Source organism: Brachyistius frenatus, unplaced genomic scaffold (assembly GCF_029030835.1).
Source record: "Brachyistius frenatus isolate BFR_SWC_R1_liver_20210118 unplaced genomic scaffold, ASM2903083v1 Contig_503, whole genome shotgun sequence".
NCBI classification, from domain to species: Eukaryota; Metazoa; Chordata; class Actinopteri; family Embiotocidae; genus Brachyistius; species Brachyistius frenatus.
In genome coordinates this window covers 1-105,237 of record NW_027211102.1, presented here as the reverse complement: position 1 = coordinate 105,237, position 105,237 = coordinate 1, and the positions used below count along the sequence as shown (strand labels likewise).

At 45.1% G+C, this 105,237-nt stretch overlaps 2 protein-coding genes across 5 annotated transcripts; both read left to right on the top strand.

The window, feature by feature from the left end:
• Positions 1-814: 814 nt before the first annotated feature.
• LOC138614440 (SR-related and CTD-associated factor 8-like) lies at positions 815-22,952 on the top strand. Of its 2 annotated transcripts, none has more exons than XM_069687911.1 (19): positions 815-894; positions 13,421-13,465; positions 14,059-14,220; positions 14,931-15,087; positions 15,197-15,324; positions 15,764-15,940; positions 16,025-16,104; positions 16,203-16,314; positions 16,500-16,631; positions 16,838-16,947; positions 17,106-17,299; positions 17,399-17,499; positions 17,758-17,871; positions 18,059-18,215; positions 18,519-18,649; positions 18,935-19,076; positions 19,157-19,204; positions 19,330-19,536; positions 19,688-22,952. In XM_069687911.1, the coding sequence occupies exons 1-19, from the start codon at positions 856-858 to the stop codon at positions 21,568-21,570; spliced, it is 4,119 nt and encodes a 1,372-aa protein (XP_069544012.1). In that variant the 5' UTR covers positions 815-855; the 3' UTR covers positions 21,571-22,952. The 2 variants fall into 2 exon arrangements, with proteins under 2 accessions (XP_069544012.1, XP_069544011.1); XM_069687910.1 differs by having other exon boundaries at positions 19,312-19,536.
• A 17,482-nt stretch (positions 22,953-40,434) lies between these two features.
• On the top strand, positions 40,435-103,511 carry LOC138614439 (rho guanine nucleotide exchange factor TIAM2-like). Of its 3 annotated transcripts, none has more exons than XM_069687907.1 (25): positions 40,435-40,569; positions 61,297-61,393; positions 62,127-63,305; positions 66,252-66,696; positions 67,272-67,444; positions 68,202-68,426; positions 71,815-72,000; positions 72,229-72,372; positions 75,920-75,976; positions 81,629-81,805; positions 82,320-82,424; positions 82,526-82,604; positions 82,699-82,788; positions 82,886-83,110; positions 84,991-85,085; positions 96,329-96,562; positions 97,277-97,345; positions 98,567-98,692; positions 99,160-99,268; positions 101,342-101,521; positions 101,886-102,004; positions 102,459-102,567; positions 102,792-102,850; positions 102,964-103,066; positions 103,315-103,511. In XM_069687907.1, the coding sequence occupies exons 3-25, from the start codon at positions 62,133-62,135 to the stop codon at positions 103,446-103,448; spliced, it is 4,416 nt and encodes a 1,471-aa protein (XP_069544008.1). In that variant the 5' UTR covers positions 40,435-40,569; positions 61,297-61,393; positions 62,127-62,132; the 3' UTR covers positions 103,449-103,511. The 3 variants fall into 3 exon arrangements, with proteins under 3 accessions (XP_069544008.1, XP_069544009.1, XP_069544010.1); XM_069687908.1 differs by lacking the exon at positions 40,435-40,569 and adding an exon at positions 57,592-57,906; XM_069687909.1 differs by lacking the exons at positions 40,435-40,569; positions 61,297-61,393; positions 62,127-63,305 and adding an exon at positions 63,705-63,857 and having other exon boundaries at positions 103,315-103,507.
• Positions 103,512-105,237: the final 1,726 nt, after the last annotated feature.

Genomic DNA, 105,237 nt, shown 5'->3' with positions numbered 1-105,237 from the left:
CAGAGATCTGTAGGGCTGAAAGAGACCAAAACAGAGATCTGTAGGGCTGACCAAAACAGAGATCTGCAGGGCTGAAAGAGACCAAAAGAGAGATCTGTAGGGCTGAAAGAGACCAAAACAGAGATCTGCAGGGCTGAAAGAGACCAAAACAGAGATCTGAGGAGGCTGAAAGAGACCAAAACAGATCTGTAGGGCTGAAAGAGACCAAAACAGAGATCTGTAGGGCTGAAAGAGACCAAAACAGAGATCTGCAGGGCTGAAAGAGACCAAAACAGATCTGTAGGGCTGAAAGAGACCAAAACAGATCTGTAGGGCTGAAAGAGACCAAAACAGAGATCTGTAGGGCTGAAAGAGACCAAAACAGAGATCTGTAGGGCTGAAAGAGACCAAAACAGAGATCTGTAGGGCTGAAAGAGACCAAAACAGAGATCTGCAGGGCTGAAAGAGACCAAAACAGATCTGAGGAGGCTGAAAGAGACCAAAACAGATCTGTAGGGCTGAAAGAGACCAAAACAGAGATCTGCAGGGCTGAAAGAGACCAAAACAGATCTGAGGAGTCTGAAAGAGACCAAAACAGGTTGTTAGTCAGATCAGCACATCGTCTCCTGGTGAAACATCCAGATGGTGAACAAAGCTCTGCGGACCAGGAGGGAGGATGGAGAACTTCTGCTTCTCCGTGGTTATTTTATATATATCTATATATATATTATATTTATATTTATATATATATATTTATATATATATATATTATAGTTGTTTTTACGCTCACTGAGCGACTAAAGATGATTTGTGTTGTTTCTCGTGTTGCAGCTTTACTCGTTGAATGAGTACAAGCCGCCGATCTCCAAGGCCAAGATGACTCAGATCACCAAGTCTGGAATCAAGGCTATCAAAGTAAGTATGACCTGTTTAAGATGAGGCAGGTATGAAATGGTCATCATTATACAGCTATCAGCATATTAAAGTATAGATCTGTGTAACAGAGGAGATCCAAACAAAATGTGGAGCAGATATTGATTTTTTTTTCACGTTTCATTCTCAGACTGAGTCTCATTGTTTCTTGTAATTAATGCAAAACGGATTTCTCAAGATTATTTTAAAATATTTAACTTTGTTTAGCATAACGATGATGTAATAATAATAATGTGCTTGTTAAAATTCAAAAGACTAAAAGTCAAACTAACATGTAAACGAGGGCAAATTCACAAACATGAAAATGGGGGTTCAGACTTTACTGGTCAGTTTGACAACGATAGTAAAATACTGAAACGAAGGCCGAATGCCTTCAAACTGTTTACGAGCTGCTGGGCTCTTTCTTCTACCGCGACCGCATCCTCTGCTCATATAAACCGATTAAAACACTGTTTAATGCCGTGTTTTCCTCCTCATATTTACTCGTGAATACTTCAGGACATCCTGTTGAAATGTTTTTTTGGGGGAAATAACATGACGCGACTAAAATATAAATATAAACTTTTCAGCTTGGGAATATTTTATCACCTACAAATAGAAAACTGAACTTGTTGTCCTTGAGTGTGTAAGTTATAATATGAGTGTGTAGTTGCTCAACTCAACTCAAGCAGGCAGCGATGAGGCGTAGTTTGGTTCGTTGAAGGAATTTAGACGAGAGGAGCAAACCAAAAGATCCTGTATGTTTTTGGTAATTATGTGCTGTGAGCAGCGCTTATCATGGCAAACCAAAGGAAATACATAGTTCATGTTGCTTATCTCGATTCATTGGTGTAGGAGGTGGAACGAATGAGAACCGGTGGGACTTTGTTTTCACTTTGGAATTAAAAGGCAAAACATTGAGGAGGATTGACAGCCAGTATCAACAAAGAGAAATATTATGATTTCATTTTGCATATCAATATGTGACAAAGATAATGTTTGTATGTAATTCAAACTAAAGTATTTACTAACACAATGTGCTATTTTGTACTTTGAGTCTGTAATAAGTTTCTACCTTATCACAACCAAAATATCCCGTCACCTTATTTATCGAGTTTTTCTTCTACCTGCTTGGTTTCATTTAACCACCTGGTATATTTACATATTTAAAGTGAGCTCCTGCACAAGAAGGACTTCATAAACCAGGATGTTGAAACATCTAATTGCCAAAAAGAAAACTTTAAACTTGCTGCATAAAACAATATGAAAATTCAATGCAGTTTCAAAATGAATTGACATTTTGCACCATGAGTATAAATCTGTTGTCTTTAGTTGGACCCGCCGGTCTCGAAGTAGAAACTCAGGTTTTTCATTGTGGGAAAAGCACAGATGTTACTGATGATGATGCAACACATTTGGTCAGCTGATCTCCTGAAACTTCACACTGACTGCATCTCCATGAGGATCACTCACTACCCGACTAACTACTTACAAGACCACCTCTAAGTTATTATAATGTCTGACAAGACACCGTTTAACGGCGCTCTGGTTCTTCCTGCTACTAAACAACTGATGCTTAGTCGACTGTTTTCGAGCGGCTTTATTGAAACTCACTGAATTACATTAATACCGAAGAAAGCTTAAAAATCAGAGGATTTTCAGGCAGGTGTCCTCGTACGCCCGTAGAGCGAGTTACGCTGTGAGCTGCAGTTTGAGCTTCATTTATCCGCCTACATGTGTTTTCATTCTGGATAATTAAGTCCACTGAAATCGCTGTTAGAAACACAGACGGACTGATTTGGAGTTGAGAGTAAAGTTCACGCGCGTCATTTTTGTGCTTCTTTTAATGCTTAGTATCATCACCTGTGCGTTTTGCACAGAGCCGTCTGCCTCCAGTAGGACCAGATGGAAAATGCTCAGACGCAGCAAAAAAATGTGAAAGGACTCGTTTATCAAAATTTGTAAATGATCCCATATGTAGTTGTAACATGATCTAAATGAAGAAGAAGAGCATTGCTCTATTTTCTCAGCAATAACTGTCGATGAATTTGGCGTTGGAGTAGATTGTGAGATATTTCTAGCTTCACCTGGTAATCCTTCTCTAAAAGTCTTATCAGATGACACCTACACGCAGCATGTTCGAGCACTAACACTCATTTGTAGGCAGTAGGCACTGAAATATCCTGTTTTTGTGAGCCGTGTCTAGAGGATGTTTAAAAGAGGATTTTGATACAAGTCCATCTGAAAATCAGTTTAGTTTTGTGCCTCAGATTTCACTCAACTGCAACTGAAGATGTCTTTTACTCAGTTCTGTAGAAATGTTCTTTTTAAGAGGTCAAGTTTTCCTTTTAAATGAGGATTTTCCAGACGGTTGGTGTGTGATTAGTCTCGGCTGGTGTCCTGCAGCCTAAAAGCCTCTCGGAGAACCAACTCCCTGTTACCATCTTCACTGAAAATAAAGACTGTTTATTCTTCTGAGATTAATACATATGTTTTCCTTAACAAATCTATTATTCTTATAATGATGTAGTGTATTAGTATTATTATGACGTGTTTATGAATTGACTTCATGGCCTGACAGCTGAAGTTCAGGACACCAGCCCTGAACAATAAACCATGCGATGATGTTTCTTTGTTTGTAGTCTTGTGAATGAATTGCTGTACCATGTGTGACCTGTGAATAACACCCGTTTCCCCTTCCCTCAGCAGCTCTCCCAGCTCCCCCAAAGCACTGAAAGTGAAGCAGGAGGATGGGGTGGAGAGAGTTACAAAGAGATAAGAGAATCCCTAACCAGCTTAGGTAGGAGTATGGGTTGTTTCACAAGGAAGATGGAAGAAGACTGAAATCATTTAAAGTTAAAATGCTCCCACACACCCAGACAAGCTTTGGCTGTTCTGGTTGCCGTGCGTTGGGCGATGTTGGTTTTGAGCTCTTGAATGTTTTTGGAGTTGAAGATGCAGTCTTGTTAATTTTATTCTTGACTGATCTGGTACCAGTTTTTGTGTTTTGGTGGAGGAAATGCAGTCAACCTCTCGGACTGTTGGGAGGAGACAAGTTGCCATAATTGATTTATAAAAAGTTAACTTTTGGGTTACCAGACATTTAAAATATATTGGTGCATTAACTTTCATTTACAACACAATAGACATAACTATAACTTGATTTTTGCATGATATAGGATGGTGATGCTGGACTGGTTATTTTTGCAAAATGTGAAGTAACCAGTAACTGAAGAGTTAACCAGTATCTGTGTCGCAATAACGTAATCATGGTAATTAGATTGCGCTGTGAGGGAAGTCTGTTTTACAGGACATAAACCCTGAATGCTTGTTTTGACAGCAGCAGCAGTGCTTCGTGTCATCTGCACACACTATGTTGAATTTTTCATGTTTCCACATGTGAAAGAACTTGAAAATTTCAGTCTAATCTGCTTTTCTTGTTTTGGTATTTTAAGATTTCAAGTGCTGATTTTAACAACAAATTGGAGCTGTTACTTTTTTGCAAAAAATGTAGCTTAAATGAACAACAACAAACACATAATTTGATTTATTCAAACACGGCCCGGCTTTATTGAGCTTAATCCTGACATGTATCATAGATTTGATGGGGATTTTGATTTTGTTGGGTTCGTACTGTGCTGAAGGATCAACTACTAGATGACTTCAGAGTTTATAGTTGTTGTAATGTTGCTTTAACATTTTTGGGCATCAAACAGCCTCGTCTGAATCAATGTTGTTTTTAATCTACGGAGTTGAATGCTCAATGCACACAGACATTACATCTCTGATGGGTTATTGTCATGATGGGTTCAGCACATCTGGCTAATTCCATAATCTTGCATGAGCGAAGAGCCCAACAATAGTGTACCGTACTTCCAGAGCGACCGAGCATTTGAAGAACAATCTCCCTGACTGGGTTACAAGCAACGGCCTGTTGCATTGATCAGCGTGGATCAATACGTTTCCGTACTGATCCGGTTGCATGCGAGCGATGTGCAGCACCTTGACGTGCATGCAACTGCAGGAAGGCTCAGCCCAGTGAGGAGGTGTTACAAACTTCATCACTTGATGAAATTCAGCACCCAAGTTACACGTGCTTCTAACGTAACGTTTTACGCATTTGAAACTTAGAATACGTCTAAAGTTAGTGACAAATTATTGGGGAACAGAAAGAAGTCGCAGGGAGATAAATCCAGCGAGAAGAAGGTTGTGTTGTTGTGGACGGTTTCAACACGCTGTCAGCACTGCGGCGTCGTTTTGGAGAATCCAGGTGTTCATCTCACCACACTGAAGTTCACAGTAGATCTTGTTGTTGACAGTCGGACGCTAAGTGACATTTTCACGGTGCGCCGCCCTGCGAGTGCCAAAGAAAACCCACCGAGTTGTGTCCTGGTCCGATGACAGCGACGCTCACTCCCTCGGAAATATGAATTTCACTCAAAACACCTGAAAGCTTCATTGCCGTAAGCTTCCTGAAGCATTTTAAAGGGTCTCCGTTACTAATTTCCTCACAAAAACCTGCATAACGTGGGTCCTGATTGAGCAGCCGATGACATTTCATCAGGCGACACCTTCCTGCTCGGCGTACGTCACGGCGCTGCTCATCAGTCTGAACTTATTGATCCCAACGCTGGTCTTACAATCAAACAGTAGATTGTAGACAGAATAGTTGTGCCAAATCCGGATGTGTTTGAACAATCGATGTGCACGGTTGTTCTCATCGTAACTAATCTGGCAGACTCGCGTGTTTTAAGACTATTTGTTTGACCGTAGTGGTTTTAGATGATGAAAAGAGGTTTACAGGAGCAGCTGCTGTAAACGAAGCATCGCTGTGACCAGCAGCAACTGTTAGAGACACATGGTTTCAGACCAGTGAGCGTCCAGTTGCAGTCACATTTATTATATATTATATATATATATATATATAATATGATGTGGTGTGTGCACGGCTTCATGTCCCAGCGTCTCGGCAGTGAAGCGTTTTGTCTACGTTTCATGTCACTTCCTGATTCGGTCATATTGACTTGATTTTTGTGCTACCTAGCGTGACGAAACGTTGTTAAATGGTTTATTTTTTCTCTGTTTTGTGTTGATTGTTTTTTTTTTTCCTACTTTGTGCTGCAGCCTACAGACAAAAGTTAATACAGCTTTGCTGTATGTCATTAAAAAACATGAATCTTCTTAATTATTTCAGCTATTTTACATGGCGTGCCTGCAGCAGGGGGAGAGCGTATTTCTTGTCCTCAGTGGACGGCTGTGGAGGTTTACAGCGATGTCGAGACTTGTTGTGAGTCTGCACACGGCTGCTTTTTGTTTTTTTTAAATTCTCTGGCTGACTTTCTGCCCGGCCGACGTGCTGTTCAGCTGTTCGGGTCTCCGTCTGTTAATAACGGACTCGGCACCGATCTGAAGCGCCGCGGAGCCGAGACCCGTTTCTAGGACGCCGCTGACATGAGCTGTGGTGCGACCGGTGGGATATGAAGTATTAACTTTAATGATTGCGATCCAGTCTGGTGGCCTTTAGAATCAGCCTGCACGCTGCAGATAAACTATGGTGCCTACAACCATCAAAACTGCCCCAATGGCAAAGTCCAAACTCATCAGCACAACTTCTAACAAAACCTTCTGTCTGTAACGTACAGTTGGATCACTCGGTCTCAACCTCCCACACAGATCAGCTGCCAGCTGTTGTCCACCAGCTCCCTCTCTTTCTATCTATTTAACTGCTGCTCTCCACTGGGATCATTTCAGTTTTACTTATGACATTAAAAAAAAAAAACAGAAACTCCCATCTGATTGGATTTAGTCCAAAATGGGTCGATAGTGTTTTCAAAAGCGTATGTCTGCCCCCCACACTTGGTTTGTGCTTCCTGCTGCTGGGGTTGATGGGGTGTGAGGGTGGAGGCGGCACTTCTGTCTTCTCCATCTGTATTTCACAGCATTTAGATTCCTTTTGACAATATCATCTTAAAGGCGGTCACGCCGTCGACCCTGATTGAGCGCTGGCCAGAAAGAGGCAGCGACTGGCTGAGAGGAGAAACATGATCTGTAGTTGAGACTTCAGTGATTCAATTAGCATCCCTTCACTTGACACCTGATAAATGTGGTACGACGTGCCTGTCAGAGTGTCTACAGTGACCGCTGTTTAATTTGCAATAAACGTTGTTACTTAAAACATGAGATTATTACACACATCTTAGATTAGAGCCTAAAGAGCCTTTGAGCTCAGATCAGGAGGGATTGTATTAGAGACAAACTTTTATTTTGGATTTCCTTTGTACTGATAATGAGTCCATTAAAGGAAGTCTTGAGGACCTGAACACACACGGGGGTTTTTACTTCGGTTGGCTGATCACACCTCAAAACTGTGAACATTTACAGACTGATTGACATCTGTCAGGCTGTGAAGACAGTGAAGATGCATTTCCTTTCAGTCACACAGGATGTGTCCCAGTTCACATACTTTGGTCGGTTCATCACGTAGCAGCAGACCTACTGACACCGTGCTGAACTTTAACACACTCGTGTTGTCTCCAATAGTCAGTGCAGTTATTGGAAATGATGACATCAGTCGCCACCATCTCTGCTGGCTGTGTTTGGATGGTGTGTTTCTGTCCCCTTGTTTTACTCACATGGCTGCGAAGCGACAACGCTATAATATAAATATAATATATATATATACTATAAAAAGCTGCAGCTTCATCAGCCATCGATGTCAGTTTGGAAACAGGTCGCTGGTTGTCTCAACTGTTGAGGATCAGAAGTGATTTGAATTTTACTCCAAATTTCTTTGACTGTTTTTGAGTAGACATGCAGGTGCTCGTCATGTTGCTGTACTTGTCTGTGTTTAGTACTCATTCATGGAAGTACGAGACTTGAGACGCAGCCACAGTTACAACTTTTCATAGAAGACATTTTAACTTGTCGTAGCAGGAAAGGCACATTTAATCCAAACTAACGATGGCTCAGTTTTAATCTGGTGAGAAATACAATATCGTATTTATCATCTTATGCATTATTAAGAAGCAACTGTTTGGAAAAATAATGCTCAATTTGATTAATTATGATTTTTTTTATGTTTAAAATAGACATCATATTTTAAAATGCTTGTAGTTGTGTTGTGGTGTTTAATCTGAGTGAAAAGGGCTGCAATTGTTTTTCCATAATATTTTGTAGAAGAAAATTATTGAAAGCTTCTAACATACATGTTTCTCTTTTCCATCTGCTTGCCTGGAATTATTTTTACATTTTATTGCCATAGTCATTAGCATTATGTTTTCAGGTTCCTTCAAACTTTGTAAAAAGATAATTTTTTTAATTTTCCTGTTAAAAGATTCCACAATACAACACAATCTTTTTTTCCCCCCGTTTCAAATAGCTTCTATTATTAATTGGATATAATGGAGCACAATAAGTTAATTGATAACTAGTACTCATTGACAAACTTAACTAGTTTGTCAAAGAACTTCTTTTCTCTGACTCATTTAAGTTTTTTACCGTCAGTTCTGCTTCTCAGCGACCAAGAAATGTTTTTTTGTTATTTTTCTAATTTCCACCAAAATGCTTCCCAGAATAAAAGTTTCTCAAATCTAAAAATGCCGCTGGAGAATTACAGGGTGAACTCAGTTTAGTAAAAAAGATCATTTATTAGTTTGTCAAATTGAAATCATCCCTTTGAGTTTACAGTTTACAAAGAAATGGAAACAAGACCTGCATCGATAAATATAATGTAAATCTGGGATCAATATTTAATGAACTGATTGGTTGTACGATTCTTTTAGAAATACAGTTACATGTTATTTTAGCGTTATACTCAAAATAACGTGCTCCATTATCAATACAAGTATTTAGAATAAATTTTAAAAAAGCACAAAAACGAACATGACTCATTTGTCAAGATAAACATCTCAGCTAGAAACATACTCTTTGTTTTTTTTGGGTTTGTTTGTTTTTTCCTTTTTCTGTGCGGTTTTTTTTTCCAGACTATTATTTGCTGTTCACATCAAATGGATATTAACTAAACATGCACTTGCTGTAGCTTTAAAATATATTTCCTTTTATCTATTCTCTCCCTGTAAATTAAATGTGAATGAAGTTTCTGAGGGAAGGAAAGCATGTTGTCCAACAACCATCAGACTCACTAAGTAGTTATAAAGGACATTTGCTGAGTTGGTAATGTAAGTTTTATAACTCCCATCATGTTGAAACTCTGCTGCTCATGTCAAGCTCTCGTGTGGAAATGCAGGTTAACGGTGAAAAATATTGCTTTTATTTTAATAATCCTTTGCTGATTAAATTTGAGAATAGGGCAGATGAAGATTGGGTAAAAGTTACAGGCAGAGATGTTTGCATCTTTTGCACACACACACACACACACACACACACACACACACACACACACACACACACACACACACACACACACACACACACATTATGCATGATGCTTGACCGGTTGCCTAGCGACAGGAGCACTGCAGCATGACTTAGTTTTCCAGGGGGAGGAAGGTTTGTCATCATCAAATTTAATTTTAATTGAGGCTGCTAAGAATCTGATGAAAATAATGATTGGCTGTCAGTCTGATTTCTACTTATTCTCCTATTGTAAGACGCTACAGAACATTATTGATGACTTTCAGCACATTTGCTCGACATGGTGTGATCGCAATGACGAATCATTGAGAGAAAACTGGACATTTCCTGACAATATTTACAGTATTTTGAACCCTCATTCAATAAAGTCAGTGCAGCTGTTATTTTTAAACAGATGAGCTCAACTATTGCTCAGTAACATCCTCATCAACATCCACGTCTTTGCTCCTATCCTGTTAAAAACAGGCTTTCTGACTGCATACATGTCTCTGATGTGCCAGTGATTGTGTATAGGTCATCTAACGATGTCCAGACGTGTCATGTGAGGAGTGATGTGCTGATGTTCGGTGGTTTTTATCTGTGGTTTTGTGGTTGTTGCTGTTAGAATTTAGTTTTTACAAACTTTCTGTAATATTGGGGTCTTTTCAACTTCAACTTTGTAAAACCAAACAATTTCTTAATCACTGAAGTGAGATAACTTTCTTCATCAGTACATATGTTGTGTTTCCAGAGAACCATGTTCAACCGTTAGTGCTGATGTTGCACATATATCGATTTGGGGATTTCATGTTTTTTCACATTTATGTAAACCCAAATATTTGAATTAATTCCACATTGCCGAGCCCCGTTGGAGCTCATTTAATGGAGTTTTCTTTTCCAATGCCCCTTTTTCAAAAGTCTGTTTTTCAAGTCGTGATGACTATTCATGACGTGGACTTTTGATGACGCTGCTGTTGTCACGATCCGCTCACCTTTCATCGGCCTTGTCTGTAAACATAAAATGACTCTGTGCTTTTATTATCCATACAATGGTGTAACACTATCATCATTATGATCACTACTCGTGATACTCGGCAGTGAAGCCTGGTTAGTGAAGAACCGTTGCCAGCAGACAGCCGGTTCATTTACAGCCATGTTTAGGCTCTAAAGTCAAACTGGTTGATTTAAAGAAGGTTCATATTTCATGAGTGTTTTTAATTGTGAAGTTGCTCCTCAGTGAAAGAAGTAAAACAACAAAAGAAAGAAAAAGCTTTCTGCAGGGTTGCTGACCAATATTCTTCCCTTCAGTCTGAGCATGAGGTCAAGTCCTCACTCATGCTGTCTGAGTTGAGTTACTGGCTGCTGCTTTCAAGCAGGTTGGCTTCAGCTCATACTTTTATATTTGCGAAAGAGTCTTGTCCCAAATATATTTTATAATTTGCATCGCTGCAGGCTTTACAGTTCATATTTGCTCTGAGCTATATGGCTGAAGTGAATCTGGTTGTTTTGCCTGGATATACTATGACTGCGATGACTTCATAGATACGACGTAAGAAGCTAAATGTTTGAAACAAAAAACAGCTGCAGCCGCCGTGAAGCGCTTGACGACAGCAGTGATAACGTTGCTGTAATCAGACGTAAAGTTTGTCGAGGACCTCCAGTTTCAGTATTATGGCGATCCAAATGGTGAACGCAGTGTTTGCTGCCTAAAAACAGGAAATAAAGGCCCAGTTGATGAAACATTACGACGGTGCCTCTCTGCTGCTCCTCATAACGGACAGGAGCCAGAACCAGGTTCTCAATAATCTGTTAGTAGCCTACATTCAGACAATATTACACAATACACTGTGTTGAGATAAATCAGACAGATGTCCGGGCTCCCGGCTGATTGCTGTGACACATTACCGCTTCTTCCATTAGTGTTGTCGTTAATAAGCGGCTCGCTTCATGTGTACGTTTTTAAATTATATACTTTAAAAGCTCCTTCTTTTATTTCTTTTCGAAGTAATATTTACCAAAAATGTGCAACAGCTCTTTGACTGTCGTTGCTATCCTGCAGCTTGAACTAACAACTATTAGTAAACTAGATGAATAGAGAGATATGTGCTGGAGGATGTAGGTGCTTTTATCTGTATTTGAAATGTATTTGTTTTGGAGCAGTAAAAAGTTTCCAAGAAGGCTTTTTATTTATTATTTTAAATGCTAGTGAAGTGGGATTTGTTGGATTTATATTTTGTAATATCTATCTCACATCCACAGTGTGTTTAATGACACAATCTGACCGGTGGAGGGAATTATTTCATATTATTTTCATATGTCTTCATTAGATTGAACTTTAATTTTTAAAGTACCACCTCACTTATTTTGATTGACATAACTATATTTCTCAATAGTATTTGGTCATAAAGAACCATAAACTGTAAGAGTTCATCTGATGTGCTTTGACTCCATCTTCTGGCTGATTGCAGAATTTGAGCTTTTAGTTAGAACGTGTTGACTTTCTGCTCCATTCAACACAAACTGGTGGTCATAAATTCCTAATTACAAACATTTAGTGCTTTTGCTCTCTCAAAGTCCTTCCTGTTATAACGTCAGTGAGTAATATGAAAAGGGTAAATGTGTCATCTTTTTTAGTTTTCAGTCGTTTTCTATATATTAATGTATGCAGGACTTTCCTTTCAGGACTTTAAGAAATCAGCACAACATTGTGAATCCGGGACAATTTTAGTCGCTGACTTTTCTGTCTTGTCTAGTTTTAGTGGGATGAAGTGTGTTTGGATCCACTTTAAAAGATCAGATATGAGCAGCTGATGGCACAGTCAGCTGTAGTTATGCAGAGCAGTTAGTGTGGAGCTGATGAAAGGCTCGGCATGGTTTCACTCCATGGTTTCACTCCATGGTCCAACCTGGGATCATTTGTAGATGGTGTTACAAACCACTTAAATGTAGCTGCACAATCATCTGAATTACATAGATGTATGTTATCCGTGCTTGATCTGCTGTGATAGTCTGTACAGAGTAAATGGATGCAGCGGTTTCCAACCACCAGGCTGGGAGGAAATGTGACTTGTCAAAAGGGCATTCATAGTAATTGTATTATTATATTACATTTTATACGTGTATTATGTAATTATTAGCATGAAGATGGGATAGCCTGGCCTGCTTCTTAGTTTTTGCTCTCTGTCCTGCCCCTTAACAACAGTATGCTATTTTTTTAGATTGGTCATTTACTAATGTTTTGCTTGGTCTATTATTGAAGGCTTTCTGAACAGCCAGTAATCATCACAACATCCTTCCTTTAGCTTCAGGTGAACAGAGGAGTCTGCAAAGTTCCAGCTGTCATTTGGTCAGCTCACTTTATTTTGTAATGACTGTATTTGACCAAAGAGCTTAATAATAAGCATCACGTAATGAAAGAAAGGAGATATATTTGACATCCTTGTTTATGGATTTGTTGCATTAAAGGAGACCTATTATGCTTATTTCCAGTTTTTTTTTATTTTTTATTTTGGGGCTCCACAGTTGCTTTGTATGATTTGCAATTTAACAAAACCCTTAACTTATTTTATACTGATTCTTTATGCAGTTCATCCTCTAAAACAGACTGTTTTAGCTCCTGCATCTTTGTGCCAGACCGTAGTTTACCGGTTTAAGATAAGATTCTTCCTTCAAAATATATATATATATTGCTTGTGGAGAAATATCTACTATTCTACTAATCACACATCTAACAAAGTCATTTTTTAATCTTGTTATTATTACTTGTCATGATGATACTTTGCATTTTTGTGTTACCTCGTCAAAAGTTGATAATTTTTTTCAGCTTGTCCTTTGTATTCCTCTCTATTAGAACATAGACAACCTTGGAGATGAAATTAGTTGGTTGCTTTTGGGTAAATTTTTCAATTTTCAAATCTGCCAGGAGGAAAAATTATGGTTGTCACCATCAGTATCAGTAATGGGTGGTGATGGTGGTGATGGTGCTGGTATAAAGGGGGAAATTGCAGAGGTGTTTCAACCAAAAAACTCCATGACACATTTTTTATTCCTTTCTTCCAGGTTTTTACTCTGTGGAGCTGCTTTTTATTCTTGTTGCCACGGTTTCCCTTTTCTGTAACTAGACTGAGATTCTGCTGTGAAAACCACTCAAAATGTTTTTCCTATTCTTTACTTTCAGTTCTACAAACATGTTGTCCAGAGCGTAGAGAAGTTCATACAAAAGGTGAGTTGAACCATAAAAAACAGGTATCATTTTGATAACTATAATTTAATGATTTTATAATACTTGAATTTCCTTCTTGCATCTAAACCAGTCGTCACGAAGGAAGTGTAAATAAAGCCATGAACATATCTTAATAATATTTATTAGCTGTTTTATATTGTAAATTGGTCAATATTGACTTTTAATTTCAATTTAATTTTTTTAAATATAATATTATATATATATATATTAGTGCACACTGTAGCTAACAGACGAGCCACCAGATGGCAGAAGGGTCCTTTACAACAGCAGCTTGATTTTCCTCAAGATTCCTCCAAAGTGAGAAAACTCACTAAAGAGCTGTTGTTTTTTGTGTGCTGTTTGTTTTGTTTGTAATAATTTGTTCCTGTTATTATAATTTAAACTAAGTTATTTGAATTTGACCATGCAGATATCAGTGTCCATAACTTAATTACTCCTTTCAAATCAATTTGAAGCTTTAGTATAACATTGTAAATATGTAAATACTTGTATGTAATGCATAAGACTCAAGAAAATATACTCTTAGATTATTTCCCTGTTTTTATAACACTTGCTGTATTTCTCCTCCCCAGTGCAAGCCAGAGTACAAGGTCCCGGGGCTGTACGTCATCGACTCCATTGTCAGACAGTCACGACACCAGTTTGGCACCGAGAAAGATGTTTTTGCTCCACGTTTCAGCAAGAATATCATTGCAACGTTCCAGCACCTCTACCGCTGCCCCTCAGATGATAAGGTCAGACAGCTTTTAATGGCTTTTGTGTTCTGTTCTTTTGCTTTTCATTTTTGTGGCCAGTCATGGTGCTCTGGGAGATGATATCAGACATCTTGACATTTAGGATATGAAAATATGTGTTTTCAGGAATAAATCAGAGATGGCCACACTTATTTGCATTGTTGTGACGGAGTGCCTGTCTTGTCAATCAATGTTTGTGTTTTCCTCTCATGTCATCATTGGTAAATATCATATAAAAAAAAAAATGAAGCGACAAAGGTTTGCAAAGCCGAAGTGTTGTAGATTTGTTTTTAAATAGATAGTTTTTGACCTTCACTGTACTCCTGTTCTCATGTACCGTACCAACACTTTCATATCTCGCACCTCTTCCAAAGCACAGTTTCCTTGCATTTTACTTAAGGGAGGCTGTGGCTCAGACGGTAGAGTGGGTTGCACACTAATCGGAAGGTTGGTGGTTCGCTCCTCCTGTCCACATGCCTAAGTGTCCTTGAGCAAGACACTGAACCCTAAGTTGCTCCTGATGGTGAACCATCGGTGTGTGAATGTGCTCCTGATGGCAGCACCTTGCGTGGTGATCTGTCTCATTAGTGTGTGAATGGGTGAATGGAAAAACATGTTAAAGAGCTTTGAGACTGAAAGGTGATAAAACTATACAAGTACAGACCATTTACTGCTGTGTCATCGCTTTTGCTATTTGTTTGTGTTTCCAGAGTAAGATAGTTCGAGTCCTGAATCTTTGGCAAAAGAATGCGGTCTTCAAGAGTGACATCATTCAGCCTCTGTTGGACATGGCAGCAGGGATTCCTCCTCCCAGTGTCACGCCTGTAATGCCCAGCAGTGCTGCCCCGGTCAACAACACTACACCTGGTCAGTGAGAGCACACTGTGCTGATGTGGTTAGAGAGCTGGTTTCACATCACCATTGAATGCGGCTGCCTCATGATTCATGATAGTCCCGTCTCTCCCGGTGCATTCAGGGACCCCAGCTACGCCGGCCACGCCAGCCAACATCGTCCAGGGTCTGCCCGACTGGGCGTCGCAGATTACCAACACGGACACCGTGGCTGCTGTTGCACAAATATTACAGAGTCCCCAGGGACAACAGGTCAGTAAGCATGTCCACACAATGTCTCACAGGGCCTGATAATATGGACACCATGACTAAATACCTTTTGTTGCTTTACCAAAGTATGTACACTGATAAATGATCATCAGTACTACGGATGTAATGGTAAAATAGGTAAAATAATAGAACAGCTAAATTGTCTGGTAAGTTCAGAAAATGACTTGACTTTACTATAACACAGGCTTTAAAGCCAGGAAAGACAACACTTATGCCATATCAAGATATTATAATGTCTAAAATCTATCACGATATCAATATATCAGCAGTAATGTGGTTAAGTTGTTAAACGGACGTTTTCTAATAATGGGTTTATAATTATCCCGTATTGTTTGTGTTCAGTGAGACAATAATTGCTTCAGAGCAAGCTCTGCAGTTGGTGTTAAAGTGTGTCCAATCTGTGTATTGTCACTTGTTGTAGCTTCAGCAGCTGGTCCAGAGTCTGCAGATGCAGCAGCAGAAGCCCCAGCCGTCCCTGCTGCAGGCCTTGGACGCTGGCCTGGTGGTGCAGTTACAAGCGCTGACAGCTCAGCTCACTGCGGCTGCAACTGCCAACAGCCTCAACCCCTTGGAGCAGAGAGTCTCCTCCTTTAATAAGGTAACGCTGCAGGCAGCAGCCACTACTTTATATCTCGCTATACCTGAATTTTCCTAATGTCATTATGTTGTGTCTTTGTTACAGAAACTTTTGGGTCCGTTTGACTTTGGGAACGATTCTGAACGTAGTGAAGACTCTAAAAAGGACTCCTCATCATCTCAACTGTGAGTTTATCATTCTTTTGTTTGTTTGTTTGTTCCATCACGGTGTCAGCCGCGTCCCCTCAGTGCTTGTATGTAATCGAGCTGCTGACCACTTCCAGGCCCATGGTGTCCGAGCCCATTAACAGCTCCCTCTTCCAACATTTGGCTGAGCAACTGCAACAACAGAACCTGGAGCAGTTCCAGAAGCAGCTGATGGAGCACCAGCAGAAGGTTTGTCTGACTCCATACGGGCACCTAAGTATTGTTTTAGACATGTAAATATCCTCTAAGACACGTAAGCTCCACAAAAACACTTCAGTTAACGAACTACAGATTGATGTGTTGTTATCAGTTACTTTTCGACACTTTAATTGAAAGGCATTTAAAAAAAAACACTGCTCTTGTTCTTCTTGCAGGCAATGAGCATAGAAGGGCAGGACTCCATCTTTGGTCAGGAGAACTCGGTTATGTCGGGTCAGAGCAGCAGCCAGCAGCAGCTTTCTGAGCTCGACAATAAGTTGGACGACTCCATAGACAACCAACAGCAGGTATGCCTGGCTAGTGGGCCACAACCAAAGCTTCAAACAAGTCCTACTCATTTATAGGTTGGTTGCATGTATGTAGTTTTGTGGGGGGAAAAATGCATGTCACATAACAAAGACTTCACAAAGTAATTATTTAGCTGCAACCCACAGTCCAATAATAATTCCTGCTGTTTACAGCTGCACCTAGAAATGAACCGTGTGTTTTGTAGGACATGGATCTGGACGAGGGCCCGGACGGATTGGAGGAGGAGATTTTTGAGGCAGAAGAGAAGAAGGCCTTAAACACGAGATCAAGAACACGCTCAAGGTCACGCTCGAGGTAAGTTTCACTCATTTAGGACAAGTTTCTCAGTGTGACTAAAATAACTGTGAATTGTCAGTTGTCTAAGTTAAAGAAGCTGTAAAATGAAGTTTCACAGTAAACATGACAAAAAGTCCGCCTGAAAAGCCTGAAGGTCGGTTACTGTCTTTCGGTAGGTCTCCCAAGAGGAGAAGATCCCGGTCCCGCTCCGGCTCACGGAAACGTAAGCACCGCAAGCGGTCCCGGTCCCGGTCCAGAGACCGCAAGAGGAAGTCGTCGCGGTCCTACTCGAGTGAAAGACGCGCCCGCGAACGAGAGAAGGAGCGGCAGAAGAAAGGACTTCCTCCCATACGATCCAAGACTCTCAGTGGTGAGAGGAGATCACTGGTGGTTGTTGCTGAATACTTGAAGTACTGTTTCCTGCCAGAAGTCACATAATAATAATAATGATTGACTTGTGCCTACCTAGTGTGCAGCACAACTCTGTGGGTGGGACAGGTGGACAAAAAGGCAACTCAGCAAGACCTGACCAATCTGTTTGAAGAGTTCGGTCAGATCGAGTCTATCAATGTAAGTAGATCTCTTCATTTATTAATCCTCCGATGTAGTTGCAGTATGTCAGCCAGTTCTTTGACCTTCAGTCTGTCGTTACCATCGTGGTGTCCTTCAGCTGCTGTTGATGGTCTGACACTTTCCAATACTGTCTTTGTCCTTTCTCTACACTTTCCTCCCGAGTCACACAAGTCTGTTGCTGTTCTCCAGGATGGTCATGTGTTCTTTAACCTTTCCGTGTCCTATGTAATGTGATCTGTGTGTGTTTGTCTGCAGATGATCCCTCCCAGAGGCTGTGCCTACATCTGTATGGTCCACAGGCAGGATGCGTACCGGGCCCGCCAGAAGCTCAGCACGGGCTCTTTCAAAATTGGTTCCAAGATCATCAAGGTCCGCATTACCTTTATAATTTAATTCATTGCTTTCTCAATCTTCTTGTTTTTTCCGCTAATGTAATTTTCCGTTGACCCTTCAATAGGAAATTCTCAGAGGAAGTTTTGCTTTCCAGACAAATTATGGTATGCTCCCAGAAATCACTCTGCTGCTTGTTGACCTTTGCTGTTGGTATCTGATGCAGATTGCATGGGCTCTGAACAAAGGAGTAAAGCAGGAGTACAAGCAGTTTTGGGATGTGGACTTGGGAGTGACCTACATACCCTGGGAGAAGGTCAAGGTGGATGATCTGGACGGCTTTGCTGAAGGAGGGATCATTGACCAGGAGACCGTCAATGATGGTAAAATGACAAGTTTCCTGCCACACAGACTCTGGATCTGTGGAAGTAGTAGCTGTGTTTGTTTTTTAATAAAAGTAGAAGACACACGGGATGAAAAGGTGACTGAGATATCCAGACACGTCTTAGCATTTCATCATATTCTAGGTTTTCTGTTGTTTGTCTGATGATTATGTCCCAAATCCTGAAAGAAAAGCTCCTGGGAAACCCAACGATGATGGAGTTGGAAAAAGAGAACTAAACTCCTCAATCCAAACAAATAATTGGACAGTAGTTGTTAACTTTTCATGGTGTTTCTGTCTGTAGAGTGGGAAGCAGCCAAGAACTCTGAACCAGCCAAGGAAGTTACAAGTCAGCCAGTAAGCGCTGAGACTTCAGCAGCATCTAATACCCAAACTGAAAGCTACAACCAGCAGGTCACCATGATGCCTGTACAGGTAGAGTCTCTTTTTCTGTCTTTACCTGGACTGATAACAGTACAGTGGTTCAGCCCACTGTTTCTATTTTAGCTGGTTATCAACAAAATGTTTAACAGATATTAATGTTATCATCTTTTTTTCTCTTTTCATTGATGACAACATTCAGAGTTTATCATTCTTTGAAATAAGTAGAGCTGTCTTCATCTGAAGACTTGATCAGCTACTCGTTAATATTACAAACTGAACTGATGCAGTATTAACTTCTCTGTGTTTTCCATGTGAACCTCCTCATGTCTCCTCCAGCTCCCAGTGGCCCAGGCGGTCCCCGGTGCAGTAGGTCTGGTGCCTCCTACCTTCCCCGTCACCATGGGAATACCCCCACCAGGCTACGGGCCGCCACCACCCTTCATTCGAGCCGGCTTCAATACTTCACAGCCTCCACCAGGTAAATGTTGCAAACAGTGATGTCAATTTCAGACTTGTAGAAATTCACACACTTACAGCAAGTTATTTTCCGTTGTGCAGGTTATATGCAGGCTGCTCAGGCAGCAGGGATGGCTGCAGCAGCCACTTGTAAGTATGACACACTGCCTCTGACTAATACCTGCATGTCTGTTTGTAAATGTCGCCACCTTGTAGACCGTTGGATTAAATCAGATCTTGATCTCGCTCACCTGTAGCTCTTGTGCATTCTTCAGTGGCCTCCAGCCAAGACGCTGTGAAGGATTCACCGTTCAGCGCTATGATTCCTCCAACCAGCGCTCTCCCTGGCAGCTTCATGTCTTCAGCCATCGCAGGAGCTGGTGTGTTCAACCCGGTGGGAGTGCACAGTCAGCAGGCCCCCAACGACAAGACTCCTCAGTCTGTAGACGGTATGGATGCAGCTGCAGAGCTCACACTGCAAGGTGAGACGATGCTAACACGTAAAGAGTTTTTATGTCGGTCACTTTAATCACAGATATTCTCTTAAGAGCGTTTTTATTTTGCTTTGTATGAGTTATTTGTGCCAAGAATGATTTTTAACATGTATTTCTGTGATTGTGTTTTTTTCCCCAGGTATGCAGAATGCAGTCCGCAGTGGGATGGGTCTGCTGGGCATGCACCCTACAGCCCCCCTCACCCACCCGCTGCATCAGGCAGGTCTGAGTGCACAGAGAATGCCTGGCCTGCTGCCACTGGATGTGCGACCTAACCTCCTCCAACCTGGGGCCGCTGCCCGCTTCCCGCTCCTGATGCAGCAGGGCGCTGTCCAGCAGGCCGCTGGCCTCCTGGAAAGTTCCCTCCAGGCTCAAGCCCGTGCCAGAACTCCCTTCCCTCAGCTGGACCCCTTCAACAGGGCCCCGACCCTCAACAACGAAAACCTATCTAAAGCAGAAGACGAGTCTTCCTCTGGGGCTGACGAGGGCAAAGACCAGGACTACCGCTTCCCTCCGATGGAGAAGCAGAGCACAGGCCTGCTGCGGACCCCTCCACCAGAGCACAGGGATGCCCTTGGAGGAGGAGCAGGAGGAGGAGGAGCAGGAGCAGGAGTAGGAGGCAGACCTCCCTTGCTCCAGACCCCCGGGACTCAGCCAGCCAGATCCAGCCTAGTAGGACGTCTGCAGGCTCTTGCAGGCTTTACTCCTGATAATCGCTGGAACCAGGCCAGAGGGGACTTTGACGAACGAGATAGCATGCGAGGAGGCCCGCCGGCCCCAAGTGGCCCAAAAGCCTTCCAGGAGGAGCGCTCCACCTCCGGGCAGAACTTCCCAAATCGCTTCGACAGCCGTCCGGGGACAGCGGGAGGAGCAGCTGGTGGTTCTGCGAATGCCGGAGCTGTTGGGGGGTCGCAGACCTGGAACCGTAGTGGTGCTGCCACGGCTACTTTTGATAGTGAACTACATCAAGACCTCGATGACCGAAGACGCCCGTGGGACCGGCAACGAGATAGAGATGAAAGAGATTTTGACTTTCGGAGAGAGATGAACGGTAACCGCCACAGCCGTGAGAGAGACCGGGAGCGAGGCCGAGACCGAGACCGCACCAGAGAGCACGAGCGTGACCGAGACCGGGACAAAGAGAGGGACCGTGAGAGGGACCGGGAACGTGGAGGCTGGACGCCTCTCCTCCCGCTGCCCACACCTCTGCTTCCAACTCCATCTCTTAATCCCAACCTGACTCTGAACCAAGGCAAACTGCTCGCCCCGCTCAAATTAAACCCTCAGATGCAGCAACGATTCCAGTCCCCGCTTTTGCCTCCAGCTCAGGCCAAACCTTCTCTGCTGGGTCTGAATCAGCCGCCGCCGCAGGTTCAGATGAAGTCTCCTCCTCCGTCACAGAGCCAAGCGGCTGTGTCCGAGTCCCAGTCAGAACCCCCGACTCCATCTGAGACGGCTCAGGCGCAGTCTCCACCTTCAGCTCAGTCACCTGACCCATCCTCTGACAACAAGGCTCAGAGCAGCTCGACTGAAGCTCCCGCTCGGTCGTCGCCTCGATCAGAGACCCCGCCTCCCGCAGAGTCCCCGTCCCGGTCCCCCTCCAAGACGGCTGCTTCTCCAGACACTGACACCCCAAACCGAGCCTCGCCGCGGGACGAGGTTTCGTCCCCGGACTCACCTGTGGCCTTCACACTATCTGCCAGCCCTCCCGAAGATACGACTCGCTCTCCAGAGGAGCAGAAGAACGAGGAGGAGTCACACGAGAGAGCCTCCTCGCACCAGCCACGGTGGGTCAATGGATCTGGGATAGACGATATCGCCGTGGCCGAGCCCACGCCCGAGACCTCTCCTGAGCCCACTCCAGACCCTTCCCATGATTCTTTGCTCCCTGAAAGTGACAAGGAGCCGCAGCAGGAGCAACTTGCCTCTCCTCAGGACGTAGACAGTGAACAGAGTGAGCCCACGGAGGAAGCTGCGAGTCAGCCAGTGGTAGACACTCTCACAGACACTGAGGGGACATAATCATCACTCAGTAGGTAAAAGATCATTTTGTAAAGTTGTCTCTTCTTCTCTGTACTCATGTCAGCAAACTACCACCACAAACGCGGGAAATGACGAATACTGACACACACCAGTTATTGTCTGATCACCAACAACTAATGATTTTATCTCTCACAAATACCACTGTACCTAAATAGAAGGCTCCTTAGTGGATTTTATGCATAGAAGTTTTGTTTGTATTTTATTTCCTTTTACCTTTTTTAAGTTGTAATTCTTCACCACCCCTTTTAATTAATATAAGCTTGGTGAATTTTATTGAATTGCCTGCCAAACTGTTTCAATTGTATATGGGGAAATTTAGCTTTGACCTTCCTATGGAAGAGAGAAAGAGATCCTGGCTGTTCGACAATGGATTTTATGCAGATTCACGCGATACTTGAAAACGGCAGCTGCTGGCCCAATTTCTGTCTCCTCTCCTTTTAAAATGCTGCTGCAAAGTTTTCAACGAATGCTTTTACGGCGTCCTCCAGCGCGCTCCGTTTCTACGCAGAACAAATAGCCCACATACAGTGAGATCAGTACAGCTGCTTTTAATTGGGGAAAAAAAAATGAACATTTTTAAATTGAAAACATGAATATGTTGTATCCCCCAAAATATATGTCTGTAATTTGTCTCTAATTATACAGTGAACACAAACAGAAAATGACATGCCAGGGGGAAGAAAAAGAAAACGAACGAAGGGATGTTCTGATGTCGGTTGCATATTGTTTTAGTTTGAAATAAACATGCTGTCTGTTCTAAAACATGCTTTAGGACTGTTTTCTGACCCAGGACCAGTGGAAACTAGGACGGCTTTACAGACTCACTGTGTGCTATCACTTCAGTCAATTTGATGTTCTCGTAACTCAAGTTGCTGCTTTACCATCCATCCACAGAGCACTTTGTTGGATGCAACCGTGGGACTTGTAGTTTTTAGTTCGGATGACTTCAGCCTGTATGTTTGCCTAAGCTTGTGCTGGGTGACTGTTGAGGATGGGATTGTGCCTTCTTGAATGGATTTGTCGTATATGATGCTATCCAACACTACTGTGTGATGTACATCAGACTGTGCGTGCGACTCGGTTTCACCTGCACAGAATTGACTGACCTACCTGTTTGACTGGTAGCTGCGCAGTTTGTACAGCTCTCACCTGGAGAACAATATTTACTCCCATCGTTCTGTGCATGCAGGCCTGTAGCCATGTTTTAACCTTCCTGTCTCTCTTGTCCATTTCATACTTGTAGTGGTTTTCTGTTGAGACATAATACTAGAAATCCATAGTCTGCTGTTCTCTCAGACCAAATGTCTACTACAGGAGTTGTGATGTTGAATAAAAGATGAAGGTGCATCAGATTTTTTTTACCCCTGTTATTGTCATGAATTCTAATTTAGGCTGATCGGATGAATTACTTCACTCACAATATGAAATAATGTTCGTATGAAATGTAGAGATGAGGAGATTTACATATCCAGTATTCACGTTTGTTTCCTCGAGATGCCAAAACACGTTCTCATTTCGAAGCTTGTAAACAGACAAAAACTCATCAAGCCTGTAGACGTAGATTTGTTTGTAGTTGCTTTACTAAAAGTAGAGTACCACAAAATGAATCTAACGTCCTACGAGAGCCGAGACGCTGAACAAAGGTCGACTTCACACTGACAAAACAAGATGCTGTTTTCACACCTAACAATAAAGGTGTCCGTCATCGCCAAACATCCTCAAGCAGGGAAATTATTTTCCACACCTGTAACGTTGGAGTGTACATATATTTAAAAGATAATGAATAAAAAGCCATCTAGCATTAGAGGGGGATGAGGAGGAGGTACTCCATCACCCCCCGCCCCCCTCCCCGGGCTGCTTCAGCTGGAGGAAGTGCTTACTCAGCACACCCCTGCACCCGCCTCCTTTCTGTCCCAGTTCGTGTCCGAAAACACAAGCTAGAAGATTCATTTAAACAATCGCCTTCATCACGGTGTCTCCTGACGCTATTTCAGCGCCTCTTATCTTTACAGAGAGGAAACAATGGGAGGAGAGCGAGTGCAGCGTGCCGCATCACGTCTCTGCCTCCAATTACACTCCAGCTTAGCCTGCTAATCCCAGCGTTAATGCACAGGAGAAAAATCATCAATTTGGTAGTTTGGCTCTGGACGGAGCATCTGGAGACGTGATCAGGGGGAGAAGATGAGCTGAAAACATCCCGTTGTGTCGTCTAGTCTGACTCGGTCCATAAATTTGTGGCTCCGAAGGGCCGGGCGGTCGGCCAGGTTCAGCCTCCCGCTGACCTCACGAACGTTTGACCGGCTGAGACGTTGAATCAACCGCTATCTGACGCAGACAGACACACGTGTACACCGCAGTTGGCCAGCGCTCCCAAGGACAACAATAAAAATAAATCCTCACTGTGCAGCGTCCCTCCGTTATTTATCTGGAGCAACGACATCACAGATTTAGGGTGTTTTAAATTGAGAAGGTCGTGGGAGGTTTCCTGTCTCTTACCTTGAAGCCCCAGACTCCTGTAGTCTCCGGTATTTACTGGACCAGCCATTTGCACATCATAGCCACTTTCTACTCTGCTTAAATGCCAGATGCCAACAGGACCAGAGCAGGCCGACCTTTAGGGGGGATTACCCCGCATGGGCAGCTCATCAGAGCACCAGGGGTATAACGGCGTGGAATAATGATGCGTTGCTCGTTCGTGGCCCAGTGGTAGAGCTAATGTGTGGTTTTGAGCGTTGGTCAGATCCAGAGAAGTTCCCTGCTGTGAGGAAGTCCATTACAAAGTGCTAATTGTTAGTACATGGATTTTATGATGACTCGGAGGGAATCATAAAATCCTCTGGTTTTATATTTCCCTTCTTTATTCTCGGAGGAGCATACTTTATTTTTTTTTTAAATTAATATTAGAAGTAAATTTCCACAACAGACATTGTACTCCTGCATCCTCGGCAGCTGTAGCTTCAGTACCGTGTCTGACCATTAGAGGTCAGTGTGGTACTGCAGCACTCCTCAGTATGATCACTGTGCTCAGTGCAGATTTGGTTCTTGGAGTGCGACAGCTCAAAATCTGCAGTGCTCACCTCTCTTACCTTCTTCACTCTCTCACCGCTGCCATAACAAAATACTTCTATGAAATTTACTCTTTTGAAACAACGAGCGCAGAAAATCCTCGATCCCTGCAGGATCTTCACGGTGCCTCCTCCCTCATGAATTCTTCAGATACCCCTTTCTTTACCTTTTCGGGATCGATGCAGGAGTGCTGTGATGAATGGATTGAGCTCCTTTTAGTGTGAGACTTGGCTCGTTTCTGCAGCTTCTCCATTGCTGCATTCTTAATTGATTAAATCTATTGATTCGGCCTTGCAAAGCCTGCAGACTAAAATCGGCCTCTATCTGCCATGACCAGATACCCAGATATTACACTTGCACACAGCAGAAGTCTGTGCCAAATGGAGAGGCAGAGCGTCAGTGTTGCTGCGACCGCTCACACAGATTCATGAGCAGCGCAGATCGAGTTAGAGCAAAAAAGCCGAGCCATCTATCTTCCGTCCACCTAGTTATGCAGGAGAGGAATCCCCTATCTCGGCTCACACTCGCTGCCCACAGTAATTACTCACCACTGCGGAAGCATGCGTAACTTTTCTCCGGCTTTCAAGAAGCCTGTGCTGGCTGGCTGCTCGTTATCAGGACCAGCAGACTCTCCTGGACCGGGAGGTGTCCAAACTTCAGCCCGTCAGGAGGTCGGCGGCGCTGCAGGCCGCACCCTGCTGCACAATCCTGGGGGGGGGGGGGGGGGGCATCCAACTCAGGTGGTGAACATTTGAACATTTATGAATATCTGTGATATCTTTGCGTTGTGTTGACTTGGACACTTCAGGTGCTGACAGCTCGTCCTGGTGGAGAAGTCTGTTACCGTAGAAACCGCTGTTGCTCTTTTCCTGCCGTCCAATTGTTTCTGTAACTGTCCCGAATGAAGACGTAACGCCTCGTTACTTTGGCCGCATCCTTGATCTCGGTTCATCTGCGTAACGTTCATCAGAGCAGTTCAGTGTTTATTGGTCTCTTTCACGCCGACACAATCGGTATTATGTCTCCGTCCTTCGTTCCCGTTCTCATGAACACGATATCTCAGGAATGCTTTGAGGGAATTCCTTCAAATTTGGTGCAGACGTTCACTTGGACCGAAGGATGAACTGGTGGGATTTCGGTGGTCAAAGGTCAAGGTCACTGTGACCTCACAAGTCCCATCCTGGTGAACGCAGTAAACCAGAAACACCGGGCTGGTTGTTGGCGGTAATTCTCTCTGTACAGACATTCATGTTCCCCAGAGGTTGAATGACTCAACGACTTTGGTGATCTCAGGATTTTTCACGTCCAAATAACTGCAAGACTAAAGACGGTCCACCAGCCTCAGCTGGACTTTATGATTCATCCGAAACAGTAAATGTCAGGATGCCCGTACGGTTAACAGCGTTAACAACGTGGATGTTTCTTTCTAAGCTTTTCCTCGAATAGAATCTGTTCAGTAAATCCAGACTTCGTATTTCTACGTCGTGCTGTTCAGTTTTTACCCCAATAGAAGAACTAGTTTGAATTCTTCCTCACATCTTTCAGGAGGATATTTCCTTTCATCCTCTTTGGGAAAATAGAAATTTGGTGGCAAATGTTCTCTTTTTTTTTTTTTACCATGCTGGTAACAGGAGGAGAGGAAGCTTGTGTTTGCCAAGTCTCTGTGTATTTGCATACTGAGGGTGTGTGTGTGTGTGTGTGTGTGTGTGTGTGTGTGTGTGTGTGTGTGTGTGTGTGTGTGTGTGTGTGTGTGTGTGTGTGTGTGTGTGTGTGTGTGTGTGTGTGTGTGTGTGTGTGTGTGTCTGTGTGTGTGTGTGTGTGTGTGTGTGTGTGTGTGTGTGTGTGTGTGTGTGTGTGTGTGTGTGTGTGTGTGTGTGTGTGTGTGTGTGTGTGTGTGTGTGTGTGTGTGTGTGTGTGTGTGTGTGTGTGTGTGTGTGTGTGTGTGTGTGTGTGTGTGTGTGTGTGTGTGTGTGTGTGTGTGTGTGTGTGTGTGTGTGTGTGTGTGTGTGTGTGTGTGTGTGTGTGTGTGTGTGTGTCATCAGTAGTCTCCTACACACATTACTAACTGTGTGGCAACAATGCTACAATACGAGCAGGATGAAACGGTTTAGAGACGTGACTCTCAGTCGGATCGATGTCCACAGCTGTCGCTGCGGTAACGTCGTTCGTGGATCATCTTTCCTGTTCGATCCTGTTTCAAAACACAAATATCTGTAAACACACGATTTGTTTGCATTTAACTTTCTGCCCAAAGCGTCCGAGTTCTGCTTCTCATCTCCGACGGTCTGCGCTTATTGTGGGGTGATTGTGGGGTCATCGGAGCGTAGGGTGGTGGGGTTAAAGGTCACAGGGAGGAGTATGGGACAAATAAAAGAGTTGTCAAGGAGACAACAAACACCTTCGCTGATTATCATCCAGTCATGATTCACGCAGTGTCGTGTGTAATCTGGGAGACAGGAGAGTTTCTTCAATCTGCCAACACGAACAGGGAATGTGTGTGTGTGTGTGTGTGTGTGTGTGTGTGTGTGTGTGTGTGTGTGTGTGTGTGTGTGTGTGTGTGTGTGTGTGTGTGTGTGTGTGTGTGTGTGTGTGTGTGTGTGTGTGTGTGTGTGTGTGTTGGGGGAAGGGGGGCCATAGGGGTGGAGGGGGGTGGTATGCAGCGAGGGAGGTATGCTGAGGTGCTGAGCAAGCGATGCGAGCTGTTTGACAGCGCAGCACATTGTTCCTGGAAAAGGGTGAAAACTGGGAGACGTGAAATGTTGGAGGGGAAACGTGAGGCAGGTGCAGCCGGCGGCCTCCGACTGTCAGCCGGCCGTCAGCGCTGCTCTCAGGAGACTCGGTGCATCAGCACACTGCAGCCCGCTCGCTCCTTTAACTCCCACAGCATTTACACCAATTTTGTAAATGTGGCTCCTCAACACACACGTTCATATTCGGCCTGAACGCACTGCAGGCGCTTTATATTTGCTTTATTCTCACGCGGGCTGCGTCGCCTTCTTTCACATGTCTGTCACCTTTTGTAAAAGAAGACCTTTTTAAAAGCTGCTTATTAAATGCTGACTCAGCTGCTTCCTGCAGACGTGACACCTGCTCCATCAACCGCCACAACAAGCCTCATTGTTCCCACTACGCAGTGAGTGTGTGTCTGTACCTGCCCACACATGAACAAATAGACTCCCTGTTTGTTCGCCCCCCTCCCCCCATCATCCCCCCGTGCTGTTTGTTAGCAGCAGCTAGCAGGTAATTAGCCCTGAAGGCCTCCTCGTTGTCTGCCTGTTTGTTTACGGTGGTAAGAAGCAGATTTCCTCCTGAGAGTTGGAGGCGTCACTCACATAAGAGACGGAGCAGACGGTGTCAAATTAAAACGAGAGGAAACTCTTGACTCACCAGAATCATGCAGGGAGGAGCCGGGAAAAAGAGTGAGTTGAGAGATTTGTAAGGATCAAGGTAAACTGGTGCTGCTGTTTCCCGGCTGGTTTCAGCCACGTTCACTAATAACCAGATGGAGTACAAGTGATTTGTGCGGTCTGAATTCTGAAGCAACATTTTTTATTTACAAAATCTTAAAAACCAGACTGCTTCTCTTCCTCGGCTCCGTCGTTCGGCCTCGCAGCTGCTTTCAGTTCATTTGTCGGGAGTGTGAACTAGTTTTAGTGTAAACACACATAATAATGGAATCAGAGCTAAAAGAGCAGCAGACTGCGCTGACACCACGACTTCTTAAAGACGCTCTCTGAAAACTCGCTTCTTTAGATCCTGATGACTGAAAGCAATTTGTCTTCCTCAGACAGAACACAAAGCCTCCACTTATATTTCAGATCCAAGAGACCATTTATGCTGAAATTGCCTCCATGTCAGAGGCAAATAGCAGATTTTCATACAAAATAAATGAATATTTTGTCAACCTAATTCAGAACACAGATATTCTACAGAGAATAAATCTGCTCCGATTAATCCCAGTTAAATAATGTTAATGTTCCCAGTGCAGATCAGCTGGTTCCACGATGTTTCTTTAATCGTTGAACCACTCGAGTCCAGAAATCCATTTTATTCGGTCTTCCATCATTCCTGGAATACTGAAACTTTACTGTGTCCAAGGTGACGTGTCCCACCTCAGGCCCATTTACACAACATGTCCTTGTTTCTTCAGCCGCAGTAAATCTGACAGCTTCAGACATATTTGTGATGAATAACAGCTGCACAGCTTCACATGTACAAAGAAAAATACTTTTATATCAAGATTTATTGGTAAGATTGTAAAACATGTAAAACATTCTTCCTTCACGTGTGAACAGAAAAATAGAAGCAATGTCCTTTCCAAGAGGAGTTAACCCTCCGTCCTCCCTCCTGCTGGGCGTCCAATCTGTCAAGTGTGTGTGTGTGTGTGTGTGTGTGTGTGTGTGTGTGTGTGTGTGTGTGTGTGTGTGTGTGTGTGTGTGTGTGTGTGTGTGTGTGTGTGTGTGTGTGTGTGTGTGTGTGTGTGTGTGTGTGTGTGAGATAGCAGGTGTGTGAGACTTTGTCAATATCGCCCACGAGGGTTCCCGGCCACCCCACTGATGGGGATTAAACATTCATGATCATGTTTATTAATGACCAGCAGGCATTAGGGAGCTGCTGGCTGTCACACACACACACACACACACACACACACACACACACACACACACACACACACACACACACACACACACACACACACACACACACACATGTAGACACAAGCAAATACGCACAATTATTTCCCTTTTAAATCACACATTTGGACTGTCTCTCATACTGCTACTCAGTCTTCTTCTCTTTCACACACACACATGCATGACTCTCCCATGTCAGTTTTCATGCTGTCTAATAGTAAAGAGGTTTGTAGTGTGTGTGTGTGTGTGTGTGTGTGTGTGTGTGTGTGTGTGTGTGTGTGTGTGTGTGTGTGTGTGTGTGTGTGTGTGTGTGTGTGTGTGTGTGTCCACTGGCCTGTTAGATAGAAAAAGAACAGATTTCCTGTCTCTCTGGACCGCCGGTCTGAGGGACGGTCTGAGGACCTCGCTGAGAACATGTGACACTTCCTATCAACAGCAGATGTCACACCAGTATGTGTGAGCAAGAGTGTGTGTGTGTGTGTGTGTGTGTGTGTGTGTGTGTGTGTGTGTGTGTGTGTGTGTGTGTGTGTGTGTGTGTGTGTGTGTGTGTGTGTGTGTGTGTGTGTGTGAGAGAGAGAGAGAGTAAATGCTCTCTCTCTTCCTTCCTGTCCCTCTCATCACGTATCTCCTTTTCCTGTTCGTTCTTGGTCTTGTAGTATTAAAATAAGCAGGTTGGTAAACACGACATCATCATCCCTTAATTATTATTATTGTTATCAGATGGACTACTGAGGCCCACCGGACACTCAGGACTGATGTACGGTCCCGTATACACTGCAGGACAGTTCCCTCCAACACAAATTGTCCTTCATCAGTTTCATTGCATGATGTCTTCAGTAAAATCTATATATTACATTGTATGAACTTCTCTCACTTAAAACAGTTTCACGAGAGGATTCACCAAAATAGCTTTTTAATTCATGAAATCGCTTTGTTGCATAATCAGATATTATTATATGTGGTTCTCTTTAATCCCACTGAATCCACACGTTACAAATACTCCAAAAACCTTTGTTTGCCTTTCTGAATAGTTGATCCTCCGTGAGACACACATCTTCTATAGTTTTGTATGCCACTGTTTTTGATAGAAAGACGTGTTTCCTATGCAGATGGTGTGATTGTGCCGTAGAGAAGCTGTTTTCGTGCCTCAGCTCACCTTCGGTGTCTCTCGGCCCATTTTAGATTCATCGCTACATTTGAGTCATTTTCATATTTGTTCTTCCCTTCTTCTCAAGGACCATTTGCGCTCCCTGATGTGACTGAAACTAGACTTGCTTTGCCCCGAAGCTGCAAATGAAATGACAAATGAGTGATGAGCAGAGGAGCGCTGATGCTGCACTCCTTCCAGCCTCCCATCTCTTCTCTCTGCGGTCGGACTTTCCCCTTTTCATTCTTTACATTTAATATTCTTTCGCTCCACTTCCTCCCCTTATCCATTTGTACTCCTTCGGCCATTTGCGTCTCATGTTACTCTATCTCATGTGCCAAGCCATCTTTTTCTCCCTGCCTCCCCAGCGGAGTGTCACAGTCTGGTCAGATTGTCTGGTAACGGAGCCTCTCAGTGGGATCTCCTGCCTGGATCATAAAATAACTAAAAATACAGTTAAAAAAAAAATTCCCATCATGTCAGAGAGGCCGGAGTGTTAAATTACCCTTCACATGAAAGGAATGAAATGAATAAATTCATCCTCGTAGAGGGGAATCACCATTTAGTGACCACATATTCTTCATGGATCTGTGCTTATAATATATTATTTTCTAAGGACTTCAGAAGTAGAGGAGATAAATAAATTGACTCAATATATAGTGTATATAACAACTAAAACATTTAAAATATTGTTTCCCATGCTAAGATACTAGCTATATAAAATATAAATGCTATTAACATATTTTTCTATTGTTATTAAAGCAGTAGCATGGAAAAGATCTCTTTTTTTTTTTTCTAAGAGGCCTTTAACATGGTCCTTTACTGCCTTGTCTTTATTGATAGTTCATTCAAGAATATCTACTGTAAATAAAAATATCATTAAAATGTTTTACCCAAAAAATATGCAGGATACTTTTCAGACTGAAGGTTCAACCTCCAAAAATCAGATTTTAGGGCAGTAGTCTTTGTGCAGCCTGAGAGGCGAAACTCAGGGCAAAGGAAACATGGTGGTCGCTTTGTCTGCTCGATTAATTTGTTCCAAATTTCATACTTACATACTAACACTCACTGGTTGGAGTGCATGAGTGCGTTCACACTCTCAAGTTTGGAAATATGCACGACAAGTACCTGGATGGTGCACTGAAAGAGTAAAAAAGAGACGATGGACACTTTTCACACTCAAGTACTCACAAATAAGTACCGTAAGAGTACGTAATAGTACTACCTGTTAGTGTACTAAGGGAGGTACTTAGTTTGTAACAAATATACTGTGTGTGTACAACAATGGACGTCGTCTACGGGTCTGAAACGTGTAGCCAATACGGAAGTGACTTAAAGTGCAATACCAGTGAGGACCACCAGGGGCTGGCTCCAATTCTCTTCCATTGAAAAAGCTTCACCTTCTCATGAAAAACTAAATCCAGACATTTTTTTCAACCCATCATTTTGGAGTCATTTGCTAAATCTCCTACTTCTGACCAGTATTCTGATGATCCTTTTGATAAGAAGATATTTCCATAATTAATTAGATATTAGGCCTCGAAGAGAGATCCAGCCTCCTCCTCAGCTCCTACAAATAGTTACAAAAAACAAAAATGATAAATCCAGCGTTTGAAAACGTCTGTTCACAAACAGGGTGGGTGATGTCACGGTGGGTTTTTAATTTCATTTTCATCGGAGCACTTTAAAGATGGCTGCATCAAACAAGCAGCCGTTTGAGTTGTTCAGAGTCGGCTGGAAAATCATTTTAATTCGTTTTTTTATATTTGGGATTTCTTTCTGTATTTGTTTACCGTGCCTGACTGAATACATATACATGATTTGGTCTGGTTAATCAGATTTGATTAAATCTGTGAATGTGCAGGCGTTGTAATAAAAAAGAAAAAAGCTATCCATTGTTTGAATGTCAGACATCATCAGTCTGAACAGCATTACTTTTTCTCAGATGTCTCAGCACACGATTTACAACACAGACAGAACAACCAGCTTTTAGAAACTCCCCGAGATTAAAATGTGCACCGACATCAAACCACAGAATAATAATAATACCTCCGAGTGAAGCTGCTGGATGCAGTTTGAGTCTGAGAGGTGACGTTAGATGTGAAATGATTTTAACCCGAAACTAATTTAAACTAAACTGAATTTGACGCTGAGCGGGACAAGGAGGGAGATCTTCAGTCGAAGGCTGCTTCATTAGAAGTTGGTCACCATCATGTTTTCATGGATCCATACCAGCAGTGAACAGGGAGGAGCGACTACATAGAAAAACACAGGCTGGACAAAATAACAGAAACATTACATATTAAACGACTTTTATCATCATAATGACAAAGTCAGCGACACAGCAAAGAAACCAACGCACCAGTTAGTGGTGTGTGTAAATCTGATGATCACTTTTTAATAAGTGCTTCATGGCTTTTATTACATTGGGTGTGGATTCATACATTTTAACAATTTTATACAGGCTGATATATCTGATGTAACCAAGCTTTGAGTTCAGTAACTCCACACTCATCAGCTGTTCAGTTTAATCTCTATTCAAAGAGAAAAAAAAAAAAGGTATTTGCCGTTCCCTAAAACTACCACACTTGTCTGCATTGGATTTAAAAAACATTTCAGTGAAGCTTTAAAAGTGGTAGAAAAAAAATGTTGCAATGATTCCTCTCTTTGGTGATAGCCGGCAGTGAAAGCTCAGTATAATCAAGTGTTGATTGGTAAATTAGGTGTCAAACTTGAGGCCAGCTGCACTGCCAACAAAGGTCCACTGACACGAGGCCAACTTCATTAACAGGGACAAAGCTAGTGATGTTGAAAAATTGGAAATGTGTGCAACATAATAGTTTAAGATTTGTGGAAAAATTGAGCCAAACATGCAGCTCCAACCCTAAAAAAAAGTATTTATGATTTATAGTGACTGTTGTCAGATTAACCTACTAATCCAACTCATGGCTGAAAAAGAGCAGTTGTATTACTTATACTTATAAATCCTCATTCCTTCCCCTCTCTTGTGCACTTTGTGCTCTGTGATGCGTTCACTGGTCCCTGGGTGAGAACCTGATTAAATGCAATACAATAATAAACAACGATGATCTCCTGACAAAACATGTTCTGTTAATTAGGCACAAACCAGTTGGTAATCCAGTCTTAGTCCTGTATACATTTCCTAAGATGGTAATGCCCCTAAACACACATCTAAAACCTAAAAAACAGCACAAAACAGGAATTCCTAAAAACCGAGATAAAGTCTAATGGTTCCCATGACCTCCCAAATCAACGGGTCTAAACAACCTGTCTGGGATGTCCTGCGTTCCCCCTCAGACACGGAGCTTTCCTCTTTTTATAGAAAGCCCCAAATATCCTGTTAGACACAGTTCAGGGTTTTTAACAGCAGACAGGAGGACATGAAGCTGTTGGGAAGCAGAATATGTAAAATGATTTCATGTACTGTGCAGCATTTCTAGCACTTTGTTTATTGTCTTTACATGCAAGCCATAGTAGTGACACACACACACACACACACACACACACACACACACACACACACACACACACACACACACACCACTGCACACAGGAGAACTAATCCGATTTCACAGCCCAAATGAAAAATGTCTCACATGCACCATCTATTAGCTATTATTAGGTAAATAGGCTAATAGGTAAATGCCCAAACAAACGAAGGAACACAAACAGCAGAACAGAGCAGCTGAAACTTGTTGACAGCTTTTCTGTTCGTGTTGCTCTCCGATAGTCCGACTGCACACGTCTGGAAAAGGACCTGAAGAAATGAACATGAGTCTTAAAAGAACATGTAACAGTCCAAATCTTTATTTCCTGTTTGCATTGTTCTTCCAGCCTGAACACACATTTTCTTACAAGTCGACAGCTGTCACTGAAATTAACTAACGCGGCAGCAACTGACTAATTCAACTAACGTTAACTCCATGAATTGGATGAAAACAATATGGAGACTTTTTACGTTTTTCTAGCTGACTTGTTTTAAACAAAAGAACACAAAAACGTTTTTTAAAGCTGCCGATAAGCAAGACGTCCTTCAGCTCCGGATCCTTCTAGTTCCTTTGTTCCTTTCACCTTTAACAAAAACACAAATGTCCAAACTCTTGAATAGCTGGAAAATCCGCGGCTTGAGGCCTGCTGAGCCGACATTGCTGGGATATATATAAATATATATTTATATCATTGTGTGGGGGAAGGGTTTAGCAGTGGTCCATTAGTTAAGGAGTGATTCACTTGTAACCAACTGAACCCTCTTTAGCAGTGAAATATATTCCCAGTGAAGTTACCAGATTTCTCTTCAGGAGCCATAAATGCTCGTGAGCCTAAAACACAGACGTACTTGGATATGTTCGCTTACAAGCACAAAGGCTGATCCATCGCTGCCACGCATGTCTGCACAAGACCTGTAAACAAAGCGGCGTGGATGGTTTGAGGAGGGAAGTATCAGCTTTCCACTAACAGCTCCCGGTCATTGGTTTCCTACTTTGTTTAAAATCTGATCCGGCGGACGGACGGAGCTTCCTGTTTCCCGGCATCGTGCTGGTGATGATTTTGCGGGAACGACTCAGAGCAGCGTGTGTTTCTAATTAAGAAAGTGAAATGAGCAGATTTTTTACGTGGTAGTTTAACAGCTCCTTCACATGGGTGTGAAAGTGTTCCTCAGCGGGCAGCGGGGAGGTAACGGCTGTGGGAACGTTACCTGATAACAGGCCTGGTGGAGACATTAGAAGGATCCTTGAAAGGCAGTAATATCACTCATAACTTTATTAATCAGCCAAACGGTGAACTTTGTGGTTGAATATCGTTGCAGTAAAGATTCATTCCCGGGTTGTTTGTGTCCGAATTGTTTGTCTGTTGCTCTTATTGAGTCCGGATGAGCAGAATTTAGTCTCAGCACCTCCCGACACAAATCCCATTCGACTTCAGAGTGAATGATTACATTTGGTTCATTGGAATCAGCCTTCACCGTTTACTCTCACTGAATAGAGCTTTTCATTCGGAAGGTATGTTTGTTGCTTCGAAATGTGTTATTCTCATTTGTCTCCATTTAGGCCGATAATAAGTCCATCGATGTCCCGCTGTGTTCAGGACGCCACGGCTGCAGCCACTCGACCAGGAGTGAAGAGATTTGAAGCAGCTTAAACTGTCACGCCAGCCCAGAGCTGCACACTGCTTCCTTATTCTCTTTCATTGAGACCATAAAAGACAAGACTTGTCCGGTCCTGATCTTTCTTTCATAAAGTAATCTCCCCACAGTCCCTCAATCATTTATAATCTTTCCGCTCTCATGCCGGATGTATTTAGCTACTGACATTCTCTCAACTTTGTCATTGTCAACTCTGCCCTACCTTCAGTTCAAAAAAATCTAAAATGGACCCGTGTTTTCTTGGGGTGCATTTTTAGACGGAGGTCTGATGTCACGCTGCCTGCTCAGCGAACTGTCCACCATCAGTCCGATATCACTCATATTTCCTGTGTCCATGTTTGGACGTGGTGCGGCGCCACTCTGCACCAGACTGACACGGTTGGGAAGACAAACATGTTATTTTAGGACGAGCAATTTTCTTGCAGAGTCACTGGAATAGGCAGACAGAAAATCCAGGCGGCTGAAGGGTTTTGAGGTAATGCAGGAGAGGAAATGGTGAAAAGGTAGAAATTCAGTAAATATAAAGCAGAAAGGGATAAAGAAGATGTTTTTGTTGTGTAGCGCTGTAGCTGTAAGGGATTTGATAAAACCAGAGACCGAAGCAGATGCTACATTGGGTTGTACCATAAAGTGGATATATGTTAACTGATGTGGCATTTAAACTGTCTCACAGAAGAATGACCTGATTCTTTCCCACACTAGTATAGGGACGTCCTCTTCGCCACAATACATGCAGTCATCCACCCCCCAACCCCCACCACACACACACACACACACACACACACTTCCTGCTGGGTTACTGCTGCTGTATATAATGTATGAATGTATAATGTGTATACAACCTGCAGCTTCACATAGTGTTTTGTTGTTTGAATTATTTTCTATCTGCTGATTCTGAAACATTTAGGAACCATTTTGTCGCTCTCTCGTTTTGTTTCTTGCTTTTATGAGCTTCTTTTTGAATTTTGTCTTTGTGGTTCTGCACAATCTACAATCTGCTGCTCTTAACTTTGGGATTACCACGGCGACTGACTGAGACCTTAATGCTGTTTTAATCATCCCTCCTCCATTGGTCAGAGAAGTGTGGATATCCTTTAACAACCTCAGTGCTCTTACCTTGAAATGATTCCTTTTACAGAAGTAATGAGCGCAATTAGATGGAAGCTGACAGTCAACCAAAGAAAGAGAAAGACAGGTGCTTTTCCACGAGGCCAGTTCTACAAAACCATTCTCTGTAATCTGATATGTATTATATACAGTAAGTATTTTATTGGCTTAACAACAAACCCTTTAAAACCTTTTGTAACCATGCAGGCTTCCAGTTCTTTTTTGAAGCTGACTCAGCTCGAGCTTTGTCTTCCGGTCTCCTCCTGTCATCTCAGTCTTTTCTCCACATGCTGCGACACAAAAGATTAATTAACTCGTCACTCTGTTGCACCTTTGTGACAGATTCTTCACCTAGAACTTAAGTAATCAACAGCTCAGCCACATCCAGCTAGCTGCCTCCCTCCCTCCTTCCCTCCCTTCCTCCTTCCCTCCCTTCCTCTCTCCCTCCCTCCCTCCCCTCCCTCCTTCCCTCCCTCCCCTCCCATCCCTCTCCTCTCAGAGGCAGACGTGCAGACGGATGATGCGATGTGTGTGGGACAGATCCATCACATGTGGTTTCCCACACCAGTGCATCCATACAGGTTTATATATCTTCTGATAACAGGCAGCGAACGCTCCGTCAGGCCTCCACCTGCTCCATCAGCCATCATTCTCAACTCGGAGTATTTATTTCTGCAACAAGATGAAACTGTAAGAGACTTTTCTGCTGAGTAATTTGAACAGGTTTATGGTTCAAAAAGCCTTTTAGGATTATAACAAAGGGACGAAGGGTTTTATCCAACACTAATGGAATCACATGTAAATCAGGGCTTTAAGTGCTTGATCTGGCCTTTAAAGACCCAAATAACACTGGCGTGAGAGGTCGCCTGCTGCGACACAGTTCGCTCATTGTCGTCATTGATTTCTCATTAGTTGGGCCCTCAGGAGTCTGTGAGCTATCACTTGGATCAGGCCTGTCGGGTTCAATTAAAAGCCTTTCCAAAATGGCCAAGCTTTTCCAAACCTTATCTTAACACATGCCCTTCTGACGCTTTCTCTGCAGAAGTATTTCCTTTGTCTACTGAGAGCTGCTGCAGAGGTCTCTACGTGGTCGTGGCTGCTTTCATTTCCGACGGTCATATTTAGAAACAAGATGAGGAGTTGTTTCATAGCGTGAGTGGGTCTGATTATAGCGCTTTCTTTGTCTGGATGGTTTCGCCCAGAGACCATCTTCCCCACAGCACCCTCCTCATGAGCCCAATCTACTGTACCAGACACTTTTCCTCCAGAAACAGCGAACCATTAAGGACAACATTACAGACCAGAGGAGTAATTACGTGTGGACCCTGAACATGCTCTCAGCTCAGCACCTCATGCAGTGGTAATAATGGCTGGATCACATCCTACAATAGGCAGCAGTGAGAAGGGTGAGAAAATCACTTAGTAGTATCACACTCTCATGCATTCATCTACTGTGTCGACCCCATTAAAGTGGCCATCATGGCAGAACAAAGTGGGAACAGTCAGGCTAGCTGGACTGGAGGTGTTGATAAGTGTGTGCATCATGGAAGCCCGTCTGGGTTGTATTTTTTTATTTTTTTTGCCTCAGCAGAAAAAAAAAATAATTCTGGCTGAGCCGACTGTTTTTCTGCTCCCTCATGTGTTTTAAAGCAATAAACTGACAATCCCAATATTTCATTTCCTCGGTGTGCTCTGGGTTCCTCTGAGTTCAGGGGAGCAGTCAGGACCAGCAGACAGACAGACGGATAGACAGACAGACAGACGGACGGACAGACAGACGGACAGACAGACAGACAGACGGACAGACAGACCGAGAGGGCTGATGAGTGGCAGGATGTCCGTCGGAGCCAATTATGTTTAATGAAATGCGGAGTGAGCGGAGCTCCTGGAAGCAGCCAGATGAGGCGGTGAGAATCTGTGTGGCCGGAGTAGATCCACCATCCTGCTCTGAGCAGCGTCGTGTGCTGGGTGGGGATATGAGCACGTCACTCTGAACACTGATGACACTTTCCCTGTAATCATAGTGCTTTTCATTGCCAACAAAAAGATCAGAATCAGTCCAAATGTCAGCAGTTTCGGCTTCATGACATCTCCATTTGAAACGATTCACATTCTCTCTCGACTTAATTCGTCTCCATAATCATTTGACGCTGCTGAAGATGTAGAAGAAGATATGCTGATTTGCACACAATAAGCTCGACTAACTGGAGCTAAATTCCCCATGGCTATCTCCAACCAAGGAGGATGAAAGGCTGCTTGTTGTGCAAAGGGATCCTGATCAGTCTGTGATTAAAGGAGCAGAGTTTTACTGTATCTGCTGTTACAATAGTCAGAAGGCAGATAGGCATCGTTATTCTGGCCGCTGCTGGAGCAGCTGCAAAGAGGCTGATATGCAGATCGGTCGGGTCGGGCTGGGCTGGGCTGGGCTGACACGCCTGGCTGGAGAGAAACATGACAAACACAAGACTTACAGGCATCGCATGGTCATCACGCCTGATATCTGGGAGCAGAGGCATTCGGACGAGGAATGATTGAGAGAGAAATGAAAAGGCGGAAAAGAACGCTCAGTTCAACGATTACAATGAGAATTGTCATCACCGGCGTGCTGTCAAACCTGTTTCCTATCACTCTGCTTATCAGTTCAATAGTCCAGATGACAGACAGGATTATTAGTGTTATGCAAAACATGCACACCGTCTTCTTTTACTGGGAAGGGCAGGAACTTTGAACGGCTGCCATATAACACCATATTCAACTGCAGTTTGTCCCAAGAAGCAGAATTCATCTGAATTAAATACGTTCAGCGGTTTAGGAGTTAAAGATAGTAAAATATGAAGAACCACAGGAAGAAATATTTTGAGGTTAACTCTATAATTATCAAACATTATTCAATGCAGTGATGAAAAACCATATAAAACATCACCTCAAGCTTTATTTATAGTTTTCATCTCTGTGTGGCTGGAAGGTTTGATCGGGTCCTTGTGACATAAATTACATCATCTTCTCTTGCCTGAAAGTCTTTATGTGGATTGTATGCGCTGACAGACGCGTGAACAAGTCCAAGCAACAGAATGCAGTCCAGTACAAACACAGCTGTGTGCTTCTCTACTGTCCTCCTCTGTTTCTGGACCATTATTTGTTTCAGTGATTTAAGATATAAATCCACAAAGTCTGAGGACTCACGCAACAGATTAAAGAAAGGGCAAAATCAACGTCTTAAGTATCGGTTAAGCCCCAAAACACTTAATCCTACAGTTTCCATGATGCAATGTGTCTTTTCATTAGGCCGCCCTTTGCTTCTAAATGTTCACCTCTCTCAAAGCCACGCCTCCAATTTATAAAGCCGGCTTCCTGCTGAAAATGATTAATGAGTCTCAAACCAGAGCAGAGATATATGTTTTGCACATTTTGTAAATCTGTTTCCAGAGCAGTACAAGGTAACATACAACTGGTAAATATTTTGATTTATAAGTTTATTTAATTTTAGTAACATGGATTTCACTGAGGACCCTGATATTACCCTGAGGGACCCCTGAAGGTCCACGAACCAGCGTTTTGAAGCCCCGATTCATGTTTTACCTATACTTTCCAGTAATCTCCCGGTACTCCATGTTGTGTGGCAGCACCCTCCCTCCCTCTGAGGGAAGGAGGAGTTTAACCCCACATTGTCTGGGAGGAGCCGCAGTCTCCTGGCGCTCCGTCCCGGGATCGTTTGGTCTGCAAGCGGAGAGAAATCGTGGGAATCACCACAAAGAAAAGCCGATTTCTATCTTTTATTAATGCATCTGCGTCGTACTTAGAGGTTGTGGAGGAAACATGTGAATGCGGCGAGAAGTCCGATTCATGAGAGGAAACGGCCGGTAAGTTGCGAGCGAACTTATTTCACAGTCCCGCTGCTTTTTAAAGGACTTGGTTCATCTTTAATTCAGGATATTCACGGAGTTTGTTTCTGTTAAAGAAAAGTTTGTGGGTGTTTTTTTTTTTTTCAATCATAATTTCAGCCCTGACCTGTAATTGGCTGTTGTGGGAATTAAAGCTCACCGTAGCAGCTGTGACTGAAACCCTGAACATTCAGTTATTTCATGGTTTATGGTGACAGCGGTGTTATAGTCAGAGTATATTGTACTCTACTGTATGAAAAGTACAGTGTAATTATCCAGAGAATGATCACTGCCCTTATATTTCTAATCTATTAATTAAATATATGTTCATGATAAGAAACAGTTTTGATGCTGTGCTGTGTGAAAACATAATTGGTTGTGATCAATTAAGTACATTTCTATTTCTGTTTTGAAACTACAACTCCTTCCTAGTGTATTGTGGTTGTTAGTCCGCTGACAGTAGATGAATGTGGGTGCTTGAAGAGATGTTGGAGGTTTCAGAGATGTTGGAGATGTTGTAAGAGATGGTGGAGGTGTTGGAGATGTTGAAGGTGTAAGAGATGTTGGAGATGTTGGAGGTGTTGGAGGTGTTGGATGTGTTTCCCACATCAGCAGGCGGCTTATTGCTTCTTTCTTCAGAGTGATTGGGAGAATTGGTCATTCCCGTAAATGCTGCGCTACATTCTGATGTTGTGTTTGGATGAGATCTTTCCTCCACTTGTATTGTTGTGAGGCCGTGTGCTGGGGTGGAAGGACTCACCAGGCACATACAGGTGCAACAAAAGGGCCCCGGCCCCCTGGAGTGAAGGGCCAGCCCCGAACAAACAGAGCTATGGATCCGGAGGAAGGCCCCGCCATGCCTTTTGGCACGGTCGTCCCTCTGCCATGGAAACCCACCCGGGGAGGTGTCAGTTTGACCATCCCGCTGCCTTTGTACACCACTGAGGAGGCTTGTAATAATAGAAACAGGCTAATGTTTGACTTCTGGGTCCATTGATCGGTCTGATGGAGCCATACCCTAGTGGAGAAGTCTAATCTTGAGAAGTGATTACGGTGCTAATAACCGATAACTAATGCTTATTGAACGATGGATTAGATACGTGCATGCAGTCTAAATGTAAATCATTTACTCTGATTGTTTTCATGCAGGAATTAGCCTCAACCCAACATGAGCGCAGGAGAAAAGAAAGCCTGTATATTTTTCTGGAGGGGGATCATGCTGTGTGATTGGTTTATATTCCATCAGGCGTTTCAGCCCCCCGCCTGTTTAATGGACGATACAGAAATAGTTATTTACTTACATAATTGCCATTGTTTTCATGTGTGGAGCCTGTTTTTTTATTTGGTTTTATTGGAGCTCAGAATCAAAAGCTCCGGGTCAGAAGCACAACATGCATATTTTGGCCTTTGTGGTTCACATTTTTGCGGCAAAGAAATCTCCAACCACAAGGAACATTATGTTTTTACTATTCTGTTTTTCCTTGGGTTAGAAAGGGGTCTTGAATTGGAGTCATCCTGATTGAGTGTTGCCTGTAATTTGCTTTTAGTGGAAAGCATGTGATCGCTTTGCTTGTTCACTCTTTCCTTTTGTGACGCAAGTAGCGAGTTATGCTCTTTGGATGGCGGGGCAATCGGATGTCAAAGTTGTTTACCGGTGACAAAAGGGAGAAGCAGCGCTCTGCTCTCTCTGGTCGGGACGGCGTTGCTTCGGAGGCGTCTGCAGCTCATCGCTCGTCTAATCTAAGTCGAAGGGTTCGGTAACGTCACGAAGAGGTGACATAATTACCGCTGGAACTTTCCTCATGAAGCAATTTGTTTGGAAGTCACTTGATACACTAAGTTTGAAGAACAACAGCCGAACTGGTGACTGCTCTTGTCTGGTACTTTGAGGCTCTGTGTGAGCAGCGATCTTCTTCAGGCTAGAAACTTGGATCAGTTCTCGTCTGCAGACCGTGTGAGCGCCCGTCATCGTTAATTCTCGAGTGCGAGCACACTGGCCGAGAAACGCCGATGTTTCATGTCTTCTCCCCGGCACATTTTTCTCCATATAAGGTGCCGTGTGCGTGACTTATCATGCATGGGTAACATCTGTGCTTATTGTCACACAGGCCTATTTACTGTCTGTAGGTAGCGAGGCCCTTCAGGGGGAAACGCCACGATGGAGGCAAAAGGATTTCAAATCACTTTCTGTTTTTGTCCATTTCTCTACATATTTATTCTCTCCATTCCAGTGAAATGTCATTTCAAGGCTTCTGTTTGCAGACAGTCCAGTCAGGCCAGCGTAATGGCGGCCTGTGTGTTTCTATTTCTTACTGCTGTGGTTGAAATTATATTTGGCTTTCAAAGTGTTTGCTGGTAGTGTATGAGCAGCAGCGTCTGGAGTGGCTGCTATAAAAAGCAGGTGAACTAAAAGCCGGTGTTGACAGCATCTTGGCCGGGACCTCTCAGTTGCTACCGAGCTCGCCGAGATGCTGACCACAAGGACACACGGCTGGCTCTGACCCGAGCCGGGTGCACACGGCTATCGCCAACACAACGCTGGCATTACCCCTCCTGTCCTCTAGTGGCAGTTAAGACCAAAATAATAACTGAACCCTCCGACTAAAATACAAGCCACCAAAAAAAGACGCTTTGTACCTCCGTTGCTGCATAATTCAGTGATTCTGAATTTAACTTGTTTTGCTGTGGCTACTTGACTGGTGGAAACACACACACACACACACACACACACACACACACACACACACACACACACACACACACACACACACACACACACACACACACACACACACACACACACACACACACACACACACACACACACGTCCATCCACTTTGAGGGATTTGTTCAGTCAGCTGTACTCTGTATCTGCTCCAGCTCAGATCTCCTGCTCGGCTGCACACAGGAACCTCCTGTCCAGCTCAGCAGAGCAACGTGGTCTCATCCAGCTCCTCACGCTGCTCTCCACAGCGACAACTCCCTTTGAGGAGATTAATGCGCAGGTCTGAGCTGAACTGCACTCCGTCTGGGTCACCTGCCAAAGACTGGCCTGGAAGGTTTGCAAGGAAAAGGAAGATTAAATGGAGGCGCACACTTAAACAATATGTCCGAGGAGGTATCAGATTAAGAGTTACCAAGCAGACGATCGGGGTGGAGGTGGAGGTGGAGGTGGAGAGGGTGAGGCAGCTCTTTCAGTGCCAGACGACTTCATTTGTGATCCAGACTTTCTTTTACCCCAAAGAAATAATTGCAAGACACGCAGCTACCACTCTTTTATTGATGGTCGTATAAATCAAGTGGCAATTGGTGTACAAAGGAAAAAGCCCCGATGGCAGCAGTTGAGTAGCAGTGCATGTAATTTCTGTCAGCCCACCAGACAGCATACGATATTTCAGTTTGGTAAAGGTGCCGTCTCAGCACCTCCAAACCCGACCAAGTGATTTACAGGCTGTGGATATACAAGAAATGGTTTGATTATCTAAATGTATGAACAATAAAATAGGAAACAGTTGGCGGCGGAAGCTGTTCGCAGGCGTATTGATCCATGAATGGGACTTGAAATCTCAACAATGTGGCTGCCACACAGAAGCCAGATGGAGTTTGTGTGATCTTTTATGCTTAAAGCATATTCTCTCAGAACATCGGTGTGGTGTGAAAACTCCTGGTTGAGCCTTTGATTAGGAATTTAAGCTGGAAACGGTGAAGTTGCATCATGTGTCTGCTGAAATAAAGTCTGAATTTAGATGATATTTGTATTTCTGATACACGTGCTGGTGAATAACAGACCTGTTTGAAGCCCCGTGCATGCACCCCCACTCATTGGCGCTAAGCCTGCTTATACTGGTCAATCCTGATAACAATAGAAGTTGTGATTGATCCGCCCCACCTCGGCCCAGTAGCCATAAGGTCCTCTTACTGGCCGCGCCCTGTTGGAAAGGCAAACACAGCTGCGACGGGACAAATTGCTCGGTTCTGTGTTGTTCAGTTGTCCTGCTTTGTCCCCCCGTGATGGATGGGGAAGATTGTTGGTACACATTTACTCCAACACATCCCACCTGTTTTTGATTAAAGCCCCCCCCCCCCTCTTCTCCTCTCCCCCTTTCTTTTCTTTTTTTTTTAATGTACAGCACCAGAAGCTTTGTGGTTGGGTTGATTTTGCAAAGCTATTTAGAGTCATAGTTAGATAATGAAAGTTGCGCTCATCTATCTGATCTTTGTACCGTCTCCGATCTCAGTCTGTGAACGATTGATTAGCTTTTCGGAGTTAATTTAGGCAACAGATATCTTCATCACCGTGGTCCAATCAGGCTCCTGCTGCAATGAGATCCTTTCAAAAGATGGGAAATCATAAATCTGTATACTACAACGTTATTAAGAGGACACGGAAAAGATTGTTTAGATGTATATAAATCCATCACCGACCTGACATCAGTCCAAGTGGATCCAGCAGTCAATTCATCACCGCCTCACCTTCAGCAGCGACACATCAGTCATCGCAGAGCAAAATGGCTGTAACTCTGCAGTCTTCCAGGATATTGATGTTGTTTCCTTTCTTTCTGGTGCTCAGAAGCTCCACTCAGCCTCTTGGAACGTGGCGCCCTCATCTGCACACTTTCCTTGGCTTTGTGACAGACGTGAAGTGGTTCGGAGGGTCTTTGGCAGCCATCGTATTCGTGTTATGTTGAGGAACATTTTCAGGCTCATTAGCACTCCTCCCTGTCCAGCCCCCTCCGAGCTTTTACAGTCGGTGGTTTGATCTCTGGGCGAGATAAGCTCTTTTCTCCACTTCTCAGTCCTCCAGGCTTTGTCATGTTGGTTCAGTCGTTTGGCGTCCGGCCAGCGTAAACAGAGACGGGGTCCTGATTGCTTTAGGTCACCGGCAGTCCTGGCATCCACTCAGTGAACATGTTTAATTAAAGATTCCTTCAAAATCCTTTTCTCCAAAGAGGTAAATGTATCTAAATAACCTGTTTCTGGGGTCGATATCATCGTCAAGGCTTATTGGGCTGACAGGCCTCAGCTGTTAGAAGGAGAAGTGAGTGACGGCCTCAATGCAACACGTCAAGATAAGAACAAAGAAGAAGTCGTTTTAAGGACATTTTCTTCAGTTCGATCGGTTTTTGCAGCCTCTGTGAAACTGCAGAAAAATGGTGTAAAATATGCATCACATGCTCAATGTAATGGAAGTATCAGCATCAGTATGTCATCAGCCGTCGGACAGCCTGTGTGCGGACTTGCTTCTTTTTACGGGACCCTCTGGATGACCAAAGATCGACTCGCCTCTTGACTTGGGTTTCCCTCATCGCTCAGAAATGTCCAACTCCCCTCTGCATTCTTCTGCCAAGACATGATCTGTGCTTGGCTATTACGTAAGAGCCCCCTGGTGGCTGCACGGGACACTGCTGGGCTGGTTTTCACAGGTAATGGCTGCAGGTGTGAAGGACCATCTGGACTCGTGTAGCCGGACAGCACCGTACAGACTGTGCACCTTCAGGTGCTTCAGGATTCTTTATGGTTTATTTGTACTGCCAGAAAAACTAAAATGAATAATGTCGATGTAATAAGCTCACCGACAACAAACACACACAAAGACACAACATTTATGCAAAGTCAAGGTTGGCAGCTGGTTCCTTCAGGAGTTTCTGCCAAGTCAAGCAGAGTTTGCAGAGTGCAGGTCGTTGCACAGCTTGTAGCAACTTGGGACAGTTGTGCAGTATTAATACATTTCCTCCCCAAACAGTGTCACAGCAGGCTCGCTATATATATATATATATATATATATATAAAGGCCACTTTTTAAAGTTTTAGCAGTGTAGTTGAAGTGAGTTACTAAATCTTGGTACTCACAGAAGCTCAATGCAGTGACACTGAATCTGATGGCAGGAGATGTAAACGACAACCGGGTCAGAGCCGACACGTGCGAGTCGGCTATTATTGGTGTGTGACCTTCAAGTGTCATTGGAGAAGCAGTCTCCTGATTTGTCTGCAGCTCAATTCTAACGTTATGAAAGGTGCTGGAGCCAAGAAAGGGAGCGCTTGGTTTCTAGACCCACTGATCCGGTCCCGGTGGCGCTACGCGTTAATCTAAAACGTAACCAGACGTAGTCGGGCTGAACAGCTCAGGGGCAGCGTGAAGGGATGCTTCACCCATTTTGGGAAAACAGCTCCTTTCCATTTTTCCATAATGTTCGATAAGAAGATTGATGCTGGTATGCACCTGAACCATTTGGCCATCAGGTGACTTAACATCTTCAACAGCAGATGAACGCGTCATCTCATGCCAGCAGTCGAACGTCCCGGCTGGTTGGACGAACTCAACAAGGCTATTGTTGGCTTTTCCAGATGGATCTCAGTGGATGTGGAGGACGTGTGAGCTTCGACTGTCTGTGGTTAAAGAGGAACAACTGACTCATAACTACAAGGGATGTAGCTACGTGTGTGTGTGTGTGTGTGTGTGTGTGTGTGTGTGTGTGTGTGTGTGTGTGTGTGTGTGTGTGTGTGTGTGTGTGTGTGTGTGTGTGTGTGTGTGTGTGTGTGTGTGTGTGTGTGTGTGTGTGTGTGTGTGTGTGTGGTCAGTGTTGTACAGCAGCTCTTCTGCTTGCATTCTTGTTAGCTGAAGTGTTCCTCTGCATGAATCTCTCTGAGCCGTCATCGTCCACGTTGACGGAGTAGCTGAGTTTTTATCTCCACCTGCTTTCACGGCAGGATTTCTCACCTCTCAGAGATGTTGCATGTTTCTACATCCACAAACAACCCTTTTATATCCCCACTGATACACGCCTGGCGTGTGACGGGATTTGCTGTAAAGTGAATGCGCACAGGGGCGAAGTCATTCATTATAAATCATTTCCCCTTCAGAGGGTGAAATCATTTATTCACAGTCTCATGAGGTTAGTGATCCGAGGAGCACGCCCTGACTGCTGACTAATAGTTGGCTGACGTTGTGTCACTCAACCCGCTGACATGCAGCGGAAACTCTTTGGCATCTGAGTTATTGCGATTCATCTCGTCCGTCAATACAAACAACTACTGGAAACTGTAATTTCACTCCCTTCGCCTCAGGTGTTTTTGTACGGTGTGGCGGGTTTCATTGGTGATTGCCAATTTCCTCAGTCCAAGTGTCTGTTTCTGCCTGGCAGAGACTCTGACTGTAAAAGAATGACTTTAATAACCGAGTTATTTTGAAAACCGTTCTTGTCTCTTCAGACGCTCGTCTTGCTTCTTGGTAGTAATTTTGTGTGTGTGCGAGCGAGTGGTTTTGTCTCCAGTGGCGAGGTCTGTGGTCTGCTCGCGTGGAGAAATCGGCTCCACTGGAAACTTGCGGTTGCCTTTTTTCAAGCTAATAATGATATTTTACAGTGCGTAGGTCCGTACTGGCACGCTCAGCCTTAAGCTAATAATAACAATCCAGAGAAACGCCAGGAACTGGGTTTTCCTGACAGTTAGGATGATCGTAACAGTTCAAGGAGCAGACTTATGTTGTATTATTAGCCTCATGTATCATTTCTTTCTGCGTTATTTTCCTTTCACTGTGATTCATATGTTCATTTGCAGCTGATGCCATTTTGATGTAATAAGTGGAAACCTTAATTAACACATTTCAGTCCATTGTTTTTCATTGTCTTGCACACTTAATTGGCCCTTAAATGTTGAAGAAGAAGGCCATTAGTCAGTGGGCAGCTTTTCTGAAATGAGGATGATGATGTGTGTTTGTGTCTTAAGTCTTCATGTTTGGTCCCAGACAGGCCTGCTGCTTCTGCTAATGATGCTATCATAGAGTGCCACAGGCTTTTCTTTCTAAGCCAACAAGTATTTTAACAAGCTGGAAGACTGCACTCATTCTTTCCGATGTTTTACGAGCATCCATATTATCATTTTTAATGTCGTTGCCTTTTGCCAAGCTGTGCAATAATCTTTGGCCGCCACCGGGGGCCCGAGATGCATAAATATATAGCATGAAAAACGTTGAGAGAAAAGGGTTGTATGGTGCAACCGTATATCAGAACCGCTGTGATGCAGTCTGAGACCAAACAGCTTCACAGACTGCAGACAAGTCAGATCAGGTTCAAGCGTTTCAACCACTATGCGCCTCTGTGGTCATTATTCCTGTTTAAAGTGGGCTGCAGTGCATTAGTCCTGTCAGAACACCCTGCTTTTCTCTCATTATCTAGCGCCGATGGCTTTCTTTGGATCACTCGGGTCGGGCCGTCTACAAGTTCACGCTTTCTCCAGCAACTTTCTTTCCATGTTTCTCCTCCATTTTCTCTCTCTGGGTGTTTCTGTATCTCCACCAGGAATGAGAGAAACACTGGACGGCTTGTAGTCATCCCTTCGCCTCAAGGGTTAAGCATCCATCTCCACTCCCTCTGAGCCCCCCCAGCCTGTGAATAAAGGCAACCGTTGTCCTCTCGTAATGGAACAGCTTGACCCTGCGTGACCTCTGCTGGTTGGAGCATCTGCCTGCCGATCCTCCGGCCCGTCCTATGGGACATCACCGGGGCTGTCGCATCTGCCTGTGAGCAGTAATTCAATTAGTTGAGGAATTTTATTTTACTGAATAAAAATTAAGGACGGGCCTATCATTTTTTCAAAGTCAGAAAAGAAAGCCCGTCACCTCGAACACCTGATTTACAGTCTGCAATCGTGTGAAAGTACTTGTTTCTTTGTGAGCAGCGTGCGTGACGACTACATAATGAGCGTGATCCTCATCGCGTTCTTTCGTGTCCCGGTGTGGATGGGGTAATAATGAGTTTGGCAGGAGCCTTAATTTAATCATGTTGGTAAAAGTGGTGCACATGTGGCACAACTGCTAGCGCTTAGCCCGGTCTTGAGGTGCCGTTCGGTGCCCGTGATGGCTTGTTTCTGTTATCAGCCTTCAGGAACCACATTCCTTCGTGAAAAGGCTTCGGAGAAAAGGACAAGGGAGTTTGTTTTGCAGAGATTTGAGCGTGACTTTTCTACAGCAATCAAATCAGCTCTCGTGCCTCCGCTTCCGCGTGACCAGTGAAACCAGTTTCACAGCTCATTCTTTGTTGTTGTGTTTTTTTAACTTTACTAGTTAAACACAAATGCTGTTTTGTTGAGCACCTGTTGTGGATTAAAGGTCACCGACGGCTCCCAGGTCATCTCTAGTGATCATTCAGCAGTGAAGTCTAATCTCACCTCCACCCTTTGGGCTCCTTCAGAGAGAGCTTCACAAAACTCCTGCCACAATATGAGGTCAAAATCTGTTGCTACTTAAAATGAAAAGGAATCAGAGACACGTATGAACAAATTCTTCTCAAGCAGGTTTCACACAGCAGAACTCGTAGTCCACGTTAACCTATGACACAGTTTTGGGGACAGAAACGAGGTCATGGACGATACGTAGACTTCATCTGCTGGAAAAGAAGACATGCAAAATTCTGTCCACACACACACACACACACACACACACACACACACACACACACACACACACACACACACACACACACACACACACACACACACACACACACACACACACACACACACACACACTGCTCATCACCAGACCTACCAGAACTACATATCTGACATTACTCTTAGTTATAACAAATGTTTGCGAACATCTCGTTAAAAAAGAACACATCATCCTGAACTTAGTCACGGTTAAAAAAAACAAGTGAACCAGCAGCGATTAGTCTTCCACCATAAATAGACCAATGACCAGTGAAACGGCTCCAACATGCAGGCGTTTAAACATCTGCAGGCAACCGATATAAAAGGTAGTAACTGTGCACACAAATGACTACACACTGTAAAGCAATTCTATTTGTAAAGATTTAAGTGTTATTTGATTAAAGCTAATTCCCCTCATTCATCAAGACTACAGATCTGGGACAAGTTGGACAGACTTCATTTCATTACAACAGCCAATAAACACACACGGGGGAATACCAAAAAAAACATGTCACAAGCACGAGTGTGTGTGTGTGTGTGTGTGTGTGTGTGTGTGTGTGTGTGTGTGTGTGTGTGTGTGTGTGTGTGTGTGTGTGTGTGTGGACATTGAGGCCACACTGGACACCTCCTGCAACACTCAAAAACAGGTTGAACACCTTTGGTGAGTGTGAGTGTGTGTGTGTGTGTGTGTGTGTGTGTGTGTGTGTGTGTGTGTGTGTGTGTGTGTGTGTGTGTGTGTGTGTGTGTGTGTGTGTGTGTGTGTGTGTGTGTGTGTGTGTGTGTGTGTGTGTGTGTGTGTGTGTGTGTGTGTGTGTGGCTCCTCACCAGCTGTCCTGTCCATCATCAGTGCTTCCAGGATGCTGAGCTGACCGTCTGACTCAGATTTCTCTCCTGTCTGCTCTGGACTGTAAGAGATACTGGAGATTCTGTGGTGTCTGCTTTACCATGAAAGTCAAATTGGTCTTAATTCATAACCTGTTTGTTGTTTGGGGAATTTTCCTCAACAAGCAGCTCAACAGAGAATAAGAGTTATCTGTCCTCAGTAGCTGTGAGCAGCTTCACGGTTACTTTACATTAATAAAGCTGCGTTGTTCTTATTAGAGTCTACAGGAGTGTTCAAGCAGGTTCATATCCTGCTGCCTGTATAACAGTCAGCAGGACTCGTCTAAACAGAGTTGATTTCAGCTGATGGATGGTTTATTCAGCCGTCCAGCCTGTGGTCCTGTGTTTACAGGCTCTGATGTAGGTCCACGACCTGATGCTGACAGCTCCACCACTTTTATCGTAGCCGACCATCTACAACCGGCTCCACCGGAGACGAGGATGTGAGCTCGTCTCACACGAGCTCCACAGAGTGAGGAGAATACTAAGACCTCGCTGCTGAATCACCACATTCATTTTCATTTTAAACAGAGTTAAATTGCATTCAGGCGTTGTGTAATGCATTTGTGATGTGGTCTGGATTTGCCAGTTAAAAAAAGGGCCTTCCTTATAAGCACTGCTGTCCTGAAACCTGTTACAGACAAGTTAATCCTCTGTTCCGGAGGAGAGGGATAATCCCGCTTGTTTGTAGTTTTGAGTTTCACTTGTTTCAGGCGTGTCTTTAAGTGTCAGAGCTTTGAAACAAACCACAACAGATCAGTGCTGCTGCGTTAGGAGCGGTTTGCCATGTCGGAGGCTGATTTTCACATTTTTGTGCCGTATTGAACGAGCTGCCACGTTTGCTGACGATTTAGTGTTTTAGTACCTCCGAGGTAACGTCCATCCTGAGCACTTAGCAGGAGCAATTTTACAGACCTGCCAATGTGGTAAAAGAAAGACTTTAATAAGGACATGAATTGCTTCAGGTAATGGCCCCTAATGGCTTACTGAGCATAAGCTGCTTTTGTTATCTGTGCTAACCTTGACCACAGTGAGCAAACCAACCAGACAGGCCCAGACTGGTCTGACTACATCTAATAGACTTAAAGCATCAGCTTTGTATTTGCCTGTGAGTTTGTCACAGTTTGAGGCTTCAGCAGACGTGACTGTGATGTATTAACAGTGGTGACAGTGCTGAGCTAGCGCCAACAATTACTTTGACCCGGTCATTGCCTAATTTTGGATTCCTCACCTATTTATCAAAAGTAAGGTCACTTACTTGTGTCATCAGTCAGACGGTGTCCTAACCGCTACCGTCAAGAGATTAATGCTCAATAATTCAATCAGAGCGGGCCGAGTGATTTGTGTTCTGTTGGGCCTGACTGTGATGTACAGTTTGGCCCTTAATAGACCATAAAAGGCGAGACGCTGCCAGTCGAAGCGCTAGTTTAGCGTGAACATCTGGCTCGGCTTGGCATCAGGAGATCAAATTTAAATTAGTGTCAACCTGTCATCTGGCTTCTCATGTAGACCATCCATCAGGTCACGCAGCACAAACACATTTTTTTGGAATAAAGTTTTATCCTTGCAGCGGGCGACATGAGGCCGTGAGTGGCGCTCTACACTCGGGCGGGGGTGGGGGGTGGGGAGTGTTGGTGGGAGGAGAGGGGGGGGGTGTTGGTGGGAGGAGAGGGGGGAGGGGTGTTGGTGGGAGGAGAGGGGGGCCGCAAGGGCAAACTCCCTCTGGCGTCACAGCTCCTCAAGAATGCAGAAAGGGATTAATGCGTGCTTGTGGCAGTGATGGAAAGGACTAGGACACACACACACACACACACACACACACACACACACACACACACACACACACACACACACACACACACACACACACACACACACACACACACACACACACACACACACACACACACACACACACACACACAGCATCTGGATGCTGACTGTTTGGCCCTCTCCTGAAGCCAGTATGTGCCAGCTTAGCAGGTGTGTGTGTGTGTGTGTGTGTGTGTGTGTGTGTGTGTGTGTGTGTGTGTGTGTGTGTGTGTGTGTGTGTGTGTGTGTGTGTGTGTGTGTGTGTGTGTGTGTGTGTGTGTGTGTGTGTGTGTGTGTGTGTGTGTGTGCTGGGATGAAGCCAGGCTGGGTTGTTTGCTCTACTACCCCAGATTGAGCTGTATTCATCATCCGTGTGTCATTTTGATTTGAAGGTTCACCGCAGGGACACTTTGAGCCATTTCACTTTGTCCTTTTCAAATGGCCGATGAATTGATTTCTGCTCCTTCAATCGATTTTTCATTCCTTTAGTGATTGATGCTTCGTGTGTGTGTGTGTGTGTGTGTGTGTGTGTGTGTGTGTGTGTGTGTGTGTGTGTGTGTGTGTGTGTGTGTGTGTGTGTGTGTGTGTGTGTGTGTGTGTGTGTGTGTGTGTTGCTTCCTGTATGAGAACATCTACGTCTGTACCTGCTACCTGTGCTGGGTCCCTGTGATCTCTGATGGATCACCTGTGGGAGTCAGGAGTTTGTCTCCCTGCTGCTGTACACTACAGCGGCTCCTGCTCTGATAATGAGTGATCGTATTAATCACTAGAGCTCGTAGCGTGTGACAGATTATCCTGCAGCACACGGAGGACAGCCGTAGTCAATTCCACTGGAGATAATTCAGTTTGCTTTAATGCAGCGTTCACACTCACGTGCAAAATATACAAAGTCCCTGTGAACCTTGGGGACGTGTTGAGAAGGTCGAACAGGCTTTTGTCTTTATTGATGATTCCTTAGATTCAAACGGCCCTTCTTGAAGGTCAACAACTATCGACGCCGTCGTTCTTTTCTCGTAGTTTTTCTGCTTCAAAGGCACTTTTCTTTCCTGATCTCTTATCAGTGGGGAGATAATTCGGTATCTCTCCTTTCGCTCTGAACGAGGAAGCTGTCGTGCGTCGCCGTGTGTTGCCGGGCCGGGCCGGGTGTGTCCCGGTTTTCCCAGAATCCTCCGGTGCTCTTATCTGACCCTGTGGCTGCTGCAGGCGTCGGCTCCACATGCTTCTTATGCAGCGCCTGTCACTCATCCTGTTACTATGGCTTATCTGAGATGGTGTGCTGCAGCACAGATGTTGAGGTGTGTGTGTGTGTGTGTGTGTGTGTGTGTGTGTGTGTGTGTGTGTGTGTGTGTGTGTGTGTGTGTGTGTGTGTGTAAACATGCTGATTGCACTGGAAAGCCAATCCTGCTAAATTGTGGGAGTGTCGGTCCGTCCAAAAGTCAGATACTGCGTCTCTGGAACAAGCTCAGGTTCATGCCGAGTGTGCGTGTCTGTGTCCTCTTTCCTTCGTACATTCGACCTTCTCATGTCCATTAAGCTGCTTAATTAGCGGAGAAGCTGATTTGCACCTGCAGCCGTCCAGCTGTTTGCTAGATATCGCACATGCACACACGCCATCGTTTTTGTGAGAGCTGTTAACCTTTTCCTCCCTCTGCCATTTAAAACACACACACACACACACACACACACACACACACACACACACACACACACACACACACACACACACACACACACACACACACACACACACCTACTTCCTTCAGTATGTCCTGAGTTACTTTCGCCTCAGAACAGATTTTGAACCACCGGTCACCAGAAAACGATCCCTCTGTGTGTTCTTGTCCTTTTTTCAGGTCGTCCCTGTTTGTTAGCAGATTATCGGACTCTGATACGTTCTGCTCAATTTGAAGTTGGTGTTGAAGTCTGTGTCGTGAGCTGCCTTCTGAATGAAGCGCCAATCTGTCGACAAGGAAGTGAGCTGGCAGCCGAGGAGCCTGAAGAAAACAGATTTCACAGAGGATAGAAAGTTGGAGGACAAACTTTGAATGATTTGATTGACACATTTTGAATAGTTGTATTCTTAAAGTTTTGTAGTTTTCAGATTTCGGTGTATTTATTTTTGGAAAAACACTTTTGGCCATCAAAAGTTTTAATGTGTGAGAGTTTATATCTTCTCATTTCATTATCAGGGTATTTTTTTTTATATGAAAATCTGTTCAGTTTAAACATATACTTGGATTCCTTTACATGATGAACCCCAATATCTAAATGAATATACATGGAGTGGGTCTGAGGGTGGAGCCCAGTTCCAAACAAAAGACCTTTCACCCCGACTTAAAACATCCCAGCTTAAGTAAATTCCATCGGTCTCCATCGACCCCCATTTCCCTCCAACCACGTAGTTAGAATTTCAAAAGCATTCCCAGACGCTTCATAATTTAAATCAATGTGTGCTAATTGTTGCTAAAATGAGCAATTACGACCTGTTTATTTCCTCCCGGTGGATGTTTGGTTCTCCGCAGACTGCCGTCCCCAGTGGGAAGAATAATCAATGGCATCAAACCATAAACGGCCTCCAGCCACGAGACCGCCTCCATCATGCTGTTTATGAGCGACACAAGAAATATTAGCATGCTTACTGAAAACTCATATTTCACCTTCAGTTTCAAAAAGGCCCTCAAATATATTAAATAACCTCAAATGTCCTTTACAAAGATCAGTGGTATTAGTTTTCGAATGTTTTTTATTGGACGGTAAATCTGTCCTGTTGTTGACTTTATGTGGGCCTTTGAATAAAGTCTTATTTAATTGGTTAAACCATCCGTTCATTCAGCTATTAATTTTCTGCTGCTTCTCCGGGTCATGATTTATGATTATTGATGATATAATTAGGAAATATTGTTTTATGCTGCTGGGAATATGTGATGTAAATAAACAGGAGATTGAATTGCATCCAATGTGATGATGAAAGTCTTTGATGTTAACGTGGTGAACTGTGTGGAAACCCTGTCTGAGCTGCTGACGGAGCATTTTGTCCATTATGACATGGGTTTGGTTTGATTGTAGTTGTGAGAGGAGGATCTGTGAGGGACCTGGATACTGTCACACTGGGTTGTTTTTTAAATGAGTGACAAAAGGACTTTTGGGTTCACCTAGATCTCCGTATCAGAGCGGATTCCCGGCGTTTCAAAGCAAAAATAAAGTCCTCAAATCCTGTGTCACCACACACAACACTCTTAATGTGAAATCCGGTTAGACGCGCTGCTCCCTTGTATTTTATTACACTTCTGCTCCTGGGTGAGGCCGACATATAACCACCACCCATCTGTTTTTTTCTTGGATTATGTCATTATATGGTGGAATGTGACCTTCAGCTCCAACTACCAAGTTCAGCATAACTTCAACGCTTGAAAACACTTGAAGGGAAATTACATTGATGTGTGCACGAGTCGGTTGTCCAGAGTTTGGCTATAGAGGGATTTAATTTGTCTTTGGAGAGCAGAGCTCATTGGAGGCCTAATGGATCATAATTAAGGGTCAGACCATTTGTCCGGGTGGAATGAGACCGAGCACCGGCTCTGTGTGAATATGCAGCACAGCGGCCGTCTCTTCTTTTCTCAGCGTCTCGCTCTTTTCATGCCTCTCAGTCACTCCGAGCGCGTTGTCGGCCAACCTTTTAGCTGCCTCCATCTACGGCCGGACAAAGAAAGGCCTTTGAGAGGAATCAGACTGGGCCATGAGACTATTGTGCTGTTAACAATGTTGTTTCGGCCCGGTGGACGCTGCTGATATTGTGTCCTGCAGCTGATGTCTCCATGTCAAGCAGCAGGCTGATGGAAGGCTATTCCACAGCTGCTCATACAGCGGGGTGGACATGAGCTTGAATAGCTATTCAGACCAAGATGTTTTTCCAGAAGAACCCAGTTGGGCCGTCTGGTTGTTCGGGCTCTCCGGTTTTCCATTTGGAGGAGCAGTGTGATGTGTCTCCGAACGCAAATAATATTCACTCAGTTACTCTGAAATAAACAAACGGAGAGAGTCTGGAGCAGCTTTGAGAACGTTCTGGCGTGCGCCGCCCGGTTCTGATGCTCGGTTGTGTTCTGGCGTGGCTTTCTGAATGGGTCCACTTCGACTGTGACCACAGTTATGTGAGGAATAGACAAACAGAGGCATGCGTGAGTTTTTAGACCGACGGCGGTCTCAAGTTCGTCTCTGCCGGGATACGGCTTAGTCACAACACTTTGAGAAATTCTAATTCCAGGAAAGGTTTTGCTTAATTTCTTTGGTTTAATTATCCTCGAATCAAAATGCGATGCAGATTTGGCCCCTCTGGCCACGAGGAACTTTCAAACAGCTTCAGCATGTGCTGACTCCGTTTCCTCTCTGGGCCTGCTCTCTTTACACCAAACCTCTGTCCTCCTTCAATGGACTTTTACTATTCACACACACACACACACACACACACACACACACACACACACACACACACACACACACACACACACACACACACACACACACACACACACACACACACACACACACACACACACACACACACACACACACACCCCCTCTCTGTCTGTCTGTCTGTCTCCCCAGTAGCTGGCTGCCTCTCTGGCCTCCTCCGTGGGTCATTGTGGTATTTAGGGTCAGACAAGAGCTGCAGTCATTGCGCCCTCCGCAGCGCCTCCCAGGCAGCGCTGCAGCCATTACACGCCAGCTTGTCTCTCCCGATCGCCTCAAACTGTTATGGAAAACCGCCTTGGCTGCAACGAGCCCGGCATCCTCCTCCGAGCCAACGGAAAAGCTGGATGTAGGAAAAACAACAGTGTGGAGTAGTGGAGCCTTTTTGCAGTGAGACTAAATGGATGAGCGCTATAAAACATCCCTGCGTCTCTTCCTGAGAGACCTCTTCTGTTCACAACTTTTCACTTTTTCCTCTCGGCGCTCCGTTACCAAGGGTTACCCTCGGAGGACTGTGATTCGTTGCTCCAACAAAGCCGGGAGGGAGTTTCCACGTGTCCTCCCGTCTGTCTGAGTGTGTGTGTGAGTCAGATGTGGTGTGTGCATGCTGCTTTAAGACTCGACGAGCCTTCTCAGGGAGAATCCACTTTGAGATCAGAGAGCAGCAGCTACATTTCTTCTTTGCTAGCTCTTCAAAGAGCTTTTAGATTAAAGGCCGGGCCACAGAGGTAAGGCATGTTATGGACGCTGTGTTTTATCTTTCTCTCCCTTTGTTTCTTCTATTAACTGGATTAAGAGGAGGCCGAGGCCGGGCTGAAGAGGTTGCCGTTGTGTTTCCTATTGTCCAAACACACAGGTGTGGGTTATGTGTTTGCATGTTTGAGTGCTGTTTAGTTCCCACCTGTATCTGCTAGATAGCAGTTTTGATCTCCTGTGTGTGGTCTAGCTCGCTGTATAAACCTTCAGCATGCAGCCTTGTAAATGAACATACAGCTAAATGACCTTTCACAGTCTCAGACTTTATCTCTTCTGGCGCTTGTGTTTCAGGGTTGTCTGGGTTTTGTGAATAACTGAGAATAACTGAGTTTGACAAACTCACCACCTCGTCTAAACTTTGTGTTGCACTGCTGAAGCTTGTTTGGGAGCACATTGTTTGAAAGTATTTGGAAACATTTACTTGGCATCTCTCTGGAACGACGGTGGCAGACGTGTATAAATCTTTCAGAAGGCTGCCATGTCATTTTTGGTCGGCAGCCATTGGAGCAGAGCTTCTAAAAGTCCAAAAGACACTTAACAAGCGCTTTGATGGATGTTTGGTGGCTTTGGCTGGATCCACCACACAGTAATATGGGCTTTCAGCAAATGATTCATAGATCGACATTTCTCCTCATAAGCAAACAACCGCAGGATACTTTAAATCTGCTTCAGGACAAAAACTCAGCAGGAGGTTGCCCGGACTTCGGCTCCAATAATACCGTTTTCTCTTCCTCTTCACCTTCTGTTGATGTTTGTGTCCTGAATGAACTTCTGGGTAATTTTGCATAAATTTGAATTGAATCTATACCTGGAAAAGTGAAGCTTCAGGCGCACTGTTCCTTTAAGAGCTCGGTTGTCGCAGCGCCAGAGGAAAGTGATAAGAGACGGGTCCCATGGGCTGTGATTTGACAGGAGGAAGGCAGTGTGAGTGTGTTAACAGCCACGACCAATAACAAATGACCTCATAACTCCTGCTTCTCAGCAAAATAATTAAAAAAGCATAAAAAAATTCTTGTTACCTCATTTTGTATGAGATTATTTTGGCCACTTTGTGATTTGTCATTTCTGATTCTGATGTTTTCCACCAGAACCACGTGTTGATAAGACAACGGTCCATACGCTGCGTCTATATTTTCAGCCTTCGTTTTGGGAAATCACTGGAAAAGTTCAGCAAGATTTCTGTATCTGTTTTTAATTTTTTTTTATGGAGAAGTAGGTTGAAAAACTGCTCTGACAGCATCCTGATATAACTGCAGCTCTCAGGAATTGTCTTGCGTTTCACTCTGATGTGTTCATAGTTTTGTCCTCCAGCTTTAAATTCAAGGTCGTGACTCCTCATGTTCATGTGGGTTTGTGAAAGAAGTTGAGGTTACGGCTCCTGTTCAACAAATGCACGGTGGTCTTCATGAAGGAAAAAGACGGTTCCTTCCTTCAGCCCTCGTGTACCTATTGTGTTTATATCTTTCCGAGGTGTGGCTCATTCCTCGCCGTTATCCCAAGACACACACGGTGTCAGACTAAACACCAAGCTTACGTAGGAGTCACCCGGAGGCAGACCGAGAAGAATGCCAGGTCATCGGGTGGCGGTGGTCCCTGCGGCCCCTGAGCAGATGGCCTGTAGGAAGCCTTTTTGACGAGAACAGAGGACTGAAGAGGAAGAGGGAGGGAGACTTCAAGACTGGGCGCACTGGTTTGCAGCTAAAAGGAAGACTTGTCTTGTTGTTCGCTCAAAACAGTCGCACAATGCTCCAGTTCAGCTCGCAGCAGAAGGCAAACGTGTGTGTCGCAGGGATTGTGTGTTGGCTCTGAGCCTTTCACCCTCACAGTGCTGCTCTGCCTGAATAAACTGTTCAAGAAAAGCATCAGTAGTGGTGCTAAAAGAAAGCAGTCAGTGTGACAAGTTCGACAACCGGCTTTATGTTGACTCCTGGTGGAGTCGGCAGCTGCTCTCCGACTTTACTCCAGAAAGAGAATTGTTGAGTTACTCTTTGCGTGAGGAGGAATTTTGAATCATTTTATCTTCACTTTCTAGCTTCTTGCAAACTGGTGCTGCTATCAGAAGTGGAGGATCAGGTGGTGAATGCAGATTACAGTCATGGGAGGAAAATGGAGAAATGAGTAAGAAGGGGGCTGCTTGTACACAACATCTCCGATTAACTCATGACGAATGAAGCGTGTGTTTGGTTAATCCCCCGATCAGCTCAATGAGACTAAGTTCAGTAGCAGACCTGCGTAGCTCCAGCCAAGTTTCCATTCTACTTTCAAGTGTTTCTTTTTCACACTCGTTCCAAGCAGAAGGAGCTCTGTCATGCAATTTGTTTTTGTTGAAGCATTTTCCCGGATCTTTGCCCCGTCCCTGAACTTCAGTGCTCCACGTGCTTTACATTTAAAACGTGCAAATCCTCTGGAATTTCCCTCTCAAATTCATGTATGAAACACACTTGAACAGTAGTCCCTTTACTTTACAGCTCCCAGTTAAGGTGCGACCAAGCAGGAGCAGATAAACTCCTAATGCGGCAGATCAGTTAATCCAGAAGGTTAGGGTTTTTGTCAGTGGGCTGTTTACACGGTAACCTTACACATGCTGTACGTGTGCTGCAGGGCTTAGTGGCGTTAGCACGGTTTGAAAGCCTTCTTGGAGCTCCATGTGTGTAGGTGGGGTTGTATTACACACACAAGACAGAGTCACCCTGCTTTAAGATGCTACGAGCTCCTCATAGAGCGCTCTTCAGCTCTTGCTTGCTTTGGATCGTGCTCGCCGGACAAATCTGGCGATGACGAGTGGAAAAAAAAAAAAAAAAAAAAAAAATAGAAGCAAGCTGAGATTCCAAAGTTTAAAAATAAACAGACGAATAAACTGCAGCCGGCTTTGAAAATCTTTCCCAAACCCGATCAAAGACGACGTCATTTACATGTGGGGAGGTGGAAAAATGCAACAAATGTTTGGTTTGGATGGCTGATTGGTGGAGTTGAACGACTCCACTGTGCTGTGTTGTACAGTACAAAGCTCGGTTGATGTGACGCTACGACTCCAAGTTGGAGGAAACATCATTGGACGTGTTCAGTGCTAGAGCAAATGTTTGTTGGTATTGTCTGAATAATTTTTTTGCAAATCCCCCAAAAAGAAGAAAGTTTTTTTTCCCCAACATGCAAAACAACTAAACGTGCCCCATCTCAGATAGCAGCGGAGCTTCATTTGTGTTTCAGTATTGTACTGATTTGTTCATCTCGGTGAGAAACATGTCAGGCTGTCCCTCTTTAACCGGCACACCTGTTGTCAAACATCCAGCTTATCACATGAAGTCAATAATAGTGCTGCGGAAGGAGACTAAGTACTGAGTCAACTTCTCTCTGTGTTTCAGATGAGCCAGACGACGAGGGAACAAACTTATTTTAAGAAATGAGGTGGAGAGAACCATGCGCCTGAAAGCTCCAGTCTGAGAAGACACGTTTAAAGAGGTGAGTTGAAGAACGCCGGCTTTCATATCTTAGTTGTCAATATTAAGATCATTTTTTTGGTCATTATTCAAACCTGAATTAAAAATAAATACATTTTAAATAAATACAAGATAAGTGTATCTTTTAAAAAACATCCCTTCCACGTGTTGGAGAAGGTTTGTTTTTGTTCCTAATCTACTTGGTTTGCTAATACTGTGCTTGGCCCGGCCTGCAACTGTTATGTAATGTCATCACAGACCGGCAGCAGATCCAGCGACCGTCCTCCCGGCAGTTTATGTCCTACAGCTCTGTAATGAAATGCCTGTCTGGTCACGGTTCTCTGCTGCTAATGTAAGAGTGTTGTGGACAGTCTAGAAGTGATTTTTCATTGTCCTGAACATTGTCACATTTAACAACCACAACAGCCGAAAGCCTGTTCATCTCACTGGAGGTTTGTGGAGAGAATTGAAGAATGTAGAACAATGAGAGGGAGGAAGACCAGCGTGAGGAAGATATCAGAGCTGCTGCTGTTTTACTCTAAATTAAATGATTGTGTGTGTGAATGGTAAGAATTCATGTGTCCCCATTATTGTTTGTGAGTAAGTTAATACAAGTGAGTAAGTTCATGTCATGTCTGTGATGAGCACGCTCTATGTCATATATATCTTCCTGCCCAATGTTTGAGTATTGTGACTTTTCCAACTGTACAATGTTGGTGAAATTATGGTTTCATATCCTTTTTTATTTTTTCCAGGCCAGGATGGGAAATTCAGAGAGTCAGTACAGCATTCAGGGCCCCAAAGGCACAAGCTTTACCTTCCCTGGGAAACAGAAGCCATATTCATTGAAGCTCGGCTCAGCCCAAGACGCTCTGTCACCCCATACGTGGTGGAGAAACGCCCCGGTAGGATCAGGGTACAAGGCCAGGTGTGTTGGCCGCGGCTGTCTGTCCCCTGCTAAGAGCCGACAGCCTTACTCTACCCGGCACTGTGACTATGTCTCCAAAGGGGCAAGAGGCAGCCCCAGTGAGCATCGCTGGCATCGCTCCCCTGGCTGTGGGATACGAAGGCGGCACATGTCGGACGACTATGAGGATAATCCGTACGGGGTTGAGCTTAATGGACACACCCTGAACGGACATGGTGACGAGCACGAGGTTTTAGAGGAACAGAGCAGTCCCCGGGTGGTGATCAAGAAGGACGGCAGTCTCAGGGTGGAGTTCACTAATACCTCAGGCAATCCGCTCCTCCTGGAGGAGGCCTCTGGGCCCGTCCAGCTGCTCAAGTTCTCTCCTAATCTGGAGTCGGCCTCCACTCCCAGCTTGCCTGGTTCCAGTGGTAGTAGGCAGGATGACCACCACAGCGGCCCACCACCAGCCTCTACCTCCTCCACGGCCAGGACCAGCAAGGGGAGCTCTCTGAGCTCGGACGGCTCCTGGTATGACTCTCCCTGGGGGCCCAGCGCAGAGCTGTGCGAGCAGGACCAGCCTTGCTCTGCCAGCAGAACGTCAGTGCACCCCCCCACCCACCAACTTGATTCCTTTGCAGAACAGTCGCCCCCTGTGTCCATCGCAGACCTTTACAGAGACTCCACAATGGCTGCTACCTTCCCCACAGCCAGGGACTTGTCCTCCCGGTTGCAGGAGCCTCCGCTGGGCCAGAGGCCACACAGAGCTTCCTTTGCATCTGTCCTGGATGTTCCTTTGGAAGAAGAATGTCCAGAGGCCTACCAGTACTCGTCCTACACCCTTCCCTGTCGCAGGCCCAAAGCCCACACTATTAGTGAGGACCTGGACCAGGACCCTGAGCAGGAACAGCACCAGGACCAGGCTGGACCTGATTTCGGTTTCCATAAGAAGGACTTCATCAAAAACCGCATGAGGCGCTTCAGTGACTGGACAGGAAGCCTCAGCCGCAAGAAGAGGAAGTCTCAGGTGAGTTGGGCCAAAATAGGTTTTTGAGATCACAGATCGAGTCGTTCGCTCAACGGGTTTTAATCATTAACACTCCTTTATCACTTCCAGGATTCGTTGAGGGATCTAATGGTATGTAACAATAGTTTGTATAGATGCAGTGTTTGTAGTCTCCCTATAGCCCACATTGTAGATACATTTATCACTGTCTTATTGACATGTGTGATCTGTAGTTCATAACTAGCCCCAGACTGAAGAGGGCGTCAGTATCAACAGACAGTTTCCTGCCTGGCACGGTTTATTTGATCGTGAGCCACAGCGGTTGTCCTGGCGTGGTTTGGAAGCCACCACCGTCCTCGGGTCCTTAAGCAGCACAACACCAGCTGTCTGAGGACAGGACGCAGCGGGGTGGCACAAAATGAAATTTGTAAGGCAGCCAGTGCCGGGTCTTGTATTGTTAGCGAGGATGGAACAAGGATGGGAGTGACTTTAGATGCAGTGCAGGACATGGATGATCCTCCGAGGAAGAGAAGTCAGGGGCTGACATGCAGATGTCAGGATGACAGTTTCTGGGTGGGTGAAGTCTTATTATCTTCTGATTGTTTGTGATTAGCTGTTGGATGAATGGTACCAGTCGCATGTTCATGTGTTTGGCTCCATTGTTTACAAGTCAGATGTATATGTAGGCTTAAAGGACGTTTATTTAGTGGAAGTTTTTTTTTTTTTTTTTTTTTTAGAGTAATTACAATTTGTTTAAAAATGTTTTTAATAATTTAACTGACTGAGCACTGATGCTAAAGTAAAATATCAGCTTATGAGACACAGAGCTGATATTTACATATGTGATTCCCTCAGAGTAAAATGATACTTGTACCGTGCAGGCACGGGTCAGAGGACAGGTTGGAAATAACTGCAGCTTGTCTGCATGTTGTCTCCACATGTTTGTAAGAACCATTTAATTATTGTTGTCCAACCAGCATTTTCTCACCAGCTTTAATTTGACATAAACCATTTGTTTAAACTGAACCTGAACCCGTGTCCCTCTTTGTCTTTAAGGCTTGAAAGCAATTGTTTCTGCAATAATTCGTTTAGCTGTGTTTTGTAAAAGTTTGAAGAACACTGTTTGGGTTCTGCTGAGAGAATCACTGTAAGCCTTTCAGAGGCTCTGCAGAGTGAAACTAAATCCGAGCTACAGATTTAACCCCACCCTCCTCTAATGTTAACGAATGACTTATAGTTGTTCCGGTACTTGTTCTCAGATTTTCTGGGCTCCCCTCACGTTCCTTAGAGAATAAATCTGTTAATGGGGATTGGTGCTCAGTCAGCCGGGTCTAACAGCAAAAACAAAGCCCAGAATGGAACAATCAGACTATTCACAAGGCATTTGCTTCTTTGCTGTCGTAGGGATTTGTGAGCTTCTCCTTGTACTTAAACAGCAGATCATCTTGAGTGAAATATGAGATACTTTCACTTTACTGATAGTCTTCTCTAAAGCCCCTGCTTGTCATAACACCATGCTAATTCATGACCATGTGTTGGTGCTTAATTTGTTTGGGTTGAAAACTTTCACAGATTTTGTTTTGTTTTGTTATCCAGAAATAAAATGGACATAAAATTACTTTTTCGTGGCAGAAATCCTCTTTGAAACTTTGAAATGAGGAAAAATCAATTGCCAACCACTGATATTGGTGTCAAGCATGAATCTGTTAGAGATAAAAGCTTTATGACTACATTTCCGTTGCAGCTTGACATAATTCAATCGGCTCAATTGAAAGAAGAATCACTTTCTGTTTCTCTTTCTGTGTGCTTACAACAAGTCCACATTAAAGTTATAGAGGTGCCTAAAACGGGCCTCGGGACTGAATTTCCTCTGTCGAACTATCACGTGCCATATATCTCCAAGAGCTGGTCACAGTGCCTCCTTTCAGGATGTCAAACAAAACCTCAAGCCCTTCCAGCTCTGGCTCGCCTCCACCTGAACTTTAAAGGTCGCGCTGTGACCCTGATGCCAAAGACCAGGAACCTGCTCGTAATGAAAAGCAGCTGCAGGAGAACTGGGAGAGGGTGGATGCATTTGGGCTGTGCTCTGGAAAGCTAGGGGAAGTCTCGCCCTGTGCACGGGACACATTTTCCTGCGGCGAAGCTATACAAATACGGTATATTTCATTGTGGCAGGTAGACATAATGGTTCAACACGGGCTCTCCTCCAGTGAACACTGAGGTCAGTAGGTTCAATGTCACCCTGGGAGTTAAACGAGCTCTCTCTGCCGTCTGGTTGAAGGATGAGATTTGTAAGTGCTTTCCTGATATGAAGAAGAGACACTAGAAACGGCATGAAACATGGATGAAGATGGAGACTAGATGGATGGAGCTGAGTGAGACACCTGAACAAACAAACAGGCGGAGAATGAGCTCTGGTACGACAGCACATACTGCCTGTGGATGTCGAGGGTACTCCACTCTGTCGCCACCGGCAGAATCGATGCTGCAATCTAGTCAAGTGCAGGTAGGCTGTCATTAGGCATAAAAGGATGCAATTCCATCAAGTGTTCATTTGGGGAATTGGGAAGCCACATCACACCTCAAATGACGTGAAACTGTCTGAGCCTGGAGGGTTCCGACCTCCCAGGTGCCATCACAGGAGATTTGTCCCACTTTCTCAGCCTAGTGAAAATGTTCGAGCCTGTAATGCAGACTTTGAAGCAGGTTCGAGTGGTTTGACTTGATTTTTCAAAGGTTTTGCAGTGCCTCAGGGCTAATTGAAAAGAGCACAGTTGATTTCTGTCCCATTGTGAGCTCACAGTGGCTTTCTGGAGAGAAAGAAGTCTGTATGTTTGGAGGTTTCAGATCTACAAACCAGATCCACACGTCCACTGGAGATTTATCAACCAAACTGTAGTGTTTAGTTGTCATGATGATCTGATCATTCCCCTGTGTCCTCTGACCTTCCTCTGATTTCCTCCACAGGAGACCAGGTACAAGGACCTGAGCGATGCCTTTGACAGCGGTGTTGACGGCCTGACGGCTGACACCAGCTCCCCCTCCCAGGTGTCCAGCCTCCTCTGGTTCCCCGGAGCCTCCAGGGCCCAATCTTCAGGAGCCATTCACCAAACAACCAACGATGCCCTTCGCCAGAACATCTACGAGAACTTCATGAGGGAGCTGGATATGGGCGCCGGACAGGGAGGAGGCGAGAGAAGGGACCCATCCACGGGCACCGAGGAGGGAGAGAGCAGCAGCGAGTCGGCCGAGGGCTCCCTGGAGCAGCTCGACCTCCTGTTTGAAAAGGAGCAGGGCGTGGTGAGACGGGCGGGCTGGCTTTCCTTCAAACCCCTTGTCACCCTCCACAAGGACAGAAAGCTGGAGCTGGTGACCCGCCGCAAGTGGAAGCAGTACTGGGTGACCCTGAAAGGTACGCTCGAATCTCCTCTCCTTGAAACTGAGCCAAAGAATTTGCCGACTTGTGGCTTTAAGGTAATTCAGAGTCAATTATCCAAATTCCCGCTCTGTAATTCAGTTTTGACTGGCAGGTAGGTTCCTGTTTATTCTTGGGGTTTTCCTCTCGACGGCAGTCATGTGCTTCACCGTAGCAGCACAGCTGACATTAAGTCAGCTTTTAAGGGAATTATTCTGTAGCTTCTGGCCAACTGTCTACATACTGCTTTTACAACATTCTAGTTTCTGAAGGAGAATAAAGAGATCGTGGGAGGAAAGAGAAAAGGTCCCATCACAGTTGTGCGATTTTTCCTTTTTCTAAATGGTCTCTTCTGTGAAACTTTAGTGCTTTTACGCTGAAATGCTGCAGCAGATGCTCCAAGTTCATTTCTTAACTATGTTTACAAGGATAATTTGTCTGTAAATCATAAAGTGACATCAATAAAAAGCCCCAGATACTTAAATCTACAGAAACTTTGTGTACATACAGCCTTTTTTCTGCATCTGTCATGTACGTACATCTCTCTGTCTGTATATCTTCCTCCTCTCTAGGCTGCACATTGCTGTTCTACGAAACGTACAGTAAAGGCTCTCCGGAGCAGGAGATGTCTCCTCACTACGCGCTGCTGGCCGAGGACAGCATCGTCCAGGCCATTCCCGAACACCCCAAGAAGGAGAACGTGTTCTGCCTCAGCAACTTGTACGGAGACGTCTACCTCTTCCAGGTGAATCTCATCTCTGGAATCCGTCGAGGCAAATCATCCCGCCGTCAACGTGCTCGAATTATACCAGACGCACACTTTTCGGATTCCCTTCCCTCGACTGTGGTATAAATGACCGACTTCAGCCTGGTAGGAAGTTGCGAGCTAAGTGGCCAAACCTTCCAGCTCAGGGGTCTGAGAGCACATCGGATTTGCCCGTTGTGCTTACTGACCTAAATATCCCCCACCGAACTCAAACCCAGCCCGGGCTCTTTCTGCGTTACCTCCTCCACTCAACATTACAAGCTCTCCTCCAGACTCCACTACGTCGTGGTGTGTCCGTCTCTATGTCTAATAAATGAGCTCTGTAGGGAGCTGGCACGGCCCCAGAGGCAGCCATGAAGACGGGCTGGAGTTCATCCCTTTGTTTTCACTCACTTGGCCTGTTGAGCTTCCCAGGTTGTTCCTGGGGATGTTCCCAGGGTGATAAAAGTGTAAAAACCATGAAATGGCTTTTAAACGGGGAAAATGTTGGATTTAAACAATAGTTTATAATGCCCAGTTTCTCATAGAAGCTCTGTTAATCAAGCTTTCTTTTATTGAGCCAGCAAAGCCCAGCTCGCCACCCACTGACCTTTCCATGATGTATGGTGGAATAACACAACAGCAGTGCCCTGGAAGTCCTAGGAGATTTATCAGGCTTCGGATCTGGAGATCCAGCTCGTAACAGGAATATTGATCTTTCTGTTTCATCGAATCGAACTCCTCTCTGCTCTTCCAGGCCAGCAACCAGACCGACCTGGAAAACTGGGTGACAGCCATCCACTCCGCCAGCGCCTCCCTGCTGGCCAAACGCCAGGGGAAGGAGGATACGGTGCGTCTGCTGCGGAGTCAGGTCCGCGGCCTGCTGCAGGAGATCGACATGGACGGGAAGATGAAGAAGATGGCCGAGCTGCAGCTGACCGTAGTCAGCGACCCTAAAAACCGCAAGGCTATTGAGAACCAGGTGAGATTGATAGCGAGATATTAGCTGAACTGAATTATGACTAATATCGCTGAGAATATTGGAGGGAGGCCTTTTGGATTTTGGGCCCTTGGGACAAATCTCCCAGAAAATCCTCTGGATCACTTTCCAGCCCTGATGGATCAAGTGGTGATTTGTTTGCTCATTTCAAGTTCACATTTTGAAAGTCCTGTGTGTGCTGTTATTTCATATTTTATGTGCACCACATGATCTGCCCTACTTAATTTTTCTGATTTTGTCACTGCGGTGACAAGCCTGTGCTTTATTTATGTCTGTGGGTGGGTGAAGTGGCCTAAATGCATCAGTCCCCAACTGCGTCGCGAGGGGCCCAGGGGAGCCGCTCGCTCCCCGAGCATCAGATCGGGATTCCAGATGTTTCCTGGTAATAGGCTCTCAACATGCGTTATCCTCTTCCTCCTCCTCCTCATCAGCCTGGGGGAGAATCCGAAGCACCCAGCTCTGTGCTGTAGCCTACATACAGCAGATTACACAGGGCTATAAAAGCTGCTAACCTATAGCTTAGCAAGAGCACAAATATTTTTTACACGAAATGTATGTTTTTTTGTTTTTTTTTGTGGAATGTGTGAAAATCCGGCGGCTTTTTTTTTTTTTTTTAATACCTGTGACTCAGGTGATCAGTGCCTCTTAAAGCAAATTGAAACTTAATAAATCTCCGTAGCCATAAGGGACCACATTTCTTCAGCTGCTCAAATCCGACTGCTCATGCGCTGGAAAAACCAAATGAGTGCTCGTATGAGTATTTGCTGCTGCAGCTGTTCCGGTGTATATTCACACTCTTATTTGGTGTTTAGTTAAAGCCTCTTGAGTGGAAATAAAAATATGTTATCACGAAGAGCAGCTACGATGGAAGCTGGATAGTTTAGGGCAGTAATGACCAGCGGTGATGTCGCCGCCTGTCTGCCAGACTGACTGTGTCTGTTTCCAATTAGCCAGCGTGCCACCTCAGAGTAGACAAAGAGACAGATGGGGTTGGAGTCAATGATAGGGTCAGAGGGAGAGGACCGTGATACAGATGATAGATTTAAGGTTTCCACGGGGTTGTCTTGCACCGACAGGGCACTGCTTTGATGTCCCTGCCTGCCCCCCCCCCCCCACACCTCCACCCTACCCACCCATGTCTGCTGAAATCAGTGCCAGTAGGCCTCGTTTGAAGTCCGCCTTTGCCCCCTTTCACACACACACAAGCTCACATACACACACTCAATGTGATCAAGTTGCACCCAAAGACTTATGATGCATTTACAGGGAGCGGCGGACAGATGTTAAAGAAGAGAATCTTTTAAAGAAAAGCTTCTGCTGAGCTCGGCGGCTCTGAAATGTGAATAAGTTGTGTAAACAGGCCGAATGGGCCCAAACATGCTTTTCACTGATGATCGATTGTTTCACTGCTCTGATTCAAACCCACTTTAATCACGAAGCAATAGACTGCATGTTGGCCTGAATCAAAAAATCCTGTTCATCAGTGATGTACCACGGCATGACTAGTTAAATCGAATTTTATGCACAGGACTATTTTGGGACATCCCTGAATGAAGACGCAGATATTTGACTGTTGACAAACAGATGCAGATGGCGTGTAAATCAGAAGCATACAAGGATCTTGTGTGATAGTTATTCATAGACATGAATTTTTCCAAAGCAGCAACTCTCCTAAATTTGTCTTTGCTTTTGAGGAAGGAGCTTATCTGATTTAGTCAGTAATACCTCCCTCCCCATCTAAAGTCATCTTCAAACTACACGGTGGAATTAAATCACAGTTCTTCCAGAACACCGTGTTTTATATAATGACCCAAGAATAGCAGGATGAAGACAACAGGGCTTTGTCTGCTTACATCACAGGATGTATGTACAAGGTCTTTAAGTTCAAGTAACACAAAGAGTTGGACCAGACAGGACAGCCTTTTGACAAAGTCTCAACTTTCCTATTAAGTGATGAAAAGTCCTTCACGTGTCCGTGGTGAATCATGTGCTTCAGTAATAACTATTCAAATGCTAAACAAGACCCCTATTATCCAAATAAGAATACCCACTTTTTTTTTTTAATCACTTTTAGTTGTGTAGTCACATTAAGCCCTCTTTAGTACATACTGATTGCTGCTAATTAGTGTTGCAGCATAGTTAAAGTGAGACTGTAATTTCTGCCACAGGTGGCAATTACAGGATGATGCTAAATGCTAAACACAGTCGAACAGTAAAAGAGTCACAAAGTTTCAAAGTGACTGTTATACAGCTTTAAGCTCCTCCCACCAACCAGGTAAGGTCATAGATAGATAGATAGATAGATAGATAGATAGATAGATAGATAGATAGATAGATAGATAGATAGATAGATAGATAGATAGATAGATAGATAGATAGATAGATAGATAGATAGATAGATTAATAGATAGATAGATACTTTATTAATCCCTCAAAGGGACATTTTTATGTAGCAGTAAAACCTCTGATCCACGGTTAATTGTTGGTCATCTTTCCAACAGTACTGATAGGTGACCAAACGCAAGGTCATTTTTAATCTGAGTGTGTAGATTCCTATCTGATCTCCTTACAGTCAATGTCTAGAATAGGAATGTCTGAATGTCAGAGATTATTGGCTTGTTAACTGAGGCCACCTGCACAGTTGCATATACGAGAGTTTTTTATGGAGCAGAGTTTTGGTCATTTCTGTGCAGGTTCTTTGTTTAAGATGTTTAAAAAGTCAGAGGTTCATAAAACACCACCCTCTGGCCCTTTCTCAGTTTCTTGCTAATCCTAAAGAATTCAGTCGATGTGAATGAGACCTGATGGGACGTTGCCATCGGGCGCGTTATTGTAAATGAACTCAGTACAGACGAGACCTATTAAAGTCAGTTGTTATGGAGGGTTGTTTAACTTGAGTGTTCTCATTAAAAACGGTCTCCAGCCAACAAAATAAGCACTTTCTTATAGCTTACATTGTGCAAACAGGGTGGGGGTGGGGGGACTGTAGATAGTGTGTGTGTAAAGATTTAACGGGTGGTCTGTGCAACATCACCAGCTTCTCAAGACTTCCATAAAAAAATGGGCATTTGGATTTACTGCACAAACACTCTCCTCTGCTCGATGTGCAGTCATCCTTCACTATCAGACCTCCACCCAGCCGTGCCCTCACCCTCCACCCACATCTGCAAGCAATTGCTGCTCAAAAGAAAGCACTCGACTGACCCTGGATCTCCCTCTTTGATTCACCCTCCCCTCCCCCCTCTTCCCTAAACTAATCTTACCATTACCATTACCTCTCCCCGTTGCTTAGTCGCCACCCAAAAAATAAGTTCACATTCAGAAGTTGCTGTCCCAAACCTAACAAAGTGATATCCTCTGTTTCCTTCAGATCCAGCAGTGGGAGCAGAACCTGGAGAGGTTCAACATGGATCTCTTCAGGATGCGCTGCTATCTGGCCAGTCTACAGGGCGGAGAGCTGCCCAACCCAAAGAGCCTGCTAGCTATCGCCAGCCGCCCCACCAAAACCACCCTGGGACGCCTGGGGATTTTCTCTGTGTCCTCCTTCCATGCTCTGGTAAGGAAGCACACGACAGATGAATGACTAATGAACTGATGCAGAAGAAGGAATCATAGATTGACATCCTTTTTTCATGTGACACTTCAGTTCTGATTTACTTGATGTCTAACAGTAACCTTGAAAACCTTTTAATCCTTTGAAAGTAAAAAACATCCTGCAAACGTTTAAGATGGTTTATCGGATGGATTTAAATGATTGCAGTACTGACACTGTCTATCTGCTCAGATCTGCTCCCGGGACGAGGCCACAGTCAGGAGGCGCTCGTTGTCCCTGACTTACAGACATCGCAAGAGAGGCCTGTTCTCTTCGCTGAAAGGCCTCGACAACCTGACGAAGAGAGGCCGCGACAAGAGACCCTCTGCATCACAGGTACGTACTGAACACACGCCTATTATTTATGTTAAAACACCCAAGGGAACTAAATCTTACCAGTACAGATTTCTCAAATGAAATAATTTATGTTTCAATTGCTATGAGTAAAAGTTTTAAGTATTGATTATTGTTTGTCTTTTCTACCCTCGGACATTTTCAGGAACATTAAGTTCATATTCTTTACGCAGATACTGTATTAAAAAAAAAAGGCAATTTAGACCAAATTAAAACTTGTAGTTGAAGACGGTAGAACGTCTTGCTTCCAGGTGAAACTCTGCATAACTTCACTTTGCAGCTATTTTATTGTCACAAAAATCTCTGTTCTCTTTGACATTCAGTCCTCGATTAAAACTCCGGGTTTTTTTGGGGTTTTTTTGTGTGACCTCAGCAAACCCATGAGCAGTCACTTAAATTCTAAACCAGATTAGGTAATATGATTACATAATGAACTTTCTGTCAGTCTCTTTGCGCTCCTGTCTGTGTTGAAAGCCTGACAGCAGCACTTAGTCCTCCAAGTGACACTAAATAATCTCCACTGAATCCCAAAGTAATGAAACTCATCAGGTGGTCTGGATTAGTGGGTCCTTAATGCACGATCACCCACCTCGCCAATTCAGCACTAACGAACCCATTCATGCTCCCTACGCAACACGAGCATGCAGTATTCATAAGTATTCATAAGCATGCATGCACACGGTGTTGACATATACTGTACATGCATGTATGTAAGCACACGCTCTCCTGGGACACGCTGTTGAGATACCCCTCCCTCCCCCTCTCCCCTCCTCCCCCCTCCTCCCTTCAGTGCACATTGTGCATATTCGTTAATGAACCAACCTGAAAACATGTTGCCGGCTTGCCTGGGCTGACATGAAAGAAAGCAAGAGATTGTTGTAGTCACGCAGCTCTTTCAGCACATTTTACCCCCAAGGGAGATTTTATTAATTAAAAGCACATAAGCTCACATCCCTCCTGCTTTCCTGTAAGTTTGAGTGCAAACCTCCCATCAACATAAACACAGGGGAGCATTCCTCACCCAGGTGCAGAGGGGGAAGTCTGAATCCTCTCAGGTTGTTAATTAGACTCATGCGGGCTATTTATTGATACAGAAATCCACCACTCGGTACCCTGAAGGTACTGCTCTACTCTTGGTGGTCTATTTTAGGAAGCGCCACAGGAAACACTCATTTACTCACATCTTTAAAGACCTCTGTTCATTAGGTTAGACTCTCGTCAGTTCTTTATGCTGTGAAGTCATTATGGTGTCGAATAGTCTGAGCTAACACAGCTAAGCGCTAATCACAGTCTTCAGTCGTGGAGCCCCGACTTCTGACTGCTCACAAAATGTTCCCCGTCTTGTATCGCTTGCTCTTATCGAGCTCATCTATCCCACCACCTGCTCCGTGATATTTATGTTTGTGCATGTGTCAGCGACGAGCTATGTGTGCACGTGTTATTATTTTTCTGGGGAACTCCAGCCGGCCTGATGAAGCCCAGTTACAGTTCTTGGTGTAGAAGGGTCGAGGTGGCGCTGCAGCACACACATGAATTATTAAAAGCCATATGTGGTAGATGGCATTCTCCACTCTTCCTTCAGCCCCGCAGACACCAGCAGATGGTTGGTGTAAAGACACTAAATATTAAACAGCCTCCCTTTATGTTTTTCCCACAGGTTTCCCATCTCCTACAAGCTCTTTTTTGAGTTATCTGCTATTTTTGTCTTTACTTAGAGGCTAATATGGAAACGTTAATGGCTGGTAAGTGCTTTAAGGGATTTTCAGAAAGCCGGGTTTTCCTGGACATCTGCTGTTTTTGTGTTGTTTTACGTTTTTTTTTTCAAGAGTGAGGGATCATTGGTTGGTTTCAGTTACTCTCTGTGGGAAAATCAGCCCTGGCCATTTTAAATGACATCATCAGCTCCTTCGTTGTTCTCTCATGTTCCACTGATGAGAGACACGTCTTTGCTTCAGAGGGATTTGGACAGTGAAGTCATCAGACGAGCCGAACTGTCCTCCATGTACTTAAACTGTTGTTACCTTCTCAGATTTCTTAGATTGCTCTCCAACATTTTTAATTCATCCTCTTGCGTTCCCTCCCTCAAACACACCATCCTTCAGCTTCTTCTTTCCCCCCCTTTTTTTTTAATCTTTTAAACCCAGCATTTCATCTTGCTCTCCTCCCCAGTTCCTCCCACCATTTGTCTGTCCTTTTTTTCCCCTCCAGCCCCGTCCTCTCTCTCAAACCCCCTTTTTCTCAGAGCATAAACATCAGAGCGTTGCCCAGCGGTCCTTCTGCCACAATTTCCATAGTGACTCATCTATGTTGACTAAGCCTAAACCCCGTTTACCACTGCGACGCCGCACTACACAACCTTGCCCCAAAGTCATGCCACCCCTCCACCTCCTTCCCCATTTTCGTTTTCTCTTCTCTCATCCGTCTTAACGGAGCTATGTACGCAGGGAGGAGCTGGCCGACAGCCGGCTGTGGGAAGTAGGCCAGAAAGGTCCGAGGATTTGTGAGAGAGTTGGTAAAGCTTTCTAAATTTAGACAGTTTACGCCGAAGCGGGGCCGTTTTGAACCACTTTATAAATGTACTGGTGTTGGGGATGGGGAGAGTCTGCTGATCAGAGGTCAGACCAGGTTTCTTACGGGAGCTACACAAAGTTTTTCTATTGTAAACAAGTTTTCTTGCATTGTCTTTTACAAAAAACAAAAACATCCTGAGCTCCTCTTAAGTCTTCCTAAAACTTCCTTGGACCAATTTTAAATATTAGTGGCGATGCTATCGGGAAGAATGTTTCAGAAAATCCAGCTTGAGTTTTTTTGATTTCACAGCAAAATACAAGCACCTTTGAGTTGTCAGACGCCTTGAAGAGGGAGATGGCAGCGATCACGTCTCTGCTGCCCAGTGACAAACTGTCAGAGCTCCACCTGATGACTGCAGCCTGTTTGAGTGAAGCCTGGAGTCACACCTCCTCTTAACGGATGGCTCTGTCATCTCTGCGTTATAGAGTTGTTGAAGCCCTCTGAGATTGCAGAGTCACCTCCAGCAGCCAAACACAACGCGCCTCACCATCCCAACATCGGCAGAGAAAAGACTTTTAGGAAACTAGAATGAGTCAAAAAGCAAAAGCTTCGGACACTGAAGGTTGGATTAGTTTGTCCTCTTCTCATCTGCTATCGGACCGTTTCCTGCTTTCATCTCTCTCCTACACACACAACACTCAGTGTCCACCCCCCACCCCCTCCCCCACCGCTCAGACACACACACACACACACACACACACACACACACACACACACACACACACACACACACACACACACACAGTAGATTTCCACAAGTGCACCTTCAAAGGCTGCAGACCGTTTGGAAGCAGAATCAAAGCGCTGCTCTCGCCACGCGTACTTCTTAATTAACTACATAACAGCGCTGTGTGTGTCTAATATTGTGTTGCTGAAGTGGCCGGGCGCTTAATCGCTTATGAGTCAACCAGCGTGGTGCCCGTCTGTCTGTACTTCTAACTGTGTCCCTTGATTTCAGATCTTCGAGAGCGATGCCGGAGGTCAGACGTACACCCTGCCGCCCCGGAGCACCGAGGTGAGTCAAACAATCCTCCAACTTCACCCGTTGCGGTTTGTGGATCTTTTGATAAATCTTTCAAAAAATTCCTCGGCCGTCTGTCTCGGCCGTCCTGTGGCACCGTTTTATGAGCACAATTATCAATTACAGCGTGAAGTAGAAACGGGTCCGCCGTTACTTTGACCGCTGCTGTCTTTCATGGCTTTGATTGTGGGCTGTGTCAAGTTTTTTTTACATACAGGGTGTGTGTATATTAGGGGGGTCAGAAAGTGTGTGTCTGCCTGAGTGTATTTCTTGTCCAGGATCAAAGCAGAGATTCCTTTCATGTTAATCTACAGGTGTCTGCAAGATAAATACACAGCATATCTAACAGGAGGATTTCACCACGGTAGAAGCCTGTTAAAAGCTGAGGACATCGCTTCAGCTCGCACCGTCACTGAGATGATGGAGGGTGTTGGCTGCATGCGTGTATCACAAAAGTGTTGAATGATTGCCGAGTGTGAATTCTGACCATCTGAGAAGCAAAACGCTGGAGTGGCGGTGACGTGCCGGCTTCACCAAAGTGGGAAATATTGCTGTAAGCTTCAGCTCCAACTTTAACATCTGGACAACAGAAAATGACTTGTGGGTGATTAAACTGCAATCTAGTGCGGTTTAAGATTGGATGAAACTCACATATTGACCAGAATCGTCTCCTGCTGACGTGTGAAATATGGAACTTTATTGTTGCAATGATCAGATCTGATGAACATATCACAGTTCATTGTTTTGGTTTTCTAGCCCACAGTTAGAGTTGGTCTCACCCAACATCAGACTACGGACAGACGTAGTTAGCATCTGGCTGCTGAACGCTGGAGTATTTAGACCGAGCTGGAAGGACAGCGACGGTCAGACAAGCATCACGTGAGCATCTGTTTGGTGACCTGATGGCAAGTTCAACTTTTTGTGTTTCTGATGACGCCCGAAAGCCCGGAAACAGTCTTCCTGATGCGATGTGTCTCTGACAGATGAATATGATGGACACTTCCAGATAGAAGCAGGACGGGTGTTATGAAGACTGTTTCACAGGAAGCAGTGAGTCAGTACGAGTCTGTGGTCAATGTGGCGAGTGTTAAAATTGCCCTCATTAAGGGACTCGGAACAGGAAGTGGCTTGAAGGGGAACAATAACGGCTTTCATTGGTTTGACGCTTTAATGTTACTTTAAATACAGTGCCCTCCCCTCCCCCCTCCTCCCCTCCCCTCCCCCCTCTCCCCCCTCCCTTCCCTTCCCTTCCCCTCCCCTCCCCTCCCCTCCCCTCTCCTCCCCTCCCCTCCCCTCCCCTCCCCTCCCCCCCTCCCCTCCCCTCCCCTCCCCTCCCCTCCCCTCCCCTCTCCCTCCTCTTCCCCCCTCCTCCCCTCTCCCCCTCCCCTCCCCTCCCCTCTCCTCCCCCCTCCCCTCTCCCCCCTCCCTTCCCCTCCCCTCCTCCCCCCCCCCTCCCCCTCTCCCCCCTCCCTCCCCTCCCCTCCCCTCCCCTCCCCCACCCTCGGTTGAGTGTTTAGATCTCTCCTAGATTTGGACGTGAATGTGGAAAATAGCTCATCACAGGGATCCATTTTGCTTTTGTGGGGATTAAACCTCCTCAGAAAAGAGAGAGGTTAGCGCAGCTGCATCGATTTTTGCCGACACAAACAGTTCTTCATCTCCGTCTTGATGACTTTGCGTCTGTTGTGCTACTTGGCTCTCAAATCCCTTGAATTACTCTAATAAGCAGTCATCTTCGGCTAATCTTTGGAAGTGGAGTCAAGTGAAGGGTATGTTTGTGTGAGTAGCTTCGCTGTAGCGCCTGATTTTCAACGTGTGTTTGTGGACGTGGTTTCTGTCCTTTCTACGTGATTCTTAGCGCCCAGCTCTTTCAGCAGGCTGAGGATGTGTCTGGCTGTAGCTGGAAGAGGGAGAAACAAGCATCTATCTAGGATGGACCTGTCAGGGCTGCAGCTGCCTTGGCCTCCATAGAGGCTAAAACTCACACTGACAGGCGTAGTTCTGCTCTTCAGACCTCCATCCACCCACTCCGTCTGTCAGCGCCGGAGTGAGTCGATATGTTTTGACTGCTTGAAACAAAAAAGAGACTCGACTTCTGTAACTTAAAGAACTATTGTTCTAACCCGAGGCATGCATTTTAACTCTCTGTTTGAGCAATTGGCATATTGGAAATATGGTAAAAGTTAAGGCTGAGCTTTAGTTCTCTTCCCTTTGATATTCCTCTCCTCTTCAGTCGCCAGAGAAAATGAAATACCACCCGAGACGAGTGTTCTCCATTTTTCTGTTTCCTGTCCGCTCTCATCCATGACATACTGATCCCTCTTTCTGTGTCACCACCTCTCACCACACTCCACTACCGGTCAGTACCGGGGAGCCGTCGGTGGTGCTGCTCGGTTCGGTCAGTACCGGGGAGCCGTCGGTGGAGCTGCTCGGTTCGGGTGGCCGCTGTTGTCACCTTGTGTGTGTGTTGGTCTGAAAAGTGTTTCTTAATGGTGCAAAGAGGAGCTTTGGGTGGAGCTTCAAGGAAGGGACGAGTAAGACTCTTTTAATAGATGTAATAAGGGGAAATTGGCTAAAATTATCTTCAACTGCTTCATGGTCAGCCTATCTATTTGAGGCAGTACTGTAATATTACCAAGTTGCTAAGTGGAACAGAAAGGGTGTTTTTGTGCCGCGGCCACTAAACGTCCGTTACTTCACGCTCCAGCTTCAGCAGCTCCAGGGTGGAGGAACGGCTCGCTCGGAAATAATTTCCACACTGGAGAGGAAAGACTGAAGTATTGGCTGGAGTGCAAACAAAAATAGCGCACACAAACTCACCACACAGAAGTCCTGTTGAAGTCCAGCGCGTGCCGACACCGTCCCGTTGGCGGTGATTCATGGAACGTTGACCGGGAAACCGTCGGCCCGTTACAACCCTCCCGACCATGAATGAGTGCACAGTGTTACTCAGCCGCCTGGTCGGGTCAGCGCAGGCAACCAAATCTTAGTTTTCTGGTCACGCCAATGTTGCTGGGACACAAACGGCGGTGGTTATGCAACCAGTTGCCATGACAGCTTGTTTTTGAGTCCTCAGTGTGTAAGCATGACCTCACATCCCTCAAGGTGCAGACAGAGGAGGGTGTTGAAGTGGTACCTTGTGTTCCTTCGTCCCGGCAGGTTAGGTAACCATTTTTGGTGTGAACATTGGAGGCTTTTATTTTGGCACAGAATCACTGAAATAGACTCGAGGGATATTTAGGTGGAAAATGAGGAATATATTTGTGCGCCTGTGTTAATTAGAGCTACACTGAGAACACTAAGTGATGCTTTGAATCAGACTGAAGCTCGTCCCTTTTGTCTGGGAGGGAAAAAGGTCTCTCTCTCTCTCTCTCTCTCTCTCTCTCTCTCTCTCTCTGTGTCTCTCTCTCTGTCTCTCTCTCTCTCTCTCTCTCTCTCTCTGTCTGTGTCTCTGTGTCTCTCTCTCTCTGTGTCTCTGTGTCTGTGTCTCTCTCTCTTTCTCTCTGTCTCTCTCTCTCTCTCTGTCTCTGTGTCTCTCTCTCTTCTCTCTCTCTCTCTCTCTCTCTCTCTCTCTCTCTCTCTCTCTGTCTGTGTCTCTGTCTCTCTGTGTCTGTGTCTCTCTCTCTCTGTCTCTGTCTGTGTCTCTGTGTCTCTCTCTCTCTTTCTCTCTGTCTCTCTCTCTCTCTCTCTGTGTCTCTGTCTCTGTGTCTCTGTGTCTGTGTCTCTCTCTCTTTCTCTCTCTCTCTCTGTCTGTCTCTGTCTCTGTCTCTCTCTCTCCCTCTCTCTCTCTGTGTCTGTCTCTCTCTCTCTCTCTCTCTCTCTCTCTCTCTCTCTCTGTGTCTCTGTGTCTGTGTGTCTCTCTCTCTCACTCTCTCTCTCTCTCTCTCTCTCTCTCTCTCTCTCTCTCTCTCTCTCTCTCTCTCTGTCTGTGTCTCTCCCTCTCTCTCTCTCTCTCTGTCTCTCTCTCTCTCTCTCTCTGTGTCTCTCTCTCTGTCTCTGTCTCTGTGTCTCTCTCTCTCTTTCTCTCTCTGTCTGTGTCTCTCTCTCTCTCTCTCTCTCTCTGTGTCTCTGTCTCTGTGTCTCTCTCTCTCTCTCTCTCTCTCTGTCTCTCTCTCCTCTCTCTCTCTCTGTGTCTCTCTCTCTGTCTCTCTGTCTCTCTCTCTCTCTCTCTCTCTCTCTCTCTCTCTCTCTCTCTCTCTCTCTCTCTCTGTCTCTCTCTCTCTCTCTGTCTCTGTCTATGTGTCTCTCTCTCTCTCTCTCTCTCTCTCTCTCTCTCTCTCTCTCTCTGTGTCTCTGTCTCTGTGTCTCTCTCTCTCTCTCTCTCTCTCTGTCTGTGTCTCTCTCTCTCTCTCTCTCTCTCTCTCTCTGTCTCTGTGTCTGTGTCTCTCTCTCTTTCTCTCTGTCTCTCTCTCTCTCTGTGTCTCTGTCTCTCTCTCTGTGTCTCTGTCTCTCTGTCTCTCTCTCTCTCTGTGTCTCTGTCTCTGTGTCTCTCTCTCTCTCTCTCTCTCTGTGTCTCTGTCTCTGTGTCTCTCTTTCTCTCTCTCTCTCTCTGTGTCTCTGTGTCTGTGTCTCTCCCTCTCTCTCTGTCTGTGTCTCTCTCTCTCTCTCTCTCTCTGTGTCTGTGTCTCTGTCTCTGTGTCTGTGTCTCTCCCCCTCTCTCCCTCTCTCTCTCTCAGTGATTCATCAACAGCAGGCAGCCAGCTTCTGAAATAGACAGGAAAGTGTGCACACATCAGACAGCAAGCCTCAGACGACACACACCACTTTCCATTTAATGATGCCATAATGCATTTGAAACATCCCTATATACCCGACCTCCTCACTGAGGAAATGATCCCTCACGGTCCCACGTCTCCGTTTTAACCGAGACTTCATATCGTCTTCGTGAGAAGTGCTGAATCACTGCTTCTTCGGCCGTGTGCTCCAATACATTTGGTGTGACTGAGCTTTTTCCTCGTGATCTGGTGTCTTGATAATTGTGGTCTTGTGCTTCAAGTCTCCCACAGTCCCACATCGCAGCAGTGGCAGCTTTCCCTCCAGAGACACTGAGACGCAACCAAAACCCCCAAATGGCTGCTTGTGAGGCCCCGTGGTGGGTCAGCCCCCTCCCCCCCACAGCACCACCCTTAATACCCAGCTCAAACCTCACTGTTAATGCCACAAATAATGCAACGCATAATTACCTTCTGAGAGTTTGACTGATATTGAAATAAATTGTCCCTACACATCACTGAAGTCAAAATTACTCCTGTGGCTTTTAGAAAAAAAAGTAACTGCGCAGATATCATCTGGACGTGGAGACCTAGCAGCCGACCCGTGCCAATCATCTGGTGTTCACAGTCATTATGGTGACTATTATGTGGAGCAACTGCCGTCTATGTTGTCAAATGAATTTCTGAAAGCTAATTGTATGACATCTTTGCTCCACTGCTTGATCCACGGCCAAGCATTTAGACTAATGGAACTGTATTGATTTGTGTTGTTGCTCAAAGTCTCCCTTTCCCTCCCTCCTTCCCTCCCTCCCCCCTCTGTTTACCTCCTTCTTCCCTTTTTTTCTTTTCTTCTGTTTACTCTTTCCTCCATCTAATGCTGCTCACTCACCTCCTTCTACCACCTCCCTTCTTACCCCGTTTTCCTCCTCTTCAGAGGCTGGACGTGCTGACCAGTATCTACTCCATGTCGCCCCCTGAGGGCGGTGTGTGGGACAGCATCAACGGTGCCGCTGACATGCTGACGTGCGTCTACATGCCGGACGGCCTGACAGTCCAAGTTCCCGTCAGAAGGGACCAGACAGCCGCCGACCTTCTCTGGGCAGCCTGCAAGGTCGGGTTCAAAGACATGATGTCATGTCACTACAATGAGAGAAAATACATTTAAAAAGCAGAACAGTTGCAGTCATGTCATTTGGATTTATTTGCTGAGTAGAATTTAACGTTTTTGATGAGAAAGTGAAAATTCAATCACTTGTGAATACAAAGAGTTACCTTGCTAAAGGTCAAGTGATCTTTTCTGCAGAATGTCTAGCAGCAGATCGAGTTGCTTTATGCTCCCACGGGATTGAAATAACACCTATCTGTCCACTGACTGACTTCACACAGTCCCCTAAGAATGACTGCAGATAGATGGACACACATATGTGCACACACAACAGACATGCAATCCCTTGGGCGAAACATTTTTGTTTTCTGCAGATTTCTCATCACAAAGTGTAAAAATCTGTGAATAATTCACACCTCGGCGTCGCAGCAGCTGTCAGGCCAAGCGTCGGTGCATGAGATATGTCGAGAGGGTTTTACGCACACGGGCCGCTGAACATTAGGGGCTCTTGTGTAAACAGGTGAAACAGCTGGACGCGGGCGTGCACTGCCTCCGACTGCACGGGCGAGCGGGACAGGACGTGGAGGTTAGATACGCGGCCCCCGGCGAGCTCCTCGGTGATGTGGTGAGGAGGACCAACGTGCACACAGACCCTTCAGATAAACGCTGCTCTTCATTATCGGCTCTTTCCTAAATGCGTGCTGACTTGTTTCATATCACCTGCAGCTCAACGATCAGCTGGAGGTGGTCCCGGCTAATGTGTTTACACTGCACATGAGCAGGTCGAGCAGCAGCGGAGACTTCGGTGAGTCGGTCACACGTGGACGGACCGAGGACGAGTTGTATCTGGAGTTTTATTTACACGTAACGATCCTTTGTGAAATCGCTCTTCCTTCCAGGTTTTGCAGTAACGGGACACATAGACAGCCAGAAGAACAGCAGGATCTTTGTCAGTGAGGTGCTTCCTGATGGACTGGCCTTCAATGAAGGTGCCTACTTATTATTTTACTATCTTAAAATGAACAAGAACAGAATGTGTGACTTTTTGCCACCTCTCCTCTGAACCCTGCTCGCCTGTGTACCCAGGTCTGCGTCCAGGCGATGAGATCCTGGTGCTAAACGGCCGGTGTGTGTCGCGTCTGGACCTGGCGCTGATCCAAACCCTGTTTGCGGAACAAAATCTGCATCTGAGCCTGCGGCGGGAAGGCCCCTCTCCCCCGCCGCCGACTGTGGCGTTGGACCACCTGGCTGCACCTCACCAACACAACCAGGAGGTTCGCAGCAAGCACCAACGAGCCAAGTCCTCCTCAGGTGCTTTAATCTGCATGCACAGACAACAACGTACTGAACACACTCATCCTCACATCACTGACAAACTTGTACTTCATGGAAGTGCCCTACAGTTCAGCTGATTTTCATACATTTTAGTTTGAAGGCGTCACCTCAACCACAAGACTACCGCTTCAGTTTCAGTTGAAATGGCCACTTCCTCAAAACAGACGCAGTCTCTCCGAGACAAACTTAAAAGTAGCAAAAGCTCCAGATGAAGTTTCACAGCTTTGTGTATCCTGGAGGAGAGGAAAGGCCACGAGAGCCTTTTGACCGCAGAGGGCTCATTATCGCTGTGAATGTATAGTATCCTGTCAGCTTGGTTTACTCTGTGTGGACATGAGGCGTCAGAACTGAGCTGTAAGGTCATCCATGTCTCTGGACAAACACAGCTGATACCCAGCTGATAGAGAAGCAGAGGGTTTGGTGAAGGTAAAAGAGATTCACCCGAAGAAATAGCATTTGTGGTGTCAGAGAATCTGAGAATTTTCACTGATATGGTCTCATAATAGATTATAAACTGCGTTGTCATGGCAAGACCCAGAACTAAAGAGATTGCTCAGAAATTGAGTCTTAAAAAGATCAGAAAGTAACTGATTTGAGAAGGTTTGTATTTTTATGATGTTATCTGTGTTCTTCACAGAGGTGCTTGTGAAGTGAAGAATATGACTTGTAGATTTGAACACAGGCTGTTGTGGGTTTATTATATGACCTGTTAACAACTGAATTTTTTCATTTAAAACAAACTTTTGCTTTCCAAAAAACTGCTGCCAACGCTCTTCTTAAAATGTGCAGAAAATGTAGTGCTTTTTATTGCATAAAAACTGTCAACAGAGTCCTTTTAGGAGAAAGTGTTCAGTGTCATCTTAATGAAAGCAATTCATTAGCGTTTCCTCCACTACAGCCATAATTGAACACAAAGGGATTAATGACTTGAAGGCCTCATTACTGCAGCTGGTGTGATCAAAGCTCCTGCAGTTTTCTTCTCCGTCTCTAGAGGGAGCTTGATCCCAGGCAGGCTGATAAGGAGCAGGGAGGTAAATGCCAACAGAGGAGGAATTAATACTCGTCTGACACGAGCTCCAAATGGACTTCATGCTGGCGTTCCTGGAAACAAGACGTCTTGTGTTCATTCAGCCAGAGTCAAACGTGTAAGATGAGAGAGCTGGAAGCAGACGCCACTATCTTGTGGAAATTCTCCTCTTGCCATCAGACTTTTGTTGACAATGATTGCCAGTTTAAAACATGAGAGTTCAGCTCCACAGGAGGCCCTGAAGTTTTTTCTTTTGTTTCCTGCCTTCACGTTGGCCTGCCTCCCGGGCTACAATCAGCAATAAAGTCTTTTCATGTGCCAACTGCTGCAGGGTTCGTCCTCAGGACCTTGAATTTAATGAGAAGTAGGCTATCTGGAAATGTTTTCCAAACACTGTTTATCTGATGATATTGTCCTGTAATGGCAGCTCATATGCAAATATACATTTCATTTGGGAGGATTTGGAGGGAAACTAGCTGTGAATTTATCTGCAAAATTGTTTTAATTTTTTTTTTTTTTCTGTCAAACAATGAAAGAGATAACAGAGTCTTTAATTAGGACTGCCAAGTGTGTTCTTTTTCCCTTTTTAGGATAACTGAATGCCATTTTTAGTTTGGAGACATATTTAAGTTCTGAGCGACTGGCAGACACCCGTGGTGGTTTGAGACTATAACTAGCCTGCATTGTTTGTGCTTTGTGGCGAGTACAAGGATATGCTTCAGCTAAAACCACTATAGGGCAGATGCAGCGATGGGTCGTATAAGCATAAGACACTGTCGCACACAACTAGGCAGACAGTGACACTGTCTCTCTCTGGCTCTTTCTCCAGATGTGTGTGCTGCAGCTGGCGGCGGTGAGTCCCTGTGCGTCGGACTGGAGGACGCTCACTCCCACTGCGCACACAGGCCTGTTCAGCACAGCAAGGTAGGAGTGCTAGAAACAGACTTTCTATTGACTTGCAGACATCCACACACTGTACCTGTCTCGCTCTCCTTCCAGGTTTGTGTGAATAAGCGTGTGCACATTGCTGTTGTTGTGTGTTTGTGCCCACTGTGGGGCTGTCAGAACCAGACTGGCACCAATCCTGAGCATTACCATAATTAGGATACTCCATCATAGCCACTGGTATAAACACAGCTTATTACTGTCATGCAGACAGGATGCAGACTGAGAGGAGAGACTGTCACACTCCTACTGCCTCCTACACACACACACACACACACACACACACACACACACACACACACACACACACACACACACACACACACACACACACACACACACACACACACACACACACACACACACACACACATATCCATGCACAGGCAGCCCGGGGGAAAGGCCAAGTCTCTCTGAAGAAACAGTCCTCCTGTGATCCTTCACTCAACCCTCCATTTTCAGCGTTATACTTCGAGCTACAGTGTTTTTTTTAGAAGAAATAATTTCGACAGAAGCTGCTCATGATATATTTTGTTGTCCTGGCTTTGGTTCAGGTGCACTACAGTTCGTACAACTCTTCCTTTCAAACCAGCATAGAGGAGTATCTCCTCTATAAATATGCCCGATAGTTGTCCCTTATGAATTATGGCAGATTGCATGCCTATTTCTGTCCTGTCGGTTGTTGAACATCCGGTCAGGCTTTTGATATGCAAACCAACTTTATTGAAGCCATTAAACTGAGCGTGAGCTTGTCCCGCTGGGAATTACGCCTCAACGAAGTGGTAATGCAATACAGGAAAATCTGTATGCCGGTGTTTATTGGGAGCAGTAATGAGTGTGTGGTCACTGCAAAAAGCCATGTGTTAATGATGTCGACATGGCTGGAAGCCTGAACGCGGATGTGTGCGTGCATTCGTGTGCATTCACCTTCACTTGCATCATTTGGCTAATATTTCATGTCCTTCAAAGCCGTGTACAGTAGTTGTTGTTCCAATTGTGCGTGCATGTTTGGCTAACTTGTTCATTATGTAATAGGGGCTAAATGAAAAGGGAACAGACATTAGTGCTGTGCTCATTTCATCAGGGATTCATTGATAGTAAATCCAGGCCAAATATCCAGAAAGCATTGCTAATTGCCGTAGCTGCCATGGCTTTATTCTAATTGCCTGTGTCAGAAGATGCCGAGCAGTTTTTGACCTGAGGTCAGCCAAGAGGTGGATTAGAGAGGACAACTTGCCCTCCTCTCATCTCCCTATTCTACTGTGGCTCTATTATTCTCCTCTCTTTTTGTTTGCCCGGCGACATGAGTCAGTCCCACTGCACTGGGATCTGCACTGCACCACTGCTGCTGCTCAGCTCCACGCCGTTTGTGTTTCACTGAGGAATGAATGGAAGTTGGATGTGTGTGCGTTATTGAGGTTTATGAATGTGTCACTTGCATATGTGCACATTTGAGACACAAAAAGAGAAAACAAATTCCATCAGGGAGCGTTAACCACTGTGAAGGCAATTAAAAAAAACAACTAAAAAACACAGGATGAGATATTGGAGCTGGTGAATCAGATTTTCGCTGCCACGCCGAGCAGGATTTAATCACAGCGTAGCGATCAGTTTGTCCTCTGGGGCGGGGAGAAAGAAATCGAGTCACCGGGTAGAAAATCAGCCATGTATCAGCATATAGCTTCACACGTGTATGCACGTGGCGTTGTGAAAGTCAACAGAGATGGATGGAAGGAAAAGGACTAATTTCAAGCCTCTTGTCACACCTTGTAATCGGCCGCCGCACCAGACTGACTACCTTTCATTAACTGGTCTGTTGCGTTCCAATTTGCGCTTAGAGAGCTCAGTGTGTGTGTGTGTGTGTGTGTGTGTGTGTGTGTGTGTGTGTGTGTGTGTGTGTGTGTGTGTGTGTGTGTGTGTGTGTGTGTGTGTGTGTGTGTGTGTGTGTGTGTGAGGTGAAGTGCTCACTGGGCGTAGTTAATAGTGTTTTTCTTACTGTCGGGATGCTGATTGTGATTCTTGTGCCTGTGAGTTACTTAATGAAACATTTGGCTAAAGAGCACCAAAGCACTTGTTTCACCGCAGCGTCGTGGTACCGGTATGAGCTTAACCAATCGATTGCAGGAGTCAACTGAACCGGTCCCGGATAACTCCCACGAGGCACCTTAAATTGAATTGATTTGACATGTGTATAAGCAGAATCTGAATGCCTGATCGCTGCTGGTTTAGGAACTGAAAGGCTGGAATGGAGGCTCGATGAGGATTTGCTGGCTCGCACATTGTCACGCATCCATGAGAACACAAATCTATAGCGTACCGGGCAATCCCAACAGACAGATGGACGGACACGGGAAGTAATCTGGCATGTTTCACCACATGGCACCAGACCACAGTGGGGGGAAGGGGAGGGGGGGCAGTCACACACTTGTGCTGTGTACATGCACACACAGATGATCCTACCAACATTTACTATAATATAATATAATAATATAATATAATATAATATAATATAATATAATATAATATAATATAATATAATATAAAATACAATACAATACAATACAATATAATATAATTTAACTTTTTCCCATTTGGGAATGTATGCTTGTTTTCTCCATCCGCTATAATAAACTTAATATATTTGGGTTTTCATCTATTGCTTGAATACATTTTTGTATTTAAGATATCACCTTGAGCTCGGGGAACTAGTGGTGGGAATGATTCACTTGGTTTTGTTTATTTGTTGTCATGTTAATCAGTACCAACAATAACCAATAGCTGGAGTCTCGGTGTCTCCTGTTTTATCTGATGTTGTGGAATCTAATAAAACGGCAGAGAGAGAGAGAGAGAGAGAGAGAGAGAGAGAGAGAGAGAGAGAGAGAGAGAGAGAGAGAGAGAGAGAGAGAGAGAGAGAGAGAGAGAGAGAGAGAGAGAGAGAGAGAGAGAGAGAGAGAGAGAGAGAGAGAGAGAGAGAGAGAGAGAGAGAGAGAGAGAGAGAGAGAGAGAGAGAGAGAGAGAGAGAGAGAGAGAGAGAGAGAGAGAGAGAGAGAGAGAGAGAGAGAGAGAGAGAGAGAGAGAGAGAGAGAGAGACTAAATATTTTGCTGCTAAGCTTTTGTGTTGTTGCTTTAATATCAGTCTGCATTATATCGTACATTTATTCTTCTCTTCCATAAATAGCGGTTGTGTGTTTTGACACATGGTAACGTAGTCCGTCATCTGTTGTATTAAAGCAAAGGTTAAACAGCGGACAGACAAATTAAGCCTCTTTGCATTTGTCTCAGACTAGACACTTTTCAGTAAAAGCTTTTAAATGGACTTATGAAGAGAGCTACGACTGGAGCCACGCTCTGTCTGGCTGTCACTGCAGAGCCATTTGGTTTGATTCACTTGATTCAAGCACTGATGTTATTAGACTTCGCCTCTGAGGAAGATGGAGGCTTACATACGTGTAGTAGACGGCAATATTTATGTGGCTCTTAACTCCTCTTCCTCCTTCTTCCTGCTTTCAGCCCTTTTTACTTGCCTCCATGGACGAGAGGAGTCTGGGGTGTTTGAAAAATGTGTGAATATAAAGTTTCGGTTCTCACTTATCATGGGTCCTAGACTTCAAAAAGAAGCGTTACATGCCTACAGATAAAACTTGGTATCTTCTTCAAACATGATTCCATCTTCCTTGGAGCTCCAACCATCCCCTTCTTCAACTTTACCCGACGTGTGTGTGTGTGTGTCTGTTGTAAGGGGGGGGGGGGGGGGGGGTGTTATGACTAAACCCGTCAGCCGCCATCTGGCCGTGAGCAGGCTAATAATCTGGGCTTACTGCTGTCAGTACGGTTAATGCTAGCCCGCTCTTGTCAGTCCGCCCCACCGTAAACAAGCTGCAGATAAAAACTTAAAAGGAAGAAGCAACGGCGGGACCAACCGGGACCCCGATCCACCATGACCCGAATCTGGCTGGAATGAGCACGGAGGGAGCGGCCAGTGCAGCCCTGGCGGTAGCCGTGGCAACGGGGCGGGATGAGGACCCGCGGCCGTGCCTCTGCCTCACCACCTTAATTGAGCTCTTCACGCGGGACCAGTCGCCCGCTCAGGCCCTGGGTTCCCTCCTGGCCATGTGCTGGTTCTGCCCGTCCGGCTACGAAGCAGAGGAGAAGGACCTGTTTGCTGGATCGGTGCTTTTCAGTCTGGGACGACTCCTTAAGGACAAGCTGGGGGGCCTCGCCCGGGACATGACCGCCTGCCTGTCCTGCCAGAGAGACGCCAAAGGAGACAAACAGCTGGTAACTGCAGGCTCACGGCTGCCTGTGTGTGTGTGTGTGTGTGTGTGTGTGTGTGTGTGTGTGTGTGTGTGTGTGTGTGTGTGTGTGTGTGTGTGTGTGTGTGTGTGTGTGTGTGGGCGGCAGCTTCAACTCAGAGATGATACTATGAATCTTCACACTTGTGCTGCAAACTTTCACAAAACTCCCACAGCCGTCTGTGTAGATGGTAAAAATATGTGTGGAGTCATTTTACTGTCACAGAATTCATGTGCACTTTATTTGCATTTATATTTCAGCACAGATTTCAAGTGCTTATGAATTCCTTTATGGCTCAGCGGATGGTCCACATCGGTCCACATCGGTCCACGCTGAGCTGTCTTAAGATGTATGGGTCTAACTGGTTTGCTCATTGTACCCAGAGGATTGAACGTAATGTGAGCAGACACCTGCAAAATAATGAGACTTGAGTTTCTCTTTGTGTTTCGTGCTAAATGTTAGCATGAGAACCGTCACCTCCGGGATCCATTCAGACTTTTATTAGTCCCGTTCTCTCCTTTTTGTCCAAGCAGGCTTTATCTTTGCTGCACGCAGACCAGCGGTGATCTTTGGTTCTACTGTCTTCTGTTTGTGGTGGCAGCAGGTCAAAGGTCAAAGGGTCACGGTGTTCATTTCTGCTGTGATGTTATCTCAGCAGTGTTTAATTCAACTGTACTGGTTTGGCGAGCTGTTCCTGTGTCTGAACGGTCAGTGACTCCTTATCTGTTAGCATCCTGTTGTCTTTGGCAGCTGTGTGGCGGGTAGTTCAGCTTGTGTTCTTTCACCCAGATTGAGCGTTTTCCAGGTGAGGAAGGGAAACGGCGTTATTCCACATCAGCAGCAAACACTTCCACTTAACCTTTCGTTTAGTTTTAGACATCTTGGAGTAAGAAAAGTGAATATTGCGAGCCTTACTTTGCCTTTGTACTGGCAGTCATGCAGCAGAGGGGATCTGAATAGCCTTGGGGGGGCACAGTAAGAATGGGTGCTTTAATCTGAAGCTGGCTTCATTATTAAAACACACTTTTCTCCCAAAGTCCTCCGAGACGTGGTGGAATAATATTTGTTTAGGATGAATAATAAAAAGCGTAAATGGGCTTGAGTAGAGCGAGACGGGACCAGCCCTCCCTTCTTCCTCTCTCCTCCCCTCTGCTCTGTTTGATTTATGACCGCACGTCTTCTTTTATTGAGCTTTGAAAAGAGGATGGCATCGTGGCACTATAGCCCACTAACATGGCAAATGAATCACTGCCCTGCCTGCTGGCCACCGGGCCTCGGGCCTCGGGCCTCCACCTCAGTGTCACGACAAGGCTGCTTCCTGTGAGGGATGGGTGAAGCCGGACCCAGGGGCACGCCGCTATTTCATCCCCTGCTCTTCATCCCCTGCTCTTCATCCCCTGCTCTTCATCCTCCCCTCCCCTCATTTGTTTGTCTATTTCTGCTCAGATAGGGTTTCTCCACTCATGAAGCAACAAGGCTTCTCCTTTGATTAGAGCAACGTTTCATCTGCAAAGCAGAGAGCTCTGTACATAATGACTCCATCGGAGCGTTATGAGGGAGATGGCGATAGTGTTCAGTGTTTATCTTGCAACCCCTCCAGTCTGACACAGTTCATCTGTGTGTGTTTTCATTTCTCTTCTGTGTTTATGCCCAAAACTTGTGAAAAAAAACCAAAACAAACAAGTGCTGCAGTGTGACTGAAATGAGAAATAAGACCGTTTAGCTGCATCCTTTACCGGCTCAGTAACCTCGCAGCTATTCTACATTTGGGGAAAAGTGGACCTAAAACCTGTTCAGTGAGTAAGCATGCTTTGAACGATGTGCTTTTTGTCTCACATCCTATTTCAGACTGCCGGCTCAGGAAATATTATCCAAAAGAGTTACTCAAAAGAAGGAAGGGACTTAAAAAGATGGTGAAGGATTGAGAGGAGTCTGAAAGACGACAGCGTCTCTTGTCTCCAGGACAGGATGCTGAATGTTGGCAGGATGGAAACTCCCGTTTATAGCACTTGGTCCAGAGGTTTTCTGTCTTGTGTTGAGGTGTCTCCTTCCTCTTGATGTCTGTAATACTCGCCTTTGAGCAGGTTCCTTGGAACAGGTCTGTTTACTTCTAAACATGGTTAAACATCTACTTTGTATGAAGCACAAGAAGACCTTAGAAAAACCTTCACTGAGGGACGCCATCGAGGCCCGTGGACCAGATGCTGAACGTAAACCACAACAGCACTGGTTCATGTCGGGCCACTAACCTTTGCCACACATCATCCCCACTCTCCTTCGCCCCCTTTATTTTCCGTCTTCTCGCTTCTGTCTCTGTAATATATGCCAGAAAAGTACATTTAAAAAGGTCCAGACTGTCATCTCCTTCACCTGAGGAAGGGAAATAGGGGAAGAGTAGAAGGAACCTTGATACACACCTTGACACTGCATTGTTTACTTCTAGGATAACCAACAGGAAAGTAATTTACCCTCCTAATCCTAATCCTGTCCATTAACGGGCTACCTCACCAGCAGCACACTCTTACAAGTGCACACAGTACAGTTTTAATAGGAAGAGCCTGCATCTGTTTATTTATTCCACCTGAAAGTACCGAGGCCACTGAGCCATACATGTCATGTTTTATTCTGGTGCGAGTCCATAGTTAACATTCCTGCCTCGTTACCCCCCACCGGCTCAGAGCCTCCCACTTTTGAGTCAGCCATTCCTCTGTGTGTGGAGGTAACAAGCCAGAACAGTCTACATTGTACTGCTGCTATTGAGAGCCAGGACACTGATGCAGCCCCCGGGCCTCTGCATTCAGCTCTCTGGAAATCACACCAGAGAGGTCACCTGGAGCCGAAGAGGAAGGAGGAACGGGGATTTCTGGGAGGAAATGGACAGATGGAAGTAGGATGGATGGCAAGGTGTTGGAGGTAGAGACACAGGAAGAGCAGCGCTGATGCAAACAGACGACAGTAGCAGTCGTTAGAGGTGGAGTTCCTCCTCTATTTGCACAAGCTAAGTGGGCAGACTGTATAGTACTGATTGACATGCAAAACAAGCCAGCAGCAAGCGCTTTTTCTCTGCCTACGCTCACAGAACAACAGCATGATCAATGGCTCCATCCCCATCAAAGCCCACTCCGCCCCAGAGGCAGAGGTGTACTCCAGACGGAGGCTTCTGACTCGGGCCTGACGAAGAGACCGGCAGCAGCACATTAGAGAGAGAGCGCGAGGCGGAGGAGGGTGAGGAAGGTTGGAGAGTGGATCGGCTAGTCATCAGATGAAAATCAGAAGTGGACGCTGTACGAAGATAAAAAATCTCAGACAGTCGAGCCGACTTCGCGGTCCTGCCGCGGATTCTTTCTCGGATTTGTTCAAGTCGTATAATCACCCAGGCGGTTTGTGGAGCCGTCATGCCAGCGCCCAGAGGAGGCCGGCTCCGGAGGAAGGGCTGCTCCCTGGCCCGGAGGACCCAGCGGCAGGCCACGGCAGCATGGAGGCTGCTCTACAGGCTGCTCTTCATGGTGACCAGGAGATTAGGAGAGGTAGTGGAAATAAGTGGGATGAACACTTTATGCTCTGATATTTGATGCAGTTTTTGGAAGAGCCTCTTTAAAAGAGACGATAAGTCATCAGCCCTCCTCTGCTGTCCCGAGAATCACTGGTCCTGGAAGTGAGCTGGTTTTTGATTGAATGTTGAAATAGGTTTAACTGTGAGAAGAAAGCTGCTTTCAAAATTTAGCTTGTGTGTCATGGGAATTTCTTTGGTTCGTTTGGAATCAAAGTGTCACTGGATTTATGAAAAACAGGATTTTTACTTGACTTGAAAGGTGTAATATTTTGGAATGAAACCGCTCTGACCCTGAAGGATCCAGCAAGCGGAAGTCATGTAATCATGTGTAAATACATTTGGCTAAAATGGAAAAATATTTTGTCAGAATGTAACCGGAGGAAAAAAAAGATGACAACCTCCTCTCGGTTCATTTGATATTTTCTGGCTTACAAATGTTGACAAAGAATGATCTTCTAAATTGACTAAAGGGCACGAGCAGAGGTAGAAACATGTTTCACAGCTGACAGCAGGGATGGATCGCTTCCAGCCGGTTCTCCCGGCGCTGCTGCCTCCCATCCTCAGCTCTTAATTGGTTATTTGGGCTATCTGTCAGGCTGTGTTGGTGGGATTGTTGTGAGGCTATTGCGATCCCTGAGTCATGACTGCCCCCCCCACCCCCCCACCTTCTCCCTCTCTTCCATCTCCACCTTCTCTCGTCACGCTCCGATGAAGATATCTGTCATTTAGCGTTGATGAAAAACTTATTTAGGAAGCTGTGTGAGAGGTGAAAGTGTGTTTTTATGCCCCCCCCCCCCCCGCTCTGTGGCCCCTCCTTCATTTCATCTCATTGATGTGTGTGTGAGCCCATATCGCTCCAGTGTGGGAGTGTGATGAGAATTAACTCGGCACTTGAGTGGCAGTGTGTGCGACCGGGAGCACACATGTTTGTAAAGACGTGAATATCCTCCTCTTCGGGTGCCTGTGGCTGAAATAAACGGCAGATACGACTGTTATCTGTCTCCACGAGGCTGCTCTCCCCTGTCTGGAGCCACCAGTGGGATATTTGATGAATATGTCGCTCTGATATCCTTCAACCTCTGTTTCCTCCAGGCGATCTCCCCCTGTCTGCCTGCCTGGCGCGTTGCAGAGTTTTCCCAGAGCATGTATCAGTGAATGAAGGCTGACTTGTGCTGTGTGTGGCAGCATCATCAGTGTTTGAGGCAGATTCTATGATCTTTAAAGGGCTGGTATGTAGCTGCAGCTACGTGGGTCATATTCAATTCCTTCTGATGGAGAAGTGTTTATAAGATAAATGAATGCTGACATGCACATGATCACTTTAAATGTTTTTAAAGTTTCCTCTCCGCTCAGACATTGAAGTTTCTGCACGTTAACTTTGAACTCAAAGTGCTGTATTTATTCACAGCATCACAGACCTGCTGGCATAGCTGCAGCTTCTTCGTCTTGTTTTGACCATAAATGGAGCATCAGTCAGTGTGTTTACATGTGCAGGTATGTCCATATGTGTGCTGCGAACATTAGTCCCTCCACCGGCGCACAGGGAGACATTAAGTCCCTTCATAATTATCGGCCCACATTCAAAGAACTCCAAAGTGGAGCGCTGCTGTGGGCGGTGGATCACTTGAAAGAGGCTTAGCTCAGACATACATAGAGGACACGGAGAGGAATTTTCCCCTTCTGTCTCTTTCTTCTCTCTTTTTCAGTCTCAGCACAGGCGGTCTGTACCGGAGCATCGGAGGGCCGTCTCTGGAGTGACCGCGCTATAATGAGCTAGCTCATGAGTCGCAGGCTTATTAATGGAAGCCTTGATTGTCTGTGGGCTCTCTGGGAGTGGGTGGGTGATGGTTATGGGGGGGGGGGGGGGCTAACGCCAGCGTTAGAGCTGAATGACTCAGACAAGTTTTCACTTGGGAAGTGTGCGTGCATTTGTATCAATGCTTGCAGTGTCAGAGTGAAGTGTGTATCGATCCGTTTCTGTTGCTGTACAGTCTGAAGCTGCACTTCACTGCTTGTTCGTGTGATATTTGGAATACTGACACACACACACACACACACACACACACACACACACACACACACACACACACACACACACACACACACACACACACACACACACACACACACACAGGAAGGCGGTGAGTGCTGAGCGACTGTTTTGCTTGGCATCGTGGCCGTCCCGCCGTGCTGTGTTGCTGTGCAGCCGACTGGAACCTGTTATTACTGGCACTTATCAGCCTCTGCTGATTTCAGAGACCGCCCTCAGATTTAATGCTACATCATGTCATTCACTGGGAATAAGGAGGACCGGCCATCATGACACTATTTTTAGCACAGAAATCACATGATAATTGAAGGCTTGTGCGATGCAGTCTAAAGCTTGCTGTTGGTAAGAAACTAGGATGTTGATTAAGTGTACATATATTTATTGTAGTACTTGAAGAGTATAAACCATGAGGTGATAACCAATGTGTAAATTAAAAAATGCAGAGGTTTTTTTTCCTTCATTGCTCCATTCTTTATTTCCCAGATGAGAACTGAGAAGCTCAAAATGGTTTTACAGATTATAAAATCTTAACCTGCCACAGGGAAGCCGTCGCAGCGTGGTGGCTGCGGTTGATGTTAATTGTCCCACCCCAGGCAGTACAGTCCAGTATAAAGTGATGCAGATTATCTGTTTCCGCTGAACACCTCTGTAAAAGATATGGCACTGAGTTCTTCGCGGGGTTCCACCCATCAAAGAAGGAAATTATATATTTTGTAAACGGGCGCTACCAACCCCTCCTCCACTCCGTCAAATACAAACTATTATAAACTAATTCATGACCATTTGGGACTTCCTGGCATGTCAAATTTTCTGGAATTGATGTGACATAAAGCTGCATAATGGTCTATTATGTGACAAACAATGATGAAATGTTGTGTAATGCTGTCTGCTGGGATATCCAGTCAGTATTTCAGATGCACAAAATCTTGGATGCAAAACCAATTAGCATAGAGTGTATAACTAAATCTCCATAACGCTCTTAGTATACCCAGGAGGATCACTGACCGCAGACAGTGTGGAACTGTATACATCATTATTTTATACAGCTTTGAATCTGAAATCATTAGTGAATGTTTAAATGAAGTGCTCTGTGCGGGCACACACGTGTGTGTGTGTGTGTGTGTGTGTGTGTGTGTGTGTGTGTGTGTGTGTGTGTGTGTGTGTGTGTGTGTGTGTGTGTGTGTGTGTGTGTGTGTGTGTGTGTGTGTGTGTGTGTGTGTGTGCAGTTTCTCATAACGAGTGCGATCCTCATTTTATCGAGCAGTTATAATCCCTGAGCTTCCGAACCTAAATCACCTGCCTCCCCCTCTCTGTCGCCCCCTGCAGAGCGTGGACACAGTGTGCACCCTCTACCAGTCCTTCCAGGAGGGGCCCGGCTCGGGCACGGGGGGTGTGATGGATGAGACCAGGGAACCTTCGGTGAGGCAGGGAGGCCAGCTGGGGTCGGGTCCCCAGGGAGAGGCCGCCCTGCTCAGACCTTGCCACAAGCATATGAGTGCCACGGAGAGGTTACGCAAGGTCATCCAGGAGCTGGTGGACACGGAGAAGTCCTACGTGAAGGTGAGACCACAAGAATTCCTTTTAAGAAGCCAGCATGCTTATTTTCTTAAACATGACCGCATGCTTTCTAAAGATTTATAAAGCTGCTCCAAATTCCCTTTTTTATAAGTTAAATTATACATTTTTAGATGTAAGGTACTTACTATAATGAATTGTGTTCATTGGTGACATGTTTCCTGTGAATCCGGTAGAGACAGCCCTCCCCCTACCGTCTTCCCCCTGATGCACATTAAAGCCAGAATCATGATCTTCTCGTCTCTAGGACACTTGTCACGTCTGCCATTTTCCCCTCTTTCTTCCTCGTGTCCTCGTTTCTTCATTTAGTCGCCTCTTCTTCAACCCGCCATTCAATTGTAATTGAGGGAGTAGATTGTCTTCTCTGAGTGGCTTGATGTGGGCATTTTCACCAGGATCCATGCACCACCAGCCGGGGTAGGGAGGTGGGGGAGGGGATGGGAGGAGGAGGAGGCTCATAAATCAACCTAATGAGAAATACCCCCACTGATACAAGACAAGCTACAGCCACATTACAGGAGTGGGGGGAGGAAGAGGGGAGGAAGAGGAGGACGGAGGTGATTGTAGGATGAAGACGGTTGGAGGTTATAAAAGGCTGATCTGATGATGAAACGGGTTTTAAAGGAAAAGCAGGTGAAGGAATAATGTTTTACTTCTTGTCATTGACCTTCTTTTGGATTTTGTCTTTCCTTTCTGCAGGACCTGGCCTGCCTGTTCGAGATCTACCTGAAACCCCTGCAGAACGAAACCTTCCTCACACTGGACGAGGTAGGAGGCGTGTGTATGAGCTATGAACACGTATGTAGAGGTGTAGAGGCGTGTGTATGAACTATGAACACGTATGTAGAGGTGTAGAGGCGTGTGTATGAACTATGAACACGTATGTAGAGGTGTAGAGGCATGTGTATGAACTATGAACACGTATGTAGAGGTGGAGAGGCGTGTGTATGAACTATTGAACACGTATGTAGAGGTGGAGAGGCGTGTGTATGAACTATTGAACACGTATGTAGAGGTGGAGAGGCGTGTGTATGAACTATTGAACATGTATGTAGAGGCGTGTGTATGAACTATTGAACACGTATGTAGAGGTGGAGAGGCGTGTGTATGAACTATTGAACATGTATGTAGAGGTGGAGAGGCGTGTGTATGAACTATTGAACATGTATGTAGAGGCGTGTCCTGCTGATTCTCTGGAGGACGTCAGATTCATGGAGTGTTTATTACCCGTAGATGAACTGCGTCTCCCTCATTACACTGTGAGTGCCTGGAGGATACATTAGCATTCCCCTACACTGACCTTCCAGCCTTCCACAGGGACGCGCTAATGAAGGCTGGCGTTAGTGTAAGCCCACCCTTGAAGCGCTCACCTCAGGTTAATTTGCCACCGTATAGCTGCCCACACGTTTCTGTTCATGTTCCTCATTAAGATTTTCCTCCATTTATAAACCCTTTAAATTCAACTTGGCATCATGTAGTGTTGCTGCAGACGCCTCCATCTCTGCCAGGCACGACGCTCGAATACGGGACGTCCCTCCGAAGACATACTCGTCGATAGGTTACTGAGCGCTGGGGCAAATTAAAAAGCTATTATGGGACGGACAAGGACACGTTAGCCCCCAAACGGCTTTTAATGAAGGGAAGCGGAGACCCTGTCTGCGCCGTATGCGGCGGAGAGCGAGTGTTTAACTGAACCAGTTGGTCCGTTTCTAGCAGGACTGCAGCTTGTCCTTAAGTGCCTTTGTCAGAGATGGAGCCATCAGAGTGGAGGTTTTATAACACTCCAGGGTGCCTGTCTGACTGACTGTTATGAATCACAAGCTATCTTGGCTCTTTTTTTTCTAAAGTAGTCTCATATGCCCCCCCCCCCCCCCCACTCCTCCGCCTCTGCTGTTCTCCTTTCATTCCGTCTTATCCATCAACATTTTCATACTCCCTCTTCTTCCATCCATTATTCTACTTTCCCTCCTCACCTGTCCTCCGTCTCAGATGGAGAGTCTGTTCGGCAGCCTGCCAGAGATGCTGGACTTCCAGAGGGTCTTCCTCCAGACGCTGGAGGAGAGGATCGCCTCCTCGCCCGACTTCAACATCCTGGAGACTCCGTCGCAGTTCAAGGTGGGATGAACAAAGGAACATATCGCAGTACTGATCGCATGTCTGCAGATTCAGTGTGGAGTTCATGAGTATACAAAACAATTAGCAAACCAGGTGATTTTAGCTGCTGTTCCAAAGAAAGACATGATCTTTAAGATCCTGGGGTTTATAAATAATTGAGGTGTTGCAACAGTCGCACCGCAGGCTGATTTATAGGCTTGACATGACAAGGTGTGGGGTCTATTGATCGAGGCGGCGGTTCACTGGTTGGATTGTGAGCTGCTGAAAGCTTGTGAACTCAAGAGGTTAGGTGAGAGGCAGAGGACAGAGTCTGAATCGTCTCCCAGGAGACGGAGGACACTGTGATCCGGTCAGGACTTCCCATGTTCACACTCTTTCATCCTCTCTCTCGCTCTGTGTAGAACCACTTCCTCTCTCCATCTATGTGCGACACTCAGTCCCTGTCTCTGTTTTCATCCTCTTTAAAGAAGCTGCTGTTTTCTCTGGGGGGTTCGTTCCTCTACTACGCCGACCACTTCAAGCTCTACAGCGGCTTCTGTGCCAACCACATCAAAGTCCAAAAGGTCCTGGAGAGAGGTAGGACATACACCTGAACACATGCAGAATACCTGCTGGCCTAAATGCACTGCTGCTGCACAGAGAGATAAATACATCTGATCCAAAGTGGGCCACACCCGGATAAATTCAGCTTCCTTGCACCTGTGTTGCGTCAGCGACACCTCGCAGCACTCACTGTGGACTTCTCTTTTGGGAAGCAAATCAATTATGTATGAAAGTAAATGTCCCAGAGTGAGACAGTTGATGGAAGTGAGGTGAGTGATGCCTCTCCGTTTTACTGCAAGTCCTGCTCCTTCTCCAACATCCAACACACACATTACATGAGACAGAAAACAGGGACGTGTTGTCCAGCTTTCACTTTGTGATTTATAGTTTCAACACATTTGAAGCTATAACCTGCCTCACAAACTGATCAACTTTAAACAAATACATGCTGATATTTATACACAGACTTTGGATAACCTTGTCCACGAGCAGCTGATATGTGACCGTGACAACCTTAGTGTCCTAATAATTCCTTGCTTCTCCCACAGCATGTGACAGAGTGGAAATTTTAAAGTTGATTTATGCCCGCTGAGATGGCGGCCTCTCTGCCATTATGTGGGACTGCTGCCCAGTACAGAGAGAAATGTTAGAAGATTGGCTTCTTTGCCGACGTGGGAGGACGGCGTAAGGGGGCGGGGGGGCGCAAATGGCCTCCCCTGTGCTGCTTAAATCTGCACCATTACCAGAATTGTGTGAGATATTCCTCGAAGTAAGCAGCAGGATGGACATTTAATGGGATTAGATAGGAGAAAAACACTCCGAAGTCTCTGATGGGTCAGAATTAACTGGATAAGAATAAAGTGTGGCAAATATGGTTATTGAACAGTGCTGGTGCATGGAAGAGCTTTCAGTTTATGAAAATAACATTTTTATAGATGCACACCATTTGGATGACAGATTGTTCCTACATGTAAACAAAAGGATATCCTCAGATTAGCATCACACTCAAATGGATTTAGTTTTTTTTTTTTTTTTAAGTTAATTGCATACGAAGTGTGAATGTACCTGAGATTCATATGGTCAAAGGTGATTGTCTTTTTCAGAAGCACCTGTGATCTTGGCCCAGGGATTTTTTTACGTCAGCTCGGCACTAAATGGCTCCAAGATTCAAAGTAACACTCTTCACAGGGTTTATGCACCCGATCCTTTAACCCAAGCTTTAAATGATGGGCTGTACCGTGTTGTAGTTGATGAACACAAACGGATATTAGAACAACGGGGAGCAGAATAACTGCATATTACAGATAAAAGCAGCGCGCTATAACAGGCACTAGTTGCACAGCACTCTGAGTACGTAGTCGGCTCAGCGTGACAGAACATCCAGCTGATCCAAGGACATGCAGAAGTCTGTGGGTGTTAGCCTTTAAGTAATTATATGCCCATCTCTGCCATCTTCATCACCCTCCTCCCCTGCCCGTCATGCCAAGGGCCCTGGGTTGCCTTAGTTTCTCTGTTTATTTGTCGACTCGTTAATTGCCTGCCAATTACTCTGGGAGGTGTCGATGCAGCTGCCTGTCTGAGGCTTGGAGTGCTATAATTAATACTTTAATGGCCCCCTCGGTAGGTGCTGCAGAAGCATACAGCTCAGGGAAAATGTCATCACCTTTACGGAAAGCCCTTCATGTGTTATACTTTCCATTTCACATGACACCGTTAGCTTCAGCATAAAGTCCCAACTTGACTATTTTGCCAGGTTATAAACGAGGCAACACAAGTATTCAAATAACTCACTACAACTCTGCAAGATCATGTTTTTCTTTTGCTTTGAAAACCACCTGATCCTTAGTTTCTTATGATGACTCAGATTTGATACATGGAGTATAATGGATGCAGTAGCAGGTGTTTACACTACCCCCTGCTGGACACCCTGATTCTGCCCTGACCCACATTTACCTGAGACCTGAGCTCGACTATGAAGCCACATGTCTCTCACTATATATGATGGAGGTTACTAGAGTACATCAGGAAATATAAACAACAAAAACAAAGATGGTAAACTGATGAAAGATCCATATTAATTCAGCATGTGTGTGTGTTTTTGTTTAGCTAAGACGGATCGGGCCTTCAAAGAATTCCTGGATGCGAGGAACCCCACCAAGCAGCACTCCTCCACGCTGGAGTCGTACCTGATCAAACCGGTGCAGAGGGTCCTGAAGTACCCGCTGCTGCTGAGGGAGCTGGTCTCCCTGACGGACGCTGACAGTGAGGAGCACTACCACCTCACCGGTAGGAGGAGAAACACGTGTGCATTTATAGACACGCATGTACGTGGTGCGCTATAAATACAGGCCGTGGTCACACTCAGCATTTCGGTGTAGTGTTGGTAAATCATGCATGTGAACAGTAAGTGACAAACGTTGGCACGCGAGCAGCAGCATTGTTTCCAGTACATAATGCACACACAACGAGCAAATACAATCTGCTACTGTAATACAAAGCGCACACACACACACACACACACACACACACACACACACACACACACACACACACACACACACACACACACACACACACACACACACACACACACACACACACACACACACACGTGCTCCCTGTGAACACTCGGTTTGGTCTGTCCCCGCAGAGGCTCTGAGAGCCATGGAGAAGGTGGCCAGCCACATCAATGAGATGCAGAAGATCTACGAGGATTACGGCTCGGTGTTTGATCAGCTCGTTGCCGAGCAGACCGGCCACGATAAGGAGGTGAATACACAATTTGGGATTAGATTTATAATTATTATCTCCAGCTATTAAAAAAGTTATTCTTTTACAACACGTGGCGACCTGCTTGAAGGGCTGCTCATAGAAAACAACTAAAATACGAAATCCTTATCACGATCACTGTAGTGTGATGGAGGTCATCGGAGTGGAGCTTCAGCTCATGTTGTTTACGCCGTCCTCTGCGTCGCCCCCTAGGGACTGAATACATTTACGAATTGATGAAATATTTAGTTGGTAACCACTACAGTACAAATATTTAAAGTGAATGCTAAATAATGTTGTCGAGGGTACTGTATGTTTTTTAGTGTATTTAAACAGACTATTTGAAGATTGGATTGAAAAATCAGTGTTGAGCTCACAGCCATGAAACGTCCGGCTTGTTCTTCTTCTTCCGACTCCGTTTCAAACGCTCTGCCGGCTCCTGTGTGTCTCTCAGGTCACCGAGATTTCTATGGGAGAGTTTCTCATGCATTCCTCAGTGGTCTGGCTCAACCCTCATCCGTCACTGGGCCGCATGAGAAAAGATCCCGAGCTGACCGTGTTTGGTGAGTGTTTTATTTTACTCATGGACTCATGTCATATGTTTCAAAACTTTGTTGGGGTTTGTAAAGAAAGACAGAATCGTGTTTGCAGTAGCACTCAAACTGTGAATTTTAATATCCGTGACTGTAACTCTGACATATGCTTTGAGGCTTCAGTTACTCTCCTTCAGCTCCCCGAGAGGCATTCCCAGCGAAAACTAAGACGCTGACATGTTTTCTCTCCCCAGTGTTCAAGAAAGCAGTGATATTGGTCTACAGGGAAAACAACAAGCTGAAGAAAAAGATGGTAAGTATTGTGTTTTTTGCTCTTGTTTTCTCCCCCATGTCACCGATGCTGGGTTGGTGTGAAACTGTATTTTCCTCTCCTCCCATGTGGTGTTTTTCCTGCCTGATGACCAGACCAACCCTCGTTCGGCACTTTCTCACGGAGATTCGGACCCTTTTAAGTTCCGCTGGCTCATCCCGCTCTCTGCGCTGCAGGTTAGGCTGGGAAATACTGCAGGTAAGAGGCCAGCACACGCATTATCCCACTAAATCACTCACAAAGTACATCCACTAAATCTTTCTTCTCCCCCTTCGTATTTCCCGACACACACACACACACACACCTCTAAGCTCACCCTTCTTGCCCACACACCCTTCTTCGGGCATTTCTATTCAGCTCCCTCCCTCCTTATCTCCATCTGAAAACCATAAACCATATTTGGTCTGTGTGATTAAAACCCTCTCCTTATTTCATCGCCCTCCCAGGAACAGGAACGGAGAGCAGCTGCATCTGGGAGTTGATTCACTCCAAGTCTGAAGTGGAAGGTCGACCGGAGACCGTCTTCCAGCTTTGCAGCAGGTCAGAGATTAAACTTTCAGGTGGAATCTGTGATGAATAATTCTGGTATGCATTCGTAGATTCCTGTGTCCAATTCTTTTTATCCATGACATATCAGATTTATTTCTTCAAGGGTAATATGGTTTCTTATGACATTAGCATGTCATCCAAAATAGGGGAGAAAAAAGGCATACTATAGCATGTCGTCCAAATTATGGTGAATTAGTGACAAAATAATCAAAAAAATGTTTTGGTATGACTTTATTTTTTTTTTTATCATATTTTAGACGACATGCTATAGTATGACTTTTTTTTATCATATTTCAGACGACACGCTATAGTGTGACATTTTTATAATATTTTAGACGACACGCTATAGTGTGACTTTTTTTTAATCATATTTTAGACGACATGTTATAGTATGACTTTTTATCATATTTCAGACGACACGCTATAGTGTGACTTTTTTATAATATTTTAGACGACACGCTATAGTGTGACTTTTTTTTAATCATATTTTAGACGACATGTTATAGTATGACTTTTTATCATATTTCAGACGACATGCTATAGTGTGACTTTTTTATCATGTTACAGACGACACGCTATAGTCTGACTTTTTTTATCATATTTTAGACGACACGCTATAGTGTGACTTTTTTTTAATCATATTTTAGACGACATGCTATAGTATGACCTTTTATCATATTATAGGCGACATGCTATAGTATGACTTTTTATCATATTTTGGACAACATGCTATAGTATGACTTTTTTTTTTTTTATCATATTATAGGCATCATGCTATAGTGTGGCATGTCAATGTCATCATTTCCAGAGCGAGTCTCGAACCTGGAACCTTCTGACTGGGAGGCAGCCATGCCAACCACTGCACTGTTGATCGCTCTTCCCTAACATGTTTAAAAGTCATATAAGTCAGGCAAGCATGCAATAAAGGCAGCAAAATGGTGCAGTTCCAAGCCAGCACTGACAGGGGGCCTGGAACTTTGTGTGTGGAGGATTCTTGTTGAATGAAATGTTTTACATTATGGACTACAGGCATAAGTTAGTCATCCATGTTATGGACGATAAAGTGGACTTTTAACTTATTAGTTTTGCAGAAAGATGCAAATTCAACATAGACTGTCAGAGGCGGGAATTGAACCAATGACCTTCAGACTGCCAGACAATAACGCTGACAGCTGCGCCACTCTGCTGGCTAACATAACTTTAACGAAAGTCATACTTATAGCATGCCGTCAGAAATAGCACGTATATCATATTTCTTTAATGTTGTCCAAAATGTGATAAAAAGTCATACTATAGCATGTTGTCCAAAGTATGACATCATATTTTGGACGACATGCTGTAGTTTGACTTTTTTGTCACATTTTGGACGACATGCTATAGTATGACTTTTTGGTCATATTTTGGACGACATGCTATAAGTATGACTTCCGTTGAAATTATGCCATGCAGCACAATGGTGCAGTCGTCAGTGTCGTCGTCTCACAATCTCGAGGTCCCCGGTTCGATCCCGGCCTGGGACTTTCTATGTGGAATTTGCATGTTCCGGCATAGTAATAAGTAAATTAAAATATGTCATCCATAACATGGACGACTAACTTATGCATGTTATCATGCATGTAGTCCATGATGTAAATCAAACATCATGCATATAGTCGTAAATGTGACAAAGTCACACTTCAAGCTAGAACATGCAATCCACCACAGACAGAGTTCCAAGCCCCTGATCGAAGCGAGTACTTCCTGATAGTGAGACGACGACACTAGCGACTGCGGGGTTGTGTGGCCTTTAGTGCATGTTTGTCTGACTTACTTCACTTATA

Coding starts and splice junctions, on each gene's coding strand:
- LOC138614439 (XM_069687907.1), top strand. CDS start 62,133: ATGGGAAATTCAGAGAGTCAGTACAGCATTCAGGGCCCCAAAGGCACA. Junction 72,001..72,228: donor TGTCCTCCTTCCATGCTCTG/GTAAGGAAGCAC, acceptor CTATCTGCTCAG/ATCTGCTCCCGGGACGAGGC. Junction 96,563..97,276: donor CGGAGAAGTCCTACGTGAAG/GTGAGACCACAA, acceptor TCCTTTCTGCAG/GACCTGGCCTGCCTGTTCGA.
- LOC138614440 (XM_069687910.1), top strand. CDS start 856: ATGACTCAGATCACCAAGTCTGGAATCAAGGCTATCAAA. Junction 15,941..16,024: donor GAGTCTCCTCCTTTAATAAG/GTAACGCTGCAG, acceptor TCTTTGTTACAG/AAACTTTTGGGTCCGTTTGA. Junction 16,315..16,499: donor TGATGGAGCACCAGCAGAAG/GTTTGTCTGACT, acceptor TTCTTCTTGCAG/GCAATGAGCATAGAAGGGCA.